Source organism: Canis aureus, chromosome 9 (assembly GCF_053574225.1).
Source record: "Canis aureus isolate CA01 chromosome 9, VMU_Caureus_v.1.0, whole genome shotgun sequence".
NCBI classification, from domain to species: Eukaryota; Metazoa; Chordata; class Mammalia; order Carnivora; family Canidae; genus Canis; species Canis aureus.
Genome location: NC_135619.1, coordinates 68578459 through 68722637, shown reverse-complemented (window position 1 = coordinate 68722637; position 144179 = coordinate 68578459). Strand labels below are relative to the sequence as shown.

The 144179-nt window shown below is 45.0% G+C and overlaps 2 protein-coding genes and 1 long non-coding RNA gene across 8 annotated transcripts; 1 reads left to right on the top strand and 2 right to left on the bottom strand.

Annotated features, from left to right (window-relative positions):
• Nucleotides 1–80527: 80527 nt before the first annotated feature.
• LOC144321111 (uncharacterized) lies at nucleotides 80528–84093 on the bottom strand. The gene is made up of 4 exons (XR_013386819.1): nucleotides 83953–84093; nucleotides 81152–81222; nucleotides 80884–80980; nucleotides 80528–80642 (listed from the first exon to the last, which is right to left on the bottom strand). It is a non-coding gene; the product is annotated as an uncharacterized LOC144321111 (long non-coding RNA).
• Nucleotides 82057–140011, bottom strand: PAPOLA (poly(A) polymerase alpha). 6 transcript variants are annotated; one of them, XM_077910509.1, is made up of 22 exons: nucleotides 139792–140010; nucleotides 124232–124405; nucleotides 123755–123821; nucleotides 120854–120935; nucleotides 118926–119035; nucleotides 118427–118480; nucleotides 115825–115936; nucleotides 115094–115183; nucleotides 114865–115003; nucleotides 113241–113313; nucleotides 111790–111910; nucleotides 110767–110851; nucleotides 105800–105853; nucleotides 105161–105280; nucleotides 103345–103454; nucleotides 99494–99615; nucleotides 95297–95439; nucleotides 92349–92449; nucleotides 91910–92130; nucleotides 88198–88260; nucleotides 86285–86359; nucleotides 82057–84214 (listed from the first exon to the last, which is right to left on the bottom strand). In XM_077910509.1, the coding sequence occupies exons 1-22, from the start codon at nucleotides 139797–139799 to the stop codon at nucleotides 84119–84121; spliced, it is 2220 nt and encodes a 739-aa protein (XP_077766635.1). In that variant the 5' UTR covers nucleotides 139800–140010; the 3' UTR covers nucleotides 82057–84118. The 6 variants fall into 6 exon arrangements, with proteins under 6 accessions (XP_077766635.1, XP_077766636.1, XP_077766638.1 ...); XM_077910510.1 differs by having other exon boundaries at nucleotides 92349–92446; XM_077910512.1 differs by lacking the exon at nucleotides 88198–88260 and having other exon boundaries at nucleotides 92349–92446; nucleotides 139792–140011.
• On the top strand, nucleotides 139980–143678 carry LOC144319956 (uncharacterized). The gene is made up of 2 exons (XM_077908425.1): nucleotides 139980–140507; nucleotides 143185–143678. Exons 1-2 carry the CDS (start codon nucleotides 139980–139982, stop codon nucleotides 143281–143283), a joined length of 627 nt encoding a protein of 208 aa, XP_077764551.1. The 3' UTR covers nucleotides 143284–143678.
• Nucleotides 143679–144179: the final 501 nt, after the last annotated feature.

The window sequence follows — 144179 nt, the reverse complement described above, 5'->3', positions numbered from 1 at the left end:
CACCACCAAGTCTTTGACATCAATGGGAAAGACAAGTCCTCCCAGGGGCATAATGTACACAAATCAAATCAAAATATAAATCATACCACCCTGTTATGGGTCTCATACACAGTTTCTTTTAATAAAATATGCAAATATTTTGCAGTAAATTGATTTCCCAGTTTCATTCTCTTATCTCCATATTTATTATTCATGATTCTTCCACTCTTTGCTTGAAACATAAGGGGGGGATAAGTCTAGAATGTTGCATTCACTTGCTTTCTCGTGGTTATTATTAGCACAATGTTATATTCCCAGGAATGAAAGATATACGTCAATATTACTTCCAGTCTCAACCCAAGCTAAGAACCTAAAACAAGAAGGTCTTCATTGATCTAAATCCATAGGCCTGACTTTCTGGGAAAACTTTAATAGGTGTATCACTTTGTGGAGGAAACAGGGTGGTTAAAGCCATGACTGCATGGATATTGTTTCATTTGCAAATAGCCAAGAATTTGGTGAAAAAGAAGAATCTAGGAAACTTTATTTCTTGACCAAAAGGCTTAAAAAAAAAAAAAAGATAATTCGTTGTGTTTCAGATGCAAATCTGAACCAAAAGGACTGGTCCCAGAACAATGTCCCATTGAAAGCAGTGAAGTCCAAGCAAGAACGTCAACCATCAGTCACGTCTCTTGAAGAACACAACCTTTAGCAACCCTTAATACCTAATTACCTGTCCTCTCCTTGCTTCAATGCCCCTGGGGAGTTTCCCTCTCCTCCCTCAGCTGACTTTCCTCTCACCTGTGCCCTTCTAGCTTGACCATCTTGCTGTGGGTTACTACTGCACCACCATACCCTGCCTTTCCAAGCTCTCAGGCCCCACAAATCCCAGGGTGGACCCATCATTGCTCTTGGAGGCTTCAGCCTTGGTGGGTTCAATTTTGTTCTGACTTCCCACTCTGTAGTGAGCGCAAGGGACTCGGGGGAAAGATACAACCACAAAGTGGCAGTAGCACATGAGGATCTTTATTCGGTGTAGCTTTGACAGATTTGCATGAAAGAGGAGGCTCTCACACCATGGCCCTGTCCAGAGACGCAGAACAAGAGGAGGCCACCACCTGGAAGGGAGGATGGCAAAGGAACTCCTGGGGGAGTTGGAGAGAGTTCTTACACACCTGGGTGATGTTGCTCCCAGAGAGGAGTTGCTAGTTCAGAGGACATCAAAGGGCAGCATCACCTTGGGATCTTTCTTGATGGCTGCAGATGGCTTTCTCTTACCTTTGGCTAGCAGATGTTGGGCACAGTTTCTCAGGGTATGTAAAGTAAACAAGGTCTGCTTGGCTAGTGATCTGCTGGTTTGGGTTGGGTTTAAAACAATTCAATGTGTAAACATTTGGGTTTGGTGAAGGAAACAGATCTTCAGCTAACAGACCCTGGCCTATGGCCTTACTCACATCTTGTAGTTGGTGCTGGCTGTTGACTGGGGTGTCTCAGCTCCTCCAGGAGGCTGGACTGGACTTCTTTGTATGTTAACAGACTGTTCTGAAATGTGCAAGTGCTTATGCCTCTATTTACATCATATTCATTTCTGTCTCATTGGCCAAAGCAGGTCACACAGCTGGACCAGTGTCCACATGGAAGGGGACTGCAGAAAAGCATGAATCCCTGGAGGAGCTGCAGGGGGCAGCTCATGCAGGATCATTACCGTAACAATCTGTCACAGCAACTAAGCCACATGGAAGGATTTTTGTATGGTGTCTGCTTTTCTGTATATTGAAGAAAAAAAATTTTTTTCAGGTTGGACTCCAATTAGGAAGTTACTCTTTCCCATAAACAGAGTTTCCCCTACAGTAGATTGTGACCAAAGGACTTGGATGTGGGCAGTCTACTTGAGAAGCAACTCAGGGAAGCATGAGTGAGGAGGTAAGAAAAAGGAGACAGGGAAGGGAGGAGATCCAGTAAAATCCTAGAGGGTCCCTCATAGCATGACCCTATCCAGAGGCAATGGCAGGATTGCCACTGTGGGAAACCAGGGCTTAATTCTGCTGGGGTCCCTTGGAGAAGCCATGTGGGCGGGCTTCAACTGACCATCAGAGTATGGGGAAGCTGGAGCAGTCACCCACTACTCTGGCTGAGTAGTGACAACTTCTAGGGTGATGGGGACAACCAGAAGGTGGAGAAAAAGAGACCCAGGTGCATGCAGTGGGAAGCTGTCAGTGGGCTGAAGACAGTCCACTCCAGCTGCCTGTGTGTCAGTGGGCTGAGGTCACATGGGTCCGAGCATCCATGGCATCTGATACAGAGAGACAGAGAAATCCCCCCATCACCAAAATGCAGGTACAGTGCAGCCAACACTCACAGACAGAACCTAGAGCCCAAGAGCGGTGGGGAGAGAAGACCGAGTTCCAGGAAATCCACGTCATGACCATCACCCGGGATTCTTCTGAGCAAAGTAGAATGAACCAGCCCCAGAATCACCAGGGAGAGCAAATCGGTACTGAAAGTAAACTTGGTGTATGACAGCATATATAGACACACAGATATTCTGCAAGTAGCAATCAGGGTCTAACTCCAGACGTGGTCTCCTTCCTGCTAGTCTCATTGCAGAACAAAAACTGCTTAAGATCCAGAAAGCTCTCACCTATTTCTTGGCAAGAACAGAAGTGGGAGTTAATAGAGTTCTAGGCAGTGACTGTGATTACTGTGAATCATTATGCTTCCGTCAAGTGTATACTTAACTATATGTACCCTAGTTCATGGATTCTAAAAAGCACATTTTTTTTCACATTTAATGTTTCCAAAATCAGGGTGCATTTTACAATGATAACTGGCAGGATTTTTTTAAAATTTAAATTCAATGAATTATGGGCAGCCCTGGTGGCGCAGCGGTTTAGCACCGCCTGCAGCCCAGGGCGTGATCCTGGAGACCCTGGATCGAGTCCCACGTCAGGCTCTGCATGGTGCTTGCTTCTCCCTCTGCCTGTGTCTCTGCCTCTCTCTCTCTGTGTCTCTATGAATAAATAAAATCTTTAAAAATGGTCTAAATTTAAATTCAATGAATTAACATATAATTCACTATTGGTTTCAGAGGTAGAAGTCAGTGAATTATCAGTTGCATACAACATCCAGTGCTCATCACATCACGTACCCTCCTTAATGCCCATCATCCAGTTACCCCGTCCCCCCACCCTCCCCAAGCAACCCTCAGTTTCTTATGATTAAGAGTCTCTTATGGCTTGCCTCCCTCTCTGATTTCATCCTGTTTTATTTTTTCCTCTCTTCCTCCATGATCCTCTGTTTTGTTTCTTAAGTTCCACATATGAGTGAAATCATAGGATAATTGTCTTTCTCTGATTGACTTATTTCGCTCAGCATAATATCCCCTAACTCCATCCACGTCGTTGCGAATGGCAGCATTTCATTATTTTTGGTGGCTGAGCTAACTGGCGGCATTTGTTTCTTCCTTGGCGCAACATAAAGTAATGGTGTGCCCTATGTTTGATAATGCCTTGGATATGATGAACTGTGAAAGTTCTCATTTCAGACTGTGAGTTCAACCAGGTTGGAAAAATCGTTTCGTTGACTAAAGTCTCAAATTAAATAACTCCTTTAAACCAGTAACAGACTGATGTCTAAACCTCCTGCCTTTTCCAGAGCAAGATTCTGAGGCCCCAGGGAGACACAAAGACAAGTCCACAGCCCTCCTTATAGAACATTGTTTTTAAAGCATCTACTAGTGCCCGGGGAACACAGACTCTATTCTTCGAGACTTCAGCTTTTAAAGAACTTTCACATCCACCAGAAAGAACAAATGCTAAGAAGCCTAACAAGAATGCAGGAACAACGAAAGAACTCTGAGCAGGTGAATCTAGATGAAGATTTGGCTCAGCAGAACACAGCTGAAGGCCTAGAATAATCCAGATGAAACAAAGAGAGGTTCATTTCTCATGCGGAAGAAGAGGGGAAGGAGGCAATATCTCGACTGGCACAGTAGTTCCATGGTCCCCAGGGAGCCAGGCTCCTTCTGTTTTTCTTACCCAAACTCTAAACTCTCATCCTCGGAGTTACTTCATGGGCCAAGGTGGTGGCTGGAGCTTCAACCATCTCATCTACCACGCAAGCTGTAGAGAAGCAAACAGGAGGACAAACTGAACTCCCTCTCCACCTCCTTTTCCAGAACACTCCACAGAAGTTCCACCCAGCCCCTTCTGCATGCATGGCTGCATTGTCCAGAACTTAGGCACCTGACTGCCCTTAGCTGCAAGGGAGGCAGGGAAGTGTAATCTTTTAGCTGGGTACCATGTCGCCTCCAGGATGTAGAGGTGGTTATTAGTAAGGAATAAGAGTGGGTGTGGGATAGACGGCTAGCTATCCCCACCACAGGGGGATTCCTACAGCCTAACTGGAGATGTAGGGTAAGGAGCTACGGCCCCATGGCAGGGTAGGGGTGGGAGCTGGGGGAGTTTGCAGAAAAATGCAGAAGGAAACAGTATAGGCCTTCATCACGAAGCTCTTCACAGCTGTGTTCAGGAGGACCACATGCCGAGGTTGGGCTTTCAGTCCTGACATGGGCTCGCTGCCGGCTGCCTGTTACAGACCACATCAATCCATCAGAGGCTGCAGAGGGAGAGACCGTCGTCCCCATCTCCACGACAGGAGAAGGTGTCCCAAGTGGGAAAGTGCGAAGCTGCCAAATACACCCTCTGCTTTCGCTTCCAGAAGTGAACACAGGCTCCCGCCTCCGCCACTAGGCCCCTCGTTCCCATGAGCACACTCCAGGCCGCGGGGGACGAGTAGGCCTGGTTATTAATGAACTTTCCAGGCGGGAGGTCCCGAGTGGGCCTTTTTCATGGTCACTGGTGGTCTCTGCATCCCGCCAGCTCTGCAGGAATGGAGAAATGTTCTTAAAAGAGAAAAATAACCCAGAAAGCGCCTCCCAAAGAAAAGTCGGCTTTAAAAAAGTTTGTGCGTGTTGCAAAGCATTATCTTTAAGTCCTCCAGCTAGGCTAAAAGCCTATCCCGTTCCTCCCTGGGATTTCTAGTGAATTAATAATGCCACTGATGAATATTCAAAAGTAGGCAGCTATTGTGCCTCCAAGCACATAATTAATTATTCATTACACATTTTTATTCACTGAATTAAAAAACACAGGGTGCTCTGGGAAATGAAGTGACTTCACTGCAGGGGCATGAAATTCCACACTGCCCCTTTAAGGACTATTATTCTCTGTTTGTGGTTACCAAGCAACATAAATGCTGGGCAATTAGATCATGGGTTGTCCCTGAAGACTGATGGGATAATAAGCAGTAGTTAAGTATTAAGTTGACCCAGTGAAGGTCCCATATGAATAAACCTGGGTAGGACCACAGCTGGTGTCTTTTAAATGAAACTTTTACATTAATACCGTGCAAAAGGTTATTCTGTTCCAGGAGCACGCGTCGGCAAAACTCGCTCATCTGCAAACCCCGCACAGGTTCTGTGTGTCATCTTCCTGACACCGCTGCACTTGCGAAGTCGTTCAGGGAATGTACTGTCCACTCCCAAACCGGCGGTGGAGGCTCACCTCCAGGGGGCAGCGGGGCTGAGACATCGGGACTCAGTGTCAGCCTCCCAAAGAAAGTGCACGGATGGAGGGACTTCCAAGCAGGCTGCAGGTGGAAGTAATGAAAGCAGAACTTCTCCAGTAGAGGAGCTAAAGTCAGAGCACAGGCCAGCCTTGGCAGGAAGGCCCGACAGAGATCACAGACTGCTCCCTTGCTCAAGAACACTCACCCCTTCCTGGATTTCTTCCTACCTTGACCCCAGTGCCAAGTCCTGACTCGTCCAGGTCTGGGTCTATGTGGCTCCATCCCCCGCCAAGGATCAAATTCAGATTCTGGTCATGTCTGTATCCTCAGAGTCTGGCACACAGTAGGCTCAACAAATGATGATTGAATAAATATTGAGGATTTGGGACACTTTATGAATCATGCTGTTTGACTATAAAGCAAAGCTTGGATTCATGACTGCAGTTGGTCATTAGCTTGCAAGTCTATTGGTGCTCTTCCTAAATGCCCCCGAGTGTTGCCAGCAGGGATGCCATATACAGATGTATGGGATGTGCACTGCACAAAAGGTACATGGCCAAAGGGGTGAGTGGAGCTTGAAATCTGGCCTGTGGCCCAATTGCCAAGTCATATGCTTGTTCAGAGGAGCTGCCTTTTCCCAATTCTCACAAAGGTACCGACTGGGCTGACAGCCGTAGCTGTAATTAGAATGTGGGTGGCAGGAGAGGAGAACTGGTTCTAAGGAAGTAGACCCAGTGGTCTTGACAAGAGAGAAGCAACAATCAGTATATGCAGGCAGAGGCTAGGGCCCAGGAGGTCACAGGCATCACCAGCATGATTCAAGGGAGAAAAGCCCTCCTTTCTATCCTGCACAGTCCTCAGGCTATAAAACAGAGGCCCTCAGCTTGTCCTCACCATTGATTTAGGGACACGGAAAGCAAGTGTGGGGTAAGAACAGTGAGAAAGGTAGAAACCGGGACATTTTAATAGTGCGAATCTCAAAGCAGCCCTGTGGGCTGTGCATTTATCCCTATTTGCAGATGGAAAGACTGAAGTTTAGAGAATGTAATCCACTTGCCCATTGTCCCACAGCTGAAGAGGAAGCAGGGTTTCAATCCAGACAGGCTGGCTCTGGACCCCGTGCTCTTCACCAGGGCTGAGAGGGCTAAACTAGGGGCCTCTGCTGGCCAAAATTAACCTCAGCTGCTGGATTCTTAGGTGTTCAGTGCAGAGGAGGGAGGCCCACGAGGGATTGGGCAGCAGCTAATTTCCACTGGCATACAAACACTTTAGTGTTCTAACAACTGGTGCAAGCATGCAAGTGCCTACCCACCAAGTGTCAGCCTGCCCCAAACTATTGCCTTTTACTGCCTCAGAGGTTCCCATGAGGCTGAAGAGAGGCATACAGGAGTTACCCTGAAACAGAGTCGTGGGCAGCAATCAGAGTCTACACTCAGCCAGTGCAGGAGCCACTAGGCACCAGGAAATGACAGCTCTGGGGACTTCTGGCAGCCAGCTTTTCCAGAACTGGGCTCGGACCTTCTTGCCCAAGCAGAGAACTTAAACTCACCTGCTGGGCAGTTGGAAAACAAAAAACAAGGCTGCCAATAAAGATTCCAGGTCCTGGACCTGGCAGGTCCACCAACAGAATACCCTTGGACACATCTCCCATCTCCCCTCTGGTAAAATAAAGGTCTTGGGTTGGAAAATTTCCTAGGAGCATTTCGACAATAGCATTTTATGATTCCACATTTCTAACAAATCCAAACACTATTGAAGGAGAAAGAAAAATAAAAACATCTGCACTTTTTGCCATTGCGGTTTTGTGTGTATGAGTATGTGTGTGCTTTTAAGCTCAAAATGTCCTGTGATCCCCACTGTTGACAGGAGCTGATGGTTTTATTGTAGTTATATATCATTAATTTTGTAGACAAAAATGTGAAAACACAGCTTATCTCTGTCTGCAGACATTTTGCTATGCCAGAGCATGAAACAGTTCTCAGTTGAAGATAAAGAACTGCTGCCTAGAGTTTTGTGATATGAAGCAGAGAAGACAATTCCCCCCAAAGCTAAGTGGGCTTCATGTTAGACATAAGAGATATGGCTGCAGCAGTCTCTAGGTAAGGACTAAAGTTTGTCAGGCAGAAACAGAGAGTGGAGGCCTGAGAAGCTATGGGAAGAGCCAGAGGAACACCCCACTCTGCTATGCTTTCACCCCAACCCACCCCTCCTATCTGGCCTTGTGAAGACATTCCCTGAGGTACTGTTGGGGCACTAGCTATCACCATAACTTTTTTCCTTTCTATGTGCTTTTCTTGAGAACAAGGAGTTTATCTTAGGTGTGTTCATTCTCTGGGCTCCTAACACAGTGCCTGAGATGGAATGAACACTTGACAAAGGTTTGATAGATGGAAGTTGGATGGATGGATGGAATATAAATGGAAGAAGAAGGGGAGGGAAGGAAGTAAGGAGGGAAGGAAAGGAGAAAGGAACAAGGAAGGAAGGGAGGAAGGAGAGATGGATGGATGGATGGATGGATGGATGGATGGATGAGTAATCCAGGGATTCTCAGTGGCTCCTCTCTACATTCTTAAGGGGGTAGAATTTGCAAATTGAAGAACTTGCTGAAAATTTGATCTTGCAAATGTCCTCCAAGTCTTCCCATGGTTGGATCTTTAATTCTCAACCCTTAAAAGTCACTGCTGGCAACATATTCTGGTATAGCATAGCAAAGAGCAATGATAAAACTGGACAAAACTCTCAAAAACCACTGTTTCAGAGATCTATACATCAGCCAACACTACACTCCACGTTGAGAAGTGATTATTCATGAAAAACTATTGCATTTCAGGTAAGAAGAGTGAAGGTATAAAGCATTCTTGCCTGGAGCTGCTCCTATCTCTCACCCCAGATTCTTCTCACAAAGTGAGACAAGCCATGAAACCCAGTAGCTTTGATGACAGAGAGGGATGGGTTTATTTTGAGTACAGCACTGACCAACCCCTCACCCAATGGTGTATCATCAGTAACAGTAGCAATTTCAGTGGCAAGTGAACAAGGGAGACCAGCGATTCAGCCTGCCTCAGGTTGCAGTTCTCCTCAGGGCAAGTACAGACCAGTAGACCAGCCAGAAATTTAACAGGGACATGTGAGAAATGAGACAACAGTAGTTGGCCTTGATATGCTTTTGCACATCCATGTAGGAGAGACTGAAGAGGACCCCAGCTGTACGGATGTCCTAGGTTGACTGTGAGCCTACATGTATGTGCTGAGAAGATATGAACAAAAAGGTGGAGACAGTCTTATAACCTGCACGAACTTTGAATGCATCTCTTTAACTATACACACTGACCCATCAACAAGGGGTTGAAGTCTTAGCTGCTCAAAGTATTCCAGATCAACTTCTGACCAGCCATTGGCTGACCAGTAGGCTATACAGACATAAAATAAATTCTAGGTAGTCAGGTTTTAAGAAAAGTGAGAGAGAAGTTAAAAAACAAAAACTTAACCAGAGCCATCTGCAGCTACACTCGGAGGGAAAATAGATTCCACAGGCTTAGTTCAGGGAAGTTATTAAACAATAATCAAACGGCCACAATCACCACCCTTGGGGGTTGGGGGAATCTGAATCTAGAGTTGCCATAATATATAATCTTAAAATATCCAGTTTTCAACAAGAAATTATGAGATCTGAAAGAAATTGGAAAGTGTAAACCATGCTAAAGAAAGAAAAAAAAAAGCAATTGGTAGAAACTTCATCTAAGGGGGCCCAGATGTTAGAATTAGCAGACAAACATAAAAGCATTTTAGATATGTTCAGAAAACCATCTTTGAAAAACTAAAATGAAGCATGAGGGCAATGACTCAATAAAGAGAGAATATCAACAAAAATCGACATTATTTTAAAAAGAACAAAATGGAACCTCTGGAGCACCTGGGTGGTTCAGTGGTTGAGTGTCTACCTTTGGCTCAAGGTATGATCCCGGGGTCCCAGGACTGAGTCCTGACATTGGGTTCCCCAGAGGGGGCCTGCTTCTCCCTCTGCCTATGTGTCTGCCTCTCTCTGTGTCTCTTACGAATAGATAAATAAAATCTTTTTTTAAAAATGGAACCTTTGGAGTTGAAATAACTGAATGTAGTTAAATAACTGAAATGAAAAATTAGTAGGAAGGGCTCAACACAAGATCTGAGGTGGGCATAAGAAAGAATCAACAAACTTGAAGACAGGTCAGTAGAAACTATCCAATATAATAAAAAGCAGGAGAGAAAGGTTGAATAATCATGAGTAGTTGGGACGCCTGAGTGGCTCAGTGGTTGAGCGTCTGCCTTCAGCTCAGGGTGTGATCCCGGGATCCAGGATCGAGTCCCACATCAGGCTCCTTGTAGGGAACTTGCTTCTCCCTCTGCCTATGTCTCTGCCTCTGTGTCTCTCATGAATAAATAAAATCTTAAAAAAAAAAAATCACGAGTAGTGCTTTGGATATGTATGGGGCATACCAATATATGTGTAATGGGAATCCCAGAAGAAAGAGGATTGAGAGAGACAGAGCCAGAGCCAGAGAAGGACAAGAGAATTAATAAATAATGGCCAAAAGTCCCAAATTTGATGAAAAGCATGAAAAATTCTAGAAGCTTAATGAACCACAAATAGAATAAACACAAAGAAATCCACTCAGGACGGATCTGTTGTTGACACAGTTGAACGACGAAGAGAAAATCTTGAGAGCAGCAAGAGAAAAATGACTGATCTGATACAAGGGAACAACCTATAACTAATGGCTGGCTTCTCATTAGAAACTATGGGGCCAGAAAGCAGTGGAGCAACATATTCAAATGCTGAAGGAAAAAACTGTCAACTAAGAATTCTATATCCCCTAAAGCCATTCTTCAAACAGTAAGAGGGAAATGGAGACGTTCCTGAACAAACAATGGCTGACATGATTTGTTGCTAGCAGACCTGCTTTGCAAGAAACAATAAGAGGCTGGAAGAACTAACATCAGACAGTAATGTGAGTCAATGCAAGGAAATGAAGAGCACCAGAAAATGTAAATATGTACATAACACAAAAGACTGTATCTTTTTTCTTACCTTTTCCTAACTTCTTCAAAAGACATAAAATTGTGGAAAGCAGTAATCATAACATTTTATCATTAGGCTTATAATACACACACCCATGTGCACATATATATGTAACATACATGACAATAACAACATAAAAGGGCAGGGAGGAAATGGAGCTATAGTGAAGCAAAGATTCTATATTTTACGTGAGCTAAATTATATTAATCTGAAGTAGATTGTGATATGTTAAGAAGCATATTGTAATCCCCAGAGCAACCACTAAAAATACGAGTAAACAATGAATAAATAAATTCAAAAATAGTTTATTAAACCAATGAAAGAGTTAATATGCTAAAATTCTGCTTAACACAAAAGAAAGTGGAAAGGAAGGAACAAAAGAAAAGACGGGATATACAGAAAAGAACTGGCAAAATGAAGACATAAACTCAATCACATCAATGCAAAATTACATTAAATGCAAAATAATAATAATAATTACATTAACTGCAGATAGACAAAATACTCCAATAAAAGGCAGAGGTTGTCAAACTGGATTAAATTTAAAACACAAGATCCAACAATAAGCTGTATTTTAGATTTAAAGACACAAATAGGTTGAAAGTAAAAGAATGGAAAAAGGCATAGTATGCAAACAGTAAGCATAATAGTGCCAGATATTAAAACCAGATAAAATGCACTTTAAGAAAAAAAAATGCACTTTAAGGCAAGGAATATAGTTAAAGACAAAGAGGGACATTTCATAATGATTAAAATTATCAACCTATTAGTAAAATATAATAGTTGTAAATGTATACACATCTAACAACAGAGTCTCAAAGGTATGAAACAATCATTAACAAAACTGGAAGGACCTATATAGTGGCATTCTTTGCAATAGCCAAGAAGTAGAAACATCCCAAATGTCTATCAACAAATGAATACATAAACAAAAAATGGTATATACATACAATGGAACAGTATCGAGCCTTAGAGAAGGAGATTGTCACATGCTGCAACATGAATGAACCTTGAGAACATCATGCCAAGTGAATTAAGCCAGTCACAAAGAGACAAATACTATATGATTCCACATATATGAGTTACCTAATGTAGTCAAATTCATAGAAATGGAAAGTAGAACAGTGCTTACTTACCAGGAGCGGGAGGAGGGAGAAAGGAGAAGCTACCACTCAATAGTATAAAGTTTCCATTTTGCTGGATAAAAAAGTTCTAGAGATTTATGGCACCACAATGTGAATATACTTAACATCACTGAGTGGTACACCTAAAAATGGTTAAGATTGTAGTTTTGTACTATTTTCACCACATTTAAAAATGTTTTTAATTGGAAAAAAAGGTGATTCATTAATAAGAGTTGTAGGCTTCAATACCCACTCTCAATAATTTATAGAATAACTAGACAAATGAGCAAGAACGCAGAAGGCAACACTATTAACCAGCTTGACCTAACCATCATCTATGGAATACTCACCAATGACAGCAGAACACGTTCTTTTCAAGCACACATGGAACATTCTCAAGGCTAGATTATATTCTAAGCCGTAAAATAACTCTCAGTAAATATTTATTTATTTATTTATTTATTTATTTATTTATTTATTTATGAGAGATAACAAGAGAGGGTACAAGTCGGGTGGAGGGGTACAGGGAGAGGAGAAGCAGACTCCCCACTGAACAGGGAGCTGGATACGGGGCTCAATCCCAGGACGCTGGGATCATGCCCTGAGCCGAAGGCAGACACTTAACCGATTCAGCCAGGCGCCCCCTCTCAGTAAATTTAAAGGATTGAGATCAAAAATGAAAGAAATTTGGATAATCCTCCCCCCAAAAAAATATTTGGAAATTAAAGAGCATACTTCTTTATAATTTATGGGCCAAAGGAAAAAAAATCATAAGAAAAAGTAGGAAATATTTTAACTGCCTAAGTGGCTCAATCAGTTGAGCATCTGACTCTCGGTTTCAGCTCAGGTCATAATCTCAGGGTCCTGGGATGGGGCCCCATGTTGGGCGCCTTGTTTAGCAGGGAGTCTGCTTATCGCTCTCCCTTCCCCTGTGCTCTTCCCCATGCTCCTGAGCTCTCGCACACAGATGTGAGCGCGCTCTCTCTCTCTTTTAAATAAATAAATAAATAAATAAATAAATAAATAAATAAATAAATAAATAAAATCTTTGAAAAAAAGAAAATATTTTAACTGAATGAAAATAAAAACAAACATACAAAATTTTTTTGATGTACTAAGCACTGCTTAGAAGGAAATATATAGCTTCAAACGTTTGTATTAAAAAAGAAGAAAAGTCTCAAATTAATAATTTAAGCTTCCACCTTAAGAAACTAAAAAACAAAGAGCAAAATAAATCCAAAGTAAACAGAAGAAAGTAAATAATGAAGAGCAAAATCCAATGAAATATGAAACCAATAGAGAAAATCCCCATGAAGCCAGTTTATTTTTTCTAAAGATCAGCAAAGTTGACAAATCTTTTTTTTTTTTAAGATTTTATTTATTTATTCATAGACACACAGAGAGAGAGGCAGAGACACAAGCAGGCTCCACACAGGGAGCCTGACGTGAGACTCCATCCCAGGTCTCCAGGATCACACCCCAGGCTGCAGGCAGCGCCAAACCACCGTGCCACCACCGGGGCTGCCCAAAGTTGACAAACCTTTAGCTGGATGCTTAAGAAAAAAAGAGAGAACACACAAAATAGCAAGATTTGGAAGGAAAAAGGTGATATCAACTACCAACCAGAAGCTGAAAGGGACTATAAGAGACACCGAACTACTTTATGCCAATAACTTAGACAATTTAGGTGAAATGAACAAATTCCTAGAGAGGCACAAATTCCCGAAACTGACTCAAGAAGACATAAAAATTATGATCGATCTATTAATTGTTCACTTAAAAATTTCACTTAGTGATTTAAAATTTTTCCCGCAAAGAAAAACCCAGGCTTCAGTGATGAATTCTATTGAATATTTAAAGAAGAAATGAAACCAACCCTTCACACACATTTTCAGAAAACTAATTTGATTAGATGGTATTACCTTGATACCAAAGTCAGACAAGATACCTCAGGAAAACTATAGATCAATATGCCTCATTGAACATCAATGTAAGAAATTTCAACAAAATATTAGTAAACTAAATGCAGTGATATATAAAAAGGATTATTCATCGTGACCAATTAGGATTTGTCCCAGACATGCAAGTTAGCTTAGCATCTGAAAATCAATTAATCTGATATATTATTTTAATAAAATAAGGGACAAAACTACATGAACATATGAAGATTAAAAAAATTTGACAAAATCTAATATGTTTGATAAAAACACTCAACAAGTAGGAATAAAAGGGAAATTCCTCAGAAACCTGATAAAGAACGTCTATAAAAAAATATATTGCTGGGGATCCCTGGGTGGCTCAGCTGTTTGGCGCCTGCCTTCGGCACAGGGTGTGATCCTGGAGTCCTGGGATTGAGTCGCGCATGGAGCTCCCTGCGTGGAGCCTGCTTCTCCCTCTGCCTGTGTCTCTGCCTCTCTCTCTCTCTGTCTCTCATGAACAAATAAAATCTTAAAAATATATATATTGCTAATATCCTACTTAATGGTGAAAGAATGTATACTTTCCCCCTAAAATCAGAAACAGAACAGGATTTCTGTTTTCATTACCTTTCTTCAACATTGTACTGTCAGTTTTAGCCAGTTTGGTCGGGCAAGGAAGGTAAATAAAAGGCATCCGTATTGGAAGAGAAACAAGCTGTCTTTATCCATGGATGACCTGATTTTATACATAGAAAAGCCTAAGAAATACACACACACACCTACTAGAACTTATAAATGAGTTCAGCAAGGTCACAAGATATAATACTAATACACAAAAACGAATTGCACTTCTATATTCTAACAACATACAATCTGAAAATGGAATTAAGAAAAAATCCCATTCACAATAGAAGAATAAAATATTTAGAACTAAATTTAACAAAAGAAATGCAAAGTTTGTACACTGAAACAACAAAACATTGCTACGATTTAAATAAATGGGGAGATGGTCCATGCACATGGATTCAAGACTCAATGTTGTTAAAATGACAGTAAAGCCCAAACTGACATTCAACATGATTTCTATCAAAATAACAGTAAGCTTTTTTTTTTTTTTGTAGAAATTGATCAGCTGATCCATGGATAAATGCAAAAAAAAATTTAAGAAAAAAGGATGCCTGGGTGGCTCTGCAGTTGAGCATCTGCCTTTGGCTCAGGTCTTGATCCTGGAGTCCCAGGATCAAGTGCTGCATCGGGCTCCCTGCATGGAGCCTGCTTCTCCGTCTGCTTATGTCTCTGCCTCTCTCTCTCTCTGTCGCTCTCTCTCTCTCTCTCTTTATGTCTCTAATGAATAAATATATAAAACCTTAAAAAAAAAGAAATGCAAAGGACCCAGAAGAGCAAAAACTATTTTTATAAAGGAGAACAGAAAGCTTACACTACCCAACTTACTTACTGTAAGTAAGTAAATCAAGGTAATGTGGTCCTGGCACAATAGGATCAATATAACAGAACTAAAAGTCCAGAGTAGATTAAAAAAAAAAAAGAAAGTCCAGATTATTATACTATTACATTTATGATCAACTGATTTCGACAAAAGTGCCAAAGCAATTTCAATAAGGAAGCAACTGTCTTTTCAATAAATGGATATCCACAAACGAAAGAATGAATTTAGACCCTTACTCCATATATAAGTAATCCAAAATGGATCATGAACTTAAATATATGAATGAAAACTGTACAATTTCTACAAGAACATTTAGCAAATACAACTTTGAACTTTGGGTTAGGCAAAGATGTCATAGATTCAACACCAAAAGCATAATCCATACAAGAAAAAAAAAGTCATAAATTGAGCTTCCTCAAAATTATGAACATTTGCACCTCAAAAGACACTAGTAAGAAAATGAAAAGAGGAGACACATATGGGGAGAAAATACTTAAAGATCATATATCTGATAAAGGATTTGTATCCTGAGTACATAAAGAACTCTTACAACTCAATCACCAGAAGACAAAAAACCCAGGTGAAAAACAGACTAAATGGAAGAGACCACCAAAGAAGATAGACAAATAGCTAATAAGCACATGAAAAATGTCAACATCAACAGTCATTAGGGGAATGCAAATCAAAACCACCATGGGATAGATACCATTATGCACCCCCTGGTATGACTATCATCAAAAGGCAATAAAAAGTTAGGCAGGGCTATGGGAGAACTTGAACCCTTACATACTGTTGGTGGGAATGAAAGATGGTGAGGCCATTTTGGAAAAACGTATGGCAGTTTCTTCAAAAGCGAAACATAAACGTACCAAACAACACAGCAGTTCCATTCCTGTATGTATATTCAAGAGAAAGGAAAGCACTCTTCTGCACGAAGACTTATACATGAAGGCTCCTAGCAGCATTATTCATGATCATCAAAAAACTCAAAACAATCCCAATGTTCAACTGGTGAACCTCCTGAGGAGGACCATGGAACACAACGTGGTATATCCTTAGAATGGGATTTTATTTGACAGTAAAAAGGGATGAACTGCTCAAACGGGTTAGAGCTTGGATGAACCTCAAAAACACCATACAAAGTGAAAGAAGCCATATGTAAAAGGCATATTGTATGATTTCATTGACACAAGATGTCAAAATGTCAATTTTGTGTCAATGAAAGGCAAATTTGTAGAAACAGCAAATCAGTGGTTGTCATATGCTGGGGGTGGGCACAGCCCCAGGAAATGGATTCAGGGGAACTACAAGGGGGATGGAAAGTCTCTTAAATGAGTATGGTGATGACCACTCAACCCTCTAAATGTAAAACAAAAAACAAATTATAGACTTGAATGAGTTTTATGGTCAAGTGTATTTCATTAAAGTTTAATAAAAATTCAAAAAACGCAATGCTCCAGGAGGGTGTTGGATCAAATAGGGACCACGTGTACCCCATTTCCTTGTCAACCAAATCCTCCAGCCTTCATGGGGCAAATTGCCAGACTATATGGGCACATGCACAATTTCTTTACTGAAAGGTTAGGGTCAGGGCAATTTCAGAAGGGGAGTTACAAGGCTAAAGGGCAAAGGTTTAAGGATTTAGGAACTTCCTTGAATCTCTTAAGAGATCACATCCACATTCTCTGAGCACACACTGCTCCCAAGAGCTGTTCTCACTGAACCCTCACTGCATCCTATAGCAACTGCCAGGCTGCATCCCGAGGGGCTTACTACAGCTCTGGGGCGAGACCAGGACTCCAGGCCCATTGGTGAGGCATATGCACCTTCCACATCCTAAGAGCTGGGGCTTGCGACTTCCTTTACCAGCCAACCATTTCAGTGAGCCCAGCTCCCAGTGGAGAGGTCTCGTAGGGATCCGTAGAGAAACCACAGGTAGAAAATTCCGTTCTTCCTCTTTGAGGCACCAGCTGGCCCTTAGAGCCTTTGGACCCCCCACTCTGGAACTGAGATTTTTGCTTCTTTCCCATTCCCTTGGGGGACCAAGAGTCTCACAAGAGAGTTGCCACCTTGGCTATAACCAGCCAGCAAGCACCAGTAGGAACCATGCCAGAGGAGCATGCGAGGGACTCCATTGGAGGGTGCTTGCTTGGTGGAGGGGGTCAGAGTATGAGGCTGGGAAAGGGCAAGCTCTTCAGTTTGGGTATGCTCTCCCAGAATACAGGATTTAACCTCCTGAGGAGGACCATGGTACAGACTTGCTACAAGAAACGCTCCAGGAAGTGTAGACAAAACAATCCTCATGCTGAGGCTGAGATGCCAGGATTGTTGTGGCAGGTGAAGAGATGAAGAAGGGATGAGAAGAGATGAAGAGGGTATGAGAAGAGATGAAGAGGGTATGAGATGTGGGACCTGTTTGAGTGGATATGCAACGCAAGGTCAGAGGACACTCAAGATGATTATGCTATGTAGAAATCCCTGGAAGATACATCTTTTACGAAAACCAAAAGATGTGGGTTAATTTGAGGAACACCAGCACCATTATTCCCTGGGCACTCCCCTCCATAGGCCATGACTGATGGTGGAAGATGCCAGTGTAGAATTAGTTTCACTGGTAGCAACAGGGATGAGAGCCACAAGAAGCCAGGAGGATGCAAGTGGCGGGCTGGGAGTGGCAGCCAAGGGACTCCAAAGGTGGTGCCAAGCTGACAGTCATGCAGCTTCCTGACAGCCCCACTCAGTGGTGGCCTGGGAAGACGACAGTCAAAGATGATCCTCCGAATGGGCTGGGCCTGAGCGACACACCTGCTCATTCACTTCTGTGACTTAAATTAGAATATATATTGCTTCAAGGTCAAAGGCAACACCTCAGCCAGCTGGTGAGGGGCTTAGAAAGAGAAAGGGTGGACGATCCAGGACAAGGAGGTCTGGGAGGGAGACCTATGGATGGACAGATGGGAGTAGATAGGAAATGTGAAGATTTTTCTATCGAGTGCCTGCCACCAAAGAGGCACTAAATGACCAACTGAGTTGACCAGTTGCCACCGCCCAGGCTCTATTGTTTCCATTTCTGGGAATCATTCCAGATCTCAGGAGGTTCAGCTGCCCACTCAAGGTCACAGCCCTCATTCAGCAGGGAGACCAGGAGTCACCGGGCAGTCTGATTGCCAAGGCCACTGCATGCTCGTGCTACTCTTCCAGTTACGATGTGGAAGAGGACACTGATGCTTGGCGTCCAGCTGACAGGGAACCAGTAGGCAGGTGCTTCCAGGTGAGCAAAGGGAGGAAGACCAGCAGGAGAAGGATTTTGTGCAACGGGCTCCCCCGAGGAGTGGTGATAGCCCCATCCTTGAGGGTACTCAGGCTTCAACGAGGACCGAGACCAATGTTACCTGGGTGGCCACGAAGGCCCCAGCCAACTCGCTGAAGAAAGGATTCTCTGATTGCAGACATGACATTCAAATCCCCCCGCCCTGAGCAGACTGGGTGCTTCCAGTTGACAGTGACTTGAGGACGAGCAGAGTTCTCACTGGCACAGAAGCCCCTTAAATTGGAGGGAGGCCTGACCTGGCTTCTGGAATGCTGCCAACTGCTGGTGGCGACTCTGCCCACCCTGAAGCTGGAGACCAGGCCACACGACCGCTGGAGGTGCCTCCATGATCTCAGAGCCCTTGACCGCATCCCACCAGGCGCTTAATGGATGCTCTAGATGCGCATGGTAATGAATGCCAATCAGCCTCAGAGGGCAAACCCTATGGAGATGCAGACAGAGCTTCATCAACTCTAGCTCCTACTCCCTCTTCCCATCCCTGGAAGGTGTGCTGGGCCACACCCTGCAGCCTCGTGTGTCTGTGTGTGTGCACGTGCGTGCATGTGTGGGTTACCTACACATCAGCGGCAGGCACTGAGCAAGACCCTCTGCTCCCAGTTCCTCCTTAGCAAACCCCCTGGACTTCAGGCTCCCCAGAAGGCAAAGCAGCACCCTTTTCCTGAAGCAGTGACCTATCACCCCTCATCCCCTCCAGCAAGCTGGACTTTGGAGCAATTCAGAGTAGCTCCTCGCTGAGGAAAGTGCCGCACACTCCACTGGATCCACCTCTTCTCCAAGTCCTGCTTCAGGTCAAAGCAAAGTTGAAAGACTCTCCGCCATCAACACAACAAACTGGATTCTGTGAGGTTTAATTTTCTAACCTGCACGTGATGTGATGAGCCCTGGGTGTTATGCTATATGTCGTCAACTTGAATTTAAATTTAAAAAATTAGATTTTAAAAGACTAAGCATAATCTTATCTGGAAGTCCCTCAATCATGTGTTAGGCTCGTCTGATAACCGGCCTTAGTCCATTCAGGCTGTGACAAAATGCCACAGACTGTGTGGTTTATAAACCACAAACATTTGTCTTGTGGTTCTGGAGGCTGGAAGCCTAGGATCGTGGCGCCAGCACGGTCAGGTTCATAGCTGCTGGTTCATAGCTGGTTCCTACTCTCTGTGTCCTCACGTGGTGGAAGAAGAGACCAGGGATCTCTCCGGAGCCTCTTTTTTAAGGCCCTAATCCTATCATGGGGCTCCACCCTCCTAAGGACCTAAGCGCCCAAAGGCCCCATTTCCCAATATCAGCCCATGGAGCCTTAGAATTTCAACATGTGGATCAGGGGGTGGGGTGGGGGGCACGCACAAGCATTCAGATCATCGCAAGTATCTAAGACAGGGTTGGCAAATGTTTTCTGAAAAAGGCCAAACAGTAAATATTTTAGGCTCTGTGGGCCAGCCCGTCTCTGTCACCACGACTTGACTGTGGCGTTGTAGTGCAAAAGCAGCCCTAGACAATGTGTAAACAAATGGGCATGGCTCTGTTCCAATAAAACTTTATTTACAAAAACATGCAGCAGACCAGATTGGCCCACAGGCTCCCGTTTGCCAACCCCTGCTCTAAGAAGACGAAGAATAGATCTCTCCATTTGTGTGTGTGTGTGTGTGTGTGTGTGTGTTGGGAGAGGGGGCAGGGTCTCCTCGTGTGTCTTCTGAAATTTTTGTGAAACTAGGAAAAGGAGCCTTGATGGAAGCTGCAACGCCCTGCAGCAAAACCGAGTCGTGGCCAGTGAGGGACTACTAAGCAGCCCCAAGCTCCCGACACCACTGGCAGCCCCGGGACCGGAGCCCTGGGTTTGGGTCCACTCTCTGCCACTCACCGGTGTCTAAGCCACGGCCATGATCTCGGGTTTCCTCGTCTATAACACGAGAATCCGATGCATATATGTATCCTGGTGATGTTATAGGGGATCAAATGGGACGATAGATGGGAAAGTTCTCCAAACATCATAAGCCCAGGAGGCACCCCAGAAGTCCCTCTTCCACTCATTCAGCAAGGGCTACCGACTTTTCCCCCCAGACAGTTCCTCGATCTGTGCCCCTTGCTCTAGCTGTTACTCAGTGCCCCGGGGTGGGCCCTGTCGCCCCTGATCTGGGTCACTGCTCAGGGTTTCTCAGGGCCTCCCAGACCTTCAGACCTATGGGTTAGTGGCCAAGCGTCCTGCACCACAGTCACACGGAACTTTCCAGAAGTCTAATAATGTTGTCCCCTTCCTAAGACCCTCTGGTGATGCCTCTTCTCCCTGTGATCTGTCCTTTGTCAGCACAGCCATTCTCAGCTCCTGTCCCTGCCACGCTTGTGTTTGTGTCCCGGTCCCCACGGTCAGACCTCCAGGCCTCGGCCTACGCTGCTCCTCTGGCCTCCAGGGCCTTCCCCCTTCTTAGTGAACAACAACTCCCTTGGCCCATGCTCTCCAGAAAGCTTTCCCGAGGACCTCGGGCCAATAAAGGTGACACCCGGCTCGCAGGACTGTCCTCAGGGTCGACAAGAGGAGGGGGCCTGGAGTCAGGTCCCCGGTGTCCTCAGCTCTGCCCTGCCCTGCCCTGCCCTCTGCCAGGCTGGTCCCTGTCCCCTGTGGGGCCTGGGGAAGCACAGGCAGGGGCGCCGAGGCCTGACCCAGGGAAGGGCCAGGCCCGGGCTGGTTTGCTGAAGGGGCAGCACACTGCTGGGGCGCTGGGGCCGCCCAGTCACCGGTCGCACAGCTCTGCTCTCTGTGCTTCGGTTCACTGAACTTCCAAACGGGGCCAAAATAATCATGTGGGGTGGGGCTGCATCGCCCAAGCTTGGGGGCCTGAGCCTGCCCACCCCCAGGCGCTCCGGCTCCGGACACACCTGCCACACCTGTTGTCCCCCCAAGCCCCACACCCCCACTTCCTCCCCACGGGCTGTGGGAGCCAGGGACACACATGCACACACGCACACACACACAGCACGTGCGGGCTGCAAACTTGCTTCCTGGGAAGCAGGCATCCATCCCCCTGTGGCTGCAGGGGTGCTGGGGAGGGCTGGTCTGGGGTCTGCACCCCCACCCCTGCCTGTTCCCTGGGGGTCCAGCCTGCGCCCAGCCCTCCCCATCCCCCCTTTCATCCATCTCCCCTCCCTCTGCTCTTCCTTCTGCTTTCTCCCCCATCTAACATTCTGTCTCTGTTCCCCCTCCTTGTCTTCTTTTGTGTCCTGCCCTCCCTCCCTCCCTCCCTGTCTCCTTCTCTTGTCTCTCTCTCTCTCTTTTCCTCTCTCCCTCCTCTGCGGCTATTTCACTCCTATTCATCATCCGCTCCCCTTCTCTACTCTCCGTCCTGTGCAAAGAATTTTCTCCTGCTGCCTCCAGGCAAAGTTGGTAGAGAAGAATGAATTTTTCATTTGTGTTTCCATTATCCTGCTCCTGTACCCAAGGAAGTGGAACTCACGTCCCTCTGTTTGCGATGAGAGATACAGCTTGATCTCCGGGTTTGGTTTTGTCACCTCCCCAGGAAAGTAAACCCGGCTCGGGTTGTCACACGCCAGGCCCAGGACGTCGGAGCAGCAGATACGGGAAGGCAGAGTGGACTTGGCCCCGCAGGCGGTCCTGGGGTTGGGGAGCCCCCTTGGCCCCATCCCCAGCGGGAAGGCAAGAGCTGTTAGGAAAGCTCTGAGTTTCCAAGGGTGCAGGAACTGGAAGTCATGTTTCTGGTCAAGGACACCGGCGGGGGGCACGCTCACACACCTGTGCCTGTTCCCACCGGTGCACCTGAAGGCAGACGGTGTGCAGGTCTCACCTGCCTCCCCTGCAAGTACGGGAAGCGGATCAGGCTCTTGCATCCCTGGAGCCAATGTGATGAGGAAGACCGGGGGGAGACAGATGCACCCCGCTCACCCCCGGGAGTTTCCCTTCTTTGCTCTAGTTTCAAAAGAAGAACCGAGTCAGGACCAGCTCAGTGAGGAAAACAAAAGGAGGAGGAATGTGACCAAAAAGGAATCCGTCTTACAATACATGGTGCACGTCTGAGGGGTACAGAGCACCATGTTCCCGAAGGTTCTCAGGACTGATGCTTTACTAGATAATAAGGGGAACCTTATCTCGACAACAGCCAGACCTCCCAGGTCCTGTGAACCATACCTTCGGCACCCACGATTCCTCAGAGACTTCCTTACCCCAAATCCCCACTGACTAATCAGTCACCCCTTGTATCCCCAGTGCAGCCCCTTCTGCTTATTAAAGTCCCTGTCTAAAAAAAGTTAAAAAATAAAAAAATAAATAAAATAAAGCCCCTGTCTGCACCTTGGAAGCCTCAACAATTCTTACTCGACAACCCCGCATTGAGCTCCCCTAGATTTGTTTTCTGTTTACCCCAAGAACATCACAGCTCTCCCTGCCCTCACATTTCCTGAAACAGCCGGTTCCGTGAGACTGGATGGATCACCCCACAGTTGGATCGGATGAGAGGGAGCACCGTGGGGACATTCAGTGCCGCCCCACAGGATGGGGGATTGTCCTTCCCACCCCCTGGCTCCGTGCCAACCTCTGGGTCTCAGGTCTTCCTCATTATTCCCCATCCTGGATCTGCCTTGTTCCCTTCTTAGCCCCTCCATCAATCTGGACTTGTTTTATGGACTTGTGTGTCACTTGTTGATTGTCAGCCTTCCCTCCTAAAATGCAAGCCCCGCTAAGGCAGGAACCTCGGTGCTGGCGGCACCTGGCACGTGGTAGGTGGCCAATCAGTATCTACCGCATGAATGAATGAATGAATGAATGAGCGGGATCGTCTCTACAAGCTCCTGTTGTTATTAATGATAAAACTGAGGCCCCAGGAGGAAAAGTGATTTGCCTCAGACCCCCCAGCCAGGGGGGCTCCAGCCCATCCCTGTGCCCTCACCCCCAGCCCAGATCTCTCCCCCTAACCAAGGATCCTTCCACAAGAACTTCATACCCACCGGCCTGCTATCCTCTTAAGCCAGGCCCATATTTCCTTTGGAGTAATAATTAAAATAACATATTCACCAGCTGTTTTTTTTCCTGGATTTAATCTGCCCAGGCTCTGATTTGCATATTAAAAGCACTAATTAGCCCCTCGGAGTGCTTGAGCACGGAGAATGCAGTAACTGGTCATGTCGTCCCTGAAGACCCATCCCCAGCGCTCTGGGCTGGGATTCGGATGCCGCCCGAGCCCTGGGCAGGGAGGAGCCTTTGTGTCCCTGTGCGTTTGGGGACCAGAGTGCCACACGGCTTCATCCTGTGGCTCTTCTTCCCTTTGAAGTGTCGTGTTTGATCTGTTAGCTTGTCTGTCAATTTCTGTCTTAGCACCTTTGGAATGTGCATTTGAACCCCTCCCGGCCACCCCGGGGCTCTGGGTGGGAAGGTGGGCGGCCTTGGAGCGGTCATATGGGGTGAACCCCGAGTCTCCGCCAGGCGTCCCAGGATTCCTCCCTCTGCCTCCCAGTGAGGATGAGAGGGGCAATTTCCACATGCCGGTCCCTTTAAATGACTCCTTTACTGGAACCATACAAAGGAATAGCTAATTGCTGTTGTTATTTCCTTAAAAATAAAATCGGGGGAATGTGCGCGTGCGGGGAGGGCGAGGGGGGGCTGTTCATAAAAGCTGTCAGGCCATGAAGTGGGATGCTGGGTGGGCTTCCAGCAGACCGCATGCCCAGAGGTGGCATTCAGCGTCCCCCGAAGACAGCTCGGAGAGTTGTGCTCCCCCTGGGCTGAGCCAGGAGGTGGGCCCACGGGCTCCACGCGGGGAAGGAAACCGAGGCCTCGCCCTTGCAGGAGCTGATAGAGGCCAGCCAGGGAGCTGGTCCCAGGACCTCAGAAATTCCAGCCTGGCGTGCCACATGCTGCTCCCCCAGACCCCGGGTTTGCACAGCAAACAGCCCCCCCTGGAAGGCCCGGCGCCTGCGGGGGCTGGGCCACAGCGCGGAGAGCCAGATGGCGGCTGTGTGAGCACCAGGGGGCAGGGCCAAAAACCGTAAAAGGGAAGAACGCGCTGGCAAGAGATCCTCTTTATTTCCTCCCCCGGCTCGGGGTGGGCTCCAGCTCCGACGGCTGGCTGGAGCTGCTCGGCCAGGGGCACAGAGCTGGCCAGAGCCGGCCGCCCCCCCCAGGCCCTCGGGCCGCCCCTCCCCGAGCCAGAACACCCCGCACCCCCTCCACCTGGAGCCGCTCCCGTGGCCTTCCCTGTCCGGTCCCCGGCTCCATCCAGATCGGCTCGCTGGGCACCTTGCCTGCGCCAGACCGCGGGGTGGGAGATTGAGGAGGCGGCTGGGAGGGCGAGACATGTGACCTTGACTCTGTCTGCAGCCACATCAGTTGCCAGAGGAAGCAGCCTAACTAGAGACGCGGGCTTGGCTTTGAAAGCAAAGTGTCAGAAGCGCAGGCAGGAAGCTTCAAAGTCAAGTGTATATCTTGCAGTCAGCACAAAGCCTACGGGGAAGGGACAGGGAGAGGAGACGGAACACTGCAGCTTAAGAATCTGTCTTGACTTTGGCAGGGGGAGCGCCAGAAACTCAAGGAAACCTGGAGTCAGCTAGAAAGTTTCGTATCTTGCAGGCCAGGGACTGCGGCGGGAGAGAGACGTGCCCGGCACAGAGTGACAGCCCAAGAGTCGGAGGGGCTGGAGTCCTCCCAGCCAGGGGGCCCCCCTCCCCGAGGAAAGCCACAGAGGGCCTGCATCTTGGGGAGACAAGGCCAGGGCTTGGGACCTGAGAGAGAGAGAGGAGGGTGCCAGCCTCAGGGGCTGCCCAGGTGTTTAGAAGTCCCCCGAGGACATGGGGCGGGGAGTCTGGAAGGCTTCGGGTAGGAGGCAGCAGGTGGGAAGAGAAGGTAAAGGAGTGCACAGCAGAGTGGAAGCACTTTGAGAACGCAGGCTTGGCCCCGGGGAAAGTTGTGGGATGTTTACAGCTTCCAAGGAGGCATGGGGTGGGGGGGGAGGAGGGAAGTGGCGCCCCTTCCAGGCAGGAACCCAAGCCTGGCTGGAAACCCAAGTAGAAGGCAGAGCTTTGGGCAGGTGTGCAGGACTCTCAGGGGCGTGGGAAAGCATCAGACACACCAGGGGAGGGGGCAGGGGCGGTGGTGGGGAGGATGGGGCGCTCGATTGAGGCTTGCTGAGTGGGCTGATGCCAACTGGGCACCCTGTTTCTGGGGAGAAATGGTGACCTACGCTCTGTCAAGGATCCATGTGGGAGGAAAACAAAACAAAGGGGACCGGCCCTTGGGAAAGGTGACAGGGTGAATGAATGCTGACAGTGGGGAGGACCTCGGCTCGTGCCTGAAGACTTGGTGCTCACAACTTACAGAGTCCTAGACTCCTCCAGAAGATACAAGTGTTCTGGAAGGCTCCTTTCCAGGAATGGAGGCTTTTCCCCTAGGCAAGAGAATCCTTCCGAAGGGGGTCGGGGAACCCAAATCAATCTGTCGCTGAGAAATCCCCCCCAACTGCATTTGAGACTCACAGATGGGCAATCCCAAGGACTGGCATAGAAGCTGAGGACAGCTCGACCGCATCCGTTTCCTCTGAATATGCTCATCCCCTCCTGGATACACCGACTAGAAAAATCTAGTCTCCGTGACCAAAGATCTAGATGGCCACCAAAGAGTAGGTCACTCGAGGGCCCTGAGGGTATCACTTTGACTTGAAGAACACCATTCCCGGGGGCCCTCCTGGCTCTCAGGTCCGGTTATCAGTCAGGGCACAGCTGAGGGGTGCCCTGATGAAGAACTGTGTGGAGGTGATGCATGGGGTCCATGGGGGCGGGTGTGGTTAGGCAGTGCCCTTCCCCTTGGACTTGAAAGTGAAGGAAGCCAAGTTGAGAGGAAGCAGATTCACCCCTCATTTGACCCTGGAGAGGCAGGCAGGGGGTGGGGTGGGAGATGCTTCATCAGTTGGGATAGAAACAAGAGGACCTAGGCTCAGACCGATGCCCACGTGAGCTCACTGTAGCTGGAACCCTGCAGAACACCCAGAGGTGTGGGCAGGACCGAGGCTGTACACGTGTCATGATTTCAATTCCTCCAAAGCAACCTCGAAATACAAGGGTCTGACAACCTCGTCTAACCTTTAAACAGAAGAGAGCCACAAGTGCCATATTTGCAAGTTGGGCAGATGTCTTGGCATTTCAGGTGGGGGATAACGTTTTGCTTGGGCAATACTGTTGGCACAGTGGCTACAGGACTGCCTGCTGTAGACGACATGAGCACATCTGGCAGGGGGAGGTGGTCTGGAGGTGACATCGCACAGAGCCGAGATGTGAAGCAGGCTTGGGGTGGGGCCGGGGGCGGGATCCGAGCCTGGGGGTCTCCTGTGAACTTGGAGGCACATGTGACAGACACAGCCTGATATGCTCAGGAGCTTCTGGGCAGCCCTGACTCCCAGCTCCTAAAAAGCCCTGAGGGGCTGCATTTCACATCTTGGACGCAGAAGGGTTTTAAGGAGCTATAGGAAAGTTGGAAAGGGACCTTCCTAGACGCATCTTTTCTGAGTCGCCCCTAATTTCTCCCCCGAGAGCTTCACAGCCACAGGCTCGGTGGACCCCGGCTCTGGCCCAGCTGACCTAGTGCCCAGCACAAGAGGGAGTGTAGATCTGGTGCTCTTCCTCCGGGAGCACCATCAGGCATCAAGGACTTATCCACAGAAAAGGCTAAAGAACTCTCTGGAGAGGAAGGGCCTAGAAACCAGTAGAAACAGAGCCATGGTCCCCAGACTCCCCAGGAGGACCCTCTCCCATCAGGCTTCCCCTCACCTGGGTAGGTTGGGAGGGATGATGGGGCCGTAAGAGCCACTTTGCCTCTTTTGTTTGCCTCCAACCTCTCTCCCTGTTGGCTGACAGTTGGTTCTTGCTGAAAGGGACTATGGCCCTAAATGCACATTGGGCCATCCAAGAGGGGAGGAACCAAGTTGCAGGTGGCTTGGGATGGGCCAAACAGGTGACTTGCTTCCAGTCCCACAACCTGATGCCTCTCCCGTCATCAAGAAGTAGACTCCGCTGGGCAAAGCATGTCACAAGGCCAACCAAGAGATGAGAGGTAGGAGGAGCTGTGAGCGCACGTGGCTGTGGTTTTCCATTCACACACGCTCCACCTCTCCTTAGTTTGGTCTCTATCTACTAGACCCTCGACCTGGCGAGACTCTTCTACAAGCTGACAGGCACAAGAGTATTCATTACAGCATCGTCTGCTACGGCAAAATCAAAAATAAATATACCCATCATTGGGAGAGTATATAGATGAGAAACGGCAGGTTCGTGCATTGGAAGATGACAGAGCAATCTATAAGATGAACTAGGTCTCGATTTACAACTCGGATGAATCAGCGATCATGCTGACTGGGGGAAAAAAACAACTTGTGGAATTGAGTGTATAGTATGGTATGACTCTAGGGACATTTTTTAGAAAGCAAAGATAACGGCGTATGTTACTTGCATGTGCAGGTACACTTAGAAAGTAGGGCAGGAAATCAAAAGGATACCCAGTAATTGGATGAGATACGGTGGCTTTGGGGGGTAGAATGAGCATGGAGGGGAAGGCTGGACCAACGGTGACGCTGGCTCTCTAACCCAAGAGAAAGGCTAGTGGATAGATGGGTCTGATCGGTGCACTTGAGATCCAACCCACAGAATGATTTCACGATAAAAATAGAAACGTGACAACAGGAACCATGAAAGAAGAAGATAAATAGGGAAAACTGGCCAAGAAAGTTGAAAAAAGTTTTGCAGGGGGGTAGGACCCACCTTCACATGGGAGCACCTCCATGCACTGAGTGTTAATACTCCATGTGCTGCTGCTGCTGTTGTTGTTGTGTGTCTCTCTTTATTCCCGTAGGGTACCCCCTCTGTCAGAGAAGCCAGGCTCTTTCCATCATCTGGATAAAGCTGATATTGCCATTTAATGGGCAAAACAGTGGCTGCTGTTATGCAAATGGGTGACTTTGGCTCAGTGGGTCCCACTCATTCATTGATTCATTCAGTCAATATTTATTGAGCACCTCGTACGTGTGCGGTGCCATGGGGGGGGCCATTGGCGATACACCGGTGACCCTAGCCATCATGACTTCTGTCATGATGAAGCTGACACATGGAATGGAATGATTCCATCTGGGGACACGATGCTCTGGAAGTATTCTCTCCTGCTCTGGATTACCCAGTCTGCTGTGGTGTTATGGCTTCTTCTATCTTCCCCTCCTGAGCACTGTTAATATCCACAGACCCAGGGGTCCCCGCTAAGAGCAGGTTGAAAGAAATTGTAAAAAGAGCACACGATCCGTGCCCTAGGTCAGAGCCCACGTTTGGCGTCTCCTGCCAACCCTCCCCGACCTCTTAGACTCAGCCATTCTTGCCAAGATCCACCACGATGTCCAGGCTCCTTCTCCTAATTTGGAACCCAGAGCTCCTGAGCCCATCTTTCCCCACTGCCTGTCAACATCTGCATTAGACCAGACGTGGAGGGGACTGGCAATGTGTTGCTGGCATTCTCTTGACAATGAGCCCATGGAGTTCTTTCCCAGCTGGGGGTGGGGGGAGAGGGTGGATGGGCGGGCCATGAACATGGTCTTTGTTTAGAGCCATGAGAGTGGGAGGCCTCGATCCGGGAAGCAGGATGAGTCTAAAGGAGGCCACACTGGTCCAAATGTTCTCTGCTCCCTACACGTATCCCCCAGTCCTGCCTATGCTCTCGCTCATGGTGTGTCTGTCACTTGGACTGTGCCCTCACCTGGGGAGTAGAAGACCCGATCCAAATGTCACCTCCTCTGCAGAGCCTCCCATGATCCCTCACCTTGCCCCAGGCTGAGCCAAGCCCCTCCTCCACGCTGTCCAGAACCTGGCGTACCCCAACGTCCTACGGCTCTTAGCAGGTGGGCCTTCTGCCCCCTTGGCTCCACCAGGCTGTGTACCTGGGGCTCTCCCCAGGTGCCGCCACAAAGATGGAAGGAAGGAGGGAGGGCAGTGATTAAGTGCTGGTTCAGGAAGGAAGAAGGAGAAGGGAACCGTAGCGAGGATGGAAAGGTGAGGCGACCCTGGCCCCTCAGTGCAAAATCCCCAGAGAATGATCTGGCTCTGGTCAGGCTCTCATACATCCCAGGGAATAGGTGGGAGCCTGAAGGCTCTGGTCATAGCCACAAGGCCCCTCAGGCAGAGCAGACCGTGTGACTCTACCTGCAGGGCCAAAGGGGCTGCCAAAGCCCCGGGGAGAAAGATTTCTTCCTGAACCCTACGGCTCGTGCAACACCCCAGCCCTCCCTGGAAGGGCTATCTTCCTTGCTCACACACTCAACACTGTGGATATTACAATTATTGCTGATTCAACATTCACTTATTAACAACAGCACAGCCAAGACCCCAGAGGGGTTCCCTCACTGGGTTGGGCTCTGGAGTCAGGCTGGCTAGAATCAAATCCTACCACTTCCTGGCTGGGTGACCGTGGACCCGTCACTTAACCTCTCTGAGCCTCCGGTTCTCATCTGGAAAGTGCGAGAAACGATAGCATCCAACCCACTGGTTGTTCTGAAGAGCAATAAAAGACCACATTAGTGGGACTCTGATTTTTTTTTTTTTTTTTTTTTTTTTTGCTTTATGTGCAGTATCCCAGTTAATCCCTGTTTAACTCCCAGCCTGTGGGAAACAGGCTCAGAGAGGTTACAAGGTGCCAAGGTCTCCAGCAGGTGGAAGGGCCGGGATTCAGACCCAGCTCTTCTGCTGGCCCTGGGAAGAGGAGGGGGTCCCAGGAGGGGCCACCGCCAGCCCTCCTCACCTCCCCCAGCCGGGGTCTGGAGCCCCCTCTGCTGCAGTCATGCCTCCGAACACGACTGTGATGGGTGGCTGTAAGTGCAGCACACTGGTGACCAGGAGGTGTCCCGCACTCCCCAGTCCACTGCCATCTGGCTGTGTCCCACTGGCCTCCACCCACATGGCTCACACCCAGTCCTCCAGGGATCACCTCATGGCCAAACTCAGAGGCGGCTGTTTGGGCCTCTCCCGTCTGCTGCCCCTGAACCCGCTGCGCATCAGCTCCTGAGTGGCCGTCTCCAGCACCTGCACCTGCACCTGCCCCCCTGCAGCTCTCCCGCCCTGTCTCCTTGGACTGCCTGCACGGTCTTCTCCAAAACCTGCAACGCTGCCTAAACCCATCACCTCTGTCCCCATCCCTTGGCCCCCCTGGGGTGTCTCCGCCCATGCTCAGTCCTGGCCACAGCTCCTGACCCATAGCACTCCGACCCAGGCAGACCCATGGATCCAATGGAAATTCTCTACTTGGATGCCCACTGACACCCCTACTGCCTTAGCGTGCCTGTGGGCTGCTGACCTCCTCTCCCTCCCAGACACCTGCCAATCCCCAGCCCATATGCCCCGTCCACTTCCCTAAAACAGAAACCTGGAATCATCCTAGACTCCTTCCTTCTCATTGCTCACATGGAAAGCGTGACCAAATCCCGTTACCCAACTTCTTGAACATCTTTCTCATACGTTACCTCTTGCCATGTCTCCTACTTAAGCGAAGCCTCCTCATCTCTACCTGGACCACTGATGTTTGATCCCAGGGGGCTTCCTTGTCTGGGTCCCCCACCCTGGCCCTGGTCATATTACCTCCATCAAAGCCAGCACCTCCCGCCACCGACACATGGACAGCGGCGGGGTAGGTGATGGGGGCATCTAACCTGTGTCTGCACGGTGCTGGGTATCCGGGAGCCGGCCAGACTCAACCCAGTCTTCTCTCCACAAGTTCAAAAGCAGCAGCAAGTAAAGGAAGCATCGCCATAGAAATTACAAACCACGGCAGCAAAGGGCACGGTGGGGACACACGGGTGGCCCGACACGGTCTCAGGCGGCCACGAACGGCTTTCTAGGGGGGCTAATGGCCAAAATGAGAGAGGTTCTCCTCCCCCATCACAGGTTAAAGTCAAACACTCCTGTTGGCCTGGAGGATCCTTTGTGAGCTGGCCCCGGCTCCCCCAACCGCACACACGTGCACACACGCGAACACACGCACACACACACACACAAAGAGCTTGCTTCAAACAGGCCCAGCCAGCACGTGGCAGCGGGCGGGGGTCCGTCTCCCTGCCGTTCGGGCCCCGGTACAACATCTTGCATCAAGGATCATGTCAATTTGTGAGCTCGCAAATCGGCACTTAGCTTGCGTGCCAAAGTCCACAGTCCTAAGTTTCGGTGGCAGAAAGACATTGCTGAAAATAATTGTGCCTGGCAGCACTGGGCCGGTTCCAAAAGCGGTCCGGTGCTCCAGCGCACGCGGAATCTTTGGTTGATCTATGCAACAGCCAGATGCCTCCATATCCTGCCCAATTAATCTGGAATGAGTTGGACTCTGATAATGCACATTCACAGCAACCTGCTTCGGAAAGAAGGACCCGAAGCCTCTTGCCGGCCCCCCCCCCGCCCCCGCCTCTCCCCCTTCCACAGCTCACCCGAGGGCCCTGCCGCTGCCAGCTCCCCACAGGTAGACGGCCCCAGGTTGTGGCAGGAAGCAGCAGCCCCACCGGCAAGCTGGCAGCAGAGCCCCCCGCGCTGCCAGCCGTTAGCCACTGACTCGGGTCCCGCTGGCTCCAGCAGACGCGCTTGCAAATGCCTGCTCACGGCCTCTCCCGGGAAGGAGGCCACGCACCGAGCCCTTTCTTGGAAGTGACTTCGGCCCACTTCATGTGGTCAAAGCTCCGGAGGCATTCCCGAGGCCTCGCTGCTGCAGGCAGGGACCTGTTTCCCCCTCCTGGGCTCCCTCCAGAACCAGAAAGATGAGAGGCGTCAACAGGGAAGGAACGTCCCGGGGTACCCGCTGGGCACGCTCACTGTATTACCCCCCCCCCCGCCCCCCGCCCCATGCCCGGCGCCCTGGAGACTCTGCTCTTCATTCTTGCTAATGGGCAAACCGGAGGCCCGGCGAGGTGAGCGCCGTCGGCGACCTCAGGCAAGGCCGCCTGACTCCATCACACGCCCCTGCCTGCACCCCACCCCGGGAGCCCCTCAGCCTGCCCCAGTCCCTCGACCTTCCCCCGGGAGGCCGGGGCACCGCACAGACCAGGCGTCTATGTCTGCATCTAGGACAGTATTCAGAGGCCCCCCACCGTCCTCCTCACCCCCCCCCCGCCCCACTTTTCTTGGCCTCTCCTCTCCAAACCCTCACACTCCAGGCCAGAGACCTCAGGGGTCCCCTTGTGCTCCGGGCCCAGGTGCCGCGTCCTTTTTCCATCCCGAGGCTACTCTGGGAGAAGGCCTGACTGCGGAAAGGACACCCGGGCCTGGCGGATGCTGGAAAGTCCCCAGAGCCAGCTGGGGACTCATTCTTAGGAAATAAATGACCCAAGAAACCGTTAATGTTGTGATCCTCTCAGGAGCACAGAAACTTCAGTGAAGTCTCAGGCGGGCGAGCTGGTTTCAATCTGTGTTTCCTGTGAAGGTTGTGTGCTCTCTGTTTCCTTCTCCCTCCACCCCCTCCCCAACCCTCAGTGTCCCCACACCGAGCCAACCCCCAGGACTCCCACCCTGCTTCTCCTCCTCCGCGGCCACTGGGTGCTGGAAGTGTGGGCTTGTCCTCCCCTTGCTGTGCCTTCCCCACCCTGCCTCCCGCTCCGCACCCCCAGCCCCACCGCCACTCCCTGCCCAGAGAGAAAGGCTGTCTTGGGGCACCAACCCTGACACAAGAGAAATACCAAATGTTCTCCTCCCACCAGCACCAAAAGTTCTGGGTTTTGTTTTTTTGTTTTTTTGTTTTTTTTTCTGGACTGTGTGTGAAGCTCAGGAATCAGAAGAGAAGCGGATCAGGAGGCCGAGGAGGAAGGGAATGGGGTATTGAATTGTCCCCCGAGATCACCAGCATCAAAGTCAAGCAAGAGTTCAAAGTAGGGACTGACTCTATCAGCTGGGCTTCTGGGGGGCTCGTCAGCTGTCCTGGAACCGGAGGGGCTGGCCCAGGTCGGGTCGTCCTGGCTCAAGCTCTTGTCACTCACGCAGAAAGTCACCCCAACAATTAAGCTCGATCCCTTTGTTTCCCCTCCTCTCTCTCTCTCTCTCCCACCCCCTCCTTCTCTCTCTCCCTCTCTCTCTCTCTCCTTCCTGCGAATGCCACGTCCCACTGTGCGGGGTACAGCAGCCACCCTTGCTGTCAGGCCGTTTCGCGGTGGTACTGCGGCGCCGTGGAGAGGAGCTAATTGGATTTGTTGTCACCTCCTGAAGCTGCCAGGAGCTCACGTCTGCTCTGGTTACAGATGAAGACATCACGGTGACAGGCTCAGAGACAGCTCAGCTGGCATCCCAAGGCCACTAATAGAGCCATGTTGATTTAATGTCCGAGTGGAGAGGTGCAGACAAGCTGTTCAAGTTTTCCCTTCCAAACAAAGCAGGGATATACCATCCGTCATCTGTGGATCAGTAAATAAGCATCCGTGTGCCTCCAGGAGCTCTTAACCATTGCCACAAAAGAATGACAAACTATTTTAAACGGGGAGACGGGACTTTGAAACGGAGCGTCTCTCTGGTTTATGCTGCCCTCAGGGAGCTCGGCTAATTCCGCCAAACATAAATTTTACTTAACTATGTAATTATGAATGAATCCTATTAGCCTTCAAATCGCCCACTCGCTCAAGGTGCGTCCCCATGTATGTGGTCTCTGGTGTGTTTGGCGGGGTGGGTGGAGAGGCACTGGTGAAGATGAGGCCTACTTAATTTTCAGTGAAACCATCATCCATTCGGTAGGCATTTAGTGAGCACCTACTATGCGCCAAGCATCGGGTGAATGAGATACGGCACCTGCACTCGAGAAGGTCACACACAGGCGACATGTAGCACATAGATAGACAGCTCTGGGGTTACAGCCCAGAGCAATGGGTGCTATGAAGGAGATAAAAACAGGAGTCAAGGGGAGCCTGGGTGGCTCAGTGGGTGAGCGTCCGCCTTCAGCTTAGGTTGTGATCCCGGGGTCCTGAGATTGAGTCCTCCATCAAGCTCCCCATGGCGAGTCTCCATCTCCCTCTACCTGTGTCTCTGCCTTTCTCTCTGTGTCTTTCATGAATAAATTAAAAAAAAAAAAAAGACAAGAGTCAAAGAGACACTGAGAAGGGGGTCCCATTCACTTCGAGTGGGGAAGGAGTCAGTTCCCAATAGAAGCACCTAATCCCCAGGATCTGCTCTCAGAGGGAAGGTGGGAGTATTCTCTGCATCCTTCTCCACTCCGGGCAGCTGGGACCTGTAAGAGGGTACACCTTGGTGACCATGACCCTCTGTCCAATGCAGCAGGGGCGGGCATTCCTTTCCTCCAAACCACCGGTGACCCGTAGTCCCCTTGGGGCTGCAAAGGCCTCAGGGTTTCAGAGGAGTGGGTGGGTCTCACAGGGTGATGGGTGCTGTGGCTCTCAAGGTCTGGGAGCTCCAGGAGAGAGGCCAGTGGAGGACAGGGCTCAGCACACACACACACTGCCTACCCGGCACATCCTCCCCCAGCTGTTGGTTATGGTCAGCCCTCTGGTCCTCAACAGCTCCCCAGCATCCAAGTGATACCCCCACAGGGAAATTCTCCTCTTAGGCTGGGAACATGCCAGGCCACTGACACCCCATGACCCATTCTCAGCGAGGGGTCCAAGGAGGGAAAAAAATGAAGATATTGAAGTCCGAGCAGATGCTTTCTCCCAACTGGACATCACCTCTGGCCCAAGCATCTCAATGCCCAGCCCCACGCCCCTCATCTTGTCTTTGTCCCTGTCCCCATCTCTCCTTAGGGCCTCACCCCACATGCCTCTCCTTTCTTTGGCCCCTTTCTAATGACCCAAAGGGAACAGTGTCAGAAGGGGCCAACAGCTCAACAGAAGGGGTGTCCTCAGGGGCACCCCCAACTGGGGAATCATCCTGGGAAGGCGTCTGTCCCCCAACCAAGGAAGCAAACCCTAGCAGAGGACCTGTGAGTAATCTCAGATGAGGGAGTAGAGCCCCTGCATCCTGACAAAGACCTCCCGGCCTCTCAGCTGAATGGTCCCCACCACCCCCAACCATCCCACAGTTACAGAAAAGTGGCCAGGACTCCATATGTCCTCAGACTGCAGCTTGGGAGGGAACACAGACTGCTCTTGAGTTCGTTGGGAAAGGAGCCAGGAAGTCACCCACACACACACCCAGGAGTATCTCCCCAAGTCCGTTCCAGCACAGCACATGATGCCTGGGCACTGCTGCCCCATTGAGGCAACCTGATGATACCAACTTATCCCCCATGTGGTAACCCTTAGGGAGGAGGAGTGGGGGGGAGGAAGGAGACAGAGACACACAGATCCTGACCTACAGGAAAGCAGAACTCCATGAAGAAAAGGAAATCCCTCATTAACAACCAACCAATGAGCTCGGTAGCTCAGCCAAACAAAAGCAGAGAGGCAAAATGATCAAACAATGGGGAGAGATGAAAAGGGATATTGCTCAGATCTAAGGGAAAAGACTGAAGCAAAAACATGTCTATAGAGTAATGATTGACTTTCAGATGAGGCATAGAAGATGTGCTTAAAACCCAAACTGGTGCCATAATGGAAAGGCTTGAAAAAAATCAGTGAATGCAGATGAAACCAGGGGATGGAAATAACCAGAAATAAGTTAATATGGAAAACAGATGGAGATGGTACAATGTAAGCAACGGGTGTCCATAAATAAACTATCTGACAAATGAAACTAAAGATGCATCTAAAGAAATAATACAAGAAAGTTTCTCATAAGTGGGAAATTTCCCGTAAAAGGATTTTTCAACAGATCACAAAAATATATGTACATACCATGCTCCAGAAAAGCTAACCTTAGGGCCCTCAACATGAAAACATTGCATGATTCAATTCTGGAATATCAAGGATAAAAATGAGCCCTTTGAAGACCAAGTCAGAAAAAGCAAATCACCCACCAGGAGAAAAGTATCTAGTTGGCCAAAGATCTGCCTGCAGCCATGTTCAACGTCAGGAAGCACCAGACCACTAGCTCTAGAGTTCTACAGTCACCGGGAGAACCGTAGCCTGGAAAGATGCTGTTTGAGTATAATGGGAACCAGAGCTCTTCCCAAACATGACAAAACTCTGGGAATGTAGCCCCAAAGCCCTCAAAGAAAGAGACTTGTCATTGGAATCAGCCAGTTGGAATAAAGAACCACTTCAAATAAAGGAAGAAATATGGAGAGAGACCCGTGGTGGGGATTGGACCCATTTAAATACAGAGCTAAAATTCAACAACTGAGGCATTACGATTTTAAAAGAGACTTAGAATTATAAATACAGAACTGGGGGGAGTGGAGATTGGAGGCAGCGTCAGCCTCAGAGTGGGGAGCCCGATTGACAGGAGCATGGAGGGGCGTGCAGCTAAGTCGGAAGGCCGGAGCACGTGCATTTACTCGGTTCAGGCCCCTCACCCAAACGATGGTAACAGAACAGAACCTCTACGCACCCCCAAGAACAAAGAAAACAGCGGTGATCACACAGTAGATGAGAGATGTCAACAAAATTTTGGAAGATGGACAGTTGATGGATCAGCGGTAATTGACTTAGCACACCAGAGAGCTCAAATTTAATTGATTTCAAGGGGTGGGGAGGGAGGGGGGTGCAACAAGAAGCCAGCCGGCTCCCCCCACAGAAGCCCAGCCAGGCTCAGGAGCCAGAAGGACCAAGGACGTGTGAAGGCTGGAGGGTAAGACGGGACTACAGACAAGAGGACTGGTGGAGGGTTGGCGTGAGGACAGTGAGACCACCAGATGGGAAGACCAGCTGTCCTGGTTGCCTGGACCTGAGGGAATCCCCTCGGGATGTGGGACTTCCGGTCGTAGGCACACCAGTTGGTCATCCTACCACCAGGTCTCCTCCTCATCTCCCCCAACCCCGACCCCTATGTGCTCCCATGAAACTGCCTCTCCCACCCCCAGACAAAAACCGGGAAGAAGGCTACTCTGGGGAGAAAACGTACCAGGTTGTGAGGTCAACAACACCAGGCACAGTGAAGACCCTACTAAAAATGGGAAGATGGAGAGAATGTTGGCCTGGAGAGTATGGTGGCATCCATGGCCTCCTTCCCTCCCTTGTAGACTCTCAGCACTGGGCTCAGACCCCAGCCCTGCTCCACACACACCCGCTCCCAGTAGGTCTGGAGAGTCCCGTTTGGGGAGACCATCCACCGATCCTGAGATCTGGGAACTCCTCGGGGAGAATGACCCGATGGCCACCCAGTCACCCTCCAGGGGGATGCCCCAGCCCCAGGCCCGGCGCCTGCACCCAGACCTCCTTCAGTACTGGGGTACTGGCGGTACTTCACTCCGAAACGTGGATGGACAGCTGAGGAGCGCCACACTTGGGCGCCGGAACAGGACAAAAGCCTTTAACAGGGAGGTAGAGACAGGAAAAAAACTATTTGCAGAAACAGCAACAGAAATCACCGACAGGGCTGCATCTGTTGGGTAAAACCGGTTGCTAGTACAACAACAAAAGGAGCAACCAGGGGACAAGAAAGGGACCCAAGACGTTCAAAATGTGGCTAAAGACATTCAAAACTCCGTTGACAGCCCAGAAGACAAAGTCAAGGAGACCTCCTTGGAGGGAGGGACAGGGAAAGGGGAGGCACAGAGCCCCCCCGCCCCCCAGACAAATCCGACCTGCCAGGGCGGTAACAGGAGCTGTGTCCTCTTTGTCACTCTCTGTTTCCCAAGTTTCCCACCATGGACACGTAGGAATTTTATAGAAAGAAGAAAAAAATATATAAAGATGCCATAGTCAAATCCTGTGACCACACGATAGGCAGCGTGCTGGGAGCTGGCTCGGGAGGGGGGCTGGCATGGCCTGGGGTGGGGACCCCCTGGATCCATGGGCAGCAGGGGAGAGGGTTCCCTGAAGTTTGATGCACCCCTCTCCCAGGCTGGGCCTCCAGGAGGCTGGGGACAAGAGCCCGATTCCCATGAGGCAGGTCGCTTCTCTCCGTGTCCAAAAAGGACCAAGCATGATGCGTGCTCAGGAGCCACCTGCCAAGTGGGAAGAACAGGTAGCGGCGCCTCTGGGGAAGCGCAGGAGGTTCCGAGACTTCTGTCCCTGATGTCATCCAGCAGGGATGAGCCAAAGGCCTCTCCATGCCAGGCCCCAGCGGGAGGCTGGACGGACTCCATGCTAAGCCCTGGGCACCCTAACTCACCGGCATCGAGCAGGGACTGCGGGGGCACCCTCGAAGGGAGAGGAGGGGCCCTTCAGCCCCCCTGACGGTCCCTTTAGACCAGCCAGTATTTTAAGAACAACTGCAAGGGTGGAACGCAGGCCAGGAAGGTGAGCTTGGCTTCCTGGAGTGGCGGTGGCCACGCAAGATGGTGGTAGAGCCTGTGGGAGGCGCCCTCCTTCCCAGAGCCACCTGCAGGCCTGGGGTCCCCTCTTCCCTCCCCTCAACCTCCACCAGTCAATAAGGACACTGAGGCTCAGAGTGGAGGCAATGAGGCTGGGAGGCCCAGCCGTGAAGGAAGCCCGGCGGCCACATCCCACCTGCCAGGCTCCAAGCCTCCCCTTCCGCCACACTTCCTCAGGGACCTTACAAATGACCCCCCGAGGCCATGGACAGAGGGGACAGTAGACATTAGCCTGGAGGCAGGTGCCAGACTTTAACCTGCCAGTGGGTGTCCGTTCTCACTGCTCCCCAGGCTCCGAGGGCCCACCACTGGGTGCCTGGGCCTGGAACCCACCGCCCTGACCCCCTACCACCACCACCAGGCCCCACAGCGTCTGTGGGACAACCGAAGCCAGAAGGCAGGAGGCCACCTGCCTCCACTGGGGGCTTTCCTCTGCCGGGCTCCTCCGAGGACAGAAGCCGACCCCGCCCGCCCTGGGGATCCGCATTCCAAAACAGGGTCCCAGGAGCAAAGCATAAACCTGCCAAGCAGAATGCAAATGTGTCCTTAATAAGTCCCCGCGATTCCTCGACACGGGCTGGAATCCGAGTGCCCGGTGGATCCCGGGGGTCCCTCCTGCTGAGGGCTTTTCTCAATTAGCAGAAACCCGCCGCAGGCAGACACAGCTTTCGGGCCTGCAGATGTGTGCGGCGATGCGGGAAGAAGTCTGGGGCCCACGGAGGGTCACACCGCATCCAAATCCAGAAGGGCACGTGGCTCCTGCCACCCCACAGTCCAGTGCCAGCCCGGTCACCTGCCAACACACCCTCTGAATCTGATGGACAGGATTCCCGAGCAGGAACATTCTCTGCCATCCCTGGACTGTGCCCCTGAGGGTCTCTCTGCCCCGAGTTTTCTCCTCTGAGAAGCCTTCCTGGATGACCAGAGAGGGTGGGAGTACTTTGCCCTGGGCCCCAGCACCCACCTTGTCCCACGGTGACGTGCCTCCTGGACCAGACTGGGAGCTCCGTGTGCGTGGCAATGGGTCTTAGCTGGGTTTGGATTCCCAGAGCTCAACACGGTACCTCGTGGGGAAGAGCTGCTCGGTGAAGGTGGGGTGAATGAGGGACCCTCCAGCAGCCCCCTCTCCCCTTCCCTGAGAGCTCAGTGAGGGGGACTCCAGAGCTGTCTGGCCTCCTCAATGGTCCTGCTGCCAGGGAGACACTTGGACCTCAGGATCTTCCTCTACCTCATGCTACTGGGCCTAGCCAGAGAACCAAGGCCCGTTCCTGAGGAGACTATGCACACACTGCACTGTCTGCAGGAATGTGAGTGCGGGCCGGGATGGCTGACGGCTATCCCCACCCTGACCAGCGTCCCCAGGTGTCCCACACCACGCCCTCTCCCAGGGGCCCCGGGAGCACAAACACCCCAAGAAGAAAGAGTGCATTTGGTTCTTGGAGGCAAGAGGTCACCCGAGACACTTGCTAGTTAACAAGACAGCTGAGAGGCTCTCTGGGTCCAGGGCCTCCGAGGAAGGGAGGCGTGGGAACAGGAAGAAACATGGGGTCCAACATACGTGTAGTGGGACCTGCTGGCTTCCTTCACAGGCGTCTCTATCGTCTCAGTCTCTGGCATCCCCTCAATGGCTTTGGCCACAACAAAGGGCTGGCTTCTTGGAGCCTCACTTTTTCTCATGAGGAAGTCATCTTGTGTTCAAGCTGCCTGGCATGTGGTGAGAGCACAGTCAAGGCCACTCTGTGCCCAGCCACCCGCCACCACCACCTTTTTCCTTCTGAAGGCAGCTTTCATCAGAGCCTTTCTTGTCCCCCTCTGTCCCTGCCCCTGTCCCAGTGCTCTGACTGGGCTGGGGCATCCCCCTCACACAGCCCCAGCTCCCCCAGCACCTCTGGATGACACTAACCTGAGGTGGCCTCCCCATCATAGGGCACCCCATGAATATGAAGCCTGACGTCAGGCTCACAAAGGAATGACAGGCATGTTCCACGTGAGAACTGAGGCACGGCCTCCGCTGGTCCCTCTGAGCTCCCCGGTTCCTCGCAGCCTCTCCTCTACGCACCCCCGTCCCCAGGCAGGGACACACACTGGTCAGACTGGCCCCCGCATGGCACTAGGCACCTCAGGTCCTTTCATCCAGTGTGGTTTCTGAAGCACGAATGCAGAAGGTGCAGAAAAAAAAAAAGTTCTCTGCTCCGTGCAGAGGAGGCTTCTGGGGGAGCCTCCCGGGATGACTAGCTCCTGGGGTGACACTGGCTGCACCATTCCGGCTTCGAGGTCTCATTAAGAGAACAGAAACATCCAACCACCCACCCTCCCAGGAGTGCTGCTCACCTCTCACAGCCACCTGGGCCAGGCGTGAGGACAGAGGTGGCCACCGTGGCCCTGAGCTACAAGGGGGGCCGGGCGGACATAACCCAAATAGTTGCTCTCATGATGAGGGCTTTGAAGGAAAATACCAGAAGTTCTGGTCTGGAGGAGCCGGGGAAGGATGCTCAGAGCAAGTGACAAATGTGAAACTGGCAGCAGGGGCCTCGCAGGAGCAGCCGGAGGGCAAGACAGGGCAACAGAGGGGAGCTTTCCAGGCAGAGGGAAGAGGACGCAGCGCTGATGTTCTCACACAGAAAGCACCTGCCACAGAAGGAAAGAAACGGGCCCCTGGGGGTGCCCCCTGCCGGGGAGGCACAGGAGCCAGAGCCGGGCTGGGAAGACCGTCCCGGGAAGACCGTCCTGGGCTCCGTCGCTTCCAGGCCTTGGCAGGTGTGCCGAGGATCTGGGGCTTGCAATCAGGAGCTGTGGTCACCCAGTGACCCTGGGAGATCCTTTCTCGTCTCTCTGGGTCTTGATGTCCTCACGTGTCAGACAGACACGAGCACAGTAGCTATTTCCATCCCACGAATGAGCCACCAAACCGCGGGGATGCGTCGTCAGCACTGGAGGAAGAAGCCAGACGCCACCCTGCCAAAACCCTGCCATGGGGGTGAGGGGATGACAGGATGAGGGAATGAGGGGATGAGAGGATGAGGGGATGAGGGGATGAGAGGATGAGAGGATGAGGGGATGAGGGGATGAGAGGATGAGGGGATGAGAGGATGAGAGGATGAAGGGATGAGGGGATGACAGGATAATTAATGGGATGAGGGGATGAGAGGATGAGGGGATGAGGGGATGAGGGGAATGACAGGATGACAGGATAATGGGATGAGAGGATGAGAGGATAAGGGGATGAAAGGATGAGGGGATGAGAGGATGTGGGGATGAGGGGATGAGGGGATGACAGGATAATGGGATGAGGGGATGAGAGGATGAAAGGATGAGGGAGTGAGAAAATGAGAGGATAAGAGGATGAGAGGATGAAGGGATGAGAGGATGAGGGGATGAGAGGATGAGGGGATGAGAGGATGAGAGGATGAAGGGATGAGGGGATGAGAGGATGAGGGGATGAGAGGATGAGAGGATGAAGGGATGAGGGGATGAGAGGATGAAGGGATGAGGGGATGAGAGGATGAGGGGATGAGAGGATGTGGGGATGAGGGGATGAGAGGATGAGGGGATGAGAGGATGAGAGGATGAAGGGATGAGGGGATGAGAGGATGAAGGGATGAGGGGATGAGAGGATGAAGGGATGTGGGGATGAGAGGATGAGTTGATGAGAGGATGAGGGGATGAGAGGATGTGGGGATGAGGGGATGTGGGGATGAGGGGATGAGGGGATGACAGGATAATGGGATGAGGGGATGAGAGGATGAGGGGATGAGGGGACGAGAGGCGGGGGTTCCACAGAGAGGAAGGGCCCGGAGCCTGCAGACCTGAGGCGGAACCAGCGGAGGGCCAGGCAGATGCTCTCAGCCTCACGTCCGTCCCTCGTCCCTCCGGGAGACAGGGAGAAGGATGCCTCCCAGCAGGTTGTCAGCAGGTTGTCGTGAGAGGGCGTCCTAAAAGTGACGGAGTGTTTACCAAAGTCCCTAGCGCTGGTTCGGCTGCGCTCGGTGGGCAGCATGGTGGAGGTGCGTGGAGAAGAGCAGCGCACGCACCCCGCTAGCGTCAGCCCAGAAGGCTCTCCTGATCTCAGAGGAGGAGGAGCGCCGGGGACACATGGTCCCCACGGTTTCCACCAGGCAGATGGCTGCACTCACAGCACACCCCACTCACCCCGAAGGGACAGTGTCTGGGTGACCAGGTGCCCCTCTCCGAGCCCTGATCTCTGACCTGGCCCTCGGAGGCCTCTTGCCTGCCCCGCACCGCACACCACAGGGGACTCTGGGAGACTCATTCCTTCCCTTGCATCTCCGATCACACCTGAATCTGCCATAACTTTCTCCAAAGCTCTAACTAACCACCAAGGGGGGACAAGAGGGCAATAAACACAGGCACCCGAGGGGCAGGATCGGGTCCATCCTGCACAGGGCCCGCTGGGTCCCCAAGTCCCCCGCCCTTGCCTGAGTGCTACTCCGCAGGTCCTGGTCCCCCACCCAGGTTGACGTGCTCCATGTCCCGCGAGCCTGCAGCCTGTGGAAGATAGAGACCTGTAGCATCCGGGAGGTGCTGGGACAACAGGTGGTCCCGTGGGAGGGCCAAGTGTCCCCAGAGGAGGGAGAGCCCCAGCAGAATCTTCACGAATGAGCATGGGCAGAGGCGGGCAAGTCTGGAGAGGCCCGGCGGGAAGGGGCACACCAGACCCGCTGTGGTAGTCTGAGCTCTGGGGAAGCAGAGCCGGTAGATCCATAGAGAGATGATGATGATGACGGAGAGAGAGAGACAGAGAGCTGGGGACAGGGACAGGGACAAGGACGCAGAAGAGGGATTTTAAGGAACTGGCTCATGTGACTGTGGAGGCTGAGGAGTTCCTCTAGATCCGCCGTCTAGAGGCTGGAGACCCAGCAGAGCCAGCTGGTCGACCCGAGAACCAGAGGGCCTTGCTGTGAGGCCCCGCCCGGGCAGGACACTGATGTCCTAGCTCCACAGTCAGTCGGAGAGGGTGAGTCCCCTCCTCCTCTGCCCCTCTGTTCTCCTCGGGCCCCAACGGACTGTGTGAGGCCCACCCGCGGGAGGAGGCTCCCTGCAGTACTCGGCCCATCGGTTCACGCGCTACGTCAGCTGGCAACGCTCGCACAGACACTCGCAGGAATGATGTTTAACCGGGGCACCCCAGGGTCCGGTCTGGTTGACATAAAACTAACCATCACAGGTGGTAAACAAGAATGACTTAACCAACCCAGTGTCCATCAGCAGATGAGCGGATCAACAAAATGCAACATAAATATACAACGGAATATTCCTCGGCCATTAAGTTACGGAAATTTGGCTCTTTTCTTTTTTTTTGAAAGAATTCTTTTTTATTTTATTATTTTATTTTATTTTATTTTATTTATTTATTCATGAGAGAGAGAGAGACAGAGAGAGACAGAGAGACAGAGAGAAGAGAGGCAGAGACACAGGCAGAGGGAGAAGCAGGCTCCATGCAGGGAGCCCGACGTGGGACTCGATCCCGGGTCTCCAGCATCAGGCCCTGGGACGAAGGCAGGTGCTAAACCGCTGAGCCACCCAGGGATCCCCCGGAAATTTGGCTCTTTGCGGCAACGTGGGTGGACACGGAGCACGTATGCTAAGTGCAATAAGCTGGACAGAGAAAGACAAAATACCGCTGTATGACCTCATTGATATGTGGAGCCTAAAAAAATAAAAGCAAACACGCCAAAGAGAATTTATGGACACGGCGAACAGATCAGCGATTGTTGGAGGTGGGACATGGGGAGTGGGCAAAACGGGTTCAGGGGGCCAAAAGGTGTGAAGTTCCAATTTTAAAATAAAGAAGTCACGGGGATGTCACGTACAGCATGGGGACGGCAGCTGACAGGACTGGGTTTTTTTTTGTTTTGTTTTGTTTTTTTGTTTTTTTTTTGTTTTGTTTTGTTTTTAGGACGGTTTTTTTGTATTCGAAAGTTGCTGAGGGAGTGTATCTCAAATGATGTAACTGTGCACCCTGAGGGACGGTAGCGACTTACAGTGTGTCCCTTTCACACGATATCCAAATATCTATGGAATCACACCTGAAAGATAAGATACCATATTGTATGTCAATTATATCTCAATTTAAAAAGAAAAAAAGGACTTGCCTGCTTCCTACAGCTTATGGCCTGGTGGGGAGAGATAGACAATATGGAAAGAAACAAGCAGGATCATTTCTGATAGTGATAAGCGGTTTGGAAAACATAAAATAAGTATGGTCAGTATGGGTATGGGCGGAGGTCAGAAGTCACTGTAGCCAAGGTGGGGGAAGAGGCAAAAGGAGAGGGTGAAGTAGACTCCCTGCTGAGCAAGGAGCCAGCTGCAGGGCTCAATCCCAGGACCCCAAGATCATGACCTGAGCCGAAGGCAGACACTTAACTGACTGAGCCACCCGGGCGCCTCTGGATTTCCATTTTTAGAAGATCCTGTGAGCTGCTGGAGGGGAGTGCGTTGGAGGGGCTGACGGGAAGTAACTAGGCTATAGCCACAGCTCAGTCGAGGGGCACTGGGGGCTCTGCCCTGGTGCAAGCAGGGGAGAAATGGGGAAGCCCAGGAAATACACACAGTTCTGTTTACTGACAGGTCAAGGTGGGCCACTCGTGACACATGTGGGGGTCTAGACTTTACCCTGGGCCAGTGGGGACCTGCTGCTGAGGGATCCTAAGCCAGGAAGTAAAATGATCAGGAGTATGTCTTAAAAGGAACTGTCTTAAAAAAAAAAAAAAAAAAAAAGGAACTGTCTTAAAAGGAATATGGGATCTAAGACAAGACCATCTGACCTGGGAGTAATGGCCGAGAGAACCAGGTACCCAGGCATCTCATGGGCTTCCGTAAATTCTCCAGATGTCACTGGGCCACCCGCTGTTTCAAGCCCTCCGCCTGTCAGGGGTCTTTCTCTGGGAATTCACAGGACTTTGGGATTCTGGGGCACACCAGACCCGCAGGACTTTGGGATTCTATCGCCTTCTTGCCTCTCAGGGCCATGCCTGTGGTTTCTGCATCAGTCAGCTTCCACTGGGCGCTGCTGCAGTAACAAGCAATCCCCAGATCTCAGGGACTCACAACAACGTTTATTTCTCCCATTTATTTCACTCAGGTCTCAGGTTGGCTGCTCCCTGCTCCGTGCATCCTTCCTTATTTCTGTTTTGCATGTCCTCCTTAGTTTCAAACCCAGCCTCCATTTTTTGGCAGCCTCTACCAGGGGCAGAGGGAAAGGAGAATAGTGCAGGCAGGTTAAAGCTCTTCACGCGTCTGCTCAGGCATGGCGTGCAGCACATCGGCTCACGCAGCATTAACCAGAGCCAGTCCCATGCTGGGCTCGAGGTCGGTGGGGTGGGGGGCACCGCCAGCAGGTGGCATAGGAGGGGACGCCACTGACAGGAGAGGGTAAGGAAGGGCAGGGGGCGGTGATGCCCACTTCACCTGGTAACCGCTTCGTCAGAGGTGTGGATTCAAGGATGGGCACATGACCCGAGCCAGGCCAACAGAGTCAACAAGATTCATTTCTAGGCCTCTCTCTTAGGCTGCAGAGAAAGAGAAGCATTTATGCCCATGGGCGTTCTCAGAAGATGGGTGTGAGCCTGGAGCCTCCAGCAACTGTCTTGGCACCCCCGTGAGGACAACTTTGGTGAAGATGGAGCTTTCCCAGAGACAAGAGCGAGGCCGGGTCCCAACATCACTTGGAGCCCTGCAGCCACCTGTGCAGGAAGCCACCCTTGGCCTGTTTGGTTACAGGGATCTGCTCAAGCCATTTGAGCTGGCTTTCTGTCACTTGCCACCAAGAGTCCTGATGAAGAACACAATCCACCCTGTAAGGTAAATATCAAGATTCAAAATGATCGAACACTGTCCATGTCGCTCCGGTGTCAGGAACAGAGCGGGAGCTGGAGCCGTTTGCCTGAGCCGCTGGAGGGGACCGTCACCCGGGGCGTCTGCTCCACCTCCTTGTGCTCTGGCTCGGGATTCTGGCTGTCGTAAAGGGGTCGCGTCATTCCTCCCAGGCTGACCTGCTGGGACAGGGACATGAGATCAGCCAGGGCTGTTCTGGACTCTGTGGGCACAGGTGAGCCTCTTTGCCTTGGCTCACAACCCGAGGCCTCCTACCCCCATGCCCAGCCCTGCCTTGCCCTTGGCCAAAGGCCCCTGACCCTCAAACCCAGGCACTAAAGCTGTGTTCACTCAACTCAACCACTTCTAAAACCAGCCCATCTTCGGGCCGGCCCTCTGCACCTCATCCTGTCGGTCTGTGGGGCCGCAACAACCTCCTGTCCAAATTCTAAGCACACGCCAAGCCCCCAGACCGCTGTTCCCAGGCTGTCGCCAAGTCCTCTGCCTTCCTCGAACTCCCTGTCCCCGGCATCCAACCCTCCTACCCTGAGATTATTAAATATAACTCCCATTTGCAGGAAATATGCAAAAACTGTTTATCTTTGGAAACTAAAATATATGAAACTGAGTCATCAGGCAAATTATATGCATCAGTAAGTGATAAATGTTCAGGGCCAGCAATCCTGAAATAGCGCACGAAAGCCTTTTTGCTACTCCTCTTTCTGCCTACAGAGCACTTTTGAGCAAAGTTCATCACTGGCAGTACAAAGTCACGGCCCATGGAGCCTTTCATGTTATTCCTGCCTGTGCAGAGGGGTGCTGGGGGGCTCTCCGGGCAGGGACAGCCCATGGACCACTGTCTCAGGTCACCATGTCTCCACCCCAGGACAAGACAGTCAGGACATCCCTTCGCTCCATCGGCAGCACCAAGCCCCTACAGCCTGGCTCCGTGGGACTAGAAAGAAGTCCACTCAATGTTCTCTTTCTTGACATTCCCTTGGTCCGTCTCCCCAGGGGCTGGCCACCCACAGCAAGTCCTCATACAGTATGGCCACCCTCAGGCGCCCAGAGCAGGGCCCTGTCTGCCAGCGTTTGCCCCCACTGAGGTCCCAAGAGGAACAACAGTGCCTGGCGGTGACCCTCCTGTCCCAGGTCCTCACTTGCTCTTTCTTATCACACAGACATGCACACCCTCTGCTTCCTTCCCCTCCCCTCACACCTGCTGACCACGCACTGGCCCTTGCCAATAAAAATGAAACCCCTTGAGGGATCCCCGGGTGGCTCAGCGGTTGAGCGCCTGCCTTCGGCCCAGGGCACGATCCTGAGGTCCTGGGATCGAGTCCCACTTCGGGCTCCCTGCATGGAGCCTCCTTCTCCCTCTGCCTGTGTCTCTGCCTCTCTCTGTGTCTCTCATGAATAAATAAATAAAATCTTAAAAAAAAAAAAAAAACGATCTTAGGACCTTCTCTATTTTAATCTATATTCTGAGGCCATCTGGCCTAAATCCCTTGTGGTTCCATTGCAGATTTTCTCATTCTAAGCAACTGGATAATCCAGCCACAGATACAGATGATCGTTCATTCATTCAACAAACACCAGCCGGGCGTCTCCTGTGTGCCACACATGCACCAGGCCTGGGGGTGCTGCAGGCACCACAAGGTCCGGCCGCCAGGAGCCACTCGCAGTCTAGGCCCTGGGGCGCTCTCCAGTGAGGTGCAGCTGAACTAGAAATCCACGTCACCCCCTGGGCCCCACACTGGCCGTTGCTCCACTCCGTGACCTCTACGGGCCTGCTTTCTGCACAGAGGTCATGATTTCTGATAGCGTGATGGTGAGCATCTCTGGCAGATCCGAATTCCAAGGCCAAGGCCCCCACTTCTCTGAGCCTCTATTTCCTCATGTGAAAATGAGAATAATAAAGAGTCTCCCAGGGACCCCTCGGATCGCGGGCGCTCATGCATCGTGTGCTGCGCAAAGCTGGCAGCTGAAGAGCACTGTGGTTGTTGGCATCCCTGGAGGGAGCCACTCCTCGCTGCCCCGGCGCTGGGCCGCACCGTCGGGGATCTCCAGCTCGGGGCGGCATCTCTCGTACCCTCTGCTGCCAGGTCCCAGGACGGCCCCGTCCTGCCCTCCGCTGTCCTCCAGCCCCTCCCTGCCGAGTCCGAGTTCTGCCTTCGGCCTTGGTTGTGGTCACCCGCTCTGTGGTCGCCACCAGGGCTGATGTGAGGGCATCCACAGAACCTGTCGCACCGTCGGGACCGCAAAGCTCGTGTTCCGTGGAAGCACCGAAGGATCCCGTGCAGGATCCACTGGGATGATCTGGGCTGCAAATAACAGAAAGACCCCGAGGCGGCACCAGCTTCACACCTGGGAGGCCCACCCACCAGCTTCCACATCGGGGGCACTGGGAACCTCAGACCAATCACATCTCACGGAGCCACGGCCGGTGGAGAAGGTGGACCCTGAACAAATCCGCATCCGCCAGCGGGCAGCGGGCAGTGGACAGACGAGGAAGAGATTCTGGGCAGGCAACCACAGCGCCCGCCTGCCACACCTGCTCACGCAAGGGCTGTGGGTGTGAACGTCTTTGTCCACTTGCAAAGCATTCTTGGCCCTTCCTTCGGACGTTGAGCAAATGAGTAATAACAATTGGTAAAACCTTGATTGGAAAGGCTGTTTCATGCCCGAGAGCCTCGGGCTCACATCTACCCAGAAGGAAGCATTTACCGCTCCCCCCTTCCCTGCTGCCCCCCACAACTCCAGTCACGCTCTTTGTCGTCCTGGAAGAGGCCTTCTGGGACCTTCCCCACCCTCCTGGCTCCTGGCGTGCTTCTGCTCTGATCACCCCGAGCGACCCACTCTCAGCCCCACGTCCCTGACAGAGGTGCACTCGCTGTCACCTTAGGGACCGGCTCCTGCACGGGCCTCGCTGGAATTACAGCCTCGGCTCCAGGGACGGCAACAGAGCTTGGCTCTCGGGCCACACTGCCTGGCCCGGGATGCACAGTCCAGCCTCAGCCCGGGACCCAACTCCCACCCGCGCCTGGCCCCTGTTAGCCAGGGCAGTCCCCACTGCCAAGAGCTCCGGAAACTGCCAGCCAAGGCCCCAGGTGTGCAGCCTTCACCCAGAGAACAGTCGGGGCGGCTCCAGAGCCCGGCACCCAGGCAGGGCCCACCACCTCTCGGTGGTCACGGTTCCCGAAACAGGGCAAACGCAGACGGCCGTCAAGGTGTGCTCCCAGCAGGCCACGCTCCAGCGCTGGTCCCGGAGGTGAGCGAGGAGCTAGGGGTGAGGCCGGGAGCCAGCTGCGAGTGGGGAGAGCAGGCCCCCAGCTGTCCTGGTTTCCGGCCATCAAAGGACAGGTGCATCCTCTTCATAGCTGCCGCAGCGTGGCCACTGGCGCTCCATGGCTCTCTCCTTCTGGAAGCAGCTCCCAGTCTCGGGGCTGACCCTGAGCGGCCACATTTTGGTGTGCCCGCCCTCTCCCAGGAAGGACACCTGGGTGGCTGGGCCAAAGACCCTGCCCCCCAGGATGTGGAAACTGAGGCTTAGACTCATCATAGTGATGCCAAGACTCGGGGTGGGCAAGCCCCCCCCTGCCGCCGCCGCCCGGGTCCCCGTGGCTGCCCTGGTTCCCGGTCTTCCTGGGCCAGGGCTACCTCCCATCCCACAAAAGACCCTCTTCCTGCAGGACAAGTCCGTTTGTGGGGTACGACAGGCAGAGTCAGCGTCTGCTACCCCAAGAGTCTGCGTGAACACAGGGGCCTTAGCCACGCCCTCACTTTCCAGGTGGGAAGCCTGAGACCCAGGAGGCCGTGTGACTTCTCGGTGTCGCCCACCCACCCCCCCAGCATTCCCGGAGTCACGTGGGGCTTGGCACCTTGCCCGCCCCCCACCCCGGGCTCTGGCCTCAGTGGGCCCTCCTGGCACCACACGCGCTGCGGTGGGAGGAGGGAAGGGAAGGCCACCGGCTCGCCACCTCCCGTCCCCTCCCCGGGGCCCTGTTGGAGGAGCTCTCCGAGCCCAGGGAGAGGCCCTGGGCGTGCCACGGCCCCGGGGGTGCGGGCACCCTAAGACCCCCAGGTAGAGACCGCGCGGAGGAGCCGGAGGCGGCTTCTGGTGTGCTTACTGCTCCCTTAGCCGGAAGGACGGAGTCGGCTTTCGGGAGTACATCAACTCCTGGCAAAGTTGGGTTTTCCATGGTTTGCTGAACTCCTGAACACAGATGTCCCATTTGTGTTTCATTAGTACATCAGCCGCTCTGCGGCTCTCGACCTCTGCACCAGGCAATAATTACCTGGCTCGGGCCCATCCCCTCACCAGCTGGCTGGGGACCTGCTCTGCCCGACCAGGGCTGTGTCTGCTGTCAGCCCTTTCCAGGCAACCGAACGGCTTCGTCATCACCCACGTCCCAGCTGGGCCCCGCGCTGGGGAGGGGAGGGCGAGGGGGGCCTGTAGCCTTGAGCAGACACCTCCAGAGGGACAGGAGACTTCCAGAGCACAGCTACCCCGGCAGGCTGGAGGAGGAGGGGGGGGAGGAGGAGGGGGGAGGAGGGGGAGAGGAAGGGGAGGGGAAGGAGAGGGGAAGGAGGAGGAGGAGGAGGGGAAGGAGGGGGAGGGGAGAGGGAGGAGGGGAGGAGGGGAAGGAGGAGGAGGGGAAGGAGGGGGGAGGAGGAGGAGGGGAGGAAGGGGAGACAGAGGAGGGGAAGAGGAGGAGGAGGGGAGAGGGAGGAAGGGAAAGGGAGGAGGGGAAGGGAGAGGAGAGGAGGAAGGGGAGAGGGAGGAAGGGAAGAGGAGGGGAAGGGGAGGAGGAGGGGAGAGGGAGGAGGGGAAAGGGAGGAGGGGAAGGGAGAGGAGAGGAGAAAGGGGAGAGGGAGGAAGGGAAGAGGAGGGGAAAGGGGAGGAAGAGGGGAAGAGGGAGGAGGGGAGGAAGAGGAGAGGAGAGGAAGGGGAGGGGGGAAGAGGGGAGGAGAAGAGGGGAGGAGGGGGAGGAGGGAGAGGAGGAGGGGAAGAGGGAAGCCAGAGAAACTGTGTAGGTAGGAGGCTGGAGGAGGAGCGAGGGAAGGGGGGCAGCAGGTAGGGGGAGGGGAAGGAGCAGGAGGGCAGCGGGCTGGAGGCCAGGGTCCTGGTGCCAAGGCCTCCCCTCTGAGCTGAGCAGGCTCAGGAGGACCTGGCCGGGCACGGGCTTCAGGATGGTCAGCTGCAGCCAGTGTGCCGGGGCGCCCTCTCCGTCTCAGGGCTGAGGGCATGCAGGGGAGCCCCAGGGGCACTTCCACCAAATTTCAAGGGCAGGAGAGGGGAGGGGAGGGCTGCCCCAAGCCGACAAACCCGGGCATGGTTGAATGGTTGAGGGAGGTCAGGGAGCCCTACGTCCACCTTCTCCCCCGCTCCCCTCCCCCTTACAGGGGGCCTCCAAGGAGGAGGCCATGGGGTCTAGGCCCCGAGCTCCAGCTCACAGCCTGAGATTCTCATGTGTGACCGGTGGGGATTTGCCGAGGTGCTAAGGCAGCTCCAGCTGGGGCCCCCTCGCTCCCCCAGGCCCCTTCCGTGGCCCTGAGCCTGAGACACAATGCATAGTTTTGTGAGAGGACACCCCAAATTGTTTAAACTCCACATTCCCCAAAACCTAGATCTGCCCCAGGTATACATTTTCAACACCTTTTCATCCACACCGAGGTTGGGGATCCAGACGCTGAAATCAAGAGCACGTCTAAGACGGGACGGACAGAGGCCAGGTCTTAAAATCTGAAAGGCATCAGCTGGGGGCCAGGGCCACACAGAGAAGGGCAGGGAGGGCAAGGGGAAGGGAGGGTCGGCATTCATCATGCGCCTAATGTGTGCATTGAAGTCATGATCTCACCTGATCTCTCCAACAACCTGAGAGAAGCCGTTCTCCTGTCCGGCAGGTGAGAAGCCCAGGCCCCCAGGGCGTGAGTGGTCCCCGAGTGCAGCAGGGCTCCACGTCAGGCCTGCGGGCCGTGGGGGGCCACGTTCCTCCTGCACAGCTGGGGGGAGGCCGAGGAGACCTGTGCATGATCCGTTGAAAGCACCGGCATCCATGACCCTGACACTCTTCTCATGTGACAACTACCTGGAAATTCACTGTGTGGTACACTTCGTGACTAATGACAACCTGTCAAATGTCTCTGGTCATCTCTTTGGACTGCTGGGGGTTTTGCTTTTTTTTTTTCTTTTTACTATATAAATATGTATTTATTTATTTTGGGGGTGGGCAGCAAAGTTTATTTAGTGATAATAAAGTTTACTGAGCGACAGTACAAAGCTCCCAAAGAGGGAGGGGACCTGAGAGGGTTGCCCATACACGTGTGATCAGAGTTGCCCCTTGAAAAACACGGGGGTTGGGGACACCGACCCTTCCTCCTAGTCCAAAATCTGAGTATAGCTATAATTTTGACTCCCCAAAAACTCACCTACTGATACCCGATGGTTGACCAGAAGCATTGCCGACTACATAAATAGTGGATTAACACACATTCTGTATGTTATATGTATTACATATCCTATTCTTTTTTAATATTTTATTTATTTATTCGTGATTTTTTTTAAAGATTTCATTTATTTATTCTTGAGAGACACAGAGAGAGAGGCAGAGACACAGGCAGCGGGAGAAGCAGGCTCCATGCAGGGAGCCCGACATGGGACTCGATCCCAGGACCCTGGCTTCACAACCTGAGTCAAAGGCAGGCACTCAACCACTGAGTCACCCCGGCACCCCTACATACCGTATTCTTACAATAAGGTAAGCTAGAGAAAAGAGGGGTTATTAAGAAAATCATAAGGAAGGGGCGCCTGGGTGGCTCAGTTGGTTAAGTGTCCAACTCTGGATTTGGGCTCAGGTCATGGTCGTAGGGTTGGGCTCCACATTGAGCAGGGAGTCTGCTTAGGATTCTCTCCCTCTTGCCCTTCTCCCGCTCATGCACACACATTCTCTCTCTCTCTCTCTCTCTCTAAAAAAAAAATAATAATAAGTAAAAACTAATAAAAAGAAAGGAAAGGAAATCATAAGGAAGAGAAAGTACATTCAACAGGGCTGTGCTATATTTATTGAAAAAATCTGCCTACCGTTCAAGTCCGTGCTGTTCAGGGGTCAACGGCACATCCACAAATTCAGAGTTTTCTCTTGTGGTCTTGCCACCCTTAATACATGTTTCCCATGAGTCCACCAGCCCCCAATTCTCCCCCAGGAGACTTTCAAGCACAAACCCATCACCACCAAGGAGAGGAGAGGGGAGAAATGATACAGCCAACGGTGGCGAATTTCATTTTTTGGCCACCTCCAGTAAGTTGGCTGTGACGTCCTGAAGTCCTGTGTTAGAACGGGCCTCTGGTCTTGGCAGCTGAGGTCTGTTAGCAATGCCTGCCCCAGACGTGGGGAAGGAAGGAAGGGAGGGGCCTCCCCGGCAGGGTATTGGTTAGCCCCTGAAAAGCCAACAGAAACCAGAAGGACCACCCTCCAGCCACAAAAAGTGAGTTTTCATCGGGATCTGTGACCAGACTCAAATGCCCTCTGCTGGACGCCTCTTGCCCCAAGGAGCTTCTGGGATGATAGATGCCCTGTTCGCTGGGGCAGCCACAGCCAGAGATGAGCAATGCCCAGCAGGGGTGAGGACAAAGGTCAGCCTTGGACAGCTGGGGAGTTGGCCTCACCCCTGTGTCAAGAAGTCAGCTCAGCCCCAAGCCCTGCCTGAGGAAGATCCACGTCCGCCTCTGTCTCCAGCTGCCCAGCCCCCCGGGTCATCTGTCTCCAGCTGCCCAGCCCCCCGGGTCATCTCACGCTGCGCCACCTTTGCTGTGCTGGCATCTACCTACATACTGAAAGCAGTGCTTCTCCTCCATTTCCACAAGAAAACACTCCCCACATGAGGCCTTTGTCCGAGTGAGGGACTCTACCAACGTCAGGGCTGCAAGGGACCCCAGCAGCTGGGAGACAGCGAGACGTCCTATGTGGCCTTGGGACCACTGGCTTCCCAGGGCTGGGATCAGGGCCAGGCAAACGGGGTACCCGGCTTGGGCGCAGAATTTAAGGGGGGTGCAAAAAATCAAGATCAGTAATATTTTAATGCAAAAATTAATTGGGAAAAATTTGCATGCAAAATTTCCATGGAAAAAATCCACGATGAACAAAAACCAACATTTTAAACAGAGAAGGATCATTCCTACTGATTTTTCCTTTTGCCTCAGGCGCCAATATGGCTCTGCCTGGTTGATCCTGGCTTTGGAATTTTGATATTTCGTTCATCGTGGCTTTGTTCCCAGCAATTCTGAGGTTAAAATATGGCATTAAAATACTCTTTCCTGGGATCCCTGGGTGGCTCAGAGGTTTAGCACCTGCCTTTGGCCCAGGGTGTGGTCCTGGAGTCCCGGGATTGAGTCCTGCATCGGGCTCCCTGCAGCGAACCTGCTTCTCCCTCTGCCTGTGTCTCTGCCTCTCTCTCTTTGTGTCTCTCATGAATAAATAAAATCTTTAAAAAAAATAAATTAAATTAAAAAATAAAATACTCTTTCCCTTGATTACTAAGATTTGGGGCAGCGGGGGGGGGGTGCTTTGCAATCTGTGCCTGGGGCCAATGCCTCCCTCCCCCGCCTCTCAGGAGCACCCACATGTTCTTCCTCCTATTTTCTCCGAGGCAGCTGAGCGCCTTCCATCCCTGAACCTTGGACATTCCTCTTGGCAAAGGACCACCCTCCTGAGACAGGAACGAGGGAGTCGATGCAGGAGGGGGTTCCTGCGGAGGTGAGGCAGCCCGCACACCTAGAGAGCTGTTGGGCAGAAGAGGGTCCACGCTCCGGGAAAGGGCTACGAAGGCGGATGGATTGGGTGACGTCCTGAGCATGGAGATGAAAACCAGAGGCCAGTAGATAGGAACATGAGGTCTGGTTTGCATGGCTACGGGGTGAGCTGGAAGGGGAAGTCGAGTCAGGGTCCTGACCTTGACAGCTTTCCCCCGCATCTCCACATCTCAGGTGGGTGCTGCACCCTCTGTGCAGGACGCAGCACGATCCAGGGCTGGTTTGGAGCCAGAAGATCTCTGCTCTGGCTCTGGGACTTGGATTCCCCCGGGGCTCCCAGTGCCCCTCTGCTCTCCTGTTCTGCCCTTGGTGTGGGGGGCAGCCTGAGAGCCCTGAGTCCTGGCAGAGAGGGGTCCCCACATCCACGCTACTGCAGTATGGGCCACACAGACCAAGAGAGAGCCCCTGAGACCAAAGCCTGCACAGGGCCAGGCCCAGGGTCCCGAGGAGCACCTCAGTGTCAGGGCGATCGTCCCTAGTCCAGAGCAGAGGGAACAGAGCAGACCCCAGACTGAAGAACCCAGGCTCCATACCCATCAGGGCCAGCACCCACGTAGCAGGTGGAAGAGCTGGGGGTCCCCGTGTGTCGCATCCACACAGACCGTCCTCCAGGGGTGTGGGCCACCGAGCTCCAGGTCTCAAAGGCCTTCCCCAAGAGGGGGAGGGGGCTGGCCCTCCAGAGGCTTCCACGGTGCCAGGGAAAGGACTTCACGGATCACAGGCCTGCAGCGGGGTCTTGTCTCTGCTGCTCAGGAGCCGTGTGACCTCGGGCAAGTGCGTCTACCTGCATGCCTCAGTTTGCCCATCTGTAAAACGAGGATCATGACAGAGCCCACTCAGAGCATCGAGGAGCCTCCAAACACAAAGGTGCGAGGGTGGTGGCGGCACATGGCGGGGACTAGTCCTGGCCACACTTGGTAGCATCGCCAACGTGTAGGAAAGGCTAGTCTCGTTGTTGCATTTAATTTATAGTATAGCCTGCCGTTTCAGCCCCCCAGTCTGTGTTACGCTGTTAGAGCAGCCCGAACTAAGACACGCTTGTCTTCCTGGCGCACTCCTGATGTTCACATTCTAGAAGTTAAAGACCTGCTGTGGAAGAGGAGGGGAAGGAGAGAAGAAGGAAGAGCAAGTAGTAAATAACAAGTTCTAGGAACATGCAAGTTCTGCTTCGCTAGGCTGCCCAGCGGAGACCAGGCGGGAGGGCAGAGCTGGGGAGAGCGCCCCCTCAGAGCAGGTGAGAGGTAGGCCAGGTGCAGTTTACCTATGGGGTTGCCAGGTGGGTTTCCGGAGCCAGTAACATGAGCAAGTGTGGCCTCTCTTTTCCCATCTGTAAAATGGGATGATACAAATAGCTTGCCCTTATCTGTTTTATGAGGATGATATAAAAGCTCAAGGCTTCTGTAGATTGTGGCCGCCCTCCCGGAGTGTGTGGCCCGGGGACAGTCTCCTGTGTCATCGTTATCATGAGGGAGCGCCCCGGATGAAGCAAGAGCTAAGAGTCCTAAGTGCCTGAGCTTCTGAATCTCCCTCCCTTCAAAAGCCGTGATCCCGGACGAAGGAAGGGATAGTGAGGATGGGAAGGCAACGAGGACCAGGCAGCCCCAATCCCAGTCGTGGTCAGGTGGACACGTCCACCCAGGATGCGCCTCTTGCGGTTGTTCTGACTGAGATGATGAAACCCTAACCCAGGGCCAAGAGTCTTGGATCTTGGAAACATGACCCAGAACCAAGGACCTGGCAAGAAAATGGGGCTACAGAATACAACGTGCTAAAAAATAAAAATAAAAATAAAAATAAATAAAAAAATAAAAAAAGAATACAACGTGCTGAGGACGTGGAGAGATAGGGCAGCACCGCGTCCGCAGCAGGGGAAGCTGCCTGTGGCCCTGGAGGGTCCGGATTCGGCAAACAGCTTGAGCCACTGAAGACATTCCAGGCTCTTCCTCACCCAGATAGCAGGCTCCTGGCCACCCGGCAGACGTGCTGGGGCTCGAGCCTTGAACTGGCCAAGTGACCCCAACAGCCCAGCGCTGGGAACATAGGCTCTGCCCCTTTCCAGAGCCCTGGCGGGGATGTTTCACCAACCTGAGCTGGGTTTCTCTTCTGCAAAATGCAAAAAACGAAATCCATCTCATAGGACCTTGCAAAGGTTAGGAAAACACATCAGGAGCTAGAAACGTTCAGAGGCTAAATAATGTGGACAAGGTTACACGCAGGTGGGGGGAGGACCCGAACACAGGCCTCCCCCCCAGCCTAGTGTCCGTCAGGTAGGCCACCCCGCCCTCTGTGGTCTGACATCCTGTCGCTTTATTCATCTGCAGGACAGAAGTCACAAACGGTGGTCTAAGGGACAGTGGGTCTCCATAGCATTTAAATTGTCCTATTTTGTTGCCAGAGGTTTAAAAAAAAAAAAGAAGGAAATTTCACGTAAAAACATGGATTTTCTACCTTCCCCCCAAGAAATCATCACATCTATAATGCCAAGCCTATTCCTACATGGTGGCACCTGGCAGGCCCTGAGAGGCGGCCGCCCACCATGCCCCACCATCCACAACTTACACCAGGCCTGCTCCCCCCATTTCCTTTCCCTTCTGGCCCCATGAGCATTTGGACACAGGGACACGCAGCCTTTAGGAGGGACAGCCCCTCACTGCGTGGAAGGAGCTAGGCCTCTCAACATCAGAGCCGATGAAAATTGCAAAGCATCCCTTGAAATGTGTACACAGTGATTAGCAGGCCGGAGACGTGATTTATGAAGAAGGATGAACACAGGAAATGTGCCGAGCTTGGCTGAACAGGGATGTGGCCAGAGATGCGTTTCGACCACCGGCCTCAGGAAGGGGAGCGGGGTCGTTAGAGGAGCCCGAGCGGACGACTCAGAGACGCAGAAACTGAGCCACGGAAATTTTCAGCTGAATTATCAGGTAGGTATCCCTGGAGTCGTGAAGGCCGGGCAGAGGGAGGGAAATGCCTTTCCTGTTTCTGCCGGACTTCTCCAAAGAGGACACCAGATTGTTCGGAGGGCACAGGGGAAGCAGCCGTCCCGCGGAGAAGCTCGTGGACTGGAGGCGGCGGCCCCAGGAGGGATCTGACCAGGCTTCAGGCTTTAGCACCCGGAGGAAGCGGCAAAGCCGGGATCACGGGGCCTGGCCCGTCCAACAGTCAGGGATGGTTGTCAAAACAGGGCCGTGAGATCCTGGTTTTGGAAGAGCAACCCATTGGGTGGGTGTTTTCATCAAGACCCTCTTCGGTTGTGACAAAAACCCAGCTCAATCCGGTTCACGTGAAAGGAAAAATTATTGGCTTCCATAAATGATCATTTCAGGGCTAGTACTGATTGCTTCAGGTGTGGCTGGATCTAGGGGTTCCACTGATGCCATCAGGACCTGGTGTCTGTCCGTCTCCAAACTCCGCTTTCTTCTACGTCCCCCTCATTGTCCGGCAGACTCTCCCCTGTGACAGTCAGCGGGAGAGCAGCAGCTCCAGGCTCACACCCCGGAGGCCTCAGGGGAAAGAAAGCACACTTCTTCCCCATGAATCCCAGCCGACGCCCCGAGATCGACTCTTACTGAAACAATTTTGGATCACGTGCCCCTCCCCATGGCAACCAATGAGACTGATCTGGGGGCTGTAATGCCCCGCCTGGTTAGCCAGCATCCTGAACCCATCACGGCACTGGGGTGGGGCGAGGCTGGTCCCTCTCAATCCAGAGGAGCTGCCTGTGGGGGAAGGACTCTCCATCGGATGGTTAACATTCTGTTCCAGAAGTGGGAGGCGAGGAACCGGGAGGACAGAACCACACAGTAGGGCAGCGGAGCACAGCGGGCAGGGAAGGGGGCCACACAATGAGGCAGCCGTCTGGGGCCCACCCGAGCAGAACCCCCATGGAGGTTCCTGGGGCACACTGGAATTTGGGGATACCCCCACTGGGGTGCCCCAGGTCTCACGGAGGACTCCAGGATCCCCGCCGAGCTCTGAGGGACCGCTGACATTCTAGTCACTCGGTGAGGCTGCCTTGGGTTCTGAGTGAACCCGCTGCTTGAAGAAGTCAATGCTCGCAGCCTCGAGGGGCCTGCGGGAAGGTGGGGTGCAGGGGCTCGGGAATCCGAGCCCAGAAGGGCAAAGTGCACATCCCGAGGCAACCACAGTGCCCCCCACCCCTTCCCAGGTAGCTGTCAGCCTACAGAGGATGAGTCCCCTTCTTGCCAATGACTGGCTTAGGCACTAGCATGTGGGTCTAGCCACGGACAGGCCTGGCCTTCTGGAAAAGGAGGTCCTTGCTGACCAAATAAATAAATAAATAAATAAATAAATAATCCCATTTGAAGAAACAGTTGCTTTTCCACCGTTGGCCTTGCTCGCGTCCAGATGGCATGCCTGGAGTGGGGGGCAGCCAATGCGCCCCGTGAGGGGAGGCAGGCTGGGTGGACAGCCGGAGACAGTCGTGGGTCCTTCGGCGATCTTGCCCAGCGGCTGAACCGGCCAACCTGGAACTGTCACCTCGGGGAATCTGTCATGTGACAGAGTCCGTGTCCTCGCCTTTGAAGCTGGCTGAGCCGGGGTTTTTGTTCCCCACGGCCGAACGCAGGACTGGTGGCAACTTGACTCAGGGAGGGAGAGGGACACGTGAGGCGGAGAGCCACACAGCCCGGGAGGGATGGGGACCCCAGGCCCCCGCTCCTAGGCACCCCGGCCGCGGTCGCCGGCTCCAGCCCCGGGGGGCTTGTCTTACTAAAGATGCCTGTCCCTGCTCAGGTGAAGAATCCGTGTTTTCTAGCCCCTGTGGGCCACAAAGGGAAATTTTTTCCTAAGTAACTTTCTTGCTCTGGTTTAAATAGGCCTCCCTCTGAAGGGCCAGGGACACTTCCTTTGTACATGGTCAAAAAAAAAAAAAAAAAAAGCTCTCACCTCGCTGCCCATCAATGGGAGCAATTAAATTCATTCAACTGCAGCCATCTGATGGCTGTGTGCGGCCGCTGCACGGACGCTGCCAAACGTGCTGGAAGACACAGGAGACGCTTTGTACGCACCATTCAAAGGGGGAAAAGAAGACAAAACAGTAGGTACAGTATGATCCCAATTTCATATATATATATATATTTTATATATATATTTATTTTATATATATTTTTATAAATATATATTTTTTTATAAATAAATATATATATATATATTTTTTTTTTTTTTTTTTTTAATGCACGCCCGTAGAAAAAAAAAGACTGGCAGAAAATCCAACACTGTCTCGCCCTGGACGGTAGAATTGGGGTGATATTTATTTTCAACTTCATGCTTCCACGTAGTTTTCAAATGTTCTCCAGTGAACACATACTGTGATCATAGACCCCCGTACGCTAGTGGAACATTAAAAGTACTTAGCAGCATTCCCAAGAAAGCACCGGAAGGAGAGAAAAGTCTCCACTGCTCCCCGCCAAGGTCTGGGGGGGCGCCGCATCAGGCCAGCACGGGGCCATCCATCTGGGAGCTGCTGGGGCTGGCAGGGTCGGGGGGGTGGGGGCCACAAGGCCCAACCTGCTGAATAGAAGGGGACAGAAAATAAAAGAAAATAAGAAACTCGCATTCCTGGGCTCAGAAGCTTCCATCAAATCCACCTCCCGCCCCATCTGGAGAGTTTTCTCCCTGGAACCAAGGAGGCAGCAAAAAACACCCAGAAATGAGCTGGCGTTGGAGCTGACCCTACACCGGCCGGCTCCGGGGGAGCCTCTCACACTCAGGGAGTTTGGCATGCGGGAGGTTAATTCTCTTATCAAAACTGTACAAAATCCTAATTTTGCAGAGTGGCAATTTGGGGGAAAAAAAAAAAAAACCCCCAGCAATGGGAAAATGTTGGTTATGCAGCACTAGACATTCAGTTCTCGGGGGATCAATTATAAAAACACTCATTCAGCTATTTCTATTCAAATGAACACCTGAAGAGGAGGCCTCGATGGTTTTAAAAGTGTGTGGATATTACTGGATAAATGTTAGTCCAATAAAAGAGATCATCATCCGCTATTTGTGTACATTTAAGTTGACACTAAAAAGATCTTTGTGGAGGATGGCTGTGGCTGCTTCTTTTTCTGCACGCATCTTTTTATCTCCTATTCCCTTAACACTTTAGGGACTGAAGGAAACAGACCAAATGCGGCCGGTCACGGGTTTCCTTGTTTTCTCCTTTTTCTTCCTTCCCCGCCCGCGTGATTAAAGGGACACGGGTGCTGGGAAGGCCACACCTGACGTGGGGAGCCGAGGTGCCTCACACTGATGAATATGTAATGTCCTGCTTGGAGGTGCAGTCACGAACTGGTAATAAGAATTCACGAGTCTGTGTTTGAAAACAGACATTTGCATTTGCCCTGCGGTCACAGTACATGGACCATTCTTATTCAAAAATTTATTTTTCCTCCTTTTTTTTTTTTTTTTTTCAAGGCCTGGAAATACTCTCTGCCCTCGCTCCCCACCAGCACCCACACACGGGGCCTTCTTTCTCTGGTGTCTTTTGGCAGAAATTAAAGGAAAGGAGCCTGGGGCCAGCAGCCCCTTCCCCTGCAGCCGCTGGACCTCCGGGAGGGCCCCCCACCACCCAGATAGAGGCCCCCTCCCCAGAACCCGGTTTCAGCAGGTGTTTGTGTGTCCAGGGTGAAACCCAGAATTAAAAGGGGGAGCAAAACAAATGGGGCAGGGCCTGATGGGGCTCAGCCACCCCCAAAGAGCAGTGGGCGAGGCTTGGCTGCTGCCCTGCAGGCACCTGCCCGGGGGACGGGAGGTGGCTGTGCCTGGGGTACCCGCTGGCCAGGGCGGGGTGTGGTTTCTGGGGTGAACTCCCTGAAAAACAGCAACCACCTGGTCATTTCTGAAAACATGGACTTTTCAGAAGGAGCCTCTCTCATCCTGAGCACGAAGTTGTCCGAGGTGTGTGAGGGGGCGGGGTCGCCGTCTGAGGTCCCAAGAACGGGGAGGGGGGCACCCCTCTTTACTCGGGCCTCTCCTCCTTTGCTGGCTGCTAAAGAAAGGGAAAGGCACTCTGTCTCTGCAGCTCAGCGTCCCCGCCCAGCCCGGCCCCAGGTCCCCAAGGCCTCTGGGCGCCTCGACTGCATGGACGCGCCTGCAGGCCCACCCCACCCCGAGCGGCCCCCGGGGCTGTGGCCCCGAGGGGCACCACACTTCAGGCCCCGCTGGTGGCGGACAGGCCCACCGGCCAGCAGCCAGCAGGCTCCTTTGTGGCCGCCCTGGGGCCGGGGAGCCCGAGCCCCCATTGCAGAGCTAACAGTGACACCTGCAGTTGAACGCGCCGCATGTCACGCTGGCGGACAGGCCTCGGGCCACCACTCCTGCACCCCTGAGCCAAACGGCAGGGCTGGCCGGGGCTCTCCAGGGAGGGGGTGAGGGGCCTCGGTCCTCTGGGCCTGCTGAAGGAAGGGGGCGGGGAGCTGGACAGCCACCCGCTGCCCTGGGGTTCCCAGCTCTGCACCCGCCTCCAGAACCCAGGCTGGTGCGGCCGCTGCACCCAGGGCCAGGGTCCCAGCAAGCAGCCCTCCACCCCGCTCTGGGGCAGCCAAAGGAGAGCGTTTGCTGGGCAGGGTGGCAGCAGGCCCCTATCAGGGGCCCCCCCGCAGCCGCCAAACACCCATTTCACAGATCCGGAGACTGAGGACCTCAGAGGGGACGCAGCTTGGTCAAGGTCACCCAAAGAAATGATACCTAAGCTCGGTCTCTGGCCTCTGACCCCAGAGCAGTGCTCGGGACCCCCGAGGGCCCCTCCGCTTTCCATGGAGCCACATGCCCCCTGGCACGGCCACTGCCGGAGAATGCACACGTAGCTCTGTCCGAGGTCATCTCTGCCACCATCCCCCGTCCGCCCTCCATGCTCACGCGCACGTGTGCACGCACGCGGGCGGCAGGTCGTGGTCGGATCACTGCTCGGCATCCAGCGCCTGGTCTCGGGGAGAGGCTGGCTTCCACAGCCCCGGTTCCACTTCCTCCCTTTCGCTCCCTCGCAAAAGTCTGAGCCAGGACTCGGGGAGCTGGGAATGAAAATGAAGCGTCGCGAAGATTTCTTTATAACTTTTCTCAATATTCTGCTGATTGCTAGCTCAGTAGCAGATGTGGTATGCTTAATGATGCATAGACAAGAAGCAGCCCCTAATCCCTAAATGAACTTCTTATCTCTAAATATATACAGGGGAAGCTATATAAACTCCATTAGCCCCTCAGCTCTTCCAGCTATCCGAATTGAGGAGTGGAGAGAGTGGCCGCCTAGGAGACCCGGCAGGGGCGGCTTCGGGGCAGGGAGGAGAGGGCGGGGAGGCAGCGCCCACCACCCCCAGGTGGCCAGCGGCCCTGGCAGACGGGCTGCCCGACTTCCCACCTGTTCCCCCACGGGGACCTGCCACCTTTCCTGGAAAGGAGCTTCGCTGGTGGCTGCAGCAAAAGCAGCACCCTGCACCGGCCCACCCTCTCCATTGAGTCTTTCCTTATCTCAGCCGCTGCAAAAGACACCTGTGGCAAGCTCAGGCAAGGTTTTAAAACTGAATTCTTGGTCAAGGGAGCGACCAGAGCACTGGCTCTGGGTCTTCTTCACTGTGTGCAGACACTGGGGGAGGGCTGGGGAGAGCCCAGGGGCCTGGGACCAGATGTGAGCTCCAAGTGCAGGTGTGTGCCAGAGGCAGACCACTGAGCTACAGGAACACCGAGGGGCCCCATGGGAGGGACAGAGAGAGGGGGAGGAGAGCCAGTGCAGAGGCCGGGAGGCCCGAGAAGGCCTGGCCTGTCTGGAGCTGGCAGGTGAGTCTGGATGAGCGGAGGACAGAGGTCATGGGAGGCCTGGGGGCAGACGGGGGAAAGGCCTCCAGCGCCAGGAAAGGAGCTTGACCTGTGTGCCGCAGGAGGTCAAGGGCCTGGCCCCTCGGGTTACCGCTGGCACACCAGAGATCCCAAGAGGCCCGGCCAGGGCCTGGCCAGGTCACTGCTCATCGTTGTTCAGCCCAGACGGCCTGCTGCTCTAGAAGGAAGCCCAAAGCAGCACAGGGAGACAGTGGGAAAGGGAGTGAAACCGCACTCCACCCACGCCCTAGCCAAAGCGGAGCTTATGCATATGCAACGCGGGCCCACTCAGAAAGCTTTTCCATTAGCCGCGTGGAGGAGCCGTGGCCGGGTTGGGGAATCTATATGTCACCTTACGCTGCACACAGCTGGGTTCAGACTGGCACCCGGGCTAATATGCAAAAAAGGCAGGATCTGTATTCATCAGAACTCCCTTAGAGAAGCCGGGCAGGGCCAGCTCCTTCTCCAGATCCAGAGCCTTCCAACAAAGGGCCATGGGTGGGGCAGGCCAGGGGGAGTACAGGGGCAGGCCAGGGCCTGGCAGGGTGGGAAGAGGCCACTGGGTTCGGAGGAGGGGCCAATTCTTCATCAAGTCACAGTTTTTGGAGGAAAGACATTCTTGATCAAAGAGGAGACTTAGAACCTAACGGAGCTTGGAACCCGAAGCTCCCTCAAGGACCTCAGGCAAACGACCCCCTTTCCTTGATGGACAAACTGAGGCCCAGAGTCTCTAAGAGACACACAGCCAGTCTTCCCTGGGGAAGAGGGGAGGGGAGTTCACATGCAAATACTTTTGTATTTTCTCTTTTGTTCACAGAGGGAAAGGAAGATCCAGCAGATCTTTGGCACAGAAGGTCAGTGCCAAAGCTGTGCTTTTCCCGCTCTGCACTGTGCTGAGAAAACATGAAGTCAAAGACCTGGTCCTCGCCCTCAAGCTGCTTACGTCCAGTGTGGGAGTAAAAGAACTGCAAGGGAGCCAACTGGAAGAACTTAAAATAGGGAACATGCTGCGTGTTCTCGGGGGGAAGCCACGTGACCACGAGCCCGCCAGGTGCGAGGTGCACGGGGACGCCCGAGCTGCGGGGCCCGCAGCATCTCAGGGCCTGGGGACAGAGCTGTCAGCCGCCCCACTGCACACCCCCGCCTCCACCCTCCCTCCGCCTCACTCTGAGTCCCCCTCTGCCTCCTCTCTCCAATTCCCACCCGTTGGGATTTCTGGGAGAAAAGTGCAGGAAGCTCCCCCCGGGGCCCCAGGGCTGGATGCAGAGAAAGGACAAAGCTCCCGGGGTTCAAATGCTCGTCACTTAAAAAGGCAACAGAGACCCAAAGTGCTGTCCCCACCGGCCCCCCACTCCCTGCGATCAGCAAACCGATTAGCAAAGCGGCTGTGGGTGCTAGAGACACGCATCCTACAAGCTGCACACCTCTCACCTGCGCTCGTTTCCTCACCTGTAAAATGCAGTTAACAAGGCCGGCTTCCCAGGCTTCCTGTGAGGAGTACAGGGGTTCAGGTGTGGACGACGTCGAGGGGCGGACCTGGTGAACCTGAAGCGAGCTTAAGTTCAAGGCATCGAGGATGCCCCGGCGTGAGCTGTGCAAACGGACGCGTCGGTGCGGGTGTTGGCCGTGAATGCCATGTGGGAGCCGCCGAGAGCTGTGCCCCCAGGAGGACGGGGCGCCTTGGTGCGTGGGCTTAGAAGCCCCTCCCGCTCGCCACCCTGTTCAGAGATTCGGGGCTGATCCGGGGGACAGAGTATCTGCAAGTCGGGGGCCCAGGGGCGCGGGCTTCTGCCTGCAGAGGGCCATCTGCCCTCCCTCCTGGGTCTGCCCTGCACCCCTCCATGCCAACCCCACTCGAGACGATCACCGGGGATCGCTCTAAGGACGAACCGCTGGGGCTGAACGTGAATCCGCATTGCTCTCTCCTGACACTCTCAGCGTCTAAAGATACGAGCATTAGGGCTGTGATAGCACGTTCATTTTTTATACAAATGAATCACAGGCTGAGATAGGGCTTGTTTTTTGTTTTTGTTTTTTTTCACCCATCACATAAATTACAGCTAAATTTCCCCGACCGCACTGGTCAGCCCTGGGCCGTGGTTGCTCTCGCCATACTCGCAAACCTGTTTGGCTCGTGTCATTTTATTCTACGAAGCCTGCCGTAGCCAGGAAGTCGGTGAACTGGAAGCTTTTGGGTAACCAGAAGTTAGCCCTAATCCAAGGAAAGGATTTTTTTTTTTTGACAGTGACCCCTGAGATCTAGGAGGACCTTCTAGTTACCAACCACATCCCCATTAGCTGGGCTCCCTGTTGTGGTTTATTCCCTAAATGACCATAAGGATGCTCATGTCAGACAGAGTCTCTTCCCAGAAGGGTGGGAGAGACCACAGGCAGAAACAACTCCTGCCTTGAGGGGCCCCTTGGCCTTCGGGGTCCTCCTCTCAGAACTGGTCAAAGGGCTTGAATTCAGGCCTGACGGCTCCCTCGCTGGTGCCCTTGAACAAGACACCAAATTTCCCCAAACGCTTAGTTTCCAGGCAGCGACACTACTGCCACGGGGCTGCCTTGAGAACTGAGAGCTACAGAAGGTGCCCCCCTCCCCCTGCCCGGCCCTGAAGGCTCCCTTCATAGCTACGGGCTCCGTTCATCTGGGAGGCGTGGGACCTCCGACAAGTATTTAACTGCTCTGTGCCTCAGTTTCAGGGTCGATCGAATGGGGACTATAATATTTTCTGCTTGCAGGATTGTTGATTCCGTGAGGCGCTCAGCAGCATCTAGCACATCAAGAGGTCTTCGCACATGTTAGCTGGGATCCCCCAGGACATCGGGAGCTCCCCCAGGTGGGAATTGATCGGTCCTTCATCCCCAAATGTGCACCGACAGGTATCTACCGCTCTCCTGGGCTGTGACTACAGACCCGGATCAAGAAAAGGCCCCAGCCTTGAAGAGCTCGGTTTCCAGGTGGGGCAGGAAGGCAATCCAGCAGGTGCTAAGAAAGACTTCGCTGGAGGGCACTGTGGGAGTGGGGGGTGGGGGGACGGTGTCTAACCCCAGCCAGAATGATCTTCTGATGTTCGTGAGAAGATGCTCCCCCAGCCACAGTCTGCAGGGTGAGTGGAAGCCAGCCAGGCACCAAAGGGACGGACACTGAGCAGGTGGCGAGAGCGGGGCGTAGGGTGAGCATGCAGTGGCCGGTGAGACGGGGTGCTGCCTCCTTCCTCTGACACACCTGGAACTCTCGCCAGGCCCCTGGGACTCGGGGTGTGCTTGGGGGCAAGCAGCCAGCCGTGGTCAGTGCCTCCCTGTGTTTGCCTCACATCCCCACTCCCGAGCAGGTGCTGCTCCAGGTCCCCGGGAGGAGATGCGGCGCCCTAAGTAGGAGCAGGGGAGAAGCAGCCCCCGGAGAGCCTGGGGCGGCGGGGGGGCCTCGCGGGATATCCCAGGCCCGGCTGCTGTGGGAAGCCCCCTTCGGAGCCACTCACACGCCCCAGGCCCGGTGGCTCGGATTTGGGAGGAGGCGCCTACCTGGGGACGCAAGGCCCAGGAGGAGCAGGGTCTTGTCCCCAGGCTGTGCTCTCAATACTTTTTCGTGGCAGAGGTGCCCAGAGCTTAGTGCTCATGTCTCCCCTTTCCGTCCACCCGCCCCCAGCCTCCCACCGCACCCCCCTGCAGCTCCTCCCCTGCCGAGAAGTCTGCGGCAAGAGGACAGGCATGGCCCCAAATGCCTGTTAGGCTGTTTTCCCAGTGTCTTCCATTCAGGTTGCAAGTTGCCAAATGCCTCGGGACTGGGGTGCCCTTTGCAGCGTCTCCCACTAGCGGCGAGTGTGGAGGCCCTCGCGGCCCCCCCCCCCAGACTCGGGCACAGAGGAACCCAGGCTTGGCCTCCGTGACTGTGGGGTGGGCAGGGATCGGACTCTGGAGGTCAGGGAGCAGCGGAGCCCGGGCCGCAAGCAGGCTGGGGGCCGGTGGCGGGGAGGGCAACAGGGGGTCCCCGTGCTTAGCTATGAACGTAGGGAGAGCTGTTTCTAGCCTTAATTAAAGACTCCTCCATATTCAGCCTAGCAAAGCCGAGCCCCCACGGCGATGGGTGTCAAGGACTAGAAGGCCTCATGGGGGAGGACTCCGCAGAGACGCAGCCCGCGCCCTACCAGGTCACATCACGGCCCCCACGCACGTGTCGGAATGGAAGGGCACGCTGCTCGCAGCCGCCGGCGGCTTTGGTGACGAGCTCTTCCTTCCTGCCCTGCAGCCAGATGCACTTGCGTTTTAGGGACCTGGGGCCCCCAGAAGCCGGGGCGAGCTGCTGCTGCAGTCCTGGGGGTCACAGCCGAGGCACCCAGGCAGGGGGTGGGCAGCGCTGGAGCCGCCGACTGCGCCTGTTGGTCTCGGCGCTGGGCCCCACGCTCCGGCTCCGCGGGGGGGGCAGGTCTTCAGGACCCGGGAGCTGCCCGCCTGCCGCCGTGGGGCTCTTGCAGGATCACGAGGTGGGCTCCACACAGCACTTGGTGTGAGCCTGGCCCTCGGAAGATCCATGCTACCCCCCGGAACAGGGCACGGGGACTTGTCGCTGGACGCCCAGATCAGGGTCCACTGACTGGTCCCGGAGCGCAGCTGAGCCAGAAGCAAGCTGGAGGCCTCGGAAGCGGGTGTGGGTGACATGAGGAGCGCGGGGGAGGACATGGCAGCCCCAGGGGCCCGAGTGTCCCTGCACGGCTGGTGCTCTCGGCCACCCACTGGCCCGAAGCACAAGCCCGAGACGGCTGCACCGGGCCACCGGTTCGTTCTTTTGTGCTTTTCCTCCCCCTCTTAGGTCACAGCCTTGCTGAGTTGGGGCCACATCTTGGTCACGCTGAAATGTTTCCTGACCCTCAAAACCCCTGTGGGAGAGCTGCAGACCGCTGCCGGGTAACTGGGCACCATGCGTGCTGGCGCAGATCGCTTTCCCGGCCCTCCGAGCCTTCCCGACCGAGCCGGCCCCTCCTCGCAGAGGGCGCCTCCTGCTTCACCAGCCCCACGGGCTTCCCGTCGACGCACCTCCTCTCCCCCGGGAAGCTGCGATCCCCCGGCACCTCTGGGCCTCGCTGTCACGCTGTGACACCCCGGGGCACTGGCCGCTCTCTGCCCCAGCCCCCACTCACAGAGCTCCCCAGACTCTGGCTCCTTCCCCTTCCTCTGAAGTCACAGCCCCTGGCTGCCCGGGGAGCACGCTGCCCTCTCCCTCCGCACCTGCCCGAGGCTGCCATTCTCGGGATGCGCCTGTCCCTTCGGAAGCACTGGGGTCCTTCGGAGCCTTGGAGTGATGTGCACTTCAGCTGTCGTCTGCCATCCTCACCCCGTGAGCAGTACGCTGTCCCAAGGACCAGGGCGCCTGCCCGTTTTGTTTTGCAACGGACACTCAGGGCCTCTAGAGGACCGCTGAACCAACGAACGGTGGCTGACACCGAATAGGCCGGGCTCTGCAACCAGACGGGTTCGACCTATTGCTTCCTGCTTTAATGGCTCCTTAACTCACAGTTGTCATAGCAGCTAAGTGGGATGTCACCCAAGGCCCCCGAGCACCTAGTACTGTGGACACGGAGTCTCAGCAGAGTCCCTCCTGGCCTGAGTCCCTCCCGTAGCAGCACCCAGCGCAGGGTCACGGGGTCCGGTGACCCTTGTTCGCCCAAAGAAGGAATCCTCCCAGGAAGCAGAAGGGCGGCGGCCGCTGGAATGACCTCACTACGTGGCAAAGACGAAGCAGGGAGGGACTGAGGGAAGAGCTGGCTAAGTTAAGGCTTTCTGAACTTATTTGCTTTTTCCAACCATCTGATAGGGGTATTCATCTCAGCAGGACGCCAGTCGCCAGGGGGCTTGGCCATAATCCAGTTCTCCCCCAAAGAATTCCAAGGTTCCCGACCACTGCAGGGCCCGGCCTCCTCCCTGCTGCCCTCCTGGGTCCGGACACCACCACGTTTCTCCTTCAGGCCACACCACAAAGGGTGGCTCCTCCGGATGCATTCGGGAGATATCCCTGGGTTCCTCACTCAGTTTGTTCAACAGCCATGACAATGTGTAGGGAAGATGCTTATGACATTAAACTGCTTACCTAGTATGAGCTCAACTATGTTTTTTTAAAAAAAAAAGTCTCTAGAAGAAAGAAAATACAGGAGATTTTTATCTATTTATTTTTTAAGATTTCCCTTGCAGGGAGCCTGATGCGGGATTCGATTCCAGGACCCTGGGATCACAACCTGAGCTAAAGGCAGACGTTCAATCACTGAGCCACAGGGTGGGGGAGGGGCTGTGTGTGGCCCTCATAAGAGATTTTTAAAACTAACTTGGAGAGGTAGGATTTTGGATGATTTTTACTGTCTTCTTTATACTTTTACAAGTATTACAATAAATAGATATTCCTGTTATGATCAGAAAAAAAATTTTTTGATAGCATCAAATTTGCCTAAAATCCAATTCACCTAGTAATGAATTTGCTACATGACATGTTCACTCACAATCCATTCTGTGAACAAGGTTTACCATAGTCGTGGCATTTTATATACAACATAACAAAGTCCTGGGCACAAACAATTCATTTTTAGATACTGATTTCCATTTTTACTTTTTTCCTTAAAAAAAAAAATTACTGTTTTTATTTAATTCCTCTAAGGGTGCTGCTTCCTTAATCCTGTGTTTTCCATAAGATTTTTTTTTTTAATACCTTCAAATAAGGTAGTTATAGCACTTCCTGAACAACCTATAAAGTATTGGTGTTAGTATTTCTATTTGCTCTACTGATGAATTTAAATTTTTTAATCTTTTGTTCTAGGTACTCATCTTAATTGGTTTAAGAAAAATATATGAAAGCAAGCATGCTAGCTGTATGAAAAACATAATTTAAAACTCCAAATTTTTTTCAAAAATTTTATTTATTTTAGAGACAGTGAGCACAAGTGGGATAAGGGGCAGAAGGAGAAGCCGACTCCTCACTGAGCAGGGAGCCCTATGAGGAACTCCAGGATCATGACCTGAGCTGAAGGCAGACACTTAACTGACTGAGCCACCCAGGTGACACCCCCCAAATTTTAGGGAAACCAATCGGTAAGTGAATTGGGTGTGAATAGGTCCACTCACCTGAAGTAGCCAGAGCTTTCCCAGTACTAATAAACACACCAGGTCCTGGCAGGTGTCTCCGCCTCCTCACCTGTGGTAGGCCAGCTTTGAGGGCATCCAAACAGCAGAAAGGATTTAGCTGTTCTGAAATTAGAAGCCTACACCAAAAAAGAGTGAATATCCCTGGCCTTTCCAGTGCCGAATTCCAAAAAGAAATACTAAAAAGCAACATTGTAGAGCGGGAAAACACAAGGTGATATTTCAGGATTAAGTTTTGGAGTAAGGCAGGTTCAAATTCCAATCTACTGTGTGACCAGGGGTGAGGTGTGTCACAAACCATTCCTGGTTTTCTCATCTGTGGAATGGGGACATTTACTGAGTCAGCACCAGCCTCATGGTTTGCTGTAGCAATTAGACGTATGGCACGACACCAGCTACTGTCAGGAAGTTTACCCTGCTCCCCAAATTCAGTGCTGGAGCCCTCAGTAGAAGCAGACAGGCCGAAAAAAAAAAAAAAAAAAAAAAAGAAGCAGACAGGCCCACTCACCATCCCCAAAGCAGCTGTGCACTGCATTGGTCTTGGCACTAAGGCAGAGAGTTTTCTGATGAAGAGGTCACAGCAATTTGAAAAATAAAAAGGGCTTTGCCTGACTCCAGATTTTTTTCCCCCTTACTTTGGCCCTGCCCAAATTTCGTATCTGGAAGACAGCTTTGGGAAGGAGGGGTGGTTTGCAGATACTCCTTCGAAGTCTGCAACTGGCCTATGTGTCTGCCTTCTAACAAATTCAAATTAATTTTAACCTACCACTTAAAAAAAGAAAAATCTGATTCTCTTTACACTCTACTTAGTTGCTAATCCACATAAAATTCCAATAAAAAACAAAGATAATCCTAGAATGTATATGTAACCACAAAAGACCCCGAACAGTCAAAGCAATTTTTTTTTTTTTTTAGCAATTTTGAAAAAAAAAAAAAGAAGAACAAAATTGGAGGTATCACAATCCCAGACTTCAAGATATACTACAAAGCTGTCGTAATCCAAACTGTCTGACCCTGGCACAAAAAAAAAAAAGACACACAGATCAAAGGAACAGAACAGAGAGACCAGAAATAAACCCATGATTATATGGTCAACTAATCTTCAACAAAGGAGGAAAGAATGTGCAATGGGAAAATGTCTCTTCAATAAGTGGTGCTGGTAAAACTGGACAGTGACATGCGAAAAAATGAAACTGGACCACTTTCTTACACCATACACAAAAATAAACTCAAAATGGATTACGGATCGAAGTGTGAGGCCTGAAATCATAAAAATCCTAAAAGAGAGCACAGCGATTTCTCTGACATTGGCCATAGCAACATTTTTCTAGATGTTTCCTGAGGCAAGGCAAAAATAAATTGTGAGGACTACATCAAAATAAAAAGCTTCTACACAGCAAAGAAAACAATCAACAAAACTAAAAGACAACCTATCAAATGGGAGAAGGTATTTGCAAATGACCTGATAAAAGAGTTAGTACCAAAATACATAAAGAATCGATAAAACTCAACACCAAAAAAAAAACAAACAAAGAATCCAAGACATTTTTCCAAATCAGACATCCAGATGGTCAACAGACACATCTGTTGATCCTCACCACCACTAATCATCAGGGAAATGCAAATCAAAACCACAATGAGATCCCACCTCACACCTGTCAGAATGGCTAAAATCAACACACAAGAAATAACAAGTGTTGGTGAGGACATGGAGAAAAAGGAACCCTTGTGCACTGTTGGTGGGAATGCAAGCCGGTGCAGCCACTGTGAAAAACAGTATGGAGTTTCCTCAAAAAATTAAAAATAGAATTACCATATAATCCAGTAATTCCACTACTGGATATTTATTTACCCAAAGAATACAAAAACACTAATTTGGAAGGATACATGCACTCCTATGTTTATTGCAGCATTACTTGCAATAGCTAAATTATGAAAGCAGCCCAAGTGTCTATGATAGATAAATGGATAAAGATATATATGGTGTATATCTACAATGGAATATTACTCCGCCAAGACAAAGAATGAAATCTTGCTATTTGTGACAACATGGCTGGACCTAGAGAGCATAATGCTAAGTATAAGTCAGTAAGAGAAAGACAAATACCATATGATCTCACTCATGTGGTATTTAAGAAACAAATGAACAAAGGAAAAGTGACAAACCAAAAAAAAAAAAAAAAAAAACCAGATTCTTACTGTAGACAACAAATAGATAGTTACCAGAGGGGGATGGGTAAAATAGAACAAGGGGACTGAGAGTACATGAATCATGAGCACAGAGTAATATATGGAATTGCTGAATCGCTGTATTGTACACCTAAAACTAACATAGTTAACTGTATGTTGACTATACTGGATTTAAAATATATATATTAGAAAGTAAATAAAATAAAAATGAAAAATAAATAAATAAAAATGATCTATAAAACTGAAGAAAAAATAGGAGTGGTTCCTGATTGGGAACAGGAAAAAGAAAAGGCAGACTGGAGTAGTGATACTCTGAGTATGTATTTTAATATAAATTTGTGGAGACTCATAAATATATGTGCACAATAAAATTTTACAAATAAAAGCTGAATGAGTGATTTTAAAATTAAATAACTAGTTAAATTTTACTCAGAACCTCAATGTTAGTTAGAGGTGCCTGGGTGGCTCAGTCAGTTAAGCATCTGCCTTCGGCTCAGGTCATGATCCCAGGGTCCTGAGATCGAGTTCTGCCATTGGGCTCCCAGCTCGGGGTAAGTCTGCTTCTCCCTCTCCCTCTGCCTGCTGTGTCCCCTGCTTGTGCTGTCAAATAAGTAAATAAAATCTTTTAAGAGACTCAGTGTTAAACAATTTGCCTATGATCACCAGGCCCTGGTCGACAGAAAAGATCCGTCCTTCCTGAGACCTGGGCTTTTTCCTCTAATCACTGGACCAGCTTCACTTCTTAGTGCTAATAAAGCATCACACACTGCTGGTGGCTTCAGAAGCATAAAGCTCAAGACTGGATGCAAAGTGAAGTATTCAACTGACCTAAAAAGCCAAAGTTAGGCAATATTCAACCTATTAATCAGAAAAAAATTATCTACCAGAGTTTGGGGGCTTTTTCCCCTCCCACTATAACCTAGGAACCTTCAGTGAGGCCGGTTTTAGGCTACTTACACCAACTACATAGATAAAAATTTCAAGAAATTGGTGACAGTACTTGGCTGAAATATTTACAAACAAAATTCACCAAGGTGATCTGATAGAAACTTTAATGGAATCTTGGACACTTAACATCTTTCCAATGTTGGATTTCCTAAATCCTAGCTTGGACCAAAGCTCAAATTGCCATAGACCCTTTCGGCTAACCCAGCCAAGAGCTAAAATTGTGAGTAAAAACCTGAAGGCTGACGGGCTTTCCAGGCTGAAGGCTGAAGTGCTGAAAGCCAAGGTCTGAATGAATATCTATGAAAACACTCTTTTCACTACCACACAGAAAAGGTGTTGGTTAAATGTTTGGAATTAGCTCAAGTGATAAAATGGCAAAGATGGATGGCTTAATGGACAATTTTGCTCAGTACCGTTTTTTAGCACATGCCAAGCCTGACATAGATCTAGTATCCTAAGGAATTCTCACACTAGGGACGGACTAGGCACCAGATCACAATACTATGTCCTCTCTGGAGTGGCAGCTCAAGCTTTTCACTGAACAAAAAGCCTCGACCTCATCTTTTTCTCCATGGGGCCCCAACCTTCCAGTTGACTTGTGTTCATGCCTCAAACACACCGATGGGATTCTCCTTCCCATTTTCTCATGGCAACCAATATGGCATGTTTCAAGTAAAACACCACGCAACTCAGAGCCCCTCAAATGCTTCTGCTTCTAGTCCTTCATTCATGGAACTCCATTGCTTTGGATGTTACAATCTTGACTAGTGACCAAAAATTACAAGTGAGAATTCCCTAATAATTCTGAATACAGTTTTCATAATATCTGTGGTTAGGCAACTAGCCATTACTAATAAAAAGATTAACAACAACAAAAAAAACATTAACTTTCCCTGGAATGTTAGTTCCATGGAGCCAGCAACTACACAAGTGTGGACACAATTTGAAAATACTTGAACAAGGGGAGAACAGTATTATTATTATCTCTAGGTTCCTGGCTTCATTTTACAATACAATAATTTATTTTCCATTTATCTGAAATGCATTACCCTTTTTCAAAATTTCATTCTTAAAATGTGTATACATATAGACACTGGAATATTACACAGCTATGTAAAAGAATGAGAGCTTGACATTTGTGACCATGTGGATGGACCTAGAAGGTATTACGCTATGAAGTAAGTCAGGGAAAAGACAAACACTGTAGGATTTCATTCGTGTATGGAATCTAAAAAACACAAGAGTAGACAAAACGCAGAACCAGACATATAAATACAGAGTGAACAGATAATCACCAAAGGGAGGGAGAATGGGCAAAATGGGTGAAAGGGAATGGAAGATGTAGGGTTCCTGTTATGAAACAAGTAAGTCATGGGAATGAAGGTACAGCAAAGGCAAGTTACACTTGTGGTGAGCACAGAGTAACTTGGATGTTGAATCACTTATGTTGTATATCTGAAACTAATGCAACATTGTGTCAATTATACTTTAAAACAATTTTTTAAAATTTAATTCTTAGCCATTTCAAACCCTTCTGGAAACGGGAGAATTTTCATGCTTTTCTACAACCTGTTTAACAATAGCCAAATCTAAAACTCTTCACTAGAAGTACCAGAAGGGCCAGAGGGAGCTAATGGAAAGTACCAGGAGTCCTCACAGCTCACCTTTCTTCCACCCACCACAGCATCCAAGTCTATTTTGTGGGGATCAGTTTACAGTTCTGTGACAGCACCAACCTTGGGAAACCAACCTGGGGAGAGTGTCCAAAAAAACTTCTTGGGAGGTCCAGAGGCTAACAATCAACCTGACCTCAGAAAACAGTCTGTGAAACGTGCTACACAATTCAAGGACACCAGGAAGGCTCACTACACCATGGTCCTGCAAATGTTCTCTTTTTATTTCCTCCTCCTAAATCAAAGGTAAGTTGAGAACAATGTAGAATGATGGGGGGGGGGGGGGGAACAAAACTCACTTTAGGGTCAGACATACAGGAGAGAAATTCACATGACCTTTGACAAATTACTTAAGCTAACTGATCTATTGCCAACTACTGGTTTATATCCATGCTCTGTATCAGTGGATTCCTGGCTTAGCAACAGCCCATGCTTAACATTAACCTCAAAAATGCCTACTAAAAAGGAGCTGGCGTAACTCTAAGGACATGTTGCCCCATTACTCCCAGAAGAAATTACTTCACTTGGAGGACTTGTCCTGATTATGAGTTTGAGCTAATTCCCCTCCAGTTGTCCAGTTCCTGGAGAATGCAGGTTAAGGGTTAGATCACCACTCCTCAAAGTTTAAGGAATGAGTGACATGCTAAGATCTTCTGGTCTGGTCTGGCTTCACAGTCTTAACGCACTGACCATAAAACACCTGTCAGTGTAAGATTTGACTTGGGATAAACGAACAAAACTATCAGTGAAAATTCAGCCATCTGCTTTAAAGGTCTCCTGTTAAAGTAGAGACTGGTCAGAACTTCCATTAAGACTACCGGGAACAATCAAGGAAACCACCTTGAGTCCAATCTTCAGTTTTAAATAGGGCCCAGCAATGGAAATGATGAAATTTGGACTCCCCTACAGTGGAAATCATTGAGGTGGTCATGGATAGCAATGAACTAGTTATTTCATTAGGTTCCTTCTAACCTTGAGATCTTATGAACATATTTTTCAAGTTAAAAAAATACCTCATGAAAGGTGTATTTATTTATATCCATCCACCTAACAGTCGTGGCAGATGGCAAAAAACACATACTTCCAAAATTACACAAGAATTTTCATTGTCAAGAAACTTGTGTCCACATGTGGCTCACTTTACACGACAAAGGCCACACTGATATAGTAGTCTCTTCAAAAGACATCTGACCAATAACATAATTCTCATATAACCTAGGATGGTTGAAAATTTTTAGGCAAAATCTCTAAAGTCAGTCTTAGTGTGTCAAAAATTCTAGTGGACCATCAGGGAAACCACAAAGAGAAAGCTTACCTGAATGGGAGCAGCCTAAGCTTCTAGCAGTGATAGGTGAAAAATACACACAATTACAATCATTATGACTAAGATAAATAACAACATAAACCAGTACTTACTGCAGCCAATGCTGCTTCTGGAGAATGTTAAACCTAACTCAGGATTTTGAAGAGGCTGCTGTCCAGAAGGAATAGGCTTTCTATAAAAATTGTAGTCATATTTTCTAAGTAAAACTTAATCTTACTAAACCAGATTAGGATGAATTATGCGTGCCTTTAAGAATCTGCAAAAATAATTATTGTACAGTGGGAAAGTGTGTGTGTCCTATTTGCAAATATGTCCTGAGCATTCATTTCATGAACTTGAGGATAAAAATGGGAATGGGAAGCAAGTCTAAATTAAAGAGACATAGTAGCTTAATAGTGCAGTAAAGCTCCTTCTAATAGTCTTGGCACAGTGTCCAGGCACGGTAGGTTCTCTGCTGGGGGCGGCTTTCTTGGCTGTGAAGGCAGATCATGCCCTCTGTCACTCATGGGGAGCAGTTCTGCCCAACTGTCTCTTTTCAACAACTTTATCATCAATCTCTTTATTAACAGCTCCACTGCAGTCAGAAAACGCAAACAAGGACCAATTCTCATGCCAGATTTCTGGAAATCACATAGCACCAGGCACCACACAGTGTGAAAGTTTGTAAGGAGGGTGTTGTGCCAAGACAGAGACAGCATCCACAAGGAACAAGCACAAAGTTGGGACATTTTGCATTATTACAGTAAAATACATATACCTACTTTCTTATGCCTAAAATTTGAAAAGAACCCAAATATCCACATATGTGTGTATATATGTGGGATTCAGAGGGGAACAGCAGTGGCACGAGATCATTTTACTCCCCAGAAATAACTGCTATTTTGCATTTCCATAAGTCTTCTTAAAACAAAAATTGTATTATACTAAAAAAATTTTTTGACGATTTTAGGACTACGTGTCATTATTAGAAAACACACAAGACTCTGAGAACTGTCTGCAAGGAGCTGTAAGAAACCCATAAAACTAAAATTCTTGAATTATTCAAAATACATATTTTCAGATTGAAATCTGTTGAATCAGAAAATAGCATCTTACAAATTAATTAAATGAAATGCTTCTAAAAGGCTTACAAAGTATTTTTAAGAGACTTAGTTTGGGTGTGTTTTTAAAAATCAGGTCATAATCACATGACTAATACAAAATTTAAAACACCTAAGTTAGGTGAAAACAGATATATGGTCTGGATACTTCCAAATATTGAGATACCGAAGACTCACACTAGGTGATACTTCATCGTTTTCACTCTGTTAATTACATTATACTTAGAGCCTGAGACCTAAACCTTAAACTTAATGGTTTTCCGTTTAATCTGTATTTCAATCTACTGATGCAACAGTTTGAAAAGTATTCGGCAACTACAGGCAAAGCCATTTTTATAAAATGTGCTGAAAACTAGGATACCATGTAACTGAATTTATACTGTTCCAAATACTGTATTTTTGCAGTAGTCTGTCTCAGGTCTCTGATCTTATGGCTCTGAGGTCTGTGCTCAGGTGGGAAAAAGCAACTCTGCTGCCAAGACCAAATGTCAGTGGCAAGTTCAAGCCCAGGGTCAATCAGCTCTGGGGCTCCTAGACTCACCATTTATTCCACAATGTAAAACAAAACCCACATGCTCTGGAGCATGGTCCATGGTCCAGAGCATCTGGTCAATTTCTCTGGTCAATTCTGGCACTTAAGAAAAAAGGAGTGTGGAGGGTGTGGTATAAATCCATTCTTAGGGATCCCTGGGTGGCACAGCGGTTTAGCACCTGCCTTTGGCCCAGGGCGCGATCCTGGAGACCCGGGATCGAACCCCACATCGGGCTCCTGGTGCATGGAGCCTGCTTCTCCCTCTGCCTGTCTCTGCCCCTCTCTCTCTCTCTCTCTCTCTGTGACTATCGTAAATAAATAAAAATTTAAAAAAATAAATAAATCCATTCTTAGCACGAAAAAACAAATAACACATATTAAACAAAGACCCTAAGCTAGGTGGCAAGGCGGAAACTATTTTTGATTAAGGGATTAGGCTGTACCTTAGAAACATAGCAAAAAACATAAAACTTTGATGAAAGCACACAACAGACTTCTATTTTTCATTTTGAAAGAAGATCCATTTCCCATCTTACTAGTGCAATTTAAAGATACCCCAAACAAGGGCACCTGGGAGGTTCTATTGCTTAAGCATCTGCCTTCAAATCAGGTCACAATCCCAGGGTTCTGGGATGGAGCCCCGAGTTTGGCTCCCTGCTCAGGGTAGTCCTGCTTCTCCCTTTCTCTCTCCTCCTGCCTCTCTGCCTGCTCATGCTTGCTCTCAAATAAGTAAAATCTTTAAAAAAGAAAGAAAAAGAAAGCACCCCAAATGGAAGGAAAGTAAGTGCAATAAAGTCTTATTTAAAGTATAGTATAGTAATCTTCAAAATTAACATTTTAAACAGTTAGTGCTTAAACTATAAACTCTAAACAACACTCACCCTTTGGAGGTATGATTTTTAAAGCTATCTGAAAATGTGAAGCATTTTTAAAAAGGGTAACTGCAGGAAAAAAGCACAATAACTACAATCACCACCTTTTGCACAAATGTGAGCTTTCTGCTATGTGAACTTGAGCACAGCCTTAATTTTACCCTTTTGAGGACAGGCCTGTGAATTGGAAGATGAAGAAAGAAAAAAAGTGCACCTAAAATTCCATCCCATTCAACAAAATACATGTACAATCGGCTGCAATGACGTCTGCAGAACATGGAAACAAAAGTATGTCTCAGGAAGAGAAGCAGAAGTTGAAAGGACTTCCCAAGTATATGAAATCACTTCTACGATAAAGTATATGCAACCACTTCTAAAATATACGGCGCAGAAATACTGATGCCATCTTTCCTGGTGCCAATAAACCTACAAAAGATGTCACAAGAATGTTTATACTGGTAAATACAGAGAAAGGATGAATAAATTGATTACACAAATATGAAAAACAGAATTAAACTGACCACTTGTTGCTATGTGACTGAAAGTCATGTTTATTACAGAACACATTTAATGTTTCATGTACCAAGTTCAGGTCTCAGTTAAGACAGCATCCATTTGTGATTCCGGTTCGAAGAAAAACTAACCGTAAAGGAATAAAGTGGAGAATTAAAAAACAAAACAAAAATATACAATTGAAGCTAAAAGCAACTAATTTTCCTTGTGCTGTTCTTTTATTAGAAGTAAAATAGGCAAAAGTATATCCAAAGGATTATTCAATGCCTTTTTAGATAAACAGTTTCTCTTTGCTTAAAATGCATTTAAGTGCACAAACAGCATTCCCAGGGCTTGGTCTACAAGCTTGCATAAGTTAATGATTTACCCTTTCATGCATCAATTACTACTTGGAGCTGCTGATCACTTATTGCCACCTTGAGTGCAGCCAGAATTAATACCTCGCAGAGCTCTAAAACATTTTTCTGTATGGAGAAAAAAAATAGGTGTTAATTAGAAAAATACAAACTTCATTCCAGAATATACCTAGAGCCATAAAACACACAACTTTCAAATGTTTTACTAATTCAGCAAGATGCATGAAAAGCCAAAAGACCATGTAGGTGATCAAAGTCTGAAAGTCAGCTATTCAGTACCGTGTTTAGGTGTCTATCGAGGTAGAGGAAGTCCAGCAAGTTCAACTTTGTAGTGTCCGGCAAGTTCAACTCTGTAGGTGTGAACAATGGAGTCATGGGTAATCTGTACGGTATTTTCCCTTTTACTGAATAGTCCCAAAAGCTTGTTAAAAAGTCATTAAGTGTTGCAGTCATATATTGCTTTATATATAAAAAAGGTATCAGAATTTGGCATTTCAGGAAGGAAATATGCACAACTGCATGTTGTGCATGCAGTTAAGCCCAGTGACTTTTAACGTTAGAAGGTCTACCTCCACTCAAAGCACTTAAGATAGCCATACTCAGGAGTTGGCCATGACAAACATACAAAGCAGTTCCCTCCTAACCCATGACTTAAACATGCAATGTTGAGCACTTGGGGGTTTAAGAAAAGCAATATCTGGTCTGGGTTTAGTAAAATGAGAAACAGAAGATCCTGGACAGTTTGTGGTCTATAATCCTAAATTCACTGAAAAACAACAGTGCCACCTGCTGACAAAGAAATAAAGCACCAACTGCACTGAAAACTTTGAAAAGGGAATCATAATCAGCAGTACATGCACAAAACAATATAGAAAAGGCATAGTCTACTGTACACAAAATAAGTACTGTAGACAATGGGACAGCTGAGAGTGAGTTATTAACTACATTTACGTTTTCCTCCTAAATGATCTTTTACATGAAAAATAGGGATCACAGAAGTTATCGATTAATACGAGGCTGCCACTAACAGCCTAAATTATCCGGAAGCAAGTCTTTTCTAAATGTAAGTAAATTCTTTTTGCAAACCTTCATTTACGGCCATACTATAAACTCATAAAGTAGAACCAAGTGATCACTGAAAAAAACAAGAGAAATAAGGTAAGTCAAAAGAAACCAGCCAAATGTGTATTGTGCTGTTTTTTTTTTTATTGTGTTTTCAATGGAGAAATACATCATCTGTTTACAAAATAGCTCTTGAAAAATACAAGGAGTACAGATACTATAAAACAAAGCAAACTCCAGTCATGAGACACTACATACATCATGCGAAAGCAACAGTCTGATCTCCAGGTTATGAAAACTAGAATTAAAAAGTCACTACACAGAAAAGGTCCAAGTTTCCAGCTTGGCAAAACTTGGGTGCAGTTACATGAAACGTTTAATAAACTGAATTTTTTTCCCCAATGTGTAAACAAAATGACAAGACTAAATCTGTGCCTGGCAATTTCAATCTAACTCTGAAGCTACACAAAACACACAGACACCTTGTACACTTCACCTGTTAGCATGACCATCTGTTTGTCTTAGGTGGTGGGAGGAAGGGCAAGGTGAGTGTGCGGAGCGAAGATGTGGGAAGCAGAAACACTGTCTACTAGACATCATAAGGTACGGTGAAAAGAAAGCCTCAATTAATGCATAGCCTAAGGGGAAAGACTACACTCCAACTTTGGAAAATTAATTTAGAAGGACAGGGGAAGAGTTTTAAGTAACTGCAGTTTGACATGAAAAATGCACATGTGATAGAATGGAACACAATGGAAGATTCATAAACATGCTCATCAGAAAATCTGTTAGGTCTGCTTTGTCCAGATTAGGAAAGAATAAGTTTATCAACATCTGGCACCCCTCATACTTCGTGAAGATGGATGCTCTGCTGCTTAATTATGAGGACTTCTTTTCTTTGCAGAAAGGAGTTCCTAATCTACTGATCGGATAAAACAAAATGAAAAAGGAGTAGAGAGCTGACTAGATGCCAAGTGCTTGCTAGAAGTGATTTTTAAAATGTTTCTACATGTAAAATTTACTGACAAATTTTGGTCAACCATTTTAAAAATAAAAATCCATTTAAAATTCTTGGAGAAAATGCCTTTTTGCCCACATGTTTAAAATTGAAAATCAACTTTACTACAGAGAGTTCTGTGGAGTGTACAAAATTCCGCATGTCCAGAGATCAAATGGCCGTCCCAGATAGGGCATCATGTTCCACACACATTTCTTTTAGTCACCCTAAAGTTTCAGCCATGGGACTGAAATTTAGTGTTCTCTGCCATGTGGCCACAGGATCATTGGTTTCACATCATGGCTTAAGAAAATACTGGCATTTTGTTTCTTATGAAATTAAGTTCTATCTTATGCATACAAGCAAAAAGGGAAAAAGAAAAGGGGTAAGGGGGGCAAAAAGCTTTGTTTCAAAGACAACAGATTGAAGGCCAAAGAATATAGAGCTTTAATAAGCTCAAAGAAAAATATTTGCTGGCTGATCGCTGATTTGTATGCACTCTAAACAATTCTATAAATAAAACCAATATATCATTTCTTAATCATGACCCCATCAAAACCAACTATTTCCTAATTATCCTTTCAATGTCAAATATATACCCTAGAGTTGACATTTCATTTTTTAAGGGTTGCAGCTCCCACACAGGGACTGAACTAGATGTCCTCTTATCCTTTCTCTGAAGAACAGTACACCACTGCACAATGGTATCCAATTTGAAGACTAATGGTAAAGGAAATCTTTCAGGAAAAAATGAAAATCCATCAAGCTGAAAATCTAAAATTAGTTATACTTTTCTAATAAAAAAATACATAAAAGTGCATCATCGAACAAGGAATTCTTATGCCAGTTTGTATTGCAAATTTTCCAAACAATGCATCAAACATAAACCCAATCCAGATGTCAATTATGGATACAAATATAACTTGAGGTGTTTTTTTTTTAAAGGCAGTAATTTTTTGAAATAGTTAATGCAACTGTTGCTAACACAATAATAATAGTACTCCTGGCTTCACATACTAACCTGGACTTCCGATCAAGTGCTGATTAGCCCAGTAAGGGAGGTCACAAAAAAAACCTAAATCCATATTCAGTCATTTCTAGTCTTGTACCCTCCATGCTCCTTTTTTAGCATTTGAAGACAACAGGTTGAGTTGGCAGATATTGTTTATGGACCCCTGAGGTTGTTTTTACCGATTCAATCTCAGTTTTATTGAATTCTTGATAACAGGAATAGGATTTGCAGGGAGAGCAGGGATATCAGAAAGGTCTGTACTGGATGTTTTCTGAGAACGAAAGCAAAGAACACAACATTGTTCAAAGCACTGTAACTTAAAAATAAGATTTACTTTCCACTGCTTTAGTTTCTAAGACATGGATGGGACCTTACCATAGGAGTATTAAAACTTTAAAGAGAAACAAGAATGAAGTGCAAATAAATATAACTATTACTATAAAATTATTTGTTCTACACTTGTAATTGTCAAATAATAGGAGTATTTTAGCAATATACAGATAATTCCTAAGTAATTTTAAAATGCAGCTTTTACAGACACACTCCTCTAAGAATGACCTGTCATATAATTACTAAAGTCATGTTAAACTGTATTTACTTGTAGTAACACTCACAGCTGTAATATTAATTGGTGCTGGAGCACCCCCATGTGGGAGAACACTTAAAGTTCATCTCACACACAGAAGCAGCAGTTACCAGGACATTATTTTCCCACCTTATAAATTATAAAATTAAACCTATACAACTCAGTACTAATTTAGTTATTCTAAATTTTAGGAAAACCCCATGTTAAAAAAGATTAAATTGTATGCCTTCTTTAACATTCAAAAACAGAGATAAATTTTTAAATGTTTTATTATGGGAAATTCCAAGCATCCACATAAGTAGAGCGCATTCTATGGTGAATCCCTTGTAGCCATTACCGAGCTTCACCAGCAGCCCAACCAGAGCCATCCACCGTCCCCCCACCTTCACTCCCACGCTTACTCTGAAGCAAATCCCAGAGATGCTACCATTTTGTCTGTATCTCAAGTTATCTCAAAACAATAAGGATTCTTTGTTACACACAGCCACATTGTAATCATCTCCCCAGAAAGAAATATACTCCTTTTAACACCAAATATAGGGATGTATATATATATTTTTTTATTCCATATCATCACTCTTTTTATTAACTGGGTGATTTTTCTCTCAATGGCTCTACAAATCTCTCCATCAGAAATTAAGTTCTACCTCACCATAAAAATACAAAAAGGCAAATACCCATGAGTACTCATCACCATGGGAATGAACAAACTTAAGACAAAACTATGAAAACAGTTCCCTGGAGTAATGTGGCAGGCCAAAAGACATGTAGTCACATACAGGAGCCGAAAACTGATAGACTACTTTGTCCATGTATCAATGCAAAGCACATTTCCTCGTGCTGTTTTAGTTACTTCCTCCATCCCAAATTTGTATTAGATCAAAGTTATGGAAATAAAAGACATTTCAGAAAGTCACCATGGTATTTCTCTCTTTAGAGGCTATGAGGGTTAATAGTTAGCAAAAACACATTTTAAAATTATCACATTAAAATAACTCTGAGAAACAAAGCAGCAAAATATCACTGCCTCAGTTCAGCAGCCTCACTGTGAGCAACAATGATCTGAGGGGTCTTGCAGAGTCACCAGGTCAATGGCTACTTAAAATATCTATTTTGTGTCAGAGTGTGACCTAGACTTTGAAGTATGCTCAATTTAAAAGGATTCAAAAAGAAAACCATTGTTTCACAAACAAAATGAAGGTTCACAATCAGTATTTAAAAAAAAAGAAAAGATTCAAGGTGCCTACTGTATGCAAGAGGGACTATCACAGAATTTCTAGGACAAATGAAAAAAATAATTTGAAAGAATTATGGGTTACATTAAATTAATAATTGAAAATCAGAAGTAAAATGTGAGACAAACACATTTTTAAAAGAAAAAAAAATCATTTTAACTTCACAAAAAGATCCACAAAGAATGGTTTTTAGTTCTGTCATGATTTAAAATTCACTCTTTGATCTGTAGAGAAAACCTCTATATGAATACTGCATACTGCGACTAATGAGGATTTAAATAATTTGCAATATCAAATAATATATAAGGGGATGAGTTAAGTATCTTGACAGTGCCAAACAACCGTTCTATCAAATCTCGTGCTCTACCTTTAAACTACGATACACACATTGATAAGCTAGCAATTACTGTTATGGGGATCATTTTAATAGTCTTCTTCTGCATATGCTCATTTTAATTCATTACACCACACTAATCTTAACAACATTTATAAAACTCTCCTTGCTTTTTGCACTTAGTACCTGAGAGGCCAACAGAGAAGCCGCTGTGTGAATAGTTTCTGATTGAGTTGTACTTGTCTCTGTATCAAGTTGTTCCTGTGAGACAAAGAGGACGGGGGAGGAAAGAGACTTAAAAAAGAATAAAAGAACATGACTGGGTTTGGTGGCTAATAAAGAAGACAACTTGGAAGACAGGAGGGTCAAGAGAAAGATGGGACCATATCACAAAATCATCTAGTGAGCCTGGCCGCAGGCCGCCTCACCCTCATCACACACACATATATTTCTATGGGCCTACTTCAATTCTAGAGGCACAGAGTATCTTCTGACTTTCCAATGATCTCCAACTTGGACTTCTGGAGCAAATAATAATTAAAGACACACACAGGCACATTATGAAATGTTGCCCAGACAATAATGAACACACTACAAGCCCAAGCCTTTAGCTATGTGAAAAAATCAAAACCCAGTAAATATTATAAAATAAAATTACCCACAAGGACAAAAACTGCTCCCACATCTTTAATTAAAAGAAGAAAAAAGTCCCTAAAACATTCCTTTATTTTTGTGGTTTCTCTTCCTTTCCTCAATAATCAATACACTACTCTTAAGTATGATCAGAAAATACAGGGCAAACCATGTCATTCCACTACTCTAAACACTTTTAAAGTTGTGCACAAAACAAAATACTACATATAACACAAACAAATGAAAATAAACATGTAAAAATTTGAATTTCTATAAAATATAGTAATAAAACAATGAAATGTCAATTTTCTCTTATGAAATGAAACAGGGTAAACAGGATGCAGGTAATAGAAATGGCAGTGCAGGCTTCCTGAAGCACAGACTGGAGTTATGTGTCAAGTTTTTTAAAAGTAAGCATACTATCTGCCTCAGTAATTCTATAATTTATTCTATAATTTATTCTAATAAATATAAATGGATAGCAGGGATTTAGCTAAAGTCAATTCTATAGTAAGAAAGAACTTCCTTTTTTTAACAGAAACAACTGCTAACAATTAGAAACTGGTTGAACAAAGTAAGGCAATAGCCCTAAGATAGCTGTAAATATTTTGTAAATCATATTATCAACAGGCACAATTTTTTCTGGTTTACAGAGTGAATAAAGATTTAAATGCAAAAGCCACTGCCATGTATGCCCAAATAAAGTCTATAAAGACACCAAAGAAATACTTGCAATTATAGGAATAATTTGGGAGGAGGAGGATTTCCAAATTTTCTACAATAAGAGGAAAAATGTTAAAAAGCCTTCAGTACATTTCAATTTCTGAAAAAATAATATTTGAAGTCTAATATAGTTTGGCTAAACCACTCCCTCTCACCTCATCTACCTCATTCTCAAGCCCCATGCACTCCAGAAGGTTCTGGCAAGAACAGATTCTCTAAACATACCATACGCTCACCCCAAGAGTCAGATGACCTCATCTTGGACAGCCCCAAATCCTTACATATCCTTGAAGGACTACATCAAATACTACATGGTCCTTCTACAAAGCCTGTTACTACTCTTTCTTCACTCAGAAATAACATTCCACTGGCTCCTGCCCCTCACCACCCCACAGTAGCCTCAATGATTTTGATCTCTGATAATGTAATGAGTTGCTTCTATATCTTATTTTCTCTACTTAATTATAAGTTTTTAAAGGCACAGGACATGCCTCACTCATCACCTTATTACATTCAGTGTCCACTCGGGCTACCTTGCATTTAGTAACACCTCAAACACTTGAGAAATTAAATTTCAGCATCATAAATTAACATTCAAAAGGGACAAACACTTCTCTAAAAACAATACTGGAAACAGTCTAAAACCTCTACAGAACAAAAGACAGTACAATATTCTAGAGACATTTCTAAAACATCTTCTGTACTCTTAATTGCGTATGTATTCCAAGGCTAAATTAGTATACCTTTGTTTCTGTTTTATCATGTCCACTCAAAGCAAGACAGTTAGCATCTTCGCTTGTTTCATCCTGTTTTTAAAAAAAAAAGCTTTATTCTCTAAAATGAACAATTTAGATTATTTGCCAATTAATGCTTTAATTGATAGAATTTTTTAAATTATTAAGTAATTTAACCTGTAAGATCAACTATGACCTTAAAGTAGATCACTCGTTCACTTGAAAAAAAATTTTTAATGTAACATATTTAATTTGGCTTTGGTATCTTCCAAACTTAAGAAGAATATGAAGAAAGCAGTTACTATTGATCAACAACACCTAAAGTACATTCCTAAAATCACGAAGTTAATAAAAAAATTTTTTTTTGTAAGGAAGAGGGGAAAAAAAGTTCTTTGATCAAACAATTTAGAAACCTGGAATACTATCACCCTCATTCTAGAAAATTCACATACGTATTAACACATTTTATAAAAGGTTTTGAGAAGTTCTATCAAGAATATCTCTTTAACTTTTCCCAAATTTAATTAACCACAGAATCCTCCTGCTTAGTAAAACTTGGTAACATCCTGAAGAATAGGAGGTTTGAGAAATGTTCTCTTCCTGTCTTAATTTTTTAAATTTATCATTATATTCAAAAATAACTCATTTTCAGTAAAGAAGGGAAAGGAGAAGCCAAAAATGGCTACACTTTCCCGTTCCTACAGTGACTTATAATTAACATCCCTTTAAGAAAAACTATTTAAACCTTAATTTCTCTGCTGTATTTACTAGGCAAAACTATCATTTTAAATGTGGCTTTATAACAAGACATAAAAACCATGTGAGATATAACAGTAATATAAACCAATTCTAAAAAGGACCTTATTTGTATCCTGCGAACATTATAAACCACGAACAGTAATTTGTCGTAACTGGGCAAATTTTAACACTGACTCTATACGTAACACTTTGGAATTATTGTTAATACTGGTAAATACGATGATATATGTGTGTGTGTGTGTGTGTGTGTGTACACACACACACTCACATATATATCAATACACACACATATATAGTGATAATATACTGTAGTTTGTTTTTCAGAAGTCTTTATCTTTAGATACACACAGAAATATTTATGGCTGAAATGATACGCCTGGGATTTGCTTCATAACAAGGGGAAAGGAAGTAGATGTGTAGATGAAACAGGCTGGCCGTAAGCTGTTAACTGCTGAAGCTAAGTGATGCAAACAGGACTGTATATTATAATTTCGTACATGTTTGAAATTTTCCATAAGAAAAAGTTTAAAAATACATATATAGCATCATTTAACCATACAATCCAAGGCTAACATTTGTCTATTTTTATTTCACATATTTGTAAAGCCTTCGCACATGATGCAAATTAAGCAGCAATATATGACCTAACCACACCTGAACCCCTACAGGTGTGTGGTGTAATGTCTCTACACATTAGTGCATTATTAATTAAGACCAGTGTTTCTTTCTGGCTTACTAAAATTTCTTATACCAAGTACTTATTAATAGAGAATAAAAGACCTAGTTTGGGAGAGCTCCAAAATGAGGATTCGTAAACAATCTTCTCCTTTAGCACCATGAGATTTAGGCCTGGGTTCTAATCCTGACTTTAATCAGCTTTATAAATGGAAAAGCCACTGAAACTCAAGATCTAAGATCTCTTCTATATCATAAAATTGGTTTTTTTGGTCAACTCCATGGAGCTGTGATAAACAAAACCCAGCCTGAGAGAAAACAAACAAACAAAAAAAACTGCAAGGAAAAAAGGGAGGGAAATCTGTTTTAACGAATACTTAAGAGGAATCAATCAATAGCTGCACAGGGATCTTACCTAATTACAGAATGGAATGAACAAAAAGACTATTAAAAAAAATCAATGATGATACAATCAGGGTCGCTTGAGCAGTGACTAGATACTTGATTCTTCTAAGTGGGACAAGTTTATTTTATTTATGCTTTTTTTTTTTTTGTAATCCTTATCTTTTAGATACATGATTTTCAAAAAACTAATGAGATGATACAATGTCTGGATTTTCATCTCCATAGCCCAGGCAGAGGAAGATGGAAAAGGCCCAAAAATGAAGAGTGCAGGGCCTGGCACAGCCCAGTGTAACTGAAGCTGCACAGTGGGTACACAGGCATAGGAAATGACTCTCTACTTGTACATAGATTTAAAATTGTCCATATGAAGTTAAAACATCCTATTCCTATTGCCTCTCCACCTAGACAGGAAACAGGAGTGTTTTCTATGACGTTAAGTGCAAATGAAACTACCAACATTGTGCCAGGATACCGGGAGTCAGAGCTCTCGGGAGCCATTAAGGGATTAAATCATCATCAGAAGTAGAACGAATAGGCATCTATAGTTATGCTTACGTGTTCTTTACTACAATAAAGAAATGTCAATTCTGCAATGCTGTCACCTCCAAACAAGTATCAATAGACACAATGTGGAGTTCCACCAGAACTAGTACATTGTTAGGTTGCTGCATAACATAGTCATGTAGCACTGAGGGGTCTGAGAAAAAGATTCCCTGGCCTAACTCCTCAAGTCTCTGATTCAGTGTATCTGGAAGAGGCCGTAAAATCTCTATTAGAAGAGGAGAGAAAAAAAATCACTCTGAAAAATTCTGATGTACAAGAGAGGCTTCAAATCTCTGCCTTAAAATAACTATGCAGATGGGTTTTCAGAATACATGTTATAAAGTATGATATAATATAATCATTCTTCATTCAGCATCATTAGAGTGACAAAATTCATCAAATTATTCATATTTAGTTAATAATGACTATATCAAAAAAAAAATCTAAACCAAAAGTCTTCAGAATAAGCTGGGAAATAGAACACTTACAAATGAATAACAATGATTTTTTATGATTACAGATCAAAACACTCCTATGAGAAAAATCCAGATTTTTTTCCCTTTCTAAAGAAACTTTGGTGACGTGAGTAAATTCATAAGTAACAAATTATCAACCAAAAATCAATGAGATTGGAGTTTTTGGACTGTCACATCTGGGACAACGATGACTGTCCCACTAACAGGAAAACAACTGAGAGTGACTCCAGGGAGCAATGAAATTTTTTAACAATTTAACTTACTTCTGTTTTGTATTTTCAAAGATACACCAGAATCAATGTACACTTTTAATGGTTTTCCTAAAATTATCTGAGACTTTGGCAAGGTAAACTGGCCACTATAAAAAGTTAAAGTATTGCTAAAAAAATTTCCTGAAGGGTTGGAGGAAGTAATCATTCAAGGTCTCAAAATTAGTCTGACTTTGCAAATTTGGCCAGTTATTCAGTAAGAATTCCCTAAAAACCTCATATTCAATAACCCTGTAATACCACGTACAGTGTAAGAAACTCCAAAACTCCACTTGGATCACAGAACTGTGCCTGAATGGGCAACCATAGAATCAGTACACCTAAAATATAATAGTTATGAGAGAATAAGAAATTGGGACGACATGCTAAACTGTGTTACAGACTTGATGAGCTAACTTTATGTGAGAGGCACAGCTTTATGGAAGAGGTAGTCATCGAGAAGAGTAGGAAGGGTGAAGAGAGACTATGGCCCTAAACCACTACACTTAAACATTTTCTAAGAACTTTCTTCCTTTTGCTTCTCAATTTTGGCTCACAAAGATTTTCTTCTACTAGGCAGGCTGGTATTCCCATGGCTAACTAATATATAGATACCTCTTCTGTTTTGGTTTTCTTGGGACTCTCTTCTTTATGAGGTGAGGATGTCCTCTTGACTCCTACTATAGGATTAGGTATTTTTGTTGCTGCATTTCCTGAAGGTCTAGGTGGTGGGTTTACCAGACGTGTTGAAGAAACAACTCTGGAGACCGTAGGCTTTGGTGGTGGTGAAATGGCTGGTTGTGTGGCAGTTTGAGGAATGCTTTCACTCGATGTACCTAAGTAGATAAGTACATGAACACATAAAAATTACAATAAATCCTATCAACAGAGGGTAAAGTAAAGCTTTAGGTCTCCGAGTTTAATTTCACATCAATGATAATAGCATTAAAAAACTGAATTCAAACCACTTAATCAATAAAGCCATCTTTCAAAATAAAGGCTAAAGCCAAATATGGTGTAAGGATTCTCAAGCCTGTCAACCCCATCTCCTTACCCCCTGAGCTTTCAGTGGAATTTACTTGTGGCACAGAAACTTCAGTAGCCTGTGGGTTGGTCACAGATGCTGCTGTTACAGCTGGAGCAGGACTGTTTCTGCTAAAAAAAAAAAAAAAAAAAAAAAAAAGTAAAAAAAGTGACAAAGCAGAAGTATAAAATTCCGTAACAAAATTTAGTATGGGAAGTTATTTTCTAAAGGAAATGATTTTTTAGTTTTACTTCTATGAATACATCAGTAACTGACTTTATTTGATAAAATATAGCCAACAACCAAAAGCACACACTCAAAAGCAGTGCTGTCCAACAGAACCCTCTGGAACAATGTCCTATAGCTGTGCTATCCAGTATGGTAGTTACTATATAGATGCAGCTACTCTGCACTTGAAATATGGCTGGCGAGAAACTGAATATTTAATTTTATTTAATATTAATAAATTTAAATCACCACACATGGCTAGTGACATATTAAACAGTACAGTTCCAGAAACAATCTGTTCATATGATTTGGGGGAACAGACTTAACGGATTTGGGGTATAAGAAAATCCTGTCAAAGGCTATATAAGTAAGAAAATGGTCTGAGAAATAGAAAAAAGTTCTGCATATAAAATCTAAAGGTTTGTGACATCCTAAAAGACCACCTAGTGGCCCAAATAAACAACAAAAGCTTTCAAAGCCATCCCTTCTCTTCTGTGTTCTGGATCCTACTCCCTCCTATCATTTCAGGAAACTCGAATCATCCATCCTTTACTCTCCTTTCTCTTCAACTTTTCTGTCTCAAATAAATCTTATCACAGTTAAATAATCTTGTTTTAATTACTCCCTGAAAGAAAAATAAAAGCAGAAAGTCCTCTGTGGTCTACTCTCATTCCTTTGGCTGCAGCTTGCACTCTCCAACTGTGGATCAGTGATGCCATGAGAAGGTGGAGACATGAAAGGACTTAGACTTTGGATGCCCATGTGCTATTTACATGTAACCAGGGCAGTTTATTAAAGCTTTGGGAGTTCACAGGGCATCTAGGTGGCTCAGTCGATTAAGTGTCCAGCTGGTTTCAATTCAGGTCATGATCTTGGGGTCCTGGGATTGAGCCCCAAATCAGGCTCCATGCCCAGTGCACAGTCAGCTTTACATTTTCCTTCTGCCTCTGCCCTTGTCCCTCTTGCTTGTGCTCTCTCTCAAATAAATAAATCTTTAAAAAAAAAAAAAGCTTTGGAGTTCATTGGTACATGAAAATAAATGAAAACAAGCACAGGTGATCCCACTCCCCCAGGGAAAATACCAAGATGGAACAAGGACTGTGAAGAGGGCCCTCAAGGGCACACACATCTAATGATTTGAACAGAAAGGGAGAGCTGGCCAGAGAACAACTATAGATGCAAGAAGAAAACCAGAAAGAGCTAGCAAAATGGCTAGCGAATAAATACTCAAAATTTGCTAAGCAAATATACAATTACAAATTTACAATCCAGAAGTCTTATTTACAGAAGTTATTTAGTATTACATAAGAAACTAATATCATTTAAACTTCTGAAGTTACTTCATACATACACTTATTTTATGTACAGTGCCTAAACTCAAAGTATAAGACTTTCTATAAAAATTCCTTTGAAGATCTCCCGGAATTTCCATTAAAAAAAAAAAAAAAAAGATTCAAGGAAACACTAAAAATTTATAGAAGTTAAATATAAAATATGGCTTTTTGCATTCTAGTTGACACCACAGCCATGTATTTCTTTCATAACAAAAATGTTTAGCTTTGTTAAATATTTTTAAAGACACTTAGTTTTTTTTTGTTTTTTTTTTTAAATTTATTTGAGAAAGAGAGATAGCCAGAAAGAGTATAAGCAGAGGGAGAAGCAGGCTCCCCACTGAGCAGGGAGCCCGATAAGTGGATTGATCCCAGGACCCTGGGATCATGATCTGAGCCGAAGGCAGATGCTTAATGGACTAAGCCATCCAGGTGCCCCAAAAGACACTTAATTCTTAAAAAAAAAAAAAAAAAAAAAAAAGGCAGCTTCCTGTAACTAAAACCAGCCCACAGAGACCTTCACTTTTTAGAAGGCCCCTAGTATTTCCAAAGATCTGTTCCCCTGCTACACAGATATAAGTAGCTCCAGGACAGAAAGGTGATTTTTGTCCCTCTTGTCCATTCCCCTTAGCACACCAGTTCACTGGAAGCAGGTAGAAGCCTCAGTACAGATCCTTCTTGACCTAAGATGGGATTACATACCATTAAACCCATCATAAATGAAAATATCTAAAGTCAAGAATGCATTTAATATATAAAACCACCTACCAAACACCACAGCTTAGCCTAGCCTACCTTAAACATGCTCAGGACTCTTATGTTAGCCTACAATTGGGCAAAATCACCCAACACAAAGCCTATCTTCTAATAAAGTGCTGTCTATCTCCTGTAATTTATTAACACTATACTGAAAGTGAAAAATAGAATGGCCATTTGGTGCAGAACGGTTTTCAGTATGGCTGCTGACCCTGTGAGCACAGGGCTGAAAGCAAATAGCAGCTCGCTGTTACTGCCAGGCATCACAAGACACTATGGTACAGTATACTGCTAGCCCTGGTCACAATTCAAACTTCAAAGTATGGTTTCTACTATGTAGTGCTTTTGCACCACAGTAAAGTCAAAAAAGCTTAAGTTAAACGATACATGTCAGAGACCAACCTTTTATGAAATTTGAGGGATCACGGTACTAACATTTATTCGTATCTGAATTAAGATATACCTGTCCCGAAAAGGGAATACAAGTATGACACAATAGGACAAAAAAAAATTACTTTCCCCCCAAAATAGGTTTAATTGCTATATTTAAAAAAATTAGAAGATGGAATAAAAATAATATTCTAAATAGGTGACTTTAACAAGAGGATTCAGCAGGTATGTTTAGTGAATAGCCACTCCAATTCGTTCCCTTGTTTGCCTTACCCCTGAGAGCTGCCAGAACTGTTCAATGGACTGGTCTTCATAGCACTAGTAGGTGAAGGCACAGACATGCTGTTATCACTGTCCATAGACAAGTCGAGGCTGCTGTCATTCAGAGGTGTCAATCTGACACCTTCCGTCGAATGCTGCAATTAATAAAATATTTAGTCAAATATATCTTTATTTTACCCGGATCTTTGAAACACAAACATAGTACTTTGATAAATGATTTCTACTACAAAGCAAAAATCAGTAAGTTCATGAAAACTCACAAGTGTCATGGTGAACTTATAACGCAAAGATTTGGTAGACACATCCTTCCTGACTTCTAAGAGGCCTGACTACACTACAGTTCTTCCAAGGGAGACAAAAAAGGACAAAGGAATGCTACATTAGACATACACACTCTTCATAAAACGGACTGCACACTAAAAAGCACTATAATGTGAAAAGACATGGATCTTAAATCAGAGAACTATAAATATATAGAAACATATATATTAGGAAAAAAGTCTTAATGATAAACACTATACCAGCAATGAGTATTTCTGGCTTTTGGGATTATGACCAATTTTTTTAAATCAATTTTCAATTATTCTACAATCCACATAAAATTGTGTGATTTCAAAAAAAACTATCAAGTAAGTATAGTGTAGTACCACTTATAACATCTGTAAATCAATTCTCTCTCAAATAACTAACGGCTCTCTCAAAAGCGAGAATTTCTGCTCTTCTGACTGCCAACTCAGAATTCTAACATGGTTACATTTAATAGTATAAATTATCCTGCGAAAATAAAGCAGAAATAATTTTCTGAAAGTAAAATTTAATATCCCCATGTAAATCCTAATGCTAGTCCTGCTTCTTAAAAATCAAAGCATTTAAAATGTTACTTAACCTAGAAAAACCAAAATAAAGCTTAAGTTACAAATGTTTCTGTGAGGGAAAGTTGACTTCTAAAGAACTTAGTTTCCATTTCTACAATCAATGGTACTAAAGTATCAAATTGATTTCATTTTTTTCCAGAATCCTTTTTAGCCTTGATGCTCCGTTTACCTACAGAAACATTTTAATAGAAATGACTGCATTACTGACAAAAACCCATACCCCACACGTGTGTGTGTGTGTGTGCACGCTCTCTAGTTCCCCAAATTCAAGACATCCTTTGATCTACACTACAGAAATTACTTTTGTACATAAATCAATACTGATCAAATGGGAAAGATGAGATTTGGCAGAAGGGAGAGGAAGAGAGAGTAATGCCACTTGTTTATGAAGTCAGTTGTGAAATGAATTTTCTAATGAGCTTTTTTCCTACACAAAAATGCTACCAATTTCACTCTCCCCAAGACAAGGATTTGTAAAGTAAATTACCCTCAATCCTACATAGTTACCTGCCTGATCATGTGATCAAACATCTGTGAGACAACAGGGCACAGCTGAGGATGATCTGTGAACCTCAAGGTTTTAGCTGGCTGCTCTGCTTTGCCTTTTTTTTTTTTTGCCTGTGTTTATATCAAGTTTACCACAAGAGACTTCAATGCCAAAACATCATAAATGTTCTATCCAAACTTTCTAATAAAAGATGAAGACAGAGCATACTACAGAGAGAAATAAACACACATGCTTTATACTGAGACCTAGGTCCAAATCACACCTACTATACAGCCCTGGGCAAGTTTATTAGCCACTTTGTTTCTTCTATAAAAGACAATACCTGTGGGTTGTTGTATCATTAAATATAGAAAAACATTCATACAGTGCCTTGCAAAGAGCAGCTGACAAAAGAAAGCTATTAATAAGAGTCTCAGAGAAAAGATTCATGGATCTAGATTTCTATATACCACTTCTGAAAATAAGAAAGTGCTGCTTTACTAGTGGCAATTTAGAAATAATCCAAATGATGTCAAATAAAGGACAGACCTAATCATACTGTAGCCATACAAAGAAATACCAAGCAGCCACGTAGTGTTTGTGACATAATGTAATCTGGAGACATAATAAGCAGCCAAAGAGCAGCACCACAATCATCAAAAACCTTTTAAAGATACATATGATATGTGGAAATTTCTATGTAGAAATACACACTGATATGTGAAAAGTAGCTGATGAGAATACAGTTAAGCTTTATTCGATAAATACAATGTTTGGACTAAAAAATTTCTGATCACTAAGAATTCTTTTTATATTCCAAAAGATTGTATTTAGATAGATAATATCTTAATAGAATAAAATTTATTTTAACTATACTTTCATTGTTCCAAATATGAACAATGATGCAAACAGGAATTTTAAAAAGGTAATCTAGGGGTGCCTGGTGGCTCAGTTAGTTGAAGCGTCTGCCTTCTGCTCAGGTCATGATCCTGGAGCCCTGCGATCAAGTCCCACATTGAGCTCCCTGCTCAATGGGGAGTCTGCTTCTCCCTCTGCCCTTTCAAATAAATATTTAATAAAATAAAATATTTAAAAATATTATAAATAAAATATTTAAATATTTTATTTAAATAAATATTTAAAAATGTTCTCAAATAAATAAAATATTTTCAAATAAAATATTTAAAAATAAATTTTAAAAAAAAGGTAATCTGAGAATTAAGGGTTCTGGAAAATCTAATTACCTCAGTTATAGCTGTGTTAATACAATAGAAATATACTAGTTAAGTGTTAAAGAATATAACAATCTATTTACATTCACTTCTGAAATCACACAAAAATATTTATATATTCTTACATGTAGAAAATACATACTTAAGTATGGCTGCTAAAACTCATAACACCAAGGGACAATCAGAGGACAAATGTCTGACTTGACACTTTAGTTTAAAAATAAAATTCCTCAATTGTAAACTTTATGTATATTTTATGACAAATAAAATGGCTTAAGAACAGTACATTTTTGCCACTTTCTAGATTATTTAGTTAACTCCTAAAAACATTAGGTTGAGAAGAAAACAAGCCACATAAAAGCTTTAATGCACTAAGTTACTTTAAAAATGAAAATGCCTTTGAAAACTACATTTTAGAGCAAAATAAAAAAGCAAGTACCTCTACCCCCAAGTTATGGTGATAACAACAGAAACAAATATGAGCATTCGTTATGTGCCAAGCACTAGTCGAAACCATGTTGTATGGGTATTGACTCATTCCATCCTCATAAAATACCTAATGAGGTAGGTAAAAAATGTTATCTCCCTTTTTGAGAAGCAGCTAATCAAGAACATGGTGTTTGTTATATAACTGGCCCAACTCTCACAGCCGGGAAGGGGTGTACTCAAATCAACCCAGCTCTTGCCCTTGACTTAGATGCTTATACCATTATATATGCTATACTTTTCTTTCATATTCTCTTAAATAATATAATCTTTTACATTTTTTAAGCTTGTAAACCTTATAAAATTATTAAATAGTACATATTCATCAGAACCTTAACTGAATATATTAATATGTGCAGCTCTAATCCATTCATTTTCACTGCAGTGTGTAAGTATTCCATTATAGAAATAAGCTACCTATTCTTGAAATCAAGTATGATATAATTGTCATCTCATCTCTGCAGTAAAATTCTAATATATCCTCTCTAAGTCCAACTAAGAAAAACATAGGTGCAAGTTATTCAATAGGAAGCACTATTACCAGGAACAACATACTATAAAACATTAACTCTGGTCACCTCTTTGTGATCTTCTACCCAATAACTGGATTTTCCAATAATATACATGTAGAATTCTTAACAAAATAAAGCCATTTTTCTAAAAAAGCCACACAATTTACTTGATCCACATATAACCTAGGTTTACTTTTTAAAGGAAAGTAAATTAGATACTGATGTATTAAATGGGTAAGAACAGAAGACTTTGAAAGAGACAAAGTTTACATAAAATAAAGAGGAAAGTAAATTAGATACTGATGTGAGTATTAAATGGATAAGAACAGAAGACTTTGAAAGAGACAAAGTTTACATAAAATAAGGATAGGAAGCATCACCACTAATCTATCTGAGGTCTGCAAGTATGTGCAGGAAACACGACTGGGAGCAAGGTTTCACAGAGTGGAACTGCTGCCTGGAACAGATTTTTAAAATGCTATGATGTACTTCAAGCAGAACTTAAAATGATTCTATAAGCGCTGGAGCTATTATTGATAGACTGAATACAGTAAAACATGTTACTAATCCTTTTGTTAAGTACATTCTACATTTACCTTTTTCTTTTTCTGGAGAACATGATTAGGTAGTAGTTGATGGAGTTGCTTTCTTTTTACATGCATTGCCGCAATTTTCATGTCCACCTCAAACATCTTGCTGTTTATTGCTTGCCTATAAACTACACAATTAGGAAATTGTTACAAGAAATAGAAACATTTTAACAAAGGCAGTAAAACTCACTCAGGAGAAGCCATTGTAAGTAGGGATCCTTCTCTATCAATCCTGTGCATGAAACTATTAGGCCAAAATTGATCTCTAATCTGACATAATCCATTGCTTGAGCAAACTCTAAGTACCTTTTACCACAAGGTCTATATATTGCATAGAAGCAAAAGTATACTAACTCTTCCAATGTAATTACTCTTAAAATAAAAACGTCAAAGAGTAACTCTTTAAGAAACAACAGGACTGGGGGAAAAAAGGTTTCTTTATACCCTTTTATGCTACCACAATTATTTAAAATTCTAGCCCAATTAGGTAACAAATGCAGCAATTATTGACTAAACCTAAAAATACCTTTTCAAAAATATGCAGGATAAAACTTTAAGACAAGTAGTAACATCTTCTATTATAGAAATAACTCAAATAGGGGTCACAGGAACAAAAAGAAAATGCTAAAAATAAATTCATTCAAGTAAGTTCCGGAGAATCCCCAAATGGAAAAATCCATTCACTCAGTCATATGACAATTTATTGAGCACCTATACTATATCACGCTGTTCTAGCCATAGGGGATACAGAAGAGATTGAGACCAAAAGAATTTCACACTGGGGAGCCTGGGTGGCTCAGTCAGTTAAGCCTCTGCCTTCTGCTCACGTCATGACCTCAGGGACCTATGACAGAGTCCCGCATCCCATTGGGCTCTCTGTTCAGCAGGGAATCTCCTTCTCCCTCTGCCCTTCCCCGCTGCTCATGATCACTCTCTAAAATAAATAAAATCTTTGAAGTATGTATATTTTAAAAAATTAAAAAACTACTTCTCAGAGTCTACATTCTAGTAGGACAAACAGTAAACAGGAAAAATCAAAGTAAAAAATTACCCCTATCAGATAATAGTGCCATGGAAAAAAATAGAGTAGGGAAGACAAGCTTAGCCTGGAAACTGAGAAGACATCAAAATGGAGACTGAAATGAAAGTGAGGAAGTGAAAGAGATAAATGGTGGAACAGTATTTCAGCAGATCCAAGGTTAAGGGCAAAATTTCCTCAATTGAGCGGATGTTTGGAATGTTAGAGGAACAACAAAAGGACCACTGGAGAAAAGGAAAAGGCAAGGTGCATAACCCCCTAAGAATAATTCTGAAATCGCCAAAGCTCCAAACACGTAAGTTTTTCCTAAAATTGGCACCAAAACTCATCTGGCAACAACTAGCCTTGATCTAACCTCTTATCACTATTTGGTCTCTACCTTTGCTTAATATGAATCCTGAACAGTTCCCCGAAGAAATGTTACTGTCACTGACTACCAGATGTTGCTGCAAGCCCCACTAGGAATATTACTTACTAGCTTTATTACCTTTCTGGCTCCAAGACATATTGGATAAAGGACTCTAAACTTACAACAGGAAATGAGACCAGACATAATAAGAAGGCCAAATCAGGTAAAATCTTGCACACTAGAGTAAGGAAGGACTTGGACTTCTTTCCAAAAGAAATTGGTAGCCATTACAAGTTTTAACAAAGGAAGGCATGATTTGGCTTAGTATCATTTTGGATGCTGACTGAGAATAACTATTATCCCATTAATAGCTGGGCTAGGGCAAGCCAGGGAAACTAGTAATGCGAATACAACAGAGCAATGACAAATGAGCTTGGACTATTGTGATAGCAGTAGAAATAGCCATTAGTAGCAGGAATCTCAAAAGACACTAAAAGTAGAGGCAAAAGGATTTTTTAATGCATTAACATCAAATTATGAAAAAAAAGTCAAGGAGGACTCCAAGATTTCTAGCTTGAACAACTACAGGGATATAGCTGCCAATACCTGAGATCAAAAAGATTTGAAGAGAAGTTGGAAGAGACCGGAAGTAAGAATTTGAGTATTGAACTTATTAAAATATTTGTTTTATTAAAAAATCTCACAAAGGGGGTGCCTGGGTGGCTCAGTCAGTTAAGCATCCGCCTTCAACTCATGATCTCAGGGTCTCTGCTCAGGGGAGAGTCTATTTCTCCCTCTCCCTCTGCCCCTCCTCCCACTCGTATGCATGCTGTCTCCTTCTCAAATTAAATCTTTAAAAAAAGAAAAGAAAAAGGAAGAAAAGAAAAAAGACAATCCTACAAAGCATTCCATTAAAATGTTTCAAGGTACAGGACAACTCAACATTTCCCTCCCAAAGTAACTAAAAATTCCTTGAAAATCTTGATGGTTCATTAGCACAATCTCTGATAAACAGCTCAATCGAGATGAGATGCACAAAAATTTTCTAATTCAAGTATCTCTACATGATTTGTTTACAGTTTAAGTTGACATCAAAATTTTTACTCTGGAAAATAACAGTTTTGTGATGTTCAGCAAGTGGAGTTACCACCCTCCAAATCACATCCTAAAAAATCTGTGTTTCTGTTGTCACAGCTACTAAGGGTTACTACTTGCTGGGACACTAAATATTCTTTGGTGTTTCTCATGATAAAGAATTGTGCCACATTCCACTTAATATTCCTAAAAATGAAAATCCTACTTATCAATTATTGGAACCAAGAAATCAACTCGATTTTCTATAAGAAAGAGTATTTTTCACCTGAATTTTCCAAGAAGGCAACTACCATGTGTCTCATTTACAGTTACCTTGTTTTAGTTGAAACTTTAACTGCTACTATATCATCAACTGCAAGGCTGCTGATGGTCATTCACAACAGACAGCTACCTGCACAGGAGCAGCTCCCAGATGTCACACTGTGAGGGATTCCACACACAGGTGCACCACCACCACCACCATCACCACCTCCCCCACCAACTACAGAAGTCAGGCCTTCTAGTCACTGGACGTGAGCATTTACATTCTCAAAGGCATACTCTTTTCCTTTTACTTCTTCTTCACACTTAGTATAGGACACTAACTTTTTAACAACTTGTACCACTTTCTGTCTCTCCTCTCAGGAGGTAAAAAAAATTGTTAATGTAAAAAAATTTGTTAATGTTAAATCCAAATGTTCTTAGGGGGAAACTTATTGGGGACAAGTGAAAATGACACACACTAAAAATGTTTTTAATGGGGAGAAAAGGAGAGATGTTCGAAAGAAAACAAGAGTCCCTAAAGAGGATGTATATTCGTAGTCTATGCATTTATGCATAGTCACCACTGCCTTGAAAAGTTGTGCATCTATAAATATAGGCTTAGCTTCTGTGAACTACACCCATTTGTTCTTTAAACTTCTATCTCAGTTATACCTCAGGGTATAGGTCAATCTGAAATGTAGCTCTAATCATCCTATTCTCTACCCATAAATCAATCAACACTTGAGTCTATATTTGACATAGAATAAAATTTCTTCACATCACCAAAAGCCTAGCTTTGTAAATATCTAAGGTTCACGATTATTGTGGCAGTCAGCAGTCAGACACAAATTCACTTTTTTACACAATCAAATACTCAGGTGGTTTCTAATTTCATAAATAATTGTGACCAAATTTAAAATGGTCCTACTTAACTTTAAATTTATAAAACAAAAAATCATATGTATTAGACATTACTAAAACTAATAACTAATCCAAATTAAGATTATTTTGATAATCATCATTCAATACTCCCAAGTAAATTAACAGTTATTGCAAATATCACTATGGTACACATGAAGACAAATTCAAATATGCAAGTTACATGATCTGATCATCCAAGAAGAGGTATACCTGTATCTGTGAAAGACTGAATATCATAGGTGAGATCAACACTGAGATTTTCAGAGTTTTCTGTTTTTTTAAACACTAACCCAATCACCCACATCGTGCGAAATTCTTCCCTGCAAAGTAAGAAAAGTGTTACTAGTTTATCAAGATTTCATGAAAATGTTGTCAATGTGGTTAACAACCTGACGTATGTGGAAAAACTTGGAATCCAAGTGTATAAGCAAACTAAGTAGAGTTCTAAACTTAAACTCCATCAAAACTCAAAGTCCTCCACCATACATGTCCTTCATATTCCTATTACTATATAAACAAGGTACTGACAACCACTGTTAATGATCTCAAAGTACCAAAGGCACAATAAAAATCATGTTCAAACTAACAAGGGAAAAGAAGTAACACATTTTAGAAAGATCTGAAACAAAAAAAAGATTATTCTAGATAAAAAATTTTAACTAGAATGTAATATATACTCCTTAAAATTTAAAAACTCAATCAAAAAGGTCCCATGAGGGGCGCCTGGGTGGCACAGTCAGTTGAGCATCCAACTTACAGTTTCAGCTCAGGGTGTGATATTCATGGGTTGTGAGAGAGCTCCATGTTGGGTCTACACTCAGCATGGAGTCTGCTTGGGCTTCTCTCTCTCCCTCTCTGTTCCTTTTCCACCCAACCCCTGCCCACGCATGCATGCTCTCTCTCTCTCTCTCTCTAAAATAAATAAATATTTTTTTAAGAAAAGAAAAAGGAAAAAGATGACATGAGCAGCAATTTGACTACAAGCATAATAACAGAAACCAGGGTGATTCAGCTACTTTTGAACATTTAATAATCTAACTGAATGGATCAGTCTTCTAATAATTATGACTGCAGCAACAAAAAATTATAAAAAGCTCAAATAACAACTCTTTTACAGGACTGCAAAAGGAAACAACCTCTATCAACAATTCAGAGTAATGGCTATACACCAATGCAGCACAATATCAAATGATCAATTTACTTGTATTTTTCAATCTTTCTTTAATGACACATTTTTTTTTAAACAAGCTCATTACTAAAATTCCCCTCGCCATCCAAATGCAAATGAAGTATAGGCAAAGTAGAATCTCAGGTAAATAATTCAGTAACAACTGAACCAGAAATCGATCTATAAAAGACCCTTAAAAGAATAAGGTAAGCCTTTTATTAACATCTCTTCCCAATGTTCCAGAATCTATCACAAATCAGATTTTTGCAAGTTCAATTGAAAGCATGTTCTCTCTTTAAAAAAAAATTAAGATGAGGGATCCCTGGGTGGCGCAGCGGTTTGGCGCCTGCCTTTGGCCCAGGGCGCGATCCTGGAGACCCGGGATCGAGTCCCACATCGGGCTCCTGGTGCATGGACCCTGCTTCTCCCTCTGCCTATGTCTCTGCCTCCCTCTCTTTCTCTCTCTGTGACTATCATAAATAAATAAAAAAAAAAAAAAATTAAGATGAAAAGCAAGACATATTTGGATAGTAGCTACTCTAATAACCACTGTATAGTATGGGTGAGAAGAAAAAAATTTTAAGAAATGCTAAAGGGCAGATCTGCAGAATTTGAACTCTAATTAATCATCCTTAGATTAGTATCAGAGAAAACTATTTCAGTGTTGATTTTTCTCAAGAAATACTTCTCTTTAATGTTTCTCATCAGGAAAACCTAACCCACTAATATTAAATAGGTTTTGTGTCATATGTGATCAATAGAATGGTGACTCTAGTTACTAAAAAATTGACTATAGAAAGCTTCTATGAGTAAAAGAAAGGAGAGAAGGAAACTAGATTAAATTAGAAGATTGCTTACTTGTCAGGATTTTCTTTGGGTGCTGGAAATGACTGGGGATTCACATGAGCCAGTGTAATAAATTCATTCTTCTCCAAACTTCCAACCAGGATTCGGATTTTTGACTCCACCAAGCCCACCCTGAACAAATGTCACTTAGTATTAATGAAAATTCTGGTTAATTCAAAAAATAAAATGCACAAAATCAAATATGTTTATGCAAAGCAGTAATATGAAGATCATACTTAAACACGTGTGAGGGCAGTTCAACCATCTGAATTCCCATAGATAAAACCAGTCTTAGGCTCTAAACAAAAATGCTGAAGCAAAAACTGAGGAAGGATAATCAAGTAGCACTTCAAACTAGGAAGGTTACAAAAGACATCCCCACAATGATTTAAAGGAAAAAAAGCAGTAGGCTAAAACAAAGCACTTTAAATATACAGTTAACAATACATGGATATCCGTAAGGGAAACAAAAAACAAAGTTGTATATGAATCCCCAAATTCCTACACTTCCATTACAAATGGTAAAGTTCCATTTATGAATAAAACCAGACTGGATGGGAGGACAAACTTTCTCCCATCTCCTACTGCGTTCTGCAGCTATCTGATTGGATTTTTGCTTATTTTCTCTGTAAAGTCTAATCTTATACTCACCATTCTAGGCGTTGTTTTTCTGTTGGTGCACTTGCTAGAAGTACAATATAATGCCTTTGGAGATAAAGACAACATGCTATTTATTTTATTTAACTGCTTTGTGCTGGATATTAACACCATAATGTAATAGCTTTGTGACAGTTACAGATCAGCAACATTTTAGCAAGGGGGACTGCAAGCTCAAGATGTACATAAAATCATAAAAGCTAAATTCCACAAGTTTCTAACTACTGGTGAGTTTAATTCTTCTGAAAAAGAGTGATTTTATAAAAATTATTCCAAAATAACTTAATCCAAGAACAATGAATAAACATTAATTGATAGTTTGGTCCAAAAACTCCAGTGGAGTGCTTTAGATCTATAAGCTGTTCACTAAAATATAGTCTATTAAAACAAAGTTGTTTTAATAGAAATAATGCACCAAGGCTTTAGCACAGAAACAGGATCACTAATTATACATATTACAACAGTAAGCTAAAAAATAGTTCAAACACATCATGCTTTTTAACTCAAATTAATAGGCATCAAAAATTAAAACTGAATATTGAAGGTAGGCCTAATGATTTTTCTCAAGTAACAGTATAAATTTCTATAAAAAAAAGCAGATATCACTAATGTGAGAGCAAAGAAGAAATCTGATTTTCATGTGGAATCCAATTCCATTAAATTAGAGAAAAGGCAAGTTTTATTTCACAAAATGCCATTATAACTATTTTAAGTCTTTTTAAAACAAACTAAAAGTATAATTCATGTTATTTTATATTTAAGAAGTTCAGTCCAATATACTCTTCTACAGAACCCATTTTAGAGGTGCTGCAAGCCAAACTTCTCACCAGAAACTACCTCACAAACGGCAAACTGAGATCACCTAAACACGGACACTAGTCTGAAAAACCAGAGTATGATGAGAATTTTTAAATTGGTTTACTCTTTTTTAAAAAGCCTGAAACTCTTATCTTTCATATCTTATAAATGAGGTTTTGGACTAAAACCAAATGTCTGACCTAGGCAAGAGAGAGAGAAATAGAGAGAGAGAGAGAGAGAGAGAGAGAGAGAGAGAAGACAATTCGGGAAGGGACAATGGAAATTTGGCAAATTAAGGCATTTTTTAACCATTCTTCCTTAAAATATTCCATTTGATTACTTACTTATGCTCATAAAGCATTTGAAAAATGGTTATGAGTCTTCATAGCTATATAACCTAGGTATGAGACTTGTATGTACCATCTGAACACAGGACAATGCCACTTACTGGTAGCGGGATAAATGAAGCTCAAATGAGCTTAACTTCAAGTACTTATCAACTTAAGGTAACAGATAATACGTATAAACATGAAAACATGTAGACAGATATGTGAATATGCAGCTCAAATCCATACAGACCAATACTTCCTTTACCACCAGTTTAAATTTGTTCAGCATTATTTGGATCGAACCAAATATACAGAACAAACACAGATGGCTCAAATAAATAAAAGTTACAAAAAAGCACTAAAAGCTCATGCATTTTACACACACATAAACCCACTCTCAGAGCCCTCAAATGCTCTTAAATGCATCCAAATCCTAACAAGCTCAGTATTCTGATTTCCAGTCCCTGGGAGATTGGAAATGGGCAGCCGATGGGGGAGGGAAGGAAAGGAAGATGGAGGAAGAGTTCTCTGACAGAAGTGCAACAAGTTACAACAGGAAACAAACTGTAAAAAGCAGGCATGTACACAAAAACAAAAAAAGCAAAGTTGTCTGTGTTCCCCTAGTAAAGGAACAAAACAATCTGTCTCTAAACTACTCTTTTATCACACTATTAAAATGGATGTTCTTAATTACCACTCAGTCTTCAACAAATGATGCACAACATTCTCTCTTCACAAAGGCAAAACATACAATCCATTTGAATATAATTTTGTTGGCAATTCAGTTTAAAGTTTTGAAGTTCAAAGAGTTCAACTTTGGTTCTTACTGAAATGAGGGGAACTAGGGGGGTGTGGTAATCTACTCTGTAGTTATGTCCTTTACTCAGCCACATTTAAGCAAATTTGAAGTAGGAGATATAAAATGCAATAAGTAAGTTTAACAGAAATAACCTGTCATTAGGAATCCATTTATAAAACAAAGACTCATCCAGCTAAGAAACTGAAACCAAATCCCACCTGAGTTTGTTAAGTTTTAAGAACCAGAACTTGAATTCAATTCCTAAGATTCCTATCATAGAAGAGAGGCACCAAGTACTTCTAAATTTAGACTCCATGTATTTGTATAGCTGTCCCAAAGAATGTGATCCCCAATTTCCAACTATCATCACCATTTGCTTAAGATGCTCAAATGCCTTAAGGAGACACTTTGAAATGTTAATGTAATAGTCATTAACTTTTCACCAAACTTAAAGATTTTCAGTTTCTAATAAAAAGCTTTTGCTATAAAAATGTATCCCAAATGAATTAAAACCTATTTAAAAATTCCTAAGAACAATTTAGTTGCTTTTATTACCTAATAACTGCTTATCCCCCAAAAAAGTATGTAAGTAGGTTTCCTGGCCATTTCATCACATTAATATTTTTCCCGGGTAGATAGAATATAGCTTAGATATGTGAATGGAAAAATGTAATTATCTTAGAGAAAACTCCTTATAATTCCATCTTTGCAAAACCTGGGACCAAGTTCAGTATTTTAAGTTTTTAAGACATTTTAAGGCTAAATTATTCTTTCACACCTACTCCTTGAAATTATAAGAGAACATGCGGGCCTCTTGCCACTATTACCTTTCCTTCCTTTTTTCCTAGTAAAATGGAATACCTGAAACAAGTATTCACATTTCCTAGGTCAATGATGACTTATTTTATTGCTACGTGTCAACTCGAATTACCTTAAAGGAAAAACATGAAAAATATCTTTAGTTATTAAAAACTGTACAAAGCACCGTTAATGCCTTTTTCTCAAGAACACTGAGATCTTCTCAAGATACTTTTCTGCTTTTTAAGACAAATGAAATTTCTCCTTTCCAAGAATGACACGCGGGCATATTACAACTTAAAATCCAATACATAACAAATGACACTACTTTCAGGATGTACTTCAAATAAGGCTTAACCAACTTTCACTCAAGAGAAAACTAAGAATTTCAATTCAGTTGTACAGCCAATTTGGGGGATATCATATGAAATGCTAAAAGAAAAATTCAAATCTGTGACTACCTCTACATTCTATTAATAATAAGCACTAGATATTATAAAGAGGAAATTTTTTGGAGAAGTTAAAAATATAAATAAGATTTGGTATAGATAAATCTAGCCCATTACTATCACATTTTCAAATCTGTTTTTCTCAAGACTCACAGATAAAACTTAAAATTTTTCCTATACAATCTCTGCTATTTGCTGCTACTTCCTCATCCTTATTCATGCCTGAAGTTGTTTTTGATCATCTAAAATGATTTGTTTCAAGAGAATTCAGTAAAGAGAATAATCTATCATCTTTTACTCAGTCCACTGAAGACCTTTTAGGTACTGTTTGGCATAAAGATAGCTTAAAACTTCTAAAAGAAGATTAAGCAAGCTTTGAAAAAAAACCCTTCAAAGTTCTAGTAATGCAAATTTATTTGAATAGATGACACTATCAAGGTTTCTATTTCAACGATTAATCTTTCTTCAAGTGAAGGAAGCCACTTAAGTACTTTCAAGACTTCATTCTACCCAGCTCTTAGTCCTATGAGGAAGTGAGACAGGAAAAAGAAAAACTAGCTTAGTCTTTGATTCTCAGGGATTAAAAGATGCTATTTTTCTACAAAACCAGTTTCTTCCTTATGCTCCATACAAGCAATTATGTATTCTGATGTTGTAGTTTTTTAAAAAAATATCTTAATATATGTTTATTAGTTTAAATATCCAAAGGTACTTCCTCAACACTGGTTAAAATAAAAAACAATAAAAAAAATTATCTGCCAAATGGAAAAGCACAACTTACGGGGAATAAGTAATAAACAAGAGCATTCAATGTTATGCTATTTAAATTTTTACTGACAACGCAGTGCTCCCAGAACACAACAATTAAGCTGGCTCCATATTGCTTTTTCATGCAAAAGATACAGAAACAAAACACAGAGACATCATGAAGGTCATCAGTCTTGTTTTTAATTGGGGAAATAGCATAAAGCAATCTTGCTTAGATTATTACAAAACACAATCCAACACAAGATCAAATGGTCAGGAAAGTTCCAAGCATTAAAGAAAAAAAAATTTAAGTGGGACTTTGGCAGGTTTTCAGCTCAGGGCAAATAAAAGTGCAAGTCCATTTTTTTTTAAAAGTAAGATTTATTATAACTTACAATTTTCATCAAGATCAACACAATCAGGCTTTAACCTGTACTAAGGTATTAAATCATTATATTAAAACCATTAGTAAAAAATATTACACCCACTTAGATTCCAAGAAAATTATTTGTAGAAATATCTGAAGGGGCTTTATTAACATTAAGGGAAAACAGTAGGCCAATAGTGTGCTAGAACTACTGTAAACACTTCACTGACTGTTGAATAAAATGTTGACATTTTATTAGCTCTGCCTATGGTTATATATAGAATCTCAATGGTAAGTTTCCAGAACTGGCTGAAAATACTTAGTTTCCTAAGAGAGAACAATACTACATACAGACTTTAACTGCTCACTCCTTTGCCAAGGCATACGGATTGAGAGTTCTTGTGATGACTTAGGACGCCCACAGAACTGACACTGCTACAAACATAGTTTGGTTATACCGGGGAAGCAAACTATAGAGGCTACACTTCACAAAGAAAAAATACAGGGTCTACTAAGAACAGTACACCCTCTGTGACAGGAAGGAAAATTCTACGGAAGATGTTTAAAGAAAAATTAAAAACTCCGTTAGTCTAGCAAGAAGAGATGTCACATATGCTACCATTAAACCATTAATTTAAGAGAGCAACATGTCTGACATGCCTTAAAATACATACTTGTACTTTTGAAAGAAGTTTGGAGCTTCAAAAAGTTTGGACCACTCTGCCTTACTCAGCAAAATTTCATCTGTGATAGCAAGACCTAAATTAAAAACATATTAAAATGTTGGCATGCTTCAGTCTAACAATCTAGAATTTTAAAGATCTTAAACATACCACATGCAGTCACTATAATCCTAGAATCATAATTTTAACATAGCAATTTCATGACTTTGGAGCACAGAGATTTTCACATACATACACACTTTTCAAAAAGCTGGAGGATTTTTTGAGAGTCAGGTTTCTGGTAAATTACCATTACTCTAAATGCCATGCTCACTGGATGACTCTCTCCAAAAACTGAAGCACTGTAGTTAACCAAGAAAAAAAATTTCCCATAAGCTCTGATTCTTGCCTTTCTAAAACAAGCTTCCTAATATTTCTAAGCAACATTCTCCTACGGAGAGCCTCTTCAGACTACAGAAAACAATTTTACACTTCTGAATTTGAAGTTGGTAGTGGTACAGCTAATTCTGTTTTCTTGACTATTATCAATCAAACAATCCTCTTTCAGCTACTTCCCTCAAAGACCATTTTTGGCAATGAAATTAGAAGAGTACTACTGGAATTCAAAAGTTTAACGGTTCCTCCAAAATAATAGGCACTTTGGCCCCAATCCTGCTCAAAGCTCTTTCCAAGCATATAGCTTGCTAAAAGCACCTCTCATGTCACCCAGTGGAGACAAACTGATAGCATTTTAAAATTTAACATGGCAACCGTATGGCACTAAAGCAGCCCAGCAAGAGCCAGCTAAGGGGATAGCTTTAAATTGGTTAATTTTCCAGTATATAATCAAAAATAATTTGCCTCAAAGGAACTATAAAATGAGTTTTTCAAGTCAGTTCTCAAATATATACTGTAATCAATCCCAACACCCACTTGAGTGAATGCTTTCTTCATTTTAAACTGCACAGCCAACTATGGGTCTACAGGTATGTAGATCCTGCGTGTATAAAGGAGAGCAGAAGGATAAACACTTACCTTGTTTAAACTCCTCAACCATGACCATCCGTGTTGAAACGGACACATTGTACGTGGAGTTCTGTTGTGGGTATGCTGGTGTAATTATAGGCATAAGATGGTACCTATCACTGGGGTTTACCTACATACAACAACAGCCAATCAGTTTCTTCAAGTACATATGCAACAGATACTTGGACTTTTTACCCCTTGTTAAACTGAACCAATGATTAAATTTTAGTTCATTCATAGCTGGGAGTTGAGAAAGAAAAACCATGTAAGGAGACAGTTTTTATAGGAATTCTTCATAGAATCAGAGATTTGGTCTAAACTAAAGATTTGCTTTGAGCATTTGGGCATGACTATTTTGGCAAGCTTACTAGAAAATAGTGTGCCTGTCAAGCAAAAAAGGTTCTAGTTGGGCATCTGTTGATGTTTAGTTTTTCTTTTTTCAACAGAAATGGGGATGCACACACAATTACACTTTTCAGAAATGTCATACTAAATAGTGTTCTGTGCAAAACAAATTTTAAACAAGATGGAAACATGGTTTTTAATATACCATTAACCTATTGGAAGTATAAGCTTCTTGACACATGCTGAGGCTATATTATCCATGCTGCTATCATTTTAGGAAAAAATGGAATGACTGAATAACTTAATCTTACTCTGTATACTAATGGTTAGTGACATATTTCCATGAAGGGAACTGTAAATTCACATTCCTCCAAAATTAAATGCCTGAGGTTTGGAAAACTTGAAAATAGCTTGATGTAATTAACAGACTTAAAAACTGACATTATTTTCGATGTTGTCATAAGATAGCAAATTAATGTAGAAAAATAGACCTTTATAGACCTAAAAGCCTTATTGGAACCTATATTTCTTTTATCAATTAATAAAGTGCATGTTGTTAACACTTAAACTGAGTAAGCAGTAAAGGTCATAACTTCCCAAAAAGCAGAACAGAAGCTCTTCTTTTATCCCAACCAGGTTTTTGTAATCTGAAATATCCAAACCAATTTTTACAATTACATCATAGTAATCAGAGTGATATTGCTTAGAAGTTATCTGCCACATGTAAACATTAAACAGTTTTCCTACTACAACCCAATTTTAACAGAATATTTAGATCAAATAAAAAAATACAGGGATTTTGAGTATCCTTTTATTTTTTTTTTTTTAAGCACAAATGCCCACACAACTTTGACTTACAAGGTAGTTCTATATAGAATTAAAATGTTAGTGAACTTGATATTATAAACTATGTACAATTAAATGGAGTTTACAGGGTACATAATTATGCTTCTCACATCAGAGGACAATTATAGTCGAGGTTATCTAAAAGAAAGTGTAATACGGACATGTCTACTCATACATAAAAGGATGGAAGTCTCCCTGAAGATTATGCAGATGATTTTTACTTGTTATTGCACAGTGCGAATTTGTAGGGGAAAAAATAATACACTAACCCTTGGGTCCCATACAGGCAAATTAAGATTGCATTCTTCAGGCTGTTTCAATAGCACTGGATTTGGCCATTCCCTGTTTAAAAAGATTGTAGCACTTGATAAGACTATTGGATATTACCAACTAAACGTATTTTGTTAAACATACAGCATTTGTGAATGTGATCCTTCTTCATTCATTTTGCCCTCTTGATATATATAAATCTTTTATTCCTATCTTTTGAGGTTAAGACTACTCAAGACTCTAACTATGAAATTAACTTAAACCATTTGGTAGCTTTCTCAGGCTGGTAAGTCAAACATCTTCTCTGCCTCTGAAGAACTGATAAAGCACTATTTAAGTAAAAAAAAAAGTACTATCCCAAGACATCTGATGTGTTCACCTCAACCTTCCAACAAGATAAATTTCTCTTAAAAAACAAAAGTCCAATCCTTATACTAGCTATTTCCAAAGACAATTGAGGGTGAAAAAGTTAACTCATTTAAGCAGAAGAATAGGAGTAATTACAGAATTTGATTTAGGAAAATTTTATCTCATGACTTAAAGGTCCTAACATGGGTATGTGTGATGAAACTTTGTGATGTGAATACATTGTTTTCAAGACGCGATCTAGGATGTAGCTACCTCAGTCCTTTATGGAAGAGATCAAAAGCTGGAAAATATTTGCCATCCTTAGTATAGAGCTTAAGTTCTTAGAAATATTATTTTCTATGTATGTGTAGCATTACAGAAATTCTGACATTCTTTAGTCAATCTCACCAAAACTGATCATGTATGATTAAGTGCTATCCTGCAAATAACAGCATGTGTACTGAAAAATGTGGCACAGTTCTAAATTATAAAATTTCCAACAACTTAAATTTGTATTAAAAAACTAAAAAGAACTATTTTTGCAGAGGGAGAAGGTACAAGGTTGGCAGGTATAGAGTGGGAAGACAAATCTCGAAGATCAATTTAATTAAAAATTAAAAAAAACCTAACCTTTTAACCAAGGCAACTAATATGAATTGGAAATAATTCATCTTACTTTTCTTAAAGGAAATGATTGACAAATATGAGTATGCTGAAATGAGGAAGCTTAAAAAAAAAAAGCTCTTCTGGTTAATGACTAATCTCAAAAGGAGGACACTCTATTTTTTTTTACACATCTGTAGTTCTTCTTAAAAGTTTTTTATACATACAAGTACATTTTTAATATTTTACCAAAGATAAATGGGCAGCTGAAAGCAAAAAAAAAAAAAAAAAAAACAATTCCAAGAAACTAATGACCTATAGATTTAGAAAAATCCAAAGAGTAAAAGAAGTGGTATATGTAAGTTTTATCCACCTTCCTGAAACTGGTATCAATTCACTGGATTTTAGCAGAAATGACAGCTAAAATTCAGGGTTTATTTAGAGGATAAGGAAGCACAAAAAAGCACCTGCCTTACTATCCTGGGAAAAGGGAAGGGAAAGGAAAGGAATTCAGGTTTGCCATTTTATACACATGATCTCCCCAAGGCTACCTAAATGGCTACATCATGAACTAAAATTTGAATCTGAAACCAGCTGCAGAAATGTCATAGAAATAAGACTAAACTTCAGTGTCTACAATCAATTTTATTTTAATATAATCTAAACACATACCATTTAGAAAATACCAAGAAAAATTTATGTACAAGAGTTGATGCTATTGCATTTGGATAAAGCTGGCAAGTTCTTGCTACTAGCATAGCCCAGGAAACACCACCGAGGAAACCTAATATATTGGAATAGATGTTGTGGCCTGTTGATAAGGGAAAAGCAAAAAGAAGAGTTAGTGCTGAACAAAAGTTGAAACATTTTTAATAAGCTAGCCAACAAATTCTGAACTCACGTTTGGCCCACAGTTTGATAGCTCTCAGAGTTAACCTGAAGTTGTCAATGTTTGGTACTAGATGTAAAATTTCATCGGTTACCCTGCAACCTGATTAACAGGGAGTGGAAAAAACAGAACATTAAATCATCAAAGTTTAATAATGTTTTTCTTCAATTTTCTAAGATTGATGTCAAACTCAAAAACTTATTTCATAGAAACAGTAATATTAATTCAATAAAAAAGGCAAATAAAACTCTTATCTCCTATCACACGCATTACTATAAACCAAAGAATCTGTAATCTGCCTGATCTCATCTCATCATGTAATTAAGACTTCTTCCAGTCCAGACACATTGACAATGGTTTAATCCACTTAAGTTTGCAAGAATTGCTCTTTGAGAGCATGGCAACAGCAAAGTAAATATGAAGGTGTTCAAAAGTAACCCCTTTAAACACAACAGTTGAAAAGGTTACAAAGAATATCATGACCACAGGGTAATGCAGTGAAACCTAATAAAGCACCTAATAAAGCACAAATGTCTTTAAATGTCCCAGAAACAAAAGAAATAACAGTGCAAGATACTAGTAAGATAAATTACCACATACTCCTCTGCAGTCTATTAAGTAAAGCATATTTTATTTAACTCACTATTAGTAAACAGCATGGCTATAAAAGGTTCCATAATCTATTTCATATTTGACAAAAACTGCTACTATGCAAGTGGAAGTGGGTTTTATTTTTAACATACCGTTAAGACTTCTTATGCATCTTATATCTAAATTCTTAAGCAGACTATCGTCTCGTAAGTCCAAGTCTTCTGGAATCGTCTGCAGTGCTAATCTTGCAAACAAAATATCAATCTAAAACAAAAAGAGAAGTTAATATTCCATATCCATCAAACTATTTTAAGGCATTTCTTTAACAAAGAAAATACTTAATACTCTTTTAAGCCAGGATCTTCTCATCAACTACAAACATGACAATGCCTCCAGAACTCCAAAGTCCATTAATTTATATCATAGGTATTTTAGTCAGATGTCAAAACATGGAACTATTCAAGAGAACTTGAATACTTACTTATCACTTTAATTATGCTTACTAATTTTGATTTACTAAGTTTATTAATGTATCTACTGGCTATACTAAATTTATTAATGCATCTACTGCAAGACTATTTAAAATTAACTGTTTAGTCCTCCATCTATATAAACTGGAATTGATTATATATTAAAGGTGCCCCAACTATAAGGCCAACATTCTTATATTTAGCCCAAATATACCTCCCAGTAAAAAGGGGGCTCCTTATATTTAAGAACTTACATATCTATAACATTACAGTAGGTTTCCCCAACTTAGCTTTGACTAAATAGAAACAAAACAAAAAATAAACACTACAAATTCTGAAGGCTTATAGAATGCAACTGACCAAAATACCTCCCCTCACTTTTTTTAAGTGGGCTCCACGCCCATTACAGAGCCCAATGCAGGACCCAAACTCCTGACCAAGAGTCTGATGCTTAACCAGCTGAACCACACAGGCACCCCTCCTTTTTTTTTTTTTTTCTTCCCCAAGGAAAGGTGACAGTGTGAAGAAACTTAGCATGGATTTGGTCATTATTCCCAAGGGTAGGATTTCATGGTTCCAAAACTTTGGATGCTACCAGAAGTAAGCCTTCTACTTAGAAGATCACTTTGGAAGGCAGTATTTTAAAAGAGCTTATTGTGAAAACTCATTTAAACCTGCACCTACATAATAGGTGTACACTTTTATAAGAAAAACAGCTGTACACTTTTATAAGTAATTAACTTGTGGTATAGCATTAATGTTCCAATGAAACAGATTCCTAAGTCCAGTAGCTCCCCCAATTTAAACAGAAATAAAGATTATGTGCCTTCAAAAACTGGCAACTCAAAAAGCAAGTCGACAGAGATTGCCATTCCAAGTTAATATAAAATGCTTAAAATGTTCGAAGGTAAAGACATTCCCTAAGATAGTGTTATTTTATTTCAAGTAAACATCTGACTTTTCATCTGCATCCTGAAAAGTTCACACTTTTTTTTTTTTGTGATCTTCCACAAAAAAACAACCCCCTCTTCTTTGGTAATGTTCTTGTAGGGAAAGCAGGACATTGATACCTTACAGATTATTAAATATATAAATATTTAATTTTATATTTATTTAAACATTGACAGCAAAATCTACCTGAACTTGACAAACCTTTACTAAGTTTAGCATTTTGTGTCTACTTAATTAAGGTTAATCATTCATATTCAACTTTTTAAGACAGATCTGGGCATCTTTATGCAACAATTATAGAAGTGGTCTTTTTTGCCTAACAGTGACATATTATTCTCCCAGTTTCCAAAATTTTATAATCTTCACTATCAGTGACTTTCCAGCACCATTATATATGACAGAAGTTATGTTAATAACTGAAGTTGCTTCACTGTCCTATCAGCTTTGTTCCAACTGCCTTCACTATAAATGTAGAGAACTGCAGAAATAAATTCACCTCAAGAATCCGAACTCCTAAATCCTCCCCTATCAGAAAATACCTCAGCACACTAACAGGTCAGTTTCCTCTCAACTTCTTAAATACTTAATTTAAATGAAGTCAAGGCAAAGTTCCCTTTGTAAAAATATGTTGTTATTGCCTTAAGAAGACTAAAAGTATATCAATTTGTAAATGGAAAACCTACCAAATAAACCATTTTGTAGCAGCATTTCTTAGTTAATGTTTCATGGTCTATATGTTGGCTCTTAATTTCATGAGGCTCTTTGGGTTTTTTTTGTTTTTATTTTTTTTTTTTGTTTTTTCCATGAGGCTCTTTGAAAAAAGACTAAAGGGCTTCTGGGTGGCTCAGTCAGATGATCCTCACTCTTGACCTCACGTCATGATCTCATGCTCATGGGCTCGAGCCTCACATTGGGTTCCAAACTCAGTGAGGAGTCTGAGATTCTCTCCCTCTGCCCCTGCCCCCAGCATGTCTCTCTCTAAAATAAATAAAATATCTTAAAAAAAAATCCAACACTAAAAGTGTGGCACCTGGGTGGCTCAGGTGGTTAAACATCCAACTCTTGATTTTGGCCCAGGTCATGATCTCGGGGTCATGAGACCAAGCCCAGTGTGGAGCCTGCTTAGTATTCTCTCTCTCCCTTCCCCCTCCCTCTCTCTGAAAAAGTAAAACTAAAAGACTAGAACTGATATTCTACAAAGAATAGGGAGTCACTTCTATTGAAAAAAACTTAATTCTTTCTATCACATCAACTCACCAATTAAAATCATTTTTTAACCTACATCAATCAACATTACACATACCAAGAACTGTCTATTTGAATTATACCTTACCTCTATCCCATCAAAACACAGTTTGATAACTGGTACAAATGCCTCTTCAACAGCCTGTAAGAAAATTAAGTAAGTTCAGTGTCTCTGAAACTATAGATTAGACCTATACTAGTTTTAGTACTTCGAAGTGAATGAGACTTTTGAAATTGTTTAAACATAATTTAGCATAATGCCTGACATAGACTAGGTTCTCAGCAGCTGGCTGTTAAGACTCTAGGCTCTTAAATCAGACAAATCTAGGTTCAAATCCTCAATTTCAGCCACTCAGATGTGATTGTGGCCACATTGCTTAATATTTATTTTGTTTGCCTAATTTCCTAACTCTGTGAGATGAAATTTATTTCAGGCTTGTAAAGAGTGAAATGCAAGCATATGTGTTAAGCACTTGAAAGGATCTGGTAAATTGCAAGAGTTCAATAAATGATGTCTATAGCATAAAATTCGCTGAATTTCACTAATTTTCATAATTCCTCCCCTTTCACCCCAAACATTTACGCACTCTTAAATCTTTTACTTCTTCCTGTAATTTCAACTTATCATAGAATGAGGTGAAAAAGTCACTTCGATCAACATGTCTTGGTGCAACACACAACGCATCAATATCGGCACCTAAAAAAAATTAAGCCCATCAACCACTAATTACTATTACAAGAAAATTATTTTGCATATTATGGCAGTACTTGATGTTGAGAATCTGTTAACATTATGCTGGTGAGCCTCTAAAAATGTGCCCTTCCCCTTAAAAAACATTACTGGTCAGTAGAGGAAAAACATGATCCTAATTGTTAAGCTATCTTTTTTCCTGCAGCATCCTATATTTGTAGTGGCCCAGGTGACCTGGGAGTCAAAGAAAGGGGACTCAGATGAGACTTTTATGTTAAAGTGAGGGAACTATTCAAGAATACACCCAACATCTTGATGTCATTGGTTATGACCATGTTCATTAGCAAACCAAATCAACCAAACAAAAACCGTTTTCTTCCACACATTATGTAAGTAGTGCTCACAGGCCTCTATCTGGCCCCTAAGTGGGACCTACAGAATAAACTCCAAAAAAGGATTACTGGCAAAAATCCAAAGAGGCAGACCATGGTAAGATATTTGTTACTAATTTAGTGCTTGAAAGGAGGCCAGCACTGAGTACACCTAGGGGGAACATGACAAAGATGACTTAAATCAATAACTGAGATCATAAAAGAATCAATGTGGAATCAGGTCAACACAGTCGTTTCCCTAGAAGACCCAAGAGCTAAGGCACTACTCTGAAGCCTGTATATTTAGCATGTACGTGAAAGGGAGAAAGGCATAGAGTGCACAGAATACATCAAGAATAAATGCACTAACTGCAGCTGGCACAGAGCAGTGGGACATGGGGAGAAGGAAGGATGCCAGAAAAAAGAGAACACTATCCTGGCAGAGCCTTTTAACATAGAAGCTGGTGGTTTATGGTTGAAGAATCCTAGTTCTGCCAAGAGATGGCTGGGAGAAACTGTTTAAGCCTACTGCCTCTCTTAAGTCTCACACATCTTTTTGTTACATTAGAATAAGAGAACTGAGTAATAAATAAGATAGTAATAAATAAGATAATAAAGACCAAAAGCTTCTTATCAGCTCAGTGCCCAGAAAGAATCCAGTAAATGTTCTCTGCCATGATAACATTTTCACCATGTATTTGCATAAAATAGTACAAGTGTAAGCCAGAAAATATGGACAGTGATCACCAACAGCTGCAGACACTGTCGTGGTTTGGTTTTTGCTCAACTATATTTTACAACTACTTAAAAAAAAAAAAAAAAAAAACAAGGATGGGGAAAAGAAGATCCACAGGTCTTTAGAAAAAGCTTTCATTCACTTTTTCTGATTTCCTGACTTGATATTCTTCAGGGAGAGGAAATGATACAGAAAGTAGCCCTGTCCAAAAGAACTCTCCAATGGAGAAAAAAGTTCTCTCTCTGCACTCTGCAGCACAGTAGCCATTAGCTAACATTACTGATCGACACTGAAAACGTATCTACTTCTATTGAGGAACTGAATTTACTACTTAAATTAAAGTATAGCTGACATACAATGTTACATGAGCCTCAGGTGTAAAACACAGTGATTCCACAAGTCTATACATTATGCTCTGCTCACCACTCTAAGTGTAGTTACCACCTCTTACTATATAACATCCTTACAATACTATGGACTATATTTCCTATGCTGTACAGAACTGATGTTTAATTTACTTAATACCGTATTAGACAGTGAAGGTTTAGAAGGCATTTTTTTTTATCTTCTTAACCAATTTTAAGCTCCTTGAAGTACTCTACCTTCCATGCAAACCTAAGCTGTATGATACACCACAAGTAATTTCAATGAACGTGTCATTACGATTTTTAGGAACTAAAAAAACTATTCCTCCAAAATAATTAAAACAGTATTTACCTTTTGTATGTACTCCTAATCTGTAAGATCCAAATGTAAAAATTTTTCCTCCAACATTTTCAATTACAGATTGCGGAAGATTCTGTTTAAACAAAATATGGGTATTTTGTCAGTGGAGCACAAAAGAAACTATTTCAAGTAGCATTGTATAATAATAATAAAAAAAAAAAGAATTCAGTGCAAACTTATGAAAGGTAAACAAACTCCATAAGCTCTACCAAATACCAGGTCTTCATATATCAACCAACTTTGAAATTCAAGCAATTTCTAGTGACCCATACCATTTTAGAATTTTGCCGCATTCCTGGAAACTGCTATAAAAGAGGTCTAGTGTATGCTATAAAAGAGGTCTAGTGTACGGGAGAACATGTGGTTCCATACAAGCAATGTTACAAGCAGATTTTATTCGTGACCAAGATGCTGCACATATCATGAATGTTAAAATATAACAAAAACATATTCTGATTGCTTAAAAAATTACATTAAGATTATACTGAATATTCCATACTACATTAGATGTAATTTTACCATATCAAAAGTGACTTTAAGGCCAATACTGCTACATAATAGTTTAGATTCCAAAAGGTTTTGGTGGGATGACTTCGAACCGAACTAAAACTTACTGATAGTGTCTTAGAGTACAAACACCAAAAAAAAGGAGAAAGGAAAGCATTTAAAAATCATCTTCCTGACCCTGGTACTACTGTAAAGTACTATGGTGAGTACTTAATGCCACTGGTGATTAGGATGATACCTGTCCAAACAAAAAACAATTTTAATGTGTGCTTGGTCAATGTTTCTCTTCACTTTCTAATTCCTCAGTAAAGTCTTATTCAGTATCAAAATACCAATCACTCCTCACCTCCCCCAAGTAACATAAATCAAAGTGTTACTTCATACTCCCAAAACCTTAAAAATAAATTGTAATGATTCAGGGACTCCTCTTGTTTTTTTAAGGGCCTATTTAATCATCACTTATAGAAAAAGGACCATATCTATATACATAAAAAACATTTGTCTTCCTACATTTAGAAATCTAAAAACCTCACTTACAAAGTTGGCCTGGTTATTTAAATTAAGACAATAAGATGTTGCTGAAATAGGCCTACACCGGGAGTTAAAAAGAAACAACCTGAAAACAATGATCTACAGACTTCTCTAGTAAAACAGTCTTTTGGATAAGCGTGCTCTAACAAACTATCCAATATAATAGCCACTACAGTATGAAATAAATGAGTAAATAAATAAAAATACACACACACACACACACACACACACACACCTATTACAGTGAAACATAGCTAGGCTGGCTGAGGAACGGATATGAATTTTAGTTCAGTTAAGCTGAAATTAGCCACATGTTATTAATGGCTGTTGTATTAGACACTTTTAGACATTAGTATGTTTTACAGCCATCTCAATAACTGTAACCTATAAATTAAGATTCTTTAATTCAGGTCATAACAAAATATTTTAAATTGCAAAAATCTTTTTTTAAGTCTCAGACTGTTAGACAACAAATGAGACAACTGAAGTAAAATTCAAATTTTTTTTTTTTTTTTTTTTTAAAAGGCTGATCTTCTCAAGGCCTAATGTTATTTACTTTCCAGTGAAGGGATATGATTTTTATGCCAGGTACAGTTTTCCTTTAGCATTTTTAAGTGCCTGCTTTTTATTTAATTTTTTTTTTTTTTTTTTTTTTTTTTATGATAGTCACAGAGAGAGAGAGAGAGGCAGAGACACAGGCAGAGGGAGAAGCAGGCTCCATGCACCGGGAGCCCGATGTGGGATTCGATCCCGGGTCTCCAGGATCGCGCCCTGGGCCAAAGGCAGGCGCTAAACCGCTGCGCCACCCAGGGATCCCAGTAAAATTCAAATTTTATGTAACTTCTCCCCCAAATACTGTAAAAATTAATTGGAACTGTATATTAAATCACTGGTTTTCAACCAGGGATGATTCCACTCCTCCAGGAATATAGGGCAGTGTCTGGAGATATTTTTGGTCATAATTTGGAGACACAGGGGGCAGACAGAGTCTATCTAGGAAAAAGGGGCCAGGGTTGTGTTTTGCTTAACATCTTACAATACACAGCATAGCACCCGAAAAAAAGACTTATCTGATCCCAAAATATCAACAGTGTCAACATCAAGAAATCCTGTATCAAGTCTTAAAACTAAGTAGCTGAGGAAGAAATTCTCTACAAAATGCAGACACAAAGGATCAAAACTTATGAAGCCTAATGTCATTCCCTTCCCTAACCAACTTACTACTTGCAGTTACGCTATAAAGAAAAGGACACCAATAAATGTAAACAGGAATGAGCATTAATTTCATTCATCCAAACACAAATTCTTATGCTCAGTAAAGCCAGCAGGAAGAATTGTATCAAGAATTACTGGTTAAAGAAACTTACTAAGTACCCGAAACAAGACCACTGATGAGGCAGTATTCACTTTTCATATTGAATAAATCTAAGTTCTGGCTTTGTCTACTTGACTATTGTTTTAAACATTTTAAAAATGCCATTAAAATGAAGTTGTATTTCCTATAGAAGGTTAAGGAAACACTAGATTCGATAAATGAGTACCAAATACTTCAATCTGGACATCTGCTGCTCATCTCAAAGAAAATTTCCTTTTTAACATTTCATTCGTGGGGCTCCTGGGTGGCACAGTCAGCTGAGTGGCCAACTCTTGATCTCAGCTCCAGTCATGATCTCGGGGTCCCAGGATCCAGCCCCACATAAGGTTCCACACTCATTCAAAATAGAAGTCCTGTTATCAATAGTCTACAACGGACTTTGCGTTCAAGACTCTAAACCCACTCAAAAAGGAAGAGCTTACTTAAGACTGCTGGTATTCAGTTGGCAAATTATTTCATATACAAATAAGTCATCTTACCTTGCTTTCACTGATTTCTCGTATCCACTCTTTTACCAGGTTATTTAATTTTCCCAAAATTAAAATCCTGTTGATAGAGCAAATATCAATCAAGTATCAAGTGGTTTCATTACTAATTAAAAATGAAAATCAGTTCTCAATAGGTTGCTCCCTAAATTTTAACCAGTTTTTAAGTTATCAGAAAGTAAGCACATAGTAGTTAACTGTATGTAGGCACTGTTAAACTGGATAAGGCATTCCTTTGGCTGAGTAAGCATTCCCCTATTGACAATTCTGTACTTTAATAAGCAAAAAAAGCATCAAAACCCCTTTTTTGGGAATAGAATTCTATGTAGAAAAAAAGGTTTTTTTCTAAGCATCATTCTTGTCTGAAAAAGATTTCAGAGAATAATTCTGAGTAGACAATGTCTCAAAATTAGTTTATTACACTGATAAAAAATTATAAATTAAAAGAAAAATATGTATCTGTGTATTCACCTGCGCTGCAGTTCCTCTTCCTCTTCAAAAACCCCAAAGGGCTTCAGAGTCTCAATTAGTTTTTGTGTAAGCAGGCAGTCAGTCTCCTTGGGGGCTGCTAAGCTGATAGGAGAGGTAATGCCATAGTGCTTCTGGGGCGGCTGAGTTTGTTGTGATCCCTGCGTTGTAACTGGACTACAAACAAAATTAGATAAAATTACTGCCAAAGGATTTCTACAATCTGAAACAAGCTGTTTGACTAGAAAAACGGCTTTAGTAAATAAAATGCATTTCTACACAGTTGGTTTCCTGACATACCTAAAATGACTGCTTTTAAAAGGCATCTTACAACAAAAATTAACCAACTAAAGGCAAGTGACCAAAAAGAAAACTCCATTTCTCTTCCAAGTATTTTAATTTTGCCATGACCTAAATATCTAAATTAGCTGTAAGAATCCAGATCAAATATACTGGTAGAGAAAACACAATCTAGAACATAGTGAACTTCTGAGAAACTTTAGTTCTTGAAAAGGAGCCAAAATCTGTTATACTGTTATTTCTAAAGCAATGATAAACACACTACAAAAACACTATTTAACCAATATAAGAGACTCTCCACAAATAGAATTTAGTAATCTGACTCATAGTGAATAAAATTTGTAAAATAACAAAGATCAATTGCAGAATGGGGGGCACTATATTCATACTAAGCTTAATACACATTTCTGGAGAGATTTGTACTCCAATAGTGTTTTTTTCCCATTTTAAGAGAAAATCTAGATTTTTACAATCAGTATTTTAAATCTGTAATGATTTAAAAAGGCATGGCATGCTTGAAATGCTTTAGGATATTAAATTGACTAGTCATTTTTTTGTTGAATTACATACATCGAATGTATATACATACATACACACCCCTATTTTTCTTTCCAAGTTCTAAGTATGTTTTTTTTTTTTACACTGAAAAGGGAAAAAATGAAGTGTAATAATCAACTTAAGCAATAATGTGCCAAATCCAAGAATCCTACGCAGGAAGTCCCATTATGCATTTAATAACTATCAGTTGGGTTCTGGTTTGTACTGTAACTGCTGGACAGTGTTCTATATTTTGTCTTCTGATATCAACACAGAACTAAGAATGCTAGGAAGCCTATACTGCTTGTTTCTAAGTTAGCCATTGGTCCATTTATTATCTAGTCAGTGTTTCCTGATCCAGTTATGCACGGTCTCAATTTTAATCCAGGTTTATAATAACATTTACTAAATAAATGTAAGTCAGATATATTATCTGTTACAGCAATTAATTCATGTCAGATCCTTTCTCCTACTCCTATAACCTGAACTGCAAAGCTATATAAATGCTATGTTAATTCACAGAGCTGGGGATCCACATGACCACCAATCACTGCCTCAGACCACATATATCTTACATTAATGTCCTATTTTTCAAATTCATGTAGCATCTCCCATGATTAAAATATACAAATTAACCTAAGTGTAAAGGCATTCATGTCTTGGCTAGTTCAGATTCTTGTCAATAAACACATAGTTATCGTCAGGTTCCATAAAACTGACCTCAGAAATGTAGCCCTCAAAACTGCCTAACCATTTGAGAATTCTCCTTCATACTCTAATTTCAGATAAATTAGGTACTAAACGGAAGAGTACACTTACTACATATCCCAAAGTGATTTTTCTCTCGTATTTTTCATTGCTTCATAGAAGTTTCTCCAAGTAAACTAGAACCCTTCGTGACTATCACACAGGATTACGAATACTTCAATAAAGTATTTTAACATTGAGTAAAGCCAGAAATGAAAACAAGTGCAAGCTCACTCTAGTCAGACTTCGTTCAAACAAGGAGAGATTTCAAGTCCAGTGTGAAATGAATTCACATTTTCGTAACTTCAGGTAATAAACCTCAACTGGATTGTTTGTTTTGTTTTGTTTTGAGCAAGTAGTATGTTTCTCTGCATTTGTTCCTTTTCTGATGGGGAAATCCATTATCAGTTGAGTTGGGTCATCAAAATATGAATACCCACTCTCTGTGAAGTTAAGGCTCACTTATCTTCCCCATTTTTTTCTTTCTCAAATATTCAAGTTTTTCATTGTCACACAAAAAACAATGCTTGGAAAGGCCCTATCTACTTCAAAAATAACACCAGAATATTAGGATACAAACTAATGTTTCTAAATTCACATCAAATCTGCTCACCCTAATTTGAAAAATATGTTGATTTTTATGAGTTTCCACACTAACATTTTGATAGGGAAACAAATCAGATGCAAATTATAGCTTTCTATTTACTTTATTCAAAATATAGTCACATCATCTAAATTAAAATCACATTTATTTGTCCCATCTAATTCAGGAAAGAACATATATAGCATATATCTACACACATATATCTATATAGATAGAGCATATATCTAATTCACATACACATATAGAATATATACCGATTCAGGGGCAGCCCGGGTGGCTCAGCGGTTTAGCGCAGCCTTCAGTCCAGGGTGCGATCCTGGAGACCTGGAATCAAGTCCCACGTCAGGCTCCCTGCATGGAGCCTGCTTCTCTCTCTGCCTGCGTCTCTGCCTCTCTCTCTCTCTGTCTCTCAAGAGTAAATAAATAAAATCTTTTAAAAATTAAAAAAAATTAAAAAAAGAACATACACGGATTCAAGAACACATCTAAGAGAATAAAAATAAATCAAAATCAAAGGGAAAAAAAGAAATACATGTTCTGAAAATTACAAAATAAAAAGCCAATAAAAAATGGCTTAATCTTAAGAAGCTGGACTAGAAATTCCAGGCTGACATATGCTTTGAATATCCAAAATGTCCCAAGTAGAAACATTAACCATGACAGTACTTCAAATGGAGAAAGTCAAGTTTTCCATTCAATTCTAATATTAGAAATCAAGTAGAGTGATAAAACAACTTAAAGATCTTTTATTTGCTGATTTGTTTCTAACAAAACAAAAATACATACTCCAATAGTGGGTAATTTAAAGGATTCTGCTTTACAGACCTTCTCCTGGAACAATACACCAGACAGCCATCAATCCTAACAATGCAAAGTTATTCCTCCCATTCTCAAACACATTAGAGATCATTTCTATAGACATTTTTACCAGCATTTAGTTTTCTTCAGATATTAGTCCATATTTAAAATAAAACTCTACAATTACATGAAACAAAAACCAGACTAGATACAGAACTACATACAGTATTTGTGATTCATTAAAATGTCTTTCAGGTTTTTACTATGAAGAACACTTGTGCTTTTTCTGAGCAGCTTATTTTCATCTCACAAATAGGATTTATCTTTACTTTTAGGATACTCTGAATTCTCAGAGTGAAACGGGCCATCCGACAAGTTCTCTACAACAATACAAGTATCACTGTCTGTAAGAACTTGTACCCTAATTTCTTGCTGTTTTGTATTTCTATCCTTTTTCCTTTTCACTCAACCTTTTATGCAAAACATTTTGCTGGGTTTTAACATGTGACTAAAGCATTCTGTCTTAATCTTTTCTGGATCAGAGTGAGATATAAATACATACCTACACTTATAGTACATATATGTACTTTGCTCCCTCTCAAAATCAAAAGAGAGGGCAAAACATTACTTCCCCATTCCACCTGTTTTGGTGAGCAGGAGAGTGGAGCCTAGGGCGGAGGCAGGTGGGAACAGTGTTAAGTATTTGCAGAATTTTTCTCTGCCTTAGAAAATGGGATTTTTTTTTAAGGTTTTATTTATTTATTCATGAGAGGCAGAGAGAGAGAGGCAGAGACACAGGCAGAGTTCTCGGAGAAGCAGGCTCCATGCAGGGAGCCTAACGTGGGACTGGATCCCAGGTCTCCAGGATCACGCCCTGAGCTGAAGGTGGCGCTAAACCAGCTGGGCCACCAGGGCTGCCTGGATATTTTCTTTGCAATATTTAAAACACTTTCATCAGGGGTGTCTGGCTAGCTCAGTCAGTTAAGCATCTGCCTTGGGCTCAGGTCATGACCTCGGAGTCCTGAGATTGAGCCCAGTCTGCTTCTCTATCACCCTCTGCCCCTCCCCTCTGCTCGTGCTCTCACATTCTCTCAAATAAATAAAATATTTTCATCAAAGCAAAGCTTACACAGGACATGTGCCCATTTTTCCCTTTCTTTCTTTTTCTAAGTTTTAACACTCTGTAACAATTCCATTCCGACTACACTAGCTTTGACTCTTGGCACCTTGTTCCCATTCTTCTTTCTCCCTTGCCATGCCAGTCCACCATCCACACTCCTACCAAGCATATCTTCCTAAAACAGCTTCCTTAAAAACTTCCATGATTTCTGGTATTGGAATTCAAAATTCTTTTTTTCTATAAGTTTGCTCTTAACTCAGAAGCCATCTGATAAAATAGAAAGAATGCAGACTTGATTTCACAGCTACTCGTTACATATCACTCTGGTTTCACTTCTGTCACTAGTTATAGTATTATCCAGAAGTTGTACCTCTAGGGACTTATATTAGACTTTACTAAATCTCTTCTTTACACTGGATGGCAAACCAGGAATTTAAAAACTATATCATATCTATTAACACTAAAGAGTAGTTTCCAAGCACAGTTTTAATCCAATACTCAAAGGAAAAGTCCTTTCCCGATGCTAGGCTGTAGGGTAACACAACTCACTTAGGATAAACATTTAGGTACTTAGAGTAGTACATTTTTGTGAAATTAGTGCATGACTGTAGGTTGCTTATTTCAGCTATATATTTACTTCAAAAGTTTAAGCATCTAACTTAATAGGTATACTTGAAATGTCAAGAACCACTCTGGTACGGTAATGATAGCGCTAATTAATATAAGTTCCTAGGATTTGTTAACTGTAGTTTAGTGGCTATATATACAAAGTATGATCAATCTCTGGATACATTATGCTAATAACCATTTCAAGTCACTGAGGAAAATAAGAACACTCAAATGGGTTTGGTTATCCATTTTAAAATCTAGATTCTAGATGCCATATTAAAGAACTAGAAATATTTCAAAATATTAAAAAATTAACACTATTTTAGAACCACATTTAAGCAAGACACACAAAACTCAAAAGCCATACACAAGATTTACCTACATAAAAAGATTTTAGCTTTTATACAACAAAAATATAAGCAAAGTTAAAACAAACGATAAGCGAGAAAAAATACATGCAATCTATCCCAAAAGACAAATAGTCTCAATGCATAGAGTTCTTAAATCAACGAAAAAAAGTTCCACTGCACATTAGGCAAGGAAACGAGGACAACTATTTTTCTGTCAGATTACAGAAAAACAAAGTTGATATACATCTATTAAAAATGAAAGATATAAACATACAATATTGGTAATAGTGTAAGAAAATGAGCACTCTTATCCAGCACAATGGAAATGAACATAAAAGCAATCTGACAATATTCATTAAAATTAAAAATGCATGTATCAATTTTAAAAGTTTATGTAGAGCAACTTCATCTCTAGTAATCTATCTTACAGGGCAGCCTGGGTGGCTCAGCGGTTTAGACCGCCTTCAGTCCAGGGGGTGATCCTGGAGACCGGGGATCAAGTCCCATGTCAGGCTCCCTGCATGGAGCCTGCTTCTCCCTCTGCCTGTGTCTCTGCCCCTCTCTCTCTCTGTGTGTCTCTCATGAATAAATAAATAAAATCTTAAAAAAAAAAAAATCTATCTTACAGAAATACTAGGACACAAGATTCAAACCAAAGGACCCGAAGTTAGGGAAGCATTTTTTAATTCACAATACAGTTCCAATATATGAACTGTAACACAAAAATCCAAATTTCCAGCCACTGTAGGATAGGGGTACAATAGATAAGACAGGTCAAATACAGGCCCAAAATCCAACAATAAACTTGAAATAAGTAATGCCTATTATCTCAGAATTATCCTCTTTGAGGGGGTGGAGTAAGTACCTCTGTGACTCCGAGGTTGTGGAATTTGACCGTTCTCATAGGAATAACACAAAAAGATGCCCAAGGTTGTTCACTGGAGCACTGTATACAATATACTAACTGGAAACCACCTAAATATCCACTAATATAATAGAGGACTGGTTAATTACAGTACATTCTAACAACATAATACCATGCCATATAAAAAGAATGAGGTGATTATTATATGTGAGTAGCATGGAAAGATGCCTACAAACATTATCAGCTGAAAAAAAGCCCTGGAATATAATTATGATAATAGTATTCACTGAAACCTCAACATATTCCAGACAACATGTCAAGTACTTTACAATATTCCCAATTGTTCTTAACAACTCTACTATTAACTGTCTCCATGTTAAAGATGAAGAACGTAGAGAAACAACGGCTTGCCTAAATTCATTGGGCCAGATTAAGAACCGAGGCATCTAATCTCTATGCTGAAGTGTCTATAACATCTTTCCTGATACGTAATTTTATATATTTGAAAAAAAAATTGGCTATAGATACATAAAAGCACACCAAAAAGAACTAAGATATTTTCACTTTGCACTTTATAAAGGTTTATTTCAACTTGTTAAATTATTTTAAATAAATGATGTCATACAAAAGGTCAAAATCATCTAATTCTACCATTCACCATTAAACTAAGTGGTAGCAAGGAGGCAAAAATAACACCCTAAAATTAGTCCCTGGCAGCAAGGGACACAAAATAAATGTTCAATTTAAAATAATTAGCGTTTTGATTATTAAATTTTTAAAAATCAGTTTATGCTACTCAAAACACATCATTGTAAAAAGAAATAAACAAGACTTTAAAAATGGATTTCTCGGACACCTGGGTGGCTCAGCAGTTGAGCAGCTGCCTTAGGCTCAGTTCATGATCCCAGGGTACTGGAATAGAGTACGCATCCGGCTCCCTGCAGGGAGCCTGCTTCTCCCTCTGTCTATGTCTCTGCCTCTCTCTCTGTCTCTCATAAAAAAAATAAATAAAATCTTTTAGAAAAACTGGATTGATGAAGTTTGATAATCCTGATGCCTTAGCAGTTTCCTGGAGCAATAAATAAAGCACAGTTTGCTTTGCATTTACTATTTCTAATTATAGTATTGCATGGAGAAATCCATTCTTTTCTTGAAGCACCTTTTTCTCATTTAACTTCATTTTGCCAGAAAGTATAGCATTTATTAGGCTGAAATTTACTGAACTCCTAAATATGTACGAAAGACAACACTAAACTCAGGAATAAAAAGACAGTCTCTGCTCTCAGTGACAATCTTAGATTCGGTCTAGGATTCAGATCCTTAAAACAAGTTAGTGTAACATAAAAGCTTAAAATAAATACTACAGAAACAAAGAACCAAGGCTATCCCAAAAAATATCCTTAAGGAGGTGTGCACTCCAAATGGCTTTGATGGGGGTGGGAGGGAGAGCATCATCCAGACAGATGATTAACACAGGAAAGGAAAGAACAACAAATCACCAATGGAGTTTTCCCAAATAGTTAATGTTTAATGACTGTGCATCCCAACTATCGATGAATCCCTGCCTCCTCATATTGGACATGTGGAATATGTTGTCCCCTAGGGTATCAACAAAGTCAACTGCCTTAAAATTAATAGCTACTAGCCAACAGAAAACACTTATCATTTCTTCCCAGTTTTAGTCAAGTTAAAATTGAAGCATCACTTGCTGGACAGTCTTCGTTGGAAGCAATCAGACAAATCAAAAAACTAATGTAACAATTCACCGCAATATAATTTGCCGTAAAGAGGCTTTAACCCTAAACATAATGTGCCCACTGGGATTAAGCAGGAAAGAAAGGATACTGGATAGAAGAGGAATAAGAGATCTTTTTCTAAAGTACCTAAATGTACAGTCAATAATAATTCTTAACTCAAATAATACAATCTCTTTTACAAGAAGTTTAACATAGAACTTTTTAATTTTACTAGTAGCTTAGTCAAGCCAATAACCAAGACAATGTATTTGATCACCAAGAAATTTTACAAAGAATCACTAATTCACCCTCCATGTATTCTGTGTAAGTGGTACCAAACATATTTACGACCTCACTATATTCTTAAAAAACGTATTCCAGGGGCAGCCCCGGTGGCACAGCGGTTTAGCGCCGCCTGCAGCCCGGGGTGTGATCCTGGAGACCCGGGATTGAGTCCCACGTCGGGCTCCCTGCATGGAGCCTGCTTCTCCCTCTGCCTGTGTCTCTGCCTCTCTCTCTCTCTGAATGAATGAATGAATGAATGAATGAATAAATAAATAAATAAATCTTTAAAAAAAAAAAAAAAAACGTATTCCAGGTCAATCAGCCAGTGTTTTAATAGGCAGAGGCAGAGGGCCCAGTAATAATTTATGCTCGATGGGACTAAAGTCTAATGAATCTCAGGGCGAAACTTTGGAAATGCAAGGCTGATTATGCAGAGAAAAAGTACTTATTTCTCAGTTATAATAATGGCTAAGTTATTCTTCCTTCCTAAGGCCATTTCCAACTGCCCCCTTGCCCACTCTCCCCAAGGGGCTGGGAGAAGTAAAACAACAACCAGCCAGACTACAATACTCAAGCATCAGTTTGCCAAGTACAACTTGAAAATGAAGAAAATCTAAATAAAATAGAGAACCTGAAAAATTATAAAGATATATTAGAAAAGTATTAATAGTCAAAAATATGTTGTTATAGTATCAAAACACACTAACTCCACGAAATGCAAGATGTTTTTGATGACCAAAATGACAGGAACCCTATTCTGAAACAACCCAAAAACTATAAAAGCCATCATAAAATTCAAGAAGCTGATTTCTGGACAAAACACAGAAGGAATATAAATTTGAAAGACAATTCTGTGACAGAAGAGATAGACAAATAAGATATCTAACAAAATCCCTACTTTTTTCCTTCCCAAATCCTTAAATTTCCACAAATGTGAATCTCTAAATCCTAATTCTGCAGACCTACAACCCAAAGATTAAAAAATAACACAATCCACAGAACGCGGTGGTCACAAAGTGGGAGTATGTAGAGTAGTAAACCTGTACGTGGCTTTAAATAAATAAAACTAAAAATACATTCTAAGATCTTAGGTTTAGTAGTGTTTTATACTTTACATACCCTTCATGTATATAATACATGTCACCAGTAAAAAAAAAAAAAAAAAAAAAAAAAAAATCTTGAGATTCAAATATTCTACACACAAGAAATGTGATCTTGAAAATTAATTCTACCTAAGACTTTTAAACGGATTCCAACTGAGCTGATCAAACACAGTTCCCAACAAAGCCCACAGGAGACCGTATAGTACTGGAATGAGAACGGAACATAGAACCCACCGTGGAATTAAGTAAACCCCTATCTACAACTAAAGCACCCTTAAGACACTGGACATGTAACTACTTCAAGCCTCCATTTAACCAACTTAAAGGGAACTAATACCTCCTCCAATGCTGTTTTGTGAATCATAAACTGAGAATATGCAATATTTAAAAGCTGCTGAAAAAAAAAAAAAAGCTGCTGAATAATCAGAGCAATGAACATACAGAAAAAAAAAAAAAAAGATGCCTCCCACCCCACCAAAATATGAAAAAATAGGAATCCAAATGGCTTCATTCTGGCCAGAATGCTTTCACCTGGGAGGGGTGAGGGTAGGGGATGGGGGTGACTAGGGAATAGGAATAGGAACTGAATAGGCTCATAAATGTATTCAATTCCAATACCTTATCTTCTAACTTCTCCATCTAAACACATGAACTGACAACAGATTTAAGGTAAAACACTACATTCCAAAACCACAGCCAACATTTATTTGGCACCAAGTAATTCATTACACAATCTCTAAATCCTAAAATCTGAAACCCAAAATCACTGTTACCGTCCCTAAAGGTTATCCAGTTCTGCATCTACAACAACAAAAAAATTTAAACCACATGTGTGTCCATCCCTCCCAACTGTCCAAAAACCACCCAGAAATGCTACAATGACACCACCACTGGAAATAGCAGCTTGAGGCAGCACTTAGCTGTTCCTATATGGCAGCAATTCTCAAGTTCTCAAACTTTTTGGTCACAGACTCCTTTTACAACTCTTAAGACTTATTGAGGGCCCCAAGGATCTTTTGCTTATATGGATTATGTCTGCCAACATTTACTGCACTGGAATTATAATGGAGACCAATTTTTAAGTGTTTATGTAGTTAAGTACCAAGAAATCTGTTACATGTTAACATAAATAATTTTTAAAAACTTTTCTCCAAAACAAAAAATTTAGTGACACTAATCTCACCGTCTTACATTATTGCTAATCTCCTTAATTATAGCTTAATCAAAGACAGCTATATTCCTGTCTGCTTCTGCATTCAATCCTTTTGACAAGTTGTTTTGGTAGACATATATGAAGAAAACCTGGTGTCACACTATTTCAATAGCCTTTTCAAATAGTTGTGGATATTCTTTTGATACTACCCCAAAACTCCACAAGTAGTAACTGATTAAAGGTTAATTACAGTATCAAAGATGAAATCACATCAATAAATCCCTTACATAAGTGCACTAAAATCCACCGATGTAGGGGTACTTTGCAGGTAGAGCCTGTAACTCTTAATCTCAGGGCTGTGGGTTCGAGCCCCACGTTGGGTGTACAAATTACTCAAAAATAAAATTCTAAAAAAAAATTCATAGGTCTACACTGCACTTTAAATGTGCCTTTTCTTGTCTGAGGAAAGCATCCTCAACCCACGGACCAACCAACGGGAAAGCGGCTTCTCCAGCCCAGCCGTCCGTGCTGCAGTCCGTCTGCCCCTACTGCCTACGTCCTCCGGTCTTGCCTGTTTCTCCTGCCTAAAGGACATCTGGACATTTCGAATTTTTCCATAAAACTGATCATTAAATCTTTTAGAACTGTTAGGAAACAAGGGAAAAGGCCTTCCCCTTAGACTTTTCCCTGATTCCAATTACCTTAAGTTTGCCCAAATTTGTGGGTGGCTTCATCCCCTCGACTAAACATTTAATCTTTTGTTTGGTTTACATCACAGAAGCACTGAAATCCAGTCCAATAAAATAAGAACCAGCCGTGAAAAAAATAAATAAATAAATGTGCCCTTTACCAATGTATGATTTTATTACATCAAAATTAGGATTATTTTCCAAATGTTGACATATTAGAAAATACGTATTTTTAAAAACATGGATCATTAATATCACTATCAACCTAACCAGAAACATTTTTTTTTTTTAACTACCAGGAAGCTGTCAGTCTCACAGTGACAGAGACAAGCTTTCCAAAATTCTAGTATTTATCTTAAAGTTCAAATTTATCATTTGGCCACCAATGTTGTCAGCTGTTTTCCTTAAAGAGACAGGCTCACTTCACTTTCAAGTAAATGTTAAATGGTCCAAGTGTCAAGACCCACAGCTCATTTTTTTTCCCCCAGATAAAAGAGCTCCAAGAGAGAAACACTACATTAGCTCACAAATCAATCAGGTGCTTTTCTCAAAACAACCATTCTACTTTTTAGCATACAGCTTTATGTGTACTTCCCATTTTAACATGGCTTATTTAAGACAGTCAGAATTTACTAAAATTAGCATGTCTTACTATTTCCACGAGAACTTTTTAAAATATGTGTGTGATGAATACAATGACTATTAGTCCAATATGGTGCCTCTGCCTCAATTTTCCCTAAGACAAGAACAGCATTATCCACTACTATTTTCACATCATTGATGAAAATGTCAATAAAAAAAGAGGTAACATTTTAGCACTATTATGAACATAGTTTGAATTTTATGTACTCCCTAAAAGGACCTCAGACACCTCCACTGAGACAGACACTCCACTCCTCAGACACACTGAGAATCACTGGTACCCATTACCACCCACCAAAAGGTCTCAGTTGTACCTGTTATGACTTCATGAAACTAATTTTTTCTGACAGCCCCAAGTATTTGGGAGTAAAGCTATTGTCTCCTCTGTTCCCCAAGTCTTCCTAAATATCTCTTCCAATAACTTCAACAACATTCTATGAATGTGGTAGGGATGATAGGTCACTGACAATGATTACTCTCCTCCAAATCTTTTTATTACACTTGTGATAGCCAGAACTGAACTGATTCGAATAATGGCTCTACCCAGTACAAGGTAGGGCAGAAATCAGAACACAGTTCCCAGAAAGGCGTTATACTCTATCAATGCAGTGATTCTCAACAAGGAGAATCTTGCCAGGGTACATCTGCCAACATGTGGAAACATTTTTTTGGTTATCACTACTGGAGAGATGGGGGCCGGGGCTCCTGCTGTTAAATTTACCTTACAACATACAAAACAGCCCCCTTCAAAGAATTATCTGACTGTGAATGTCAACAGTAGCTACAACAGCACCTGTATTAATGGATCCTAAAGACTACCAAAATTTCTGGAAGCTTCATCACTATGGCTCTTAAATCATACCAGTCTTTCAAAATTATATATGCTATTACGTATAACTTTTACACAAAACATGAACACTTGTTCACAATGTTGTAACGACCTAAACTTCAATAATCTATTTTTATTTAACCATCCTAACAGCTCAGCTATGGTCTATGCCACAGTCCCTCCCACCTAGATTTAACAGGACAAGCAAACTAAAATGCAAGTGAAAATCAAAACAATGGTAAGCCTAGAAAACACAATTCAAAACTTCAAAGAAACAAAATGAAAGACAATGTGACACCAGAACATGAAAAACAAAGAAAGCCAATTAATGAGGAAAAAGGCCTATTTAACTAGGCAGCCTGGCATTTTTGAAGTTTATCTAAGAATATTAGGGTTAAAAATGAGAGATAGCTAATGAAAAAAGTGGGCATATTGTTCACATTTCAAGAAACACACTGGAAAGCCAATTATCCATGTGTGAATCTGCTGTCTGAACTCTTCCATTTTATACATTTGAACTTCCAAAAAAATTTATGCTCTGAGGTCTTTAAGGAAAATGTACATCTCCCTTCCTCAAAGAAAACTGGGAAACAGTAGGCATAAAAGTATTTTTATTTTGTAGAGAAAAAGATACAATCACGTTATTTCTAATTAAAACCTCTTAAGGTGAACATTTCCTATCACTGATCAATTTGTAATACTGAGATGATCATCACAAAGTTGTTTTTCAAGCAGAGCAATAAAATGTGAGCTAACACAAAGAAGTCACATGGCATCACTAAAAACATTTAATTGCGCTGAACTGAAAAATGCCATAAAAATCAGTACTCCTAGTGTCTGTCTCCACCAGTCATAAAAGGATGAATGAATCAATTAACAGGGATTGCAGATTCTAAGATTTTAGGTCTGCATAATTAAAACAAATTCTCATTTACAGAAATATGTTGATAGGTCTCTCGAAAATGACAGGAGTGGTTGAGGAGCATGAAATCCTTTTTTTAAAAAATACTGTAAAGAGAAACGTATCAAAAGCTTGTGTCAAAGTTAGAGTCTCACCTGTAAAGAGACACACACACACACACACACAGGTACACAGTCATACAAGTAAAACTGTAAAACTATAATCAGCGATACTTGCGAAAAACAAATGGTCTCTACTCAAAAAACAGGTAACCCGACTGACTTATTTCACTCAGCATAATACCCTCCAATCGGAGAAGAACATTATATATATATATATACATTATAAATAGTATACATATACATATATATATAATACGGTCTCATTCATTTGGGGAATATAATAAATAGTGAAAGGGAATAAAGGGGAAAGGAGAAAAAATGAGTGGGAAATATCAGAAAGGGAGACAGAACATGAGAGACTCCTAACTCTGGGAAACAACTAGGGGTGGTGGAAGGGGAGGTGGGCGGGGGGTGGGGGTGACTGGGTGACGGGCACTGAGGGGGGCACTTGACTGGATGAGCACTGGGTGTTATGCTGTATGTTGGCAAATGGAACTCCGATTAAAAAAAAAACAGGTAAACCTGAGGTGCTGCTATATTAGGTGTCTAGACGTCATAAAACCTTTACTTTGCATTTAGGTAAAACTTCGAGTGTCGATTACATAGTTTTGGGACTATTTTGGGACTACAAAGAAGAAAATTCGGCCCCTCGTCTCAAAAGGAAGGAGCACACTCACACTCGCATCTTCAAAAATGGAAGAAATGCAATCTCACTATTGAGGCCTCTACACGGCTGGATATACGCAGGGAGGGGGAAAAAGAAAAAAAGAAAAGAGAAGAGAAGACAAGCTGTATAATCTACTTTCGGTCCCTTACAATGAGTTCTCAGATTACATCTCCCTCTTTGAAACACAGAAAAAGAAAAACTTTTCTAAAACGCTGCAAGGGAAAAAAAAAAAAAAAAAGTATAAAACGCAGACCTCGTGAGAGGAGAAGGCAAAAAAGGACGGACCAGCTTTTAAGCCTACAAATCAGAGAAATTAAAAGTACTCGTGGAGAAGGGAGGGAGGAGGCAAAAGGCGTTGAGGATCCTCCCAGGGCAGAACAGGGAGCACACACCCGACGCGACGCGCGGCGGAGGGACACCCCGGCAGGTGCCCCTCTGCGGGCGAGGGGAAGCCTCGGGGGGACCGGACGGAGGATGGGGAGGACGCGGAGGACCCGGGGAAGAGGGACCGGGGAGGATGGAGGAGAGGGCGCGGGGGGGGGGGGGGGGGGATGGAGAGGACGGCGGGGGGGCTAGGATGGGGAGGACCAGGTGGGGGGAAGATGGAGAGGACCGGGGGGGCGAGGATGGAGAGGACCGGGGGGCGAGAATGAGGAGGACGAGGGGGGGGGAGATGGGGAGGACCAGGTGGGGGGAAGATGGAGAGAACGGGGGGGGGGGTAGGATGGGGAGAACCGTGGGGGAGGATCCGGAGGAGAGGATGCGGAGGACCCGGGGGGGGGGGGGGGGGGGATGGCGAGGATCGTGGGGAGGATCTGGAGGGGAGGGAGACCGAGGAGGACCGGGGGGAGGATGGCGAGGACCCGGGGAGGAGGAGAGGACCGCGGGGAGGCGGCGGCGGTGCAAACAGCGAGGCTCCTGGCTCTAAGCCGGGGTGTTAGCTGGAGCCCGCGCGGCCCCGGGCGCGGAGGTGCGTGGCCTCGGGAGCACGCCCGGGGCTTCCCGGGAACGAGAGGAAGCGAGGGGCGCGGCGGAGGCCGACCAGGCAGACACGCCGCGACGAGCCCGGGAGACGCCGGGAGCGAGCCCGGACCCCGCGCGCGGACCCCGCGGCCTGCCGTCCCTGCCGTCCCCGCCGTCCCCGCCGTCCCCGTCCCCGCCGCCGCCGCCGCCGCCGGGCATTGTTTCCTCCTCCTCCTCTTTCTTTTTGTTTCAGGTTTCCGTCCCCGGACGGGGCGGGGAAGAGGCGCCCGGGGCCCAGGTCGCCCCGGCCCTTCCGGAAGGGGAAGGCCCCCGGCCCGACGGCCGCGCCGCCAGGAAGCGGGGGGGAAGCGCGGCGGCGAGCGGGCCAGGAAGCAGGAAGAGCCCGGTTCCCGCCGGCGTCCCCCGCGGGGCCGCGGCCCGGCCCTCGCGCCACCCCCTCCCCCCCGCCCTCCTCCCCTCCCCCTCCCCGACGCCCCCGAGGCCCCGCGGCGTGCCAAAGAAAACAGAATACACATCACTTACAACGGCATCGTCTCCTGCGCCGGCACCGCCCAGTCACTTCCCCCCCGCAACCGCCGCCGCTGCCGCCCTGGGCATGATCCACTGAGGCGGGAGGGAGGGGGGGGGCCTGCCTCGGCCCTGGGTCCAACCCCACTCCCGCACCGCTCCCGCCGCTTTAAGCGCTTCTCCTCCTTCCCCTTCGTCCTAACATGGCGCCCGAGCGCTACCACAGCAACGTTCTAGAACCGCTGACGCCGCCACGCACGCCGAGCGCGCGCCTGCGCAAAGGCCGCCCGGCGCCGCGCAGCCTCACGGGAACCGTAGTTCGAGAGGCGGCCGGCGGCGCGGCCGTTTCCGCCCCAGCGCCGTCGCGCTTCCGCGGCGGGTGGCGGGCGTCGGCTGTCGGGTGCGAGCGGCGCGGTAGGCTCCGGGCGGCCGGCCGGCCGTCGAGCGGGGACGCTCCTGTCGCCGATGGGCGCGACGTGGCACCTCACAATGCGCCGCCGTTCCCGCCGCCCGAGGTCGCGGCGGCCGCGCTTCCCGTCGAACGGCGTCCGCGGCGGCGCTCGGAGGGCTCGGCCGACGGGCGAGGTGACGGGAAGCCCTGCCCCCGGGGTCGCGGCGACTGCGGTCCCCCGGGCGGCCTTCGGGCGAGGCGACGGGCGGGCTGCGCCGTGACGGCCGCGGGGCGGGACGCGAGCTGGCCTCCCCGGCAGCCCGGGCGCCGCAGCCTTCCGGTAAGTGGGGCGCCGACACCGCGCGCACCGCGGGGCTGTCGCGAGGCTTGGGGGCGGGGGGGCGGGGCGCCAGGCGAGTACCCCGCACCCGGGGCGAAACCCGGAGGAAGGGCGTCTGAGGCCGGCCCGGACCCTCCCCCCTCCCCCCTCCTCCCCCCTTCTCCCCCCTCCTCCTCCCTTCTCCCCCCCTCCCCCCTCCCCCCTCCTCCTCCTCCCCCCCTCACCCTCCTTCCTCTCCCCCTCCTCCCCCATCCCTCCCCTCCCTCTCCATCCCTCTCCCTCCTCACCCTCCCTCCCCCTTCTCCATCCCTCTCCTCTCCATCCTTCCTCTTCCCCCCTCCTCCTTCCCCTCCCTCCCCTCCTCCTTCCCCTCACCCTCCTCCCCCCTCACCCTCCTTCCCCTCCCCCCTCCCCTCCCCCTCCTCCTTCCCCTCCCTCCCCTCCTCCCCCTCACCCTCCTCCCCCCTCACCCTCCTTCCCCTCCCCTCCCCCCTCCTCAGCCCATCCCTCCCCCTCCCCCTCTCCTCCTCCCCCTCCTTCCCCCTCCCCCTCTCCTCCTCCCCCTCCTTCCCCCTCCCTCTCCCCTCCCCCCTCCCCTCTCCCCCCTCCTTCCCCCATCCATCCCCCCTCCCCCCCCACTCCACGAACTAGAACACGTTCTAGAGTGTCAGGCAGAAGGTTCATGACGGGGTGGGATGGAGAAAGCTCTAAATTGTGCAAATAAGTAGATTCGGACTTGTCTGAGCTCAGGAAATGCTACCGCGTGTTCACGGAACACCTAGGAGGAGCAGCGGTCCGGGACTTAAAGGCCCAGGGAAGGCCGCCCGGGACCCAAACCTGCGTCTGTCCTAATACCGTAGCCCTTTGTCACAGGTGACTTTTGGGCGCTTGAGAAGAGGCTGGTGCACTTTACGATGTACCGCTAGGTGCCAAAATAAGAGATTTCAGAGACCTCGGTAGGAACAAAATGATGAGATCCCTAATACACATTCTCTATTCGTTGCACGCTGAAATCGTATTTTTCGGATATATGAAGGATGTCCTCAAAGGTAACGTTTTCTTCATCTGTTCCCTTTTAAAATGTAGCCCCTAGAAAATTTTGAATTATGTACGTGGCCCTCATTCCTCAAACAGCGCTGATGGGGAGGCGGACTGGCCCTAGACGCTCCACTCTTCCATGGTTCCCTCACCCTCTTGTCCTCTAGATGGTGTGGGTTGCGGGCCCAGGAGCAGACCTGTCCTTAAAAGTCTGAAAATCTGAGCTCCAGGAGGAATCACTAAAATAAAATTAAGGCTGCGGTCTTAAAATTTGCCCATGCACAGAGGCACTGATGATGTATGTCACAAATTTAAGAATAGGAACTTGTGGGCACCCCCAGTAGCTCCGCGGTTTAGCACCAGCTTCAGAGGTTGGGGTGATCCCAGAGTCCAGGGATGGAGTCACAGGTCACGCTCCCCGCAGGGAGCCTGCTTCTCCCTCTGCCTGTCTCTGCCTGTCTGTGTGTCTCATGAAAAAATAAATAAAATCTTTAAAAAAAAAAAAGAATAGGAACTTCTTGGGGTGCCTGGGTGGCTCTCAGTCCATTTCTCGTCTGTCTTCCATTCATGTCCTGGGATGGAGCCGGGGGGTCAGGCTCCCTGCTCAGCAGGGAGTGGGCTGCTCCCTCTCAGTCTGCCTCCTCCCCGCCCCCCCTTCATCGTGCATGTGCTCTCTCTCTATCTCAAATAAATAAATGAAATCTTATTTAAGAGGTGTGGGGGCTTCTGTACACCTGTAACTACAACGTAATCCAACCCAAACTTCACGAGCGAGTAACAAGCCAGGTGGTCACATATCCCCAGAATTTAGAATCCACTTAAGTATATAGCTTGAGCCGAGGAAGGTGGAGCAGGAGATAAAGCCAATGACCCCGAGAGCTGGTTAAGACAGGACCCTTATTGTTAGCTTTGCCTTGCTCCTCCTCAGAGCCCGGCCCCATCCCTCCAGCTGCTGCCCCAGCCCTGCAGCCCTCGCCTCCTTACCACAGTGCCTGTGTTCTACTGGCTGTGAAGACGGAGGAAGACATTTTTCTACCAGTATCTTAAGTGTCATTCAGATTTCATTTTCTATGGAGCAGTGTCATGAGTAGTGGGGAGAATTCCTAAGCTGGCTTTCATAGGTCCACAGTGCATTCAAATTTAAGAAATGCACAGAAATGTTTCTGAGAACAGAACCTCTTCATATATTGGAACTAGCAAGATTGTGTTTCAGTGTCATTTAGGAGGTGCTAATTAGAGATACTACGTTAATATGGAGATTTTTATCCCGATAATAAACTACAGTGATTTGTTTGGCAACTAATGATGCATCTGTTTAAAAACTTTTTAACCAGCATTAGAGACTCAACTCTAGAGAACAGAGGGTTGCTGGAGGGGAGGTGGGGGGGGGATGCGCTAAATGAGTGATGGGCATTAAGGGGAGGGCATTTGTGTTGAGTGCTGGGTATTATATGTAAGTGATGAATCACTGAATTCTGTTCCTGAAGCCAATGTTACACTGTATGCTAACTAACTAGAATATAAATAAAAATTTGGGGAAAATTTTTTTAACCAAGGTTAACTAGATCTAGGAGTTACTCGAGTAAAAATAGTAGCATTTTCATCTAATGAGTACTGTACCTTTTTAAATTCCCCTTAGATGTTTATTTATGAAGAATGTGTCTCCTGCCATTTGCATGAAAGGAAGAACAGCAATAGCACATTGAAAAGAACTAGCCCGAACCTGTGCCTCCTCTAGACTCTGCCTTTAGGTCAATGGCAAAAAAGTATTCCAGACTGAAGCCAAAAGGGCAAGTCAGTCTCCTCGATTCCTTCCTATGATTCCTAACTATCTCTCGATACCTGTAGCCAACCCATCGCCAACTCCTGTGAATTGCACCTCCAAAATCCATCAGAAGTCACCCCCTTCTCCATCTCCTCTGCCACCACCCTCATCTCAGCCACTGTGTTGTCTAGCGTGGGGTAGCCTCGGTGTTCTTCCCCTGCTTCTGCTTGTGCTTTCCTTCCACTCATCCCCCCATACAGCAGCTGGACTTTGAAAACGTAACTCAGATTTTATCACGCTCCCATAAAATGCAGTTTGATGACTTCCTATTGCTCTTAGAATAAAGCCAAACTTGACTAGCTTACAAAGTCTTGCGTGACTTGGCTCTTGATTTTCCCTCTAACCTCCTCTCAAACTCTGCCCCTTCCTTGCTGTGCTTCAACCCTACTGGCCTTTATTCTTTTCCTTAACCATGTTCAGCTCCTTGCTGCCTCAGAGCCTCCATGCTTCACCCCCGTTGCACTGCTGTCCTAGCCCTTCCCGTGGCTGGCTTGTTCTCAGCCTCTCGAAGCTCAGATGTCAGTGCCTCCCAGATGCCATCCCAGACCACCGTATCTAAACTGTTTACTTGCATTAAAATCTTTATCACATAACGAGAACTTCCTCACTATTTTTTAAAATTTATTCTGTCATCCTCACTAAAATCTAAGCTCTATGAAGAAATGAACCGACTGTATTGTTCAAATTATTCTAAGCCCAAAGCACAGAACCGTGCCTGGCACATATTGGTACTTAAGAATTAAGTTGTTTCTGATTCTTTAAAAACAACTTAGATTTGCCCGGTATTTCCATTCAATTATTTTCTATTT

Coding starts and splice junctions, on each gene's coding strand:
- PAPOLA (XM_077910509.1), bottom strand. Junction 120,936..123,754: donor GAGAAATCAGTGAAAGCAAG/GTAAGATGACTT, acceptor TTGTTTAAACAG/AATCTTCCGCAATCTGTAAT. Junction 99,616..103,344: donor TCAGTCTTTCACAGATACAG/GTATACCTCTTC, acceptor CTAATTGTGTAG/TTTATAGGCAAGCAATAAAC.
- LOC144319956 (XM_077908425.1), top strand. CDS start 139,980: ATGGCGCCCGAGCGCTACCACAGCAACGTTCTAGAACCGCTGACGCCG. Junction 140,508..143,184: donor CCGGGCGCCGCAGCCTTCCG/GTAAGTGGGGCG, acceptor AATTCCCCTTAG/ATGTTTATTTATGAAGAATG.